The sequence below is a fragment of the Xiphias gladius genome, chromosome 24 (genome assembly GCF_016859285.1).
Source record: "Xiphias gladius isolate SHS-SW01 ecotype Sanya breed wild chromosome 24, ASM1685928v1, whole genome shotgun sequence".
Classification (NCBI taxonomy): Eukaryota; Metazoa; Chordata; class Actinopteri; order Istiophoriformes; family Xiphiidae; genus Xiphias; species Xiphias gladius.
The window spans coordinates 16,896,648-17,018,543 of record NC_053423.1 but is presented as its reverse complement, the minus strand read 5'-3'; the positions used below and the strand labels follow the sequence as shown (position 1 = coordinate 17,018,543).

The 121,896-nt window shown below is 41.2% G+C and overlaps 9 protein-coding genes and 1 non-coding gene across 13 annotated transcripts in view; 6 read left to right on the top strand and 4 right to left on the bottom strand.

The window, feature by feature from the left end:
• Positions 1 to 597: 597 nt before the first annotated feature.
• Positions 598 to 34,331, top strand: ash1l (ash1 (absent, small, or homeotic)-like (Drosophila)). Of its 2 annotated transcripts, none has more exons than XM_040121295.1 (27): positions 598 to 746; positions 1,790 to 1,886; positions 4,799 to 5,601; positions 6,451 to 10,894; positions 13,718 to 14,384; positions 14,555 to 14,728; positions 14,876 to 14,970; positions 15,470 to 15,543; positions 15,719 to 15,764; positions 17,559 to 17,667; positions 17,870 to 18,076; positions 18,272 to 18,418; positions 20,824 to 20,932; positions 21,062 to 21,211; positions 21,717 to 21,784; positions 22,281 to 22,447; positions 22,650 to 22,802; positions 23,812 to 23,866; positions 24,347 to 24,479; positions 26,043 to 26,318; positions 26,782 to 26,868; positions 26,985 to 27,075; positions 27,860 to 27,998; positions 28,139 to 28,311; positions 28,738 to 28,904; positions 29,517 to 29,976; positions 31,528 to 34,331. In XM_040121295.1, exons 3-27 carry the CDS (start codon positions 4,993 to 4,995, stop codon positions 31,617 to 31,619), a joined length of 8,892 nt encoding a protein of 2,963 aa, XP_039977229.1. In that variant the 5' UTR covers positions 598 to 746; positions 1,790 to 1,886; positions 4,799 to 4,992; the 3' UTR covers positions 31,620 to 34,331. The 2 variants fall into 2 exon arrangements, with proteins under 2 accessions (XP_039977229.1, XP_039977228.1); XM_040121294.1 differs by having other exon boundaries at positions 29,517 to 30,003.
• A 1,196-nt stretch (positions 34,332 to 35,527) lies between these two features.
• Positions 35,528 to 40,794, top strand: lrrc71 (leucine rich repeat containing 71). Its single transcript, XM_040122264.1, has 17 exons — positions 35,528 to 35,718; positions 36,742 to 36,780; positions 36,858 to 36,992; positions 37,165 to 37,272; positions 37,395 to 37,470; positions 37,575 to 37,649; positions 37,846 to 37,914; positions 38,046 to 38,205; positions 38,293 to 38,376; positions 38,517 to 38,591; positions 39,048 to 39,161; positions 39,260 to 39,323; positions 39,416 to 39,489; positions 39,608 to 39,634; positions 39,750 to 39,858; positions 40,218 to 40,309; positions 40,678 to 40,794. The coding sequence occupies exons 1-17, from the start codon at positions 35,652 to 35,654 to the stop codon at positions 40,792 to 40,794; spliced, it is 1,485 nt and encodes a 494-aa protein (XP_039978198.1). The 5' UTR covers positions 35,528 to 35,651.
• A 1,206-nt stretch (positions 40,795 to 42,000) lies between these two features.
• Positions 42,001 to 44,668, top strand: rps27.1 (ribosomal protein S27). The gene is made up of 4 exons (XM_040122761.1): positions 42,001 to 42,122; positions 42,780 to 42,888; positions 42,979 to 43,089; positions 44,432 to 44,668. The coding sequence occupies exons 1-4, from the start codon at positions 42,117 to 42,119 to the stop codon at positions 44,458 to 44,460; spliced, it is 255 nt and encodes an 84-aa protein (XP_039978695.1). The 5' UTR covers positions 42,001 to 42,116; the 3' UTR covers positions 44,461 to 44,668.
• LOC120786984 lies at positions 43,974 to 44,103 on the top strand. Its single transcript, XR_005706817.1, has one exon. It is a non-coding gene; the product is annotated as a small nucleolar RNA SNORA35 (small nucleolar RNA).
• A 788-nt stretch (positions 44,669 to 45,456) lies between the features above and the next one.
• Positions 45,457 to 51,763, bottom strand: LOC120786436 (small conductance calcium-activated potassium channel protein 1-like). The gene is made up of 9 exons (XM_040121882.1): positions 50,900 to 51,763; positions 50,191 to 50,286; positions 49,341 to 49,628; positions 48,584 to 48,705; positions 47,921 to 48,062; positions 47,700 to 47,810; positions 46,876 to 47,003; positions 45,832 to 45,901; positions 45,457 to 45,687 (listed from the first exon to the last, which is right to left on the bottom strand). Exons 1-9 carry the CDS (start codon positions 51,761 to 51,763, stop codon positions 45,457 to 45,459), a joined length of 2,052 nt encoding a protein of 683 aa, XP_039977816.1.
• A 5,696-nt stretch (positions 51,764 to 57,459) lies between these two features.
• chrna11 (cholinergic receptor, nicotinic, alpha 11) lies at positions 57,460 to 72,809 on the top strand. Its single transcript, XM_040121031.1, has 12 exons — positions 57,460 to 57,511; positions 59,603 to 59,742; positions 60,062 to 60,106; positions 60,462 to 60,571; positions 60,656 to 60,735; positions 63,154 to 63,321; positions 63,410 to 63,604; positions 65,855 to 65,941; positions 67,298 to 67,407; positions 69,013 to 69,176; positions 69,255 to 69,309; positions 69,400 to 72,809. The coding sequence occupies exons 1-12, from the start codon at positions 57,460 to 57,462 to the stop codon at positions 69,748 to 69,750; spliced, it is 1,557 nt and encodes a 518-aa protein (XP_039976965.1). The 3' UTR covers positions 69,751 to 72,809.
• An 11,601-nt stretch (positions 72,810 to 84,410) lies between these two features.
• snx27a (sorting nexin 27a) lies at positions 84,411 to 96,983 on the bottom strand. The gene is made up of 13 exons (XM_040121596.1): positions 96,431 to 96,983; positions 93,039 to 93,264; positions 92,621 to 92,813; positions 92,130 to 92,194; positions 90,751 to 90,855; positions 90,382 to 90,460; positions 89,900 to 90,063; positions 88,542 to 88,631; positions 86,779 to 86,928; positions 86,347 to 86,475; positions 85,967 to 86,026; positions 85,719 to 85,767; positions 84,411 to 84,682 (listed from the first exon to the last, which is right to left on the bottom strand). Exons 1-13 carry the CDS (start codon positions 96,973 to 96,975, stop codon positions 84,612 to 84,614), a joined length of 1,926 nt encoding a protein of 641 aa, XP_039977530.1. The 5' UTR covers positions 96,976 to 96,983; the 3' UTR covers positions 84,411 to 84,611.
• Positions 96,984 to 98,425: 1,442 nt separating this feature from the next.
• On the bottom strand, positions 98,426 to 100,675 carry LOC120786468 (ictacalcin-like). The gene is made up of 3 exons (XM_040121940.1): positions 100,613 to 100,675; positions 99,014 to 99,159; positions 98,426 to 98,697 (listed from the first exon to the last, which is right to left on the bottom strand). The coding sequence occupies exons 2-3, from the start codon at positions 99,149 to 99,151 to the stop codon at positions 98,554 to 98,556; spliced, it is 282 nt and encodes a 93-aa protein (XP_039977874.1). The 5' UTR covers positions 99,152 to 99,159; positions 100,613 to 100,675; the 3' UTR covers positions 98,426 to 98,553.
• Positions 100,676 to 104,825: 4,150 nt separating this feature from the next.
• Positions 104,826 to 106,889, bottom strand: s100a10a (S100 calcium binding protein A10a). The gene is made up of 3 exons (XM_040121003.1): positions 106,776 to 106,889; positions 105,206 to 105,367; positions 104,826 to 105,080 (listed from the first exon to the last, which is right to left on the bottom strand). Exons 2-3 carry the CDS (start codon positions 105,344 to 105,346, stop codon positions 104,919 to 104,921), a joined length of 303 nt encoding a protein of 100 aa, XP_039976937.1. The 5' UTR covers positions 105,347 to 105,367; positions 106,776 to 106,889; the 3' UTR covers positions 104,826 to 104,918.
• A 6,665-nt stretch (positions 106,890 to 113,554) lies between these two features.
• The window catches only part of trim46b (tripartite motif containing 46b), a 17,170-nt gene continuing 8,828 nt past the window's right edge, over positions 113,555 to 121,896 (top strand). For 2 of the 3 annotated variants that reach the window (XM_040122252.1, XM_040122251.1), the window contains exons 1-7: positions 113,555 to 113,695; positions 116,732 to 116,993; positions 117,159 to 117,348; positions 118,009 to 118,207; positions 119,245 to 119,391; positions 119,921 to 120,016; positions 121,361 to 121,614. In XM_040122252.1, coding sequence (XP_039978186.1) covers positions 113,645 to 113,695; positions 116,732 to 116,993; positions 117,159 to 117,348; positions 118,009 to 118,207; positions 119,245 to 119,391; positions 119,921 to 120,016; positions 121,361 to 121,614 — 1,199 coding nt within the window. In that variant the 5' untranslated portion in view covers positions 113,555 to 113,644. Of the gene's footprint in view, positions 113,696 to 114,598; positions 114,649 to 116,731; positions 116,994 to 117,158; positions 117,349 to 118,008; positions 118,208 to 119,244; positions 119,392 to 119,920; positions 120,017 to 121,360; positions 121,615 to 121,896 lie in introns of those variants that run through there. The other variant, XM_040122253.1, reaches the window with a different exon arrangement.

Below are 121,896 nucleotides of genomic sequence, written 5' to 3'. Positions count from 1 at the left end.
ACCCATCGCTTCTGCTGAAAGTGCCTTAGGAAGGGCTCTCTTAAGGGCCAGTGTAATGAACAGGAGGAATGAGTGCGGCAAGCAAAAACAGTTGCAGTGTTCACATGGACACCTGTCAAGTGTTTTAAGACAGACTTAAATATATGTGAAGCTGTGCTTTAATGTTAACGACCCGATTGAGTAGTGGACTAGCTAATCGTTTCAGCTCTGTCTGAATAGGAGGACAACATCCTTATGGAGCAGAATTATTTATTTATAGGCTAAAGGGCTCCCGTTGCCTTCTCCCGTCTGTACTGTTCATATATTGTAACGTTATGTCAACTGTGGCCGGGCACCGCCAGTTTGACAGTTGACTGTTGCATACCAGCAAAACACACCCCGAAACAGCCCCACACACAGCTTTCCCACGGCAACAGTCAACAGACATTTTTTTTGTCAGCGAACAGGGACCTCAAGAACCGCATACTACCGACATTTGCTCTCCTCTCCTCTCCCCTACTGTCCTCTCGTTTCGTTTCCTCGCCTCTCCTCTCCGCCCTCCTCGGTCCGTCCTCCTCCCTCACTCCCTCCCTCCCTCTCTGGGACCGAGAATGCCCGTGTTGCACTGACACAGTAGCGATACGGGCTGAGCAGACATGGAGGCCCGATTAACGAGAGAGGCCCGTGCTGACACATCCAGGCCCAGCTAACGGCGTGTCGGAGTGGATTTCGGAGCATCTCGGGAGATATTACGGATACCAGTTGCTGTAAGGAAAAAGGATTTTAGCACCGGGGAAGAAGAAATAGAGGGAGATCCATTTCGGGTCTCTGTTGATTCAACGCAGCCGCCATTTTGTTGACAGTTAGTGTTTTTTTAATAACCTACACGGCGCTGCATCTGTTATTTTATACCACCGGAATATAATTCGCCACATTTTTTGCGTCTGTATTTCAGTCGATTTACTTGTGCGTTTGTCTTTGAATCAGCGTTGGAAGATTTTTCTGGTTTCGCTGACTTGCTAGTGCATCGTTAGCCGTTGTAGCTGAGATGTAGTAACACGAGTGCCTACGAGAATGTGACGGAGATGTAAGATTATGTGCATCACTTGTCCTAGGTTGTGTCAAATTTACTCGGTTTACTCAAATCTTATGAAAGCTGTGGAGGATTTGTTACTCAACTGCAGCCTACACACGGCACAAGTTAAAGCTGTGCACGGCGAAATGTGCCTAAGTCGTCCTCAAACAGGCTGCTGATAGAAGGCTAGTTAGCCGCTGCCAGTGCCATTGATACAAAATGTAGCACAGGCTGTCTATTATTGGACGGATGGTAGCTACTAGCTTGTTACAAAATAAACACAAACCTCTCACACTGCATGGGTTATATTAAGCGCCAAGTGGCCACCCCATGTCCATTACTTTGCTGCCTTGCCTCTTATTATCTTAAAAATTATGAAAATACATCTTTGGGCTGATACTTTTCATGATGGCACTCAGCTTACACCATCGCAACTTTGTGTTTTGGAGGTGGCAAGGTTAATCAGATTTTTGTACGCGGTCAGGAGCTGTGTGCATTGCTTTCTGAATTAAGACTTGCGGCTGCGTTCAGTAGTATTACCTTGTTATAACCTCTTTGGCACATCCGAAAACAGCACAAACATTTGTTGTGCAATTGCAGCTAGAACACAAGGGACGAAATACTAATTTAGGCTGTCCCTTCAGCTCATGGTACATGCCTTAGATGTATATCTTAATGAGACCAATGAATGAACCCAAATCTGACATTTTTCATGTTTTGGTTTTGGCAATTCAGCACTTGGCAGATAAAATATGTGGCCACCACGTTGATACACACGAAGGGAGTACACAGAGCCAAATAATGTGAACACCGTTTCTGGACGAATACAGAGGTGAGTGAATATAATATGAATATGATACATTTAAATAGATATACTGATTTATTGTCGCTGCTGATACGAGGGTGCAGATTCACCGAATCGGATTGCTCACTGCTCCTGTTTTGTCAGCCCCTTCAGCATATTTTAATAGTCTAATGTTGACACATGAGTAAGATGTTTGCAAAATTATTTCTGAACTGCATGCAGTGTCAGCCTAATGGCTGTCAGAAACTGCAAGAGCAAGTCTCTGAGGCTGAATTTCACTCCAGTAATGATGAGTAGGAATTTTCTGAGTTAATATCAGTACTTGCTTAGAAAATTGAGGTTGATACTTTTGCAGACTTTTGAGTTATTCCCTTGAGGGGCAGTGTTGACTGTACAGGAAACCGAAAGCAGATAACGTTATTTGCTTTGTTCAGCCCTCCACGTTTTTTTTTTTCTTTGCATATCATGAGGGAGAGCCTAATTAATGAAAATTTTATACACAAAACTTATGCACTGCATTTTTTAGCCACTTACTGACGCTGACTGAACTTCCCTGGGTTTGTATAGACTGAGGATGTTTGCATGGTGCAGGTCTGACTGACACCTGTCATTCCAGTCCGATTTATTGAAGCCACTGCTGCAATTCATATATCCTCGAGGCTTAGACATCATAGCCGCCAATTTCATTTAAGGCCATGAGCTGTTACAATTATGTTTGAGCACTTCCGCTGTTAGATGATACAAACTTATGGTGGTATTGAAGGAATTTGGCTGCTTTCCCCCTGAGCACGGCTCTGTATTAATACCAATGTAGTAAAAGCCCTGGAAATGACACCGAGCTGCGAGGGCAGACGCCAGCCCCCATGTGAATGATGTGGGGGTGGGTGGGTTGGATACTATTGCTATGGCCAAAGGGAAATCAGCAGTTATGAACAACGTGTGCAAAAGTGAGGAGGGAGTAAAAGGAGGGAGGGAGTAAGGGGAGGAAAGAAATGGGAGGGGGCGCGGGAAGTTGTTTACTACGTTCCTCCCTGCCCTGCCATTTTTTAGATTCTTGGCCTGATATTGATTATTTATTCTTTTTTTTTCACATTATTTTCTGACATTTGTTCTTGTTTTATATACCCTTCTTTCTACTTTAACTCCTGGTAATTGTTCTGAAAGTAAAAGCAAACCACAGAGAGGCATGATTAATATATGTCTTAAAAACCAGTAGTGTTGATATTATGTTGTTTTGCAATATGACTGTAAAATATGAAATGACTGTAGTTTTAACTGCTTTATAAATAAAAAAGTACCTTGATGCTAAAATTGAAAGTGATATGTTTTGGTGTTAAGGCTTATCAATCACAAATTAGACAGCAAGGAGGAGAACAAGTGCCAGTAAATGACGCGACTTGGCTTGTTAGAGGTGAGAGGAATGTTTTGACTCTCCAGGAGGCTTTTTTCCAGACTTGTGTCACTAGCCTCTCACAGAATTTGGTACTACAGTGGCTTATTTTTGGCATAGCTGCTGTCAGGCAGTGGAAGCAGCTAGTATCACAGCAAGCGTTTAGTATAAAAGGATGAGGAGAACATTTGTCAGTGTTCTTAAGGAGGACACAGGGAATAGAGTGTGGGGGGGTGGAAATGTGTTTTTGATTAAAGTAGGAACACAGTGATTTTAGTTTGTGTGCTGTTGCTCCTGCTGTCCAAGTTTGCGAAATAGAGGAGGAAGAGGATGGAAAAGCTTAAAGAAAATGGGGAAAGAACACAGAGATTGATGGAGTGTTAAAGAAAAGAGGGAGGTGTGATTTGAGTGTGGTATGTGTAGTGAGGGGGAGTCTGCAGTTTTGAGGCGAAATGGAGTGAGTAATTGAAGTAAACACAGAAAGAGGGCGTGGAGGAAGTACAGGCTAGACTCCAAAAATTGGGCCGCGTTTACTGTGTGGTTCAACAAAAAAAAAATCTCTACTACTGTTTTCCACAGTCATAACGCAAAACAAACATGGTCTAAGACTGTAGGGCAGAATCTTTTTTTTTATTATTATTTTGCTTGCTTTACTGATGATGACTTGTATGACTTTCCTGAGGCTCCATTAAGTGGCTCCTTTAGTGCTCTCCACTAATGTAGGGCGCAGAGAAACCGCCGGCATGTTGACGCTCTATCACTCACTCTCATTTGCTGCTGGCGAAGGCTGCGAAAGGCGGCCGGATCCTCTGTCTAGTCCCAGAGGGCCCAATGTGCTGAGGTCACAGTTCTGAATTGCCTCCAAATGACTTCACCCAGAGAAAGCACCTGCTTGGGGGCGAATCCGCATTAAATCACTCAGTGGCCATGGGGAGCTGTAGACAACTTCATTGAATTGGGCTGTCCTCTAAGGAGCACAATTAAGAAACACGCTGCTCTCTGCTGCTGCTGTGCTGATGTAGGGTATGAGCAGTATACCACCCTCTCAGGCACGTTTTCTTTGCAACTAATGAGGGAACTTGAGCGATTGCTCATTTGGCATTTTATCTTGTGACACTTCAGTAGGATGTGGCAGCACTGTGGGATTAACTATTGACTCTGGATGTTGAGGGCTTTGTAGTTCTCACGTTGACAACTTAGAGTCCTTGAGCCTAAGGTTACATTTCTCAGGTAGAAGAACCTTGGCTGCGTAAATAGGTCACAGATTATTATGAGTGTGAAGACGAACACACCATAAAAAGTCACCCAGACAGGATGAAGGACAGCCTCTAACCAAATAGGTGATAAAAATTGTTGCTCACCGTCTGCTTTGCACCATCATTCGTTATAAACCATTTTATACTTCTCAGTTGTAGGGCACTGTTTAAAACTGTCAGTGTTTGGTTGATGTTCTGTATTGCGGTGACTAATGTGGAATTTGTTTTTTTTTTTGTCTGCTCCATCCTCCCTTTCCTTCTCCCTCCTGCTTTACCTGTCCTTAATGATACAGTTGAAGGACGGAGAAAGAGGGCTGGACAGCTGAGGAAGGGAGAGAAGCCACCTCAAAACAAGGAGAGCTTCGCCCTCACCGTTATCCCCCTCCCCCTTTTCCCCCTTCACCCCCATCCCATCCCCTGACAAAAACTCTACCTGGTTTCCACAACATCCCCTCCCTAGTAAACTTGCACACCCTCTAACGATCTGATGGATCAGAAGATTCAGGGGGGAACTGCAACTCCTCCCCCTCTTCTCTCAGGTGCTCCCACAGGGGAGCGAGAAAAGGAGGGAGGAGGTGGAAAGAAAGAGGAAGAGGAGGAAAAGAAGAGAGACAGAGACAAAGATGGAGCTGCCACTGTCTCAGCTGGTACTGGAGGGGCAGGCGCAGGTGGTCCGGGAGGTGCCAGCGGTGACCAGTCACATTTCTCCATTAAAGAGAGCAGCCTGTCCGAGGGCAACGTCAAACTTAAGATTGGCCTTCAAGCAAAGCGCATGAAGAAGCCACCTAAAATCCTGGAGAATTATGTGTGCCGACCAGCCTTCAGGGCCACTGTGAGGCATACAGGGCGTGGAGGAGGCAGTGCTCGTGGAAACCGCGCAGGGACTACAGGTGATGGTACCGGCAGTCAGAGCCAGAGTCCTTCACATGGCAGGGAAAAAGAGAGGGAGAAGAGTCCCAGTGTCAACAGACCAGCCCCATCATCTTCATCAACCCCCTCTGCTAAAGCTCCTACACCACCTCCTCCTATTCCTCCTCCCGCCAGCACTACCACCCTGTCCCCCTCCCAAGTAAATGGGAGTGTTCCAGCAAAAAGGGTGAGGAGGGACAACACAGTCAATTTATGTACATTGATTCAGCAATAAATTCACGCTTTGCCAAAAGTGATCATACATTATTGAGAATCAGCATGTTCACCAATCTATTATATTTATTTTGTGTACATACTTGTGTTTATTTACCTCACTTCCTTAAAATGTTATCAGTCATTCATTGGTAATGCAGTGGTCCACAACAAGGTTACCCTAGTAATCACCACGTTATTGCAAAGATAAAGAGCAGAGCATAAATTGTTCTTTAGTATTCTTTGTGCTCTCTGTTGGCCTGTCTCTATTCATCACACACCGCCCCCTTCGGTCTCCCTCTGTCTTTGTCGTCTATCCTCTGTCTCTGCCTGGCCATGTCCTCTCCACCCCCTCCCCTGCATGACCCTTCTCTGTAGCTCTCCCTCTCTGTCCCCAGTCTGACCCTGATAAGTGTTATTGAGTTGAGTGTTACCCCCACCCCCACCCCCGTCCCCGCCCCCGCCCTCCGGGCATGCCCAGAAAGCAGCACTGGACAGAAAATCTTACAAATGACTTGGAATTTGTAAAGGATTAAAGAAACCAATTATTGATTGATAGTTTCTACTTGTAGCTGCAGCATGAGCACCATACGTGTTCTTCATTTTGCTGCATTGCTCTCAAATGTGTCATTAGTCATCAGTGTATGACTTTAGTATATTACTTAAGAGTTTGTTCAAGTGTTTAGAGATAAAACTGTATAGATACATTCATGTAATTTATTTAGAAATTTGGCATTGTATTTATTAAATGTAATACTTATTTATCAGTTACAACCTATTTTCATTAACCATCTTGTCTTTTTTTTTTTTTTTTTTTTTGCAGGGTCCACCAAAGATGGAGTGCAAGTCTGACACAAAGCCAGACACAAAAGCAGGCGTCACCACATCTGAGAGACCCCTTAACCTTCACCGCCCTCCGCCAGACAGTAAAACGCATTCCTCTGGGAAGAAAACACCGTCTCAACAACTTAATCCCCGGACATCCTCACCTTCTCCACCACTAGCTGCATCAAAAGAACCCAGCTTTGAAGGTGTTAAACCACCTCAATACACCTACAGCACTGAAAGTCAGAGAGACAAGGACAAGGCTGTCCAAAACTGGGGAGCACCCACAGTCACTGAGAAGTTAGCTCAACTCATAGCGACGTGCCCACCATCAAAGACCCCAAAGCCGGTCAAAACCACAAAGATTGACCCCGCTCCTCCGCTCCCAAGCTCAGGCTTTATGGCCCCAACAGCCAAGCAGCGAGACAGGGCTATGGCCAACAGGAACACATACTCTAGAATGGTCCACCTTTCTCCACCCCCTCCTGTATCACGACCACCAGGTCGGCCCTACGGTTCTAGGAACAAAGATAGCGTTATGGAAAGTTCACCCAGCCTGACACCACTGAGGAAGGAGGACACAGATGGGGCTGGGAAAGCAAGTAGCAGCAACGGTAACAACATCAGCAACAGCATCAACATGAACAGCAGCAACAGCAGTAGTTGCAGCAGCAGCCCAGCACTCACCTATGGCAATAACCGCCTGTCAGCCATGTCAAAGGACAGCAACAATGACAACAGCAACAGTAGCATTTCTAAGCCACAGTCACGTCCTGGTCACTGCCAACCCCATGTCACATCTTTGCCATCTTGTCCCATTTTATCCTCTTCCACCAACTCAGCTGAGCAGAGGACAGTGAGTGCAGTGAGTCACCTGGGTTCCCCTTCTCCCTCACAAGGACACCATGCACGTGAGAGTCCTGCTCTGGCAGAGGAAAGCAGTGCAAGTGAGAGGGAGCAGGACGGGGACAGCCCCAGAGACTTAAGCAAGTGCCCTCCCCCAACAGGAACAGGAAAGCCAGAAGGGAAAGACAAGGGAGCTAATAATCAGTCACTGCGAGTTGAGAGGGGGAAGAGCTCTAGTCCAAGTAAGCGCAGTCCCAATCGGGATAGTAGCCGACCTGGTCGGACTATCAGTCCCCTTGAGCCTGTTAGACAAAGGGCCCCTTCTCCACCAGAGCCAGATGGTGAAGAAAGCCCACAGACACCTCTTAGAGATGATTCTCCAGATTCATCCATAGACTCTCCCGAAGAGCAGGACAGCAAACCCCTTAAAAAACGCAGGGGAAGGAAACCCCGCTGGACCCGTATTATGAACAAGACGCAGAGTCAAAGATTAGGCCAGGAAAATCCCTTCGACCAGAGCAAAACCACCATGCCTTTATCTTCAAGCTTGGAAATGCCGTTGCCGCCGGTTAAAAGACCAGTGGGCAGGCCTCCCAACCCAAATAAGGTCAAACCAAATCATGTGCCACAAAGTCCAGTGTCACAGCTCTTCCCACCCCAGCCTAAGAAAAGGGGAAGGCCAAAGTCCAAAATGCCAAGGCTGGATGCCCCGACACATGGGCACCCACCTAACAAGCTGGCCCCCTCCAAGGTCTTTTCATCTTTACTCAAGTCTAAAGAAGAGCAGGACCCACCGGTTCTTCACCCAGAGGTGGACCTGAACCCCCCTAAACCTATGCCTAGAAAACGTGGACGTCCCAAGCGCCTTCCCCCTACCCTACCCCAGGAGGGTCAGCCTCCTACGTTGGCTCCAGAGGCAGGAGATATGGGAGACAAACGGTTCCGCAGCAAAGGAAATGGGCAGCTTATCATGAAGACTATTATAGGCAAGATCAATAAGATGAAAAGCGTGAAACGGAAGCGTATTCTTAGTCAAATCCTTTTAGGCCCAAGAACAGAGGACACCCCTAAAGGCACTACCAGTGGCGTGGTTGGCTCCGTGGAAGCTGCCACCCAATCATTGTCCTCCCTGGCTGCTTCTTTTGGGGGAAAGCTAGGGCCACAAATTAATGTCAGTAAGAAGGGCACAATATATATGGGTAAGAGGAGAGGCCGTAAACCAAAAGCAGTGACTAATGCCACAACTACAACGCCACCACCAGAACCCTTCCTATTACCAAACACCACTTCCCCTCTCCATCACCATCAGTCACAGTCCCAGCAACAGCACCAGCTCTCCTCTTCAGAGGTCTTTCCTTCCCCTTCCCTCTCACAGTCTAGTGGAGGCCACAGTCCCATCAGCGATGCCAGCTTTGTGGAGCCAGGCTCAGTGCACTTTGCAGGTCATGCTCACTATTCTAACTCCCATCATAGCCACAACTCATTCTCGTTCCCTCCCCCAACCTTTTCAGCTCCTAATCCTCGCAACATAGGGCTGGGCTCGACCTCATCATCTATGGCCACAGCAGCTTCCCAGAAAAAGTCATCTTGCCGTGGATACCATCATCACCACCACCATTACAGACAGCACTACCAATATCATAAGCTTTCCCCTCCCAGGCCGTTGCATCCTACCTCCCCTGCCCCCCTCAGTGAGCTAAAAGAAGCCACTCCGTCACCAGTCAGTGAGTCACACAGTGAGGAGACAGTGCCCAGTGACAGTGGTATAGGAACAGACAATAACAGCACCTCTGACCGTGGTGAGAAAGCTGGAGGGGCAGGTGGTTTGGGTGGAATTGGGATGCCACCCGGGATGGGCAGTGGATTATTAATGCCAGGGGTTATCGGTTCAGCTATGGGTCCAGGGGTGGGCCTTAATTCCAGAGGCCGGCGGCGACACTCCACTGTGCTTATGGAACATCCCTCACCCTCTCCATCACCCCATGGGGCAAGGTCATCACCTGATCCCCGGCGACCTCACCCAGCAGCCCCAGCCTCCTCCTTAATGGGACACAAGGAGAAACACAAGCACAAGTGTAAACGCCGCAGCCATGGGTGCCCTGGCTATGACAAGCTAAAGAGACAGAAAAGGAAACGCAAGAAGAAGTACCTGCAGCTGCGCTCCCGTCGGCATGACCCGGACTTTCTTGCCGAGCTGGATGAGATTGTGGTGAGACTGAGTGAAATACGGATAGCACACCGTACCACAGGGCACCGGCTCGGCAGTGGAATAGGCATAGCAGCAGGAACAAGTAGAGTGCCAGGAGTGGGGAGCAGGGCCAGTGGTGGCATGGGAGGCACAGGTGGCCCTCCTCCACATCATTATGTCCACAGGGACCTCCTGCCTACAATCTTCAGGGTTAACTTTGGCAGCTTTTACTCCCATCCTGCATACTCCTGTGACCCACTGCACTATGTTCGTAAACCAGACATGAAGAAGAAACGGGGACGGCCCCCCAAACTCAGGGAGTCCATGTCTGAGGTTCCCTTTGTACCTGGGCTTGGATTCCCACTCTCCAGTGGAGGCTTTTACCACCCCTCCTACAGTGTTCCTTACTCGTCTGGGCCCCTGGGGTTGGGCTATTATAGAGGTTATCCTACAGCTAGTGCTCTGTATCCCCACCCACACCACCAGTCACCCCACACAGCCCCATCCCACCACTCTCACCACTCACCTTCTTTCCCCCCTCCTCCCCCCACATCTTACATGCATCATCACCACCCTTCACATCTCCTGCTGAACCCCTCCAAATTCCACAAGAAAAAACATAAGCTGCTTAGGCAGGAGTTCCTGGGAGGAGGAAGGTCCCCTGTCCTGTACCCACCCATGTCCTCTGAGCTATCCTTCAACTGGCATCACAAACACAAACACAGACACAAACACAGAGAGCGCTGTGCTGAGGAGGACAGGGAGGAAGCAGCAAGAAGTGGATCAGGTAGCCGGGCTAATGCAGGGATTTCTGACAGTGGCGCATCAGGGAAAGGAGAGCGTGTTGGCAGTTTGGGAATGGCAGAGTCTTTACAACGATGCCGCTTTGGACGAGAAACCTCGAGCACCAGTTCCAGCAAGCAAGCATCTGCTACTTCTGCCAACTCCCCTTCTTCTTCCTCATCCTCATCTGCAGAAAGGTACAAGCGAAAAGAGAGCTCCATGTCCTGTCTAGGGCCCTCCAGGCTTGCGCTGGGTAGCAGCTCAAAAGGCCACCACCCAGTAGAATCCTGGTTCAGGATGGGCAGCTCAGAGGCAGACTACTCTAAGCTTTCACGGAGTCATGTAGCACCTGGCCAGGGTCCCTTCTCAGATGGACGGGCTGAAGACAATGCAGGCTGCTCAGACAGTGAGGATGAGGAGCCTCTCACCCCCATGGAGGATGTAGAGCCTGGAGCCCATGATTCTCCAAACCTTACAAATCTCTTTGCCTCTGCTCTCACTCGCACTACGCTGAAGGGGAGCAGGGGCAGGAAGACTGAGGTAGTCCCAGAGAGCTCCAGCTTTTCCCGCATGGACAGGCCGATGAGGAAAGACCGCTCAACATCAGCAGAGAGGAGAGAGCTGGGTAAGTCCAATTTGGTTGAGTTAAAATATTTGTATGAATAAACTGCCTAAAATGAGCATGATATACATACAACAGCTGAGAGTTCGTTTAAAATAAAGACTGTATAATAACCAGTAATAATAGCAGCAGGGAATTCTTTGCATTTATTTATTCTTGGACATTATATAACCACACTAAATCCCACATCATTCAAGAAGCTCTATAAGCTTTTGAGTTTGATGAGCGATTAAGCACAGAAAATCTTTTGACCCAAATTAAATTTGACATTGTGAAAGGTTATTGGAGTCAATTGTGCACCAAATTCATTTTCCAAAAATAGTTCAGATGTAGTTTTATCAAGAATCCTGTGGCTGAATATGATTGGCCTATGTCTGATGAGCCTTGTGGCTTGGCACAGCTATGGTGAAACAGGCACAGGGTGGAATCAGTTAGATCTAGCACTGATTCCAGGACTATGTATTTGGGCAATAACTCTTTCAGACATTGCCCTACGGCAGAGCAAGTGGGCTCTCAAATCTTGCTCATGTTTGCTCAGTGAACCCTGTATGTCTCTTGAAAATCCTTCATAGTGTTGAGAAACTGTGTAGTGGTTACCACTGGAACTATCCATTCCTCATTTGTGGTCGGATCAAACAACACTGGAAAATGATCAGTTCTGTCTCTGTAGCCCTCTCAGCTGTCCTCCATCTGAACAAAGAAAATACTATGTGGTATAGGCAACTTATTTTAGTGAAAAAAAGTCAGTTTGAAAGACACAGTGATTCCCCTGAGTGCATATGCTGTTGAACATTTGATAGCTCTTAATAGTGGTTACAGGCTTGGGCAAAAAAAAAAAAAAAAAAAAAATGCGTAATGACTTGAACGGGCTCCACTGTGAGTGTGGGTGACCACAGTTGATATAGCATTTCTGCCAGGGCTCATCTTACTGCAGGGGTGGAGTGTTTTGTTAACTTGCTATATATAGTAGACATTTCCCTCAAAACCCCATAGTGTGAGGCCTAGTCCTACCCTTCCTACACCCAGCACCTTGGCTGAGCTAACGTTGCCAGTGTAAGACACAGTGCCTCAGCAATGGTCTTTCTTCATCAGTCTGACTCCGAATGTCTCCCCGACTACGACTGATGTGTTTTTGTGTCTGTGTTCGAGCAGTGGTATGTGAGTAATACCTAATGTTTATGTGCATATCTGTAAGTGAGAAGGGATGCTGTAAGGTCCCTTTTGAGGCAGTATGGTGCAGTTCAAACCAAGACGGGGTAATCCTGGATTAGAGCTCAGGACTCGGGGTCAATCAGTGGTCACATACTGCATCATGAAGGTAGGGGAGGCCAAAGGTGGGGACTGGGCTGGCACACAAGACAAGGTGGGAATGATGGAGGTAGATTGATGCATACTGATGGAAGAGGATGGGCAGAGAGTGATGTGGGGGGGTCAGTCACCACTAACCTGGTGACTGACCTGGTGTGGGCTCCCTGATCTCACTGTGGCTAGGCTTTGTGGGTCGCTAGACATTGGCAAACCTTTTTCACTGAGCCTGGACTTATGTCTGTAAGATAATAATGGTGTTGATAGACTTATTGTTGACCAATAATACAATTAGTATAGTATAGATGTATTACTATAAAAAAATATTCTTTTTAATTATTAATTCTTTTTAAGGTGCCCTTATGCATTTCTTCTTTCTTCATGGTTGCAATATTTAGTAATCTTTTGAATTTGTAGCATTTCCATTAAAAATCCAATTCCATTAAAACTGAAACATTTGCATGGAAATTTTCTTAATTAGCAGCAAAAACAATGAAAGAATGAGGAGTAGGGTTTAGGAGTAACGCTTCTTTCTTTGTTGACTGAAAGCGGAGCATTTAGAGTATGACGACATTAAAAATAAATGAATGGAAAAATAAATGGAGTGGAGTCATATAACTTTGAAGATGTGGAGGAATAGGTGGTCAACATATTTACAAGACAGGAGTCTGTATGAGATGTGATGTACCAGTAGAAATACAGGAATAGAGGGAAGAATGGTTTTTTAATTTCAGCCAAGGGGAAAATTGGCGGAAATTATAAGCCAAGGGGAAGACAGAGGGAGAGGGTGAGAAAGTCGAGATGATGAGGCACAGGAGAACAATAATGAAGAAAAAACACAAGGGAAGAGGAAGGAAAGATCGAGAGAAAAGAGAAGCAGAGTCTTGTAATGCAAAAGGATAGGAAATAGGAAGAAGAAAGTGGAAGACAAGGGGGAAATATGAGTTTGAGAATAATGTAAATGAGGAAGGAGGACTGATTTGAAGAAAGATGTTCGAAAATGGAAAGTGATGAGGAGAGTCAGAGAAAATAAGGAGCGATGAAGAGACGGTGAATAGATGAAAAAAGAATGCCTGTTAAAAATGCCAGCCTGGTAGGTTATATCAACCAACAAGTACTTGTTGGTTGAGATGTAAAGCTCCGTCAAACAAATCTTACTGCTGACTCAAGGTGGCTTGGTGGTGCCTTTTTTCATTTTAATGTCTTTGCCTCAACTCCAAATTGAAAGTTGTAATTAATAAACATCAGTGATAGACTACTTTGTCATTCAGATTAATGATGGGCATGAATAGTAAAAAAGAAATTATTATTATTATGATTATTATTATTGTTTTATCAAACAGTATCTTTTTGGGGCACATTGCCCATTATGTCACATAGTGGAGACAGTCACTAGACAGTACCACACCGTTTCCTGAGTGTTGACTGTCTCAGCTTTCCTAATGCCACTGACAGATGCTAAGAATGTGTGCTGTGCACTTTGATACATATGCAGCATTCATTTGTTGTGTCTTCGTCCAGGGTCATCAGGTATTCAGACAAGAGGTGTTGCCCTCCCGACCCCTGAAGGGCCTGAAGGATCCCTGCACCACCGGCAGCAGCACCATCATCAACCCTCTCTATTTCACTCCCACGGCTCTGCCTCCTCCTCCTGCCTCTCTCCCTCTCAGGACTGTTGCCTGGATTCCTCCCTGCCCCACCACTCCCATCGGGCACAGCCATCCAAACACAGCCTACACCACGTCAACAAAATCCTACGCGCCAAGAAGCTGCAGAGACAGGCTCGTACAGGAAACAATGTGGTGAAGAAGAGGGGCCCTGGGCGTCCCAGGAAACACCCGTTACCCTCCCCGCCACCATCCCCACCCCCTGTCGTTGAGTTGAATCAGAGCAGGCACAGGGACAGAGGGGGAGAACGGCCAGCAGGGGTCAGGGGGTGGGAGGGGGATACCGTGACAGATGCTATTGAGTCGGTAGTCCAGGGACAGCGCAGAAAAGGCCAGAAGAGGAAGCACTGGGAGAGAGACGGGGATGAGGAAGAAGAGGAGGAAGAAGAGGACGGGGAGGTAGAAGAGACTGAGGAGCAACTACCAGAAAGAGAGGAGAACCTGGGCAACCTGGTGGCAAGGTCCAGAACTGGGACAGGAAGAAGCTGGCTTACTCAGGAGGAGCTCCAGCACTTTCGTGGGTAAGCAAATTGTCACCACACTGTTGCATGTTAACCGTTATACCTAAGAGTCTCCGCTATGGGACATAGACAATGATTCACACTGAGTTAGGATCCAGCGCTGATATATATATAGGAACATTTAGTAAGTCTAGTCGTCACTAGAAATCAAGTCATGGTTATATTTTTAGCTCAATGGAAAGCAAGCCAGATGGCCACTGCTCCTCAGAACGCCCAGGCACTGTCACCAGGGAACAGGCTCCACCCATGCCCATAACCAGCCAACGGGAGAAGAGAGCAGCCAGACCTCCAAAGAAGAAGTTCCAGAAGGCGGGGCTTTACTCTGACGTGTACAAGACTGAAGAGTGAGTGCTAAAGAAATCTTAAACAAAATACCTGAAAACAACTCTTTGACATTCATGTTATGTTTTAGATATAAGCACACCATATACAGTTTATCTGGACGGCTTAGAATCTCTCTTTGAATTTTACTGTTTTTCAATACCCTGTAGTCCCCGGAGTCAGCTTTTGCAGCTAAAGAAAGAAAAGCTAGAATACATACCTGGGGAACATGAGTATGGACTGTTTCCTGCTCCTATACATGTTGGTGAGTCTCAAATTGTATCACTTTTTACACTGCACCTCGTATTTTTTGAAGACAGGATGATTTGAGCATGTAATTATTGATAGATAGTCTTTTAAAACTCATGTGTCAGGACAGGACCTCAGGACAGAAAGCTGAACTTCTCAGTTAGCTGAATTAACTTTGTTGAGTAAAACCCACAAAAACTTTTTTTGTTTTTTTTTCATTTTTTACTTCAGTCCATGGTCCAGATTTTTAGGGCTGCTGGGATTACTCATCAAAATACACACAAAACTCAGTAAACCTGTTTGCAGTAACAGAGCACTTCTTTTTCAGTTACCACAGGCGTATATTTTCAGCCATGACAAGATTTAAAAAAACGTTCACGAGGAGATCGAACTTGTCATTTACATAGTTTGTGAATATAACTCTGATGTATGTATGTTGTCAAAAATTACTTGATTCTTCTCTTGTGTTTCAGTTTGTTTTGTCTCTCCAAATTTCCTGTGCTTTGTTTTTTCAGGGAAGTACCTGAGACAGAAGCGTATTGATTTCCAGTTGCCTTACGACATCTTATGGCTGTGGAAACACGATCAGGTGATAAATCACATTTAGCAATTGTATTTAAGGTTTTTCCATGCTCAGTGTGATAGACTGATGGGTAGTTTCAAAAGTTAGAGCCCCAGGGGTGGCCCAGATAAATTATTATTATTATTCTTTTTTTTCTGTAATGAAACCAATTAGTGGTCATTATTCTGTTTTTGTGTTTCAGCTTTATAAGAGGCCTGATGTCCCCCTTTATAAAAAGATCAGATCAAGTGAGTATCTGGCTTTGTTCCAACGATCTTGTCAAAATGTAATTTAAGCCTGATCAGCATCGTTACCATTTCTCAGGGATATTTGCCTCTATGGTGGCCTTGGTTGCTTTGACTGTTGTTGTCTTTGTTATTAGTTATACAGTCCTGGTTGAAATTATTGGCAACCCTGAATTTTAGTACAGAATTTAGAATATCTTCAGAGGTAAATTTAAATTAATTAATTTTGTATGATCGGAATATTTAATAAAATGTCCAAAGTTACCAAACAACAACAACAACAAATGCTTTCATGTAGTGAAATAAAAAAAATACAAATATAAAATGTACGCTTGACACAATTATTAACATCCTTTTGATTAATTTAAATTAGTTCCTCAAACAAAATAGAAAACAAATAAGATTCACCTGTGCTTAATTTTCAGTGTTCACATGAAAACAGTTTCTCTTTCACAATGGGGAAGACAAGAGAGCTGTCTGAGAGGATCAGAAATGCTAATAACAAAAAACACTATACTTCCAAAGGCTACGTGGCAATCGCCAAAGATCTTGAAATCACTTTTTCAATAGTTTGTAATGCTGTCAAGAAGTTTCAGTCATAAAACTGTTAAGACACTTCCAGCACGTGATGCTAAGAAGAAACCCAATCAGAGAAGTCTGCAAAGGTTGATGCGGATTGTGGAAAAAACATCACGCAAGACATCTCAAGAGCTTCAGGCTGACCTGGAGCAATCTGGAATGGCAGTTTCAGCTTGTACCATACGCCGCACACTAAACCAAATAAGTTGGGCGAAGGCCAAGGAGGATACCACTATTGAAAGAGAGGCAGAAAATGGCAAGACTAATGTTTGCAAAAACCTTCCTTAATAAGCCAGAGTCTTTCTGGGATAATGTTCTGTGGACAGATGAAACCAAAGTAGAGCTCTTTGGGAATGCAGTGCATTAGTTTGTTTATAGGCTAGGAAATGAAGCCCATAAGGAAAAGATCACCCTACATACAGTAAAACACAGTGGAGCTTATATCATGCTGTGGGGCTGCTCTGCTTCCTCTGGTAATGGAGGTATTGAATGTATCAAAGGAATGATGAAATCTGGAAATTTCCAAGGCATTTTAGAGCGAAATGTGTTACCCAGTGTCAGAAAACTTGGTTTGAGGCGAAGATCTTTGGTCTTTCAGCAGGACAACAACCCAAAGCACAAATCCATCAGCACAAAAGACTGGTTGAAAAGGAAAAGATGGACTGGCCAGCAATGAGTCCTGACTTAAATCCCTTTGAAAATCTTTGGAGAGAGCTGAAATCTGCCATTGCAAAAAGGACTCCTTCCAACTTAAAATAACTTGTAAGCATAGCAATGGAAGAGTGTCAGAAACTACCAGCAGACAGGTGCAAGAAGCATCTAGATGCCTACAAGAAACGTTTAGAGGCTGTCATGGTTGCCAAAGGTTCTGCAACCAAATATTAGTGAAGGGTGCCAATGATTGTGTATTGAGTACATTTTGTGTTTGTATTATTTCACTATTATGCAAGTTTTATTTATTTTTTATTTATTTATTTTTTGTTCAACCTTTCGCATTTTATTAAAATAATTTAATTATGCAAAACAGGTTAATTTGAATTTATTTCTAAAGATGTTCTAAATTCTGTACATAAAATTCAGGGGTACCAATAATTTCAACCAGGACTGTATGCGTTGTTTGCAAAACAGGAACTAAAAATACCTAATGCTCCTGGCCACACTTCATGAGAGCGTCAATAACTTTAATTGTGAAACAGTAATCTCCTGTTTGTGTCACAGATGTCTATGTGGATGTGAAGCCTCTCTCTGGTTATGAAACAACTACATGCAACTGTAGGCCTCCTGATGGCTCGACTGAAAAAGGTTGCCTGGATGATTGTCTGAATAGGTAAAGACACATCACAGTCATTTTAGGAATCAATCTAATGTGTTCCAAAAATCAGCACTCAGATTTAGTCATGTTTTTTCAGGAATGTTGCTGGAAATTTATTTGTTTAGTTATGAAACAGAGGGTAGAGGGTGAGAGGGTAAATATGGCATCAGGAAAAAAGACTTTTACATTTTTTTCAATTGCCTTTTTTTTTTCCCAGGATGAGCTTTGCTGAGTGCTCTCCCAGCACCTGTCCATGTGGTGATCATTGTGACAACCAACACATCCAGAGACATGAGTGGGTACAGTGTCTGGAGCGATTCCGTGCTGAGGGCAAGGGCTGGGGCATCCGCACCAAGGAACCTCTCCGCTCTGGACAGTTTATCATCGAGTACTTGGGAGAGGTGGTTAGCGAACAGGAGTTCAGGTGAGATGTATAATGCAAGATATTCTTGTTGAATGGTAGACATGCCCTAAAAAGTATGTGGATGTCAGAAGATTTGGCATTTCCTTTGTCTGTCTTTCTGCCTGTTTCACTTCCTCAGTGTAGGACTTATTTAGAATAGATTGGATGAGGACATCTCTTTTAATCTTCCACTTCTTCTTCCCTACCACTTTTTAGGAGCCGTATGATGGAGCAGTATTTCTCACACAGTGGCCACTACTGTCTGAACCTGGATAGCGGCATGGTGATTGACAGCTACCGAATGGGCAATGAGGCACGCTTCATAAACCACAGCTGTGAACCTAACTGTGAGATGCAGAAGTGGTGGGTGTCATGGCAGCTTTAAACCAGTTCTCTACTAATGTCTTTATGGCGCTTTTGGGTTCTTTCCAAAACCCCGATTTGTCTAAGCCTTTTCAGACACAAGCATGAGCACTTGCGACAAGTTGTTACTAATGGATAATTGAGTCAGACCTGGTGTAAACTGCATTTGTTTGACTGATAACAAGGAAGCATACTGCGTTTATTCGCAATATGTAAATGGTAATATTAACTTCCATTAGGAGTACTATAAGAGTAGGGTTTACCATTTAACGACTGTCAGGTACATCAGGAGTCACAGCGTAAATTAAAGAGACAGACGTGTTAAACAAGGGAAGCTGCGACTTTTGCTGGATTGTTGTGAGAGGAGAGAGGGAGAATCTGATTCGAAAAAGGTAATAATTCAGCTTGATAATTCAGTATTTTGTTTTCTCAATGCTTTTGTCACTTAAGGTTAATGACCTGGAAAATAGACTAGCCCATCACCTAAATAGTTTCCCTTAATTTCTATCCGTTCGTGTGCCTGATGATTGGGGTGAGATGGGTAATTTCTTATTCTCTCTATGAAGAGGCAAACTGACTGTAGTGAAAGTACCACAGTGGCCCATTCAAGCCACAAAATGTTCTGCCACACCTATTTCATTTTTGGCACCTCACCCATGTTTTAAGAGATTGGAGGTTACACTATGAAGTAGCCACAAGTCATAGTGCATCTTAGTGTCAGTGTACTTTAATGAATGTAAATGTGGCCTTGTTGGTATTGGTTAGATTCCCTTAGATGTTTTTTTGGCTTTTGTGTGGTTTTATTACAGCTATACAGTTGAACCACTTTAACCTAGGATAATTAGTCATGGTGAATGTTAGGAAATACTGTGTTGTCCTAGTTTGGGTATCTTATTCGATCTCTAGAAGGGACACATGTAGCAGGTGTAAATGAGCAACCTATGCCTGGAAACCCCAACCTTATTAACGTGATTGTGTGGTGGTAATCTGATGAGATCACCTCAGTCACACTCTGCCAATGTTCAGAGACCTAAATGGCTTAAAGGCCTTGCACCACGCCAAAACAATTCACCGGTTTCCTGAGGGATTGTTCTCACAGCATGGCTAAATCCACTGCAATTGGAGACCTGGCTGAACCGTTGCCTGACTTTAATAAGTGAAACCTGCTTGGTTTTTCTTTAGTTGTGGTTTGCCTGTGTATGCTGAATCTGCACAATGTGTCAAATCCTCAGAGGATTTGATTGTGCACAGCTAATGACCTTGAGAGAGTCCACTATGAAACTGTACCCTCTGCCCTCCAGAATAGACCAGCTCATAATCTAGGGAACTGGTCTGTGTATGCGTTTGAGTCCATGTGTGTGTGTAATTTAGAGAGGCTGGGCTGAAATAAAAGACTCCACAAGGTTGGAGGATTTTCAGCACAAAGCCTGACGAGTCATCCATCTAGTCACAGAAGAGAGATCACATGCAGCCGGGCCTTAGATACAGCTGTAGTGCCTGAAGACAATGCGCTGAACCAGCTTTTTACCCCTATAGAAGGTATAAATTATCAGCTGGCTGGCAAACAGAATAGGGTGCTTTATTCTTAGAAGAATGGCGAAAAGCTGGAGCACTGCTTCATTTGTAAAGGAGAAAAATAGGGATTACACAGTGTTGAGCAGTTGCCAAATTGAGCAAATGAAAACCGGGACGGTCCTTCTCTCTTTTTGTTCCAATTTTAAAATACCTTTAATTTTTTTTCTCAGATCAATATTTAAACATTAAGTTTGAAGTCAAGACAGGAACATTAGAACCTGACTTCATGGAGAGGATGTAACTTACTTATCCCCCTTTTATACGAGGCTCTCTAATCCGTTTCAGACAGGCAGTGTATGACTTCCGATCCCCAGCTCAGGATTGAACCCATGGATACACAGTAAACAGTCTAAAACGTGCACTAGCCTTACAGCAGACGTTTTGCTCTCTTAGTCTTTTACTGTTGACCAGAAAGCCTAACCCAAAAATGACAAAATTTTCCCACAAGTTTGTTCTGAGCTGAACTAGCATGTGTTCTGGTGCCTGTTGCATAATGAGTTTAACTTGTTAGGAGGAGCGATTCTTGTTGGTTGGTAAAATTTCCAGTTAGAGTATATCAAATAAATAAGTTTTTATATGAACTTTTATTAATTGAACTACTATTCTTAAAAGTGACTGTAAGACCCAATAGCCTCCTGACATGTCAAAATACTTGGCCTTTTGCAGCACTGCCTGAAGGGGAGTAAAAATATGTCTTAAAATTTCTTCAAATTGCCTTATACAGAGTACTTTATTGTGTTGATTAATTAATTTTTTTTTTTTTTTTTAAACAAATTAGTCACATAAATTCAGCATTTACTCATTCCACTTCTCTGTGACTCCTCTCTTAGGTCTGTGAATGGGGTGTACAGAATTGGTCTCTTTGCTCTCAAGGACATCAGCAACGGCACCGAGCTCACCTATGACTACAACTTCCATTCGTTCAACACAGAAGAACAGGTGAAGCACCAACGATTTGACCTCTTCATGGAATAACACTTTGTTCAGAGCTTCAATCTAGCTTACTACAACTCATTGCCTTTTTTTTTTTTTTCTTCTTTTCCCACTTTCTTTTTTTCTACTCTATAGCAAGTGTGCAAGTGTGGCTCTGAGAGCTGCCGGGGGATCATTGGTGGGAAAAGCCAGCGTATTAATGGCCTGCCTGGGAAAACGGGAGGGACTCGGCGGCTGGGTCGACTTAAGGAGAAGAGGAAGTCCAAACACCAGCTCAAAAAACGAGTGAGTGATGAATGTACATAAAAATACTGAGAACTTGTGTTGGTATCAGTTTACTTGTAGTTGAGATTGTATAGTACTTTTGTAATAGAAAAGCAACCTTTTATAGCGAAATTTCTTTGAGTGAAAAATAAAGCTTATTCTTTTGTTGTTGCTGGTTGATAAAAGCGTTGGCATTGTCTTGTTAAATAACAGGTGCAGTGTCTATGTAGGGCATGAATGTGTCTATGTCTCAAAGGTACTTGTAGTAGCCTACAAGGTATCTAAAAAAGTAACTCAGAATACCTTAAAGGGTATACTTTTGAATTAGGCCTGAATTGCATGACCTAAAATTTATATCATGGTATATTTTAAATATAGGCTTTCAGTAATATACATTGTTGGTTTAATTATGAATTTTTAGAAGAAGTTGTAAAAGAAAACAGCAGGAACATGCTCTTTTTATAAGCAAAGGGTGTTTCCCATTAAGATCTTTGCATGTTTCAATACAACTGTCTTCGATCTTCAGGAGGAAGAGTCGAGTGACAGCAACAAGTTTTACCCTCATCTCATGAAGCCCATGTCCAACAGAGAGAGGTACACACGTGTACACACACGCACACACAAACTAACGCACACACACACACACACACACACACAAACTAACGCACACACACACACACAAACTAACACACAAGCAACACATACGAGAAACAGAACTCTAACAGATTGCTGATGATTGATGTAGCATGTTTTGTACATGTGATCATGATCACGCTCTGTACTGCATTCCTTTCCTCTTAACCTTGTAAAAATTAACACACTGAAATCCCTAACTCAGATGTACTGGGATGGAATAGATTAACCCCTCCTCAAATGTATTGGCCAATACCAGTCTGCATTTTTTACAATTTTTGCTCTAAATCTCAGTACTTCCTTAAAGGAATGTTGATATTTAAGATTTCCAATTTATAAGAAGAATTTCATCAGAGAGCAAACTACATTTGACATATGAAGTGTGAGTTGATGTTGGCGCACACACACAAGCTGTCGTCAAACTCCTATCCTCTCCCCCTCACTCACCACTCACCAGAAACTTTGTGCTGAAGCACCGAGTGTTTCTCCTGAGGAACTGGGAGAAGATGAGGGAGAAACAGGAGCTGCTGAAGAGAGAGGGTGAGAGAGAGAGGGATGCCAGCAGCCTGTCAATATATACACGCTGGGGAGGAGTCATCCGTGACGATGGCAACATTAAGTCAGGTGAGCGTACAAGTTAAAGGTGTGAAGAGAATGTGATAGCAGTTTGAGAACACAATAAAAACGTGAAGTTGTGGGGGAAAAAACTCTTTTCGTGGCTACAGTTGAAATGCTTAGTTATAAGCATTTCAACACAACATGCTGAACGTGTAACTGAAATGTTTGTGATCTGAAATGAAGAAAAATGTTCATTCCTGGTTTCCAGATGTGTTCCTGACGCAGTTCTCGGCCCTGCAGACGTCTCGGTCAGTTCGTACACGGAGACTCGCAGCTGCTGAGGAAAACACAGAAGTCACGCGCACTGCTCGCCTTGCACACATCTTCAAGGAAATTTGTGACATGATCACCAGCTACAAGGGTTAGTTTCTTGGTGGAGAAATATACAGTCCGTACCTACACTGGTGCATGCATAGACAACCAAAGAAATTCACAGCTGGGCATGTTTTTTCTTTTGCCCAGTATGAAGTTTCATGTTTGTTTCATATCCTTCACTTGATGGCTGGCATGCACAAACCCGCACGCACACTCAACAGTCATACAACTCCCAGAACAAGAGATTTCTCTTACTTTGAAACAAGTGGTGATCATCACAACCAGGTGCCACACAGGGAAGCTGGTTTTAATTCTAACATAATGGAAGGACAGGACGTTGGGTGTCTAATTATACATTCACACAGTGTAGTTTTAAATACTGTAATATTCATGTAAAAAACACTAGCAGCTGAAAAAATATTACATCATATAGTTTGTAAAATTGATACGGAGTGATGCGTTTTGGTAATCTACCAAAATTTGGTCAAAACATATTATAAAGCTCTGCACAGGTTGTTCAGTCAGAATCTGCACTCTCACATTTATTGGCACCACCACAAATACTCAGACTCTAAAGGCGTATAATAGTCATGAATGTAGGCATTTTGGTTTGTTTGATACGTATGATTTGTATATTATTTTTGCCTAGTGTCAAAGCTTGGAACCTTAAGGTGATCATTGTAACTGCGTTGGCAAAAATGCCTAAAACTGAAAATGTAATTTTGTTGTATTAATTGCCTACCAATAATTCAGTTATTGTTGGTTTTAATCACTGTAGTGCAGCATATTAATTTGTGACCCATATGTGTGTCTTTTGTCTTTAGTGGTTGATTAGGTTATTGTTCCTAAAAGTTAATTGTGCTGCACGTGTACCCTACCTGCCTACCTATTAAATATCCTATTAATCTGACCTCTAGGCTGAACAGAGGTCTGATCAGGCCTGTAAAACACAGCTGTCAGTGCCTCTATGCTAACATCTAATATTCAGTGATTGATACGACTCTATAATTGGAAAAAAATGATGACAAGAATGTTATTCTTTTGCCTTACCTCAGATTCGGCTGGCCAGACACTTGCTGCTCCGCTGGTGAACCTTCCATCGCGGAAGAGGTAAGCGTGCAAACCCGCGTGTCGACTGGTTCATTCATAATGTTTTACTGTTTTCCTGAGTTACAGTGTTATCTGGTCAATCAGTGTACAGCACCAACATAGTGTAACAGTTTATCTTTCGCCACGCGTTTGAGCTGTGACAGCCTGTGCTTTGATGCTTGTCCAATATTGATAGTAATCACTTTGTGTCAAAACAATAACAACTCGTTAATTTAATTTTTTTTTTTTTGCTGCATAGGACTAAAACCGTCATTGTCAGGGGTTTGAGTTCCACTTGGCTGCTCCTAATATCTGTAGACTCATGGAGTCTATTGTTGGTTTTGCTGATACTCAGATATGTTTATTTTAATCGAATGTTTGTGTGTGTGTGTGTGCGTGTGTGTGTGTGTGTGTGCGTGTGTGCGTGCGTGCGCATGTGCGTGTGTGTGTTGACAAACCAGATTTGCAGAGACTAACCCTGCTGTTTTTGTGTGCCATCAGGAACAGCCAGTACTATGAGAAGGTGTCCGACCCTCTGGATCTGAGCACCATCGAGAAGCAAATCCTCACCGGCCACTACAAGACTGTTGAAGCGTTTGACACAGACATGCTCAAAGTGTTCCGCAACGCTGAGGTAGGCAGGTGTTAACCATTAATAATCCCTCGCTGTTTACAATGAGAACTTTAGAAAGAGCATTTCGGTCTGTATTTGTACATAATTTAATAGTTCTGTCAGCGGATCAGCACGTTACTGGCAGAAAAAGAGTGTTTTAGACAAATTTTATTTCTCCTTAACTTTTACTTTGTTCTATCATTTACTGCTTTCTCTCTCTCTCTCTCTCTCTCTCTCTCTCTCTCTGCTATCAGCTTGTTTGCACACTTACTCTCTTTCTCTTTCTTTTGCTCTTCAGCCTTAGTAAACAGCAACGACAAATGTCCACCCCTCGTCCTTATATCAATACCACTTGCACCCAGTGCTTCATTGTTTTGTGAAGTGACACACGTATTTGCTGCGGTGTCTGTGTCTGACCAATCAGCGATATTAAGCCTCGTGAGCATAGTCTTGATAGTTCCTGAACCATCACAGAGTACTCCCTTCACAGCAAGGATGTTTTGTACACCCGGAGCTGTTGTGCAGGAGCAAAATTTAGTCCCTGGTTCCTCTGGTCAAAACACAAGTTTAGATCCCAAGTACTTCAAGAGGTTCTTGGTCAGCTGGGAAAATCCCTGCTGTAGAAACTATTAGCTGGTGATAAAGGATAAACCAACTACTAGGTCGGATTCTGATTTTCAATGAATTTGTACCAACATCATTATATTAGTCAGATGGATCTACATCCATCATTTGAAAAATATCTTATTTGCAAAATAGATGCTCAATCAGTGTTTTAGATCTATCTATTTATGCCAACAATCAATAGAAAGACAAGGTTGTTGATTGCATCAAGACTAAGGCTAGTGCAGAATCCAGTTTTTCCTCATTATTAACTCCCGAGTATGATCCCAGATTCTTAGAGCCCGATCAATATCAAAAAGCCTCATCACAATCATAATTTAAGATGTTAATGTGCAGTTCCAAACATTTATCCTCCCACTCAGTTGTTGCTTCTTCTCTCCTCCTACATACAAAAACCTCCCGAACGGAATATAACTTCACGACGCCTGATCCTGTGTGCGCACATTGCAGGCCCTTTTGATTTACATCTGGATAGCGTAGCAGTTTAACCAAGTGCCACTTGAAACCTCTCAGAGGAGATTACCCTTCCAGTTGGAGAAGTTTAAAGTGGTAGTCTAAATTAGATTCACCCTTTGGTCCCAAGGCCCTTTTTGGCAGACTGAAAAAAGTGTTAGGGGAATGTGGTTTATTGTTGAATTGAGAGCTGCAGGGCGTTGCTTTGTCTGGGAAATTTTGGCTGCAGCAGAGGCAGTTTTGAACGCATCTGTGTGTCAATGACCTTTGTTCTGGAGCAAATCGTCTGTAGCTCCACAGGCAGATCACCTTTAAGTCTTGCCTGAGGGTGTAATTCTGCAGTCAAATGTGTATTCTTCTTCCTTAGATATGATTTATGTTGTCTCTTTCTGCTGTTTGTGAGGTCTTGTCATTATGCCATGCTTCATAACACACTGGTAGAAACAGATTCACAAAGATGATTTCAAGTAAATTTATTGTTTTATCACTGTCTTGTTTTCCCACCAGAAATATTACGGCAGGAAGTCATCGGTAGGCAGGGACGTGTGTCGGTTGCGGAAAGCCTACTACAGCGCTCGTCATGAAGCTGCTGTCCAGATTGATGAGATAGTGGGCGAGACTGCCAGCGAAGCCGACAGCTCGGATTCCCTGGAGCGGGACCACGGCCACCACCACCATGGGGGAGGAGGGCCAGGGTCCCATGACAAGGATGACGACGTCATCCGTTGCATCTGTGGCATGTACAAGGATGAAGGCCTGATGATCCAGTGTGAAAAGTGTATGGTAAGAAGCAAGGCGTCAAACACATTCAACTGAAAAAAAGCCGGTGAAAAATCGATATTTTTCCTTGCATTTTCCATCATTTCTATTTGTCTTACTATGTGATAGGTTCCACCTGTTTTAATGAGTGCATTTCTCTCGAGACTTCACCTAAGTTGGACACTTCACCTTGACTTTGTCAAGGAGATTTTCCAAAGGACAGTGTGCAGGCAGTCTTTTGTGTATGTTTTCTGTTCTTTTTAGATAAAGAAAACAAGGATTGTTATATATATTGATGGAGCAAACACAGTTTTGAATCACTAGCTCTGTGGAGATTGATACAAATGTATTTTTTCTTGTTGGTAATACAGAACATTGGAGTGTTAGCTCTTTTAAGAGTGAGTCACAGTCAACAACAGCTGGGATGTAATTGAGTCAGCTACCCATTTTTTGCTTTAATGTGATTCAGTATTCTTTGTCATTCTAGGTGTGGCAGCACTTTGACTGTATGCGGCTGGAGACCGAGGTGGAGCACTACCTGTGTGAGCAGTGTGACCCTCGGCCTATAGACAGGGTACATCTGTCCTGCTGAAAACAGCCATGAATACTAAACTTGATGTTTTCCGTTTCTGGGCCAAATGTGTCACCAACCTCTTCTCATCTCACTTACATGTGTTGTTGTCACTACAGGAAGTTCCCATGATACCACAGCCCAGCTACGCCCAGGCTGGCTCAGTCTACTACATCTGCCTCCTCAGAGATGACCTGCTGCTACATCAAGGTATAGAAACAATAGAAACCCACAGTCATGACCTCACAAATGCTTGGAAAAGTTTTGGTCTCTGTACGTTTAGAGCAGTTTGACAGCCCCTTGAAAATCTTGTCTTTGTTGACCTCAAGCAGTTTAACTTCTGACCTTGCTGCAGTGATGCACAAGTATACCCCAGGACAACCTGACATCACTATGATGTGGTTATAGGTGCAACAGGGCACACCTCTGACCACACCCGACCACACCCGTCAGGGATGCTGGATGTGGTCGGAGATGAAACTGGCTTGAAACGTTCAACCAGAGACTTCAGACATATTGATTTTCAGTCTGGCGTTAATTTAATCCTTAAGATATGTTTTTTTTATGTTTAAGTCAATGGAATTATATTATTTCTATGGCTAGAGTTTTTTTTTTTAGCTACTCCCTGATAAACCTCAAATTTTCATGAAAAAAAGGAAGTCCATTTAGTGTATCCTCGTGCTGAAGTGAATGTAATGCAAAACTATCTTTGCTATACGATGGTGTTGCTTTTAAACGTTTTGACTTTCCAAAATTTGTGTTACTGAACTAAGATGTTACACTCTATATGTCTGTTAACTTTGGTGTTAAGCAGTCAATTTCTTGTCAGATTTACCATTGCAGACAAGTAACCTGTGTGTGTGTGTGTGTGTGTGTGTGTGTGTGTGTGTGTGTGTGTGTGTGTGTGTGTGTGTGTGTGTGTGTGTGTGTGTGTGTGTGTGTGTGTGTGTGTGTGTGTGTGTGTGTGTGTGTGTTATATGTGTGTTATGTGCAGGCGACTGTGTGTATCTGATGAGAGACAGCAGACGCACACCTGAGGGCCAGCCTGTCAGACAGTCTTACCGTCTCCTGTCTCACATCAACCGAGATAAACTCGACATCTTCCGAATCGAGAAACTCTGGAAGAATGAAAAGTAAGTTCAACAGGATGATGTACTGAAGATATCAGGTAGTGAGAAAAGTTATAGGTAAAGTTGTAATTGCCTCTGATTGTTGTTCATTAAGTTGTGTCACAGTGTGTAATATGCTGGCCCTATCCAATCAAACTCTAAAGGGGTGAGAGGTTTGCCTTTGGCCACCACTACTTCCGTCCTCATGAGACACATCATTCTCCATCACGGCGGTTCTACCAGAATGAGTTATTCCGCATGCCGCTCTATGAGATCATCCCCCTAGAGGCAGTGGTGGGAACCTGCTGTGTCCTCGATCTCTACACTTACTGCAAGGGTGAGGGAAAAACACACACACAAACCCTCATATGCTGGTTTGAGTCACTACATCAATTACGATTATTTTATTTTATTTTATTTTATTTTATTTTATTTTATTTATTCCTTCCTTTTTTTTTTTGAATGAGCAATTCTTTCAACAACTACTGCTGAGGTTCCTCTGTTGCTTGAGCGAAGGTCCTCACTGGCTGAATATAAAAAACTACAGATCTGCTTGTCCGGTCCCAGGTGTGAATGTGTTTAAATATGAATAAGAAGCAGGACAGTGCAGATAAGTGAAGGTTAACAATCCCATTATGGCTAAGCTCTCAATGTATACAGGCTTTCACCAACATCCAACAGAACAAATATAAAGGCATTTGATTTCATAACAACATAAATTCCAGCAGGTCCTGGCTAATCCAAAATGCTTGTCTTCATACAGGACGGCCGAAGGGTGTGAAAGAGCAGGATGTATACATCTGTGATTACCGCTTGGACAAGTCGGCTCACCTGTTCTACAAGATCCATCGTAACCGCTACCCAGTCTGCACAAAGCCATATGCCTTCAACCATTTCCCCAAGCGGCTCACGCCCAAAAGAGACTTCTCGGTAAGAGTGACGGGGGTCCTGACACGGTGGGGCCGATGCACTACAATCTATTACTGATTTCTAAACACTGAAAGAAATTTATAGAGTGGAGATAATATTATCTCCCAGGGCACATTTTACCTGTGCACCCCATCTTGCTAGCAGTGTTTAGGCCGCCTGCAGGACAAGCACAGGTGAAGGTGGGGCAAACCAGAGAAAAAACGTGCCGTCTTATTGCTACAGATCCAAACCACATAGTAAGGGCTTGCAAAGAACAACATCCAAAAAACGGTTTTCTCACTGGTGTTGGCATGTTGACAACATATATTTGTTATTTGTTGGATACTTATAACCAATTTAAATTGTAATAGCAGACTTGAGCAGAGATGATAGCATCCCACGCAACTTTAACTAAATACTTGCAGCAGCTCTTTTACACTGCAAAGCTGCATTAAATTAGTTCAGGTCTGTGTCAGGAAACTTAAATTAAAGGTGACTTTCCAAAACTTCTCTGTGGTTTCTAAACCGTGTTGCACTGATTTTGTTTGTTTACAAATTTTCACTATCTGATAAAACCATTAAAAGTATTTGTAAATTCTATTTGAGCCAGATCTGATTTTGACATTTATGCAGCCTCACTATGTTCCTGACAACTACAAGAGGAATGGGGGCCGATCAGCCTGGAAGAGTGAACGTCCCAAAGGAACTGGAGGCTGCGAGGACGATGGCTCTTCCTGCGACCGAGGTGAGGACTTCCTACCCGAGGTGGAAGACGGGAGAGGAGTGGAGGACGACATGGACATGGCTCCAGAGGACCCTGACCTCCTTTCAGCGAAGCCCCGAGGAGCAGAGCGCGAAGGGGAGGGAGATGAGGATGAAGATGAGGAGGAGGAGGAAGAGGAAGGGCAGGAGGCCGAGGAGCGCAAGGAGCTAGAAGAGGGTTCCACCGAGAGGATAGGAGAGATGCTTGAACTCCCGTCCTCCTCAGCATCCTCGCCGTTACACCACCCAGCGCTAGGCAGGAGGGAGGCCCAGAGGGAACGGCTCAATAAAATTCTGCTGGATCTGCTGCACAGAACTCCCAGCAAGAATGGTGAGGGACCGGGAACAAAGCAGGGGGGTAGGTCAACAAATAAATGAGGGTTAAAGTTTCAGATCACTTGCTGTGACACATAATTTTAAACATGTTGGATAGTACATTTTATATACCATCCTTTTCTGAGTGGGTAAGTTTGAAGTTGATGCAAGAAACTTTCCATTAAATGGAATGGGGGATGAACAGGAAGCAAAATCTGCAGCTCAGATTTTGCTGTCATTTTTACGTTACACTCCTTTTAGCCTTTATTTAGATGGGAACCTCAGTTTTCATGTCTGCTGCTGTTTCCCAAATCCCCTTCCTCCCATGCATAGTTTCAGTCTGTTGTTTTTTATATGCTGACAGTATTAACAAAAAGTATCTTAATCTAGGTCAACTTTTAACACCAACTCTGTGGTTTATCTGTGTTCAAACGATAAATCCAGTGATATGCTGTATTAAAGACCAAAATCAACAATGAATTGATCCTAATGAGTTGTTGCCTCTGTAGCCAAAGCCTGATACAGCTTATCCAGACACATCAATGAGCCACACTATTGCACTGAGTGACATTTTCTTTTATTACGATTAACATAAGCACCATTTATTTTGAGTCAATCCCACATACATCCTACTGCCAAAAACTAGAGCTCCAGATTGTATTAATCCACCACTGAAAATAGCAAATGGACTGTTTACTCCTGTTTAAGTAAAAAAAACAACTGTTCCCACAAAAGTATGGAGTGTTTTTTTTGTTTGTTTGTTTGTTTTTTTAAATTAACTTTTTACAGAATTACATCTTAAGCAGGAACCAGTGGACCTTAGAGCTTAGTGCCAAAAGGATCAGAACAGTTGCTCCTGGTCTTTTCATGTATTTTGTAGACAGTATCAAAGATATAGAATATCAATTCAATTCAACTCAGTTTTATCTATATAGTGCCAAATCATAACAGACATTATCTCAAGGCACTTTGCAAAGTAAGTTTAAGACCTTAGTATATTTATAGAGCGAAACCCAACAATTCCCACAGTGAATGTATATCACTAGCCTTATCATTTAAACGCCACGCCTGCAGCTGCTTCAAAGTAAAATCCTACCAAAGGCACCACTATGCCGTGTCTTCCAGCATAAAGCAGCTGCAGGAAGTGCTGAGGAAGTGTTTGCTGACAAAGCATTGCAAAGGAGCAGATTAAGAAACCATTTGGCTCTTTATTTGTGGATGAACTGTTGCAACAGTTGTTCCTGTTGTATTGTAAAACCTGGAATGGCATGGAGTCTGTCTTCCAAAGGAAATAGAATTTGCAGACCAGCCTGCCCAAAATGACACTTGAAAACACCTCTTAAAAGTCTGATTTAAGAGAGTTAAAAACAATTTTTGGACACAGTTTCCTAGGTTTGCTGTTAGGAAGGAGGTTACCGACACTGACAGGCTTTTTGAGCACTTTGAATCTTAAAGCAGCAGAAATAACAGAGACACCTTTTTCATTGCCTTGATATAACACTCTGTGTTTCAGCTGTTTGTATCCAAGCTACTAATCCCCCCTCTGTCTCTTGTGTTCTTCCAACAGCCATAGATGTCACTTACCTCTTGGAGGAGGGTGCAGGGCGGCGACTAAGGCGACGAACGCTCGGATTTGGTGATTTCGTGGGGAGGAAATAACATTGCTACGTGCCTGTCAAGCACACTGCCTTCCACTTTGTGAGCAAGGGGCAAAAAATGGCGAGAACGCAAGCGGGGAAATGAGCATTGTTGGTTATCTGACCATTAAGGACCACAATGCGTCCCTGGGGGCCTCTTCCAGTTTACCTCTTCCAAGACTGTCATCTCAACTCTGAGAGGAAGGAGGGGGTTTGGAAGCACTGACTCCATGGCAATTTCAGCTTTTCAAGAGTTCTCAAGGAGCATGAAGAGAAAGCTGACCCAGACTTCTTGCTTATTTAAGTAGTATGATGCAAAACCTGATTTAAAAAAAAAAAAAAATGAACATAGGAGAAATAACCCATGCAGTTAGATGCATTGAACATTACAGACATGGGTAGATGGAATCCACTAGCAAGCATCAGAAATGAAACAAGTGGTACTGAATAGGGGTGGATCGAGGGAGGGATGGCTAGTCCTTCCAGTCAGGGCATGTGTCCACAGACAGCGCTCAACGTCCTCGGAGCAAAAACACCCTCAGCATACAGCTTTTTTTTCTGCTGTGCTCACAGCACTTTCGGTTGAAAAATAGTTCCACATTTGGAAGACCGCCACGCTCGTCAATCTCACTTCTCTCTCACCAACCAATCAAAATCAAGAAGGGTGTGGGACTTACGATATCAAAACTGTCAACTATGGCGGAGGAGAAACTGATCCTGGCTGTCACTGACAACCCAGTTATTTACATTCTAACACTGAAAGGATGTAGAAGTGCTGGAAGACGTTTTTTGTAACCTAGCAACAATGAGAGCATGAGACAAGCACTTTGCAGATGAGGTCATGGGTGCTTCCAGTGCAAAAACAGCTGCCTGTGGACACAGACCCTTATTGGGGATGTTAATGCTGGAGAAATGTTCCCCCTAGTGGGACCTAGCTGCAATGACAAAATGTAATGATGAGAGAAGATCAGAGCCAGGACCGTGGGGGGAAAATGGGATAGTCGAAATGTAAGTTGAGCGGTGTGCTCAGATGCTGCTCATGAGACAGAGAACAAGGGTGGTGAACTGCACTTTTGGTACCATGGATATTGTGAAGCTCTGTGTAATGTATCTATAATGAAAACACACTAACACTCTCACAGTATTGGATGATGCAGTCTGAAAAAAAAAAGTGAGTTAAAAAGTTTATTATCTTTTCCCTGTTATACTGTAGTAACTCATTTAGGAACAGAAGAGGCCGGGGGTGTGTTTGTTTTTAGAGTAACAGGAGGGGAGGGAAGATTGAGCGTGCGCTTTTGTCAGTCAAAGTGTCTTGTTGAGGTTTTAATTTTTTATTTTCTTGTGAGGCATTCAGCTTCGCCCCTCTTTTTTGAAGTAACATGATTCACCAGCTTAACTAAATCAGGCGTGCCGGGGACACTGGCTTTAACTGTAACGCCTTAGACAGCCGTGCTCTCCGACTGCCTTGCGTGTGAGTGTGTGCGTGCGTACACACTTATTGTGTGTCTGTACTCTGCCAGATTTCTTGAAGATATACCTTTTTAAAAAAAAAAATGAAAAAAAAAATGAAGGGCTCGATGGCAATTAACAGTTTTAAGAAAACTATGGAAAACAATACTTAACATGAAATGTATCGTGATGGTCATATTTTCTTATAATCTGTGAGACGGGTGGGGCGGTGTATACTGTATATTGGGAGGGGAAGGGACTTAGGATCTTTTTTTGTCTTTAGACTATGTTCCTGGTTGCCATGGAGAATGTTTTAAAGGAAATTGTGATATTTGATGAGATTTCTTTTTTTTTTTTCCCCAAATGCCTCTGCTAAAAAGGGACAGCCTGCAATGTCCCAGTGCGGTAAACTGACAGAGACGTGACGAGAATGAGACACTGACGGAGGGAGAGAGGGAACGGGAAGCTGTACAGTGCCAAGTTATGTAAATATATACACTTTACATTGAGGAGTGTCTCCAAAAGCAATATCTTGAAAATGGATTTTGTTTATTATTGTACTGTACAGGACTCAGCCCTAAATGTATTATGATTATTATAATAATGATAATATTATAATTTCTTCCGTTTGTATTACTATAATGAAGACACTTAAGCTCGGAGGAAAATGATTTTTTTAATGTCCAGAAAATCTCACCGTAACTGTCCTGACGACGTAAAAACTTAAGCTGAGTATTTGTTGCCTATAAATGAAATTCATCTATGTACTGCATGAGCGAGAAGAATGTCAAACAGGCACAGAAGGCATTGGGACATGACAGTGACTCAGCAACGACACCTTTGTCACTGAATATTGTTAATAATATTACTTTTAAGGAGAAATGTACTCCTTGTTTTTTGCTGCAAAGTGTTGAACACTAAAAAAACAAACCAACATAAAAATGTTATGATATTTTTAAATGGTGACAGAAACAAAAGTAAAGCTGTCAGCCCAATATCATGTTATTATTTTGGTTTTTCTTTCAAATAGGAAATGGTTCCGTTTTGTGATAGCAGTCATTGTATGATGCTTGTACTTGTATTTGTGTGTTTTGTGTGATTCGTTTAGTTCTTTTTAGACAATCACAAAATAAGATGCAAGCATTGTAAATGGCAGACTGGCGGACATTTTGTGATGTGTACAGTTTGTCAAAAAAAAAACTTCTTCCACTCGTTAAAAGTTTGTAATTATGATTCTTAAGTCATGAAAAATGCTGTTGGTTTTTACTTTTTGTTTTATATTTGTTTTTTTTTTTTGTTTGTTTGTTTTTTTAATAAAAAGCACTACATTATTGTGAATACACATGATGTTGTTGTGCTTTAAGTACTCCCAAGATAGTTTACAAAAAATTCAAAATTGCAGTCAAATATCCAACTTGTGCGTTGGCTCTCTGCTAGTTTGTCGCTGATGTGGTTGGGAGGAATAGAAGAAAAAAGTTTTAACTTTATTCATATCCTTAAATTAATTAGCGTTATGAAATGTATATTCCACATGTTCTTTGAAATACATGAGACTGGTTTGACCAAAGACAGAGGACTCTGTAGAGTCAAATATTGTGCAGGAATGGAAAGAGTCTTGACTAATGCGATAATGTTGGTAAAGAGACTTAAGGCATTCTAAAAGGACGGGCTGATAGTCAGACTGAATGGCCATATGGCTCTTACCTCAACTGCTATTGCAGATAACCTTGGAGATGTGGACAGGATTTCAGTAATCGATCATGCATTACCAGTGTAATGTTCCCAAAACTTTTCTGTTGCAGCACAAATACCTTTTGAGACACTTAAAATGTATTGATGAATAATGAATAAGGGATAATTTATCCGACAAAGCCTCGGAAATAGTGGAAAATTCTGAACGGAAGGAGAATTATAAGTTATATTCCTATCTTTTCACATTGTGGGCTGGTGATTGCCACTCTACTGAAAGTGCAGGGCAGTGTTAATGTGAAATGAAAACTTGATCTCAATTGTGATGAATGAGTAAACCTGCCCCCTCCACCATCACCCAGCCCTCTTGGCTGCTCCTGCTCCACTTCGACTATGGAAAATTACAACGTTTTTGTCTTAGAGAGATTTACAAACAAGACAAAAACACTGTTCATGGTCAGATTCACATTCATAAGGGGCAACAATCAACAAAAATTCAAAAGGAATGCTTCAATTGAGCCATAAAACATCCTCAAAATAATATTTTTGATAAAAGGAGCGGCTTTTCATGCCCGTCTTCACATAAACCACCGATTTGGCACATAACAGTAAAATGCATACTCGCGATATTTCAGAGCTTACAAACTGATAAATGTTCCGTCTCAGCATTGCAGCCTTACCAAGTCCACATTAACTACTTAACTACTCCTAATGCATTAGCTACCATTTACATTTTACCGACGCAGAAGAAGACGAGGAACGGGGACTTCTATTCAAGTCTCGCGTTGAACTCGCCGTTTGGAGTCGGGGGTTGCCATAGCAACGCCAATGACGCTAGGCGGCTCACTGTAGCCGGCGGCACAGCGGCGTTAGCTGACTCATCCGAGGAGTTAAGTTTAACTTTGGAAGAGAAACCATGTCTAGAAAGAGACTTTTGAAAGACAAAACAGAGAAGGAGAATGCCGAGAATGAGAAAAATACAGGTAAGATAATCAGTCTTTATCAGTATGTTAATCAACAGTAGCTATGCAGCCCCTGCAGTATTAGCGCTTAGCTAGCTGTCATTAATGAGTCAACTTTTTCAATTGAGTTAAATTAATCTGTAAATTATATGTTGCGTGCTTTTGATAATATAATAACAATATATCAAATAAACAGAACATTACAACACTACTGTATGATTATATTTTATTATATTATTATAGCTTGCAATTTATAGTAAATTCAAGTTAGTGTGATTTCATTTTGACAGGTTTAAACAGTGGTTTAATACCTCGTTGTGGAAATACTGTGTTACAAGTAAAAGTCCTGCATTCAGTGGCTCACTCATCATCAAAATATACTTAAAGTAGCATAAGTGAAGGTAAGAATAATGGTGTGTAGGTAAAAGCGTCTGCCAAATGAGTAAATGTAATAATTATTAATGCATCATCTTAATTTTGCTGCTGGAAAAGGTGGGGCTCCTTTGAATTACTTTACAAACTGCTCGATAGCTTTACATTAATTTCCCTCTGGGATCAGTAAAGTCTTAACCTGTAATAACACATCATTATTTATTTGTTGATTATATTATATCTCTTACTATTAATCTGAATCTTTAAAGTAACCAGTGACTAAAGTTATTTGTGGTGGAGTAGACGTATGAAGAAGGGGAACATGGAAATACTCAGGTACATTAAAATCTTTTGAAGTAAGAAGTGGTGGAAGAGGTATTGAGATATTTTACTTGACTGTAGTAAAAGAGGCAGCATTAATAAGTCAAAGTCCTGCATTAATTGGCTTTACATGTATCACTGTCACAGTGGACCGGGGCCTACAGTTGGAAAACAGTGGATTTTTGCATTTAGGTATCTAAATAAATGTCAGGGGTTACATACCATTCTCACTCACTAGCTATTGTGTTACGAGTATGACGTGGTATCTCACGGTTCAGTTTTGTAGTTTAGTTGTTAATGAAAGGAAAAATTAGAAACAGGTATAAACTCTGGCCTTTCTGTTGTTTTTAGGACAGGCTCCAAATGATACATGGCCTGCTCAGACCTTTGGTAAGTAATATTATCAGGCTGTCTTTGTTGACATTTGAGAGTCGTATGGCTAATGCTTTAAATCCACTATCCCACAGATGAATATCAGTGCTCAGGCAATGTGGAGATTGACTTCCCTGGGCTTTGTGGTCTTCTGGGCATAAAGGGTATCCCAGCTGTCAGCACCAAGCAACCAGCCTCCTCCACCACTGAAACTGAAGCAGGGGATGCAGGTAAATAACAGTTCCTCCTCAGCTGCTTTGCATAACAAGACATTAAAGAACTATAAACATTCATTATACTGGAAATATCATCTATTATATTGTACTGTACAGATCATTATATATAGGAAGTCTGAATGTACATTAATAGTCCTTTTTATAATCAACATAATTGTACCTTCAGAGGATAGCCAGTCCCAGATAAATGCTGCATCTTTCTGGTCTAAGCCATGCCTCCAAGTGGAGCTGGAGCATGAAAACCCGCTCAGCGCCAGGTGCATGAAGGTTTCTGGTAAGAACCAAACGCCACAGAGAAATGAGTCTCGTTTAAATTTCTGAACAGTCTGCACCCAACAATGACCCCCTGTATTTAATGTCATAACTTTATATTAAATCATTTTTAAATATACACAGGATGGAAGGTAGATGAGCAGATTGCCAGAGTGCTACAGAAGATGCTTCCCTCCTTGAGCCAGCTACAGAGCCTTCAGTAAGTAATGAGCTGCTGCAGGGAGGTGTGCTCATGTTACATGGAACAGGGTTACAGCTGTCACTGTTTGGTTCTTGTTTGTTTGTGTAACAACTGTGTTGCAGGTTTTGGCAGGCAGGACTGACAGATCAAATGGTAATCTCCCTCATGAACACAATATCGTCGTGCTCCAACCTCAGGTGAGTGGATTGTCATTCACACTGCGGGTCTTTGTTTTGTAGCTCCTTTCATCAAAGTGGGTACCAACAAATCTGGGTTGAAGAATGAGAAACAAAATGAGGGAAAATAGGTAGAGAGAACACCACAGTATATCGAACATTATCCATCAAACACCATCAAACACCGATCCGTCTCCTCTTCTTTGTTCTTTGTTAGGGTTGTGACATTAGAGGGTAACCCTCTTCCAGACCAGAGCTACCACCTTCTTCTTTCTGAAGACAGCACGTGAGTCACCAAGCAGATGTGCATTTCACACAGTAGAACAGCACTTGTTCAAATAAACCTTGATTTGTATTCGCACACAAAAACAGAAACACAAACGTACCTGATTCGTTGTGTGTGTTTCTTTGGTCAAGCCTCAATCACTTGTCCCTGCGAAATAACCGGATAGGAGATGAGGGCGCTCGTCTGATCGGGTCTGCTCTCTCAACAACCAGATCTTCTAACAAGAACCTCTTGTCACTCAACCTGGCGTTCAATTCTATTTGTGATGCAGGTGCTGCTCATATCGCAAAGGTATAACCCAGAACTGACTCTATATTCCCCCGGTATGTTCCCCTCATGACCGCTGAGGTGTTGTCTTCCTCCTGTTTTGCCCCTCAGGGCCTGCGGTTGAATCGTGCTTTGCTCTTTCTCTCACTGTCCAACAATCAGATTGGAGACTCGGGAGCCGCTCATCTGGCTCGGGTATCCATTTACATTAAATACTTTCACCTGAGAGATAATGCATTTAAATCAATGGTTAAGTTGTTTAAAATTATATTCTTCTTAATGCATTATGTTATGTAATTTAATAAGCATCCACTGCTCACCACTTCCATTTTCAGGTACTTGGAAATTTTGCTCTAACTCATGAAGAAGTTGTGGAGCGGAGGAAGATGCTTCTGGAAAGAATGCAGTCTGTAAGTGTGGTAGTGTCCAACACTAACACCCACCCTACCTTAAAATGAATCCTCGTCCCTAAATGCTAAAGTCTCCTGTTGAAAAAGTCAGAACTTACTGACATTATCCACTTTGTAAACATGTCCTCACTTCGAAGGTGTCAGACTGGTCGTTACAAGTCGTCCCAATGAGAACTGTTCACAGTGAAGTCTGTGGATTATCCAGCGTAACCAGGACACAGTTACATAATGTTGCTGATTTTTTTTAAAGCAGTTTTTCCATTTACCTCCATGTATTGGGGGGGTTGTCGGAAATCTCACACCTATATTTCAAACCAGAACAAATAAGTGCTATCTGTATGGGAAGATATCACTAAGAGCGAGTAGCAAAATTTGTTGGTTTTTCATTTTGTGTAATTTTTGTGACTAACCTTTTAAACACACTTAATAATATTCTCTGATGCTTTATATCTGCAGTCATCTCTAGGAGTCGATTCTGACCAAACACCTGCTGACCAGCTTTGCTCAGAGCCCAGCAGCACTTCACTGAGAGTCAGCAAAGGGGAGAACAAAGGCACCTCCAAAAAAAAGGTAACATGTCAACACTGGTGTAATTCCAATGTATTTTGGGTGCTATCTCCTGTATATCTTGTACTCTGGATTATATCTGGATATCTTTTAAATTACAGGAAGCCTCCAAAAAAGAAGAGAAACCAGCTGCCAACAAAGAGAACCCAAAGTCCAACAAGAAATGTAATAGCTTCCGTCACCGATAAATACTTGTTTCTTTAAGCTCAGCAGGGGTGTTTATCTTTTATAAGCCTTATCTTTAAATCTCTCCCAAGCCTCTGAAGTAAAGGCACCTCAGAGTAAAGGCGGCAAGCCGAGGTCCAAAGAGAAACAACCTGCTGCACAGGAGGTAGGAGCCACATGCTTTTTCAATCTGTCTACCAAGTACCATATGGATATAAACATACACAGTGCAGTAAACGGCTTTTAATGATTTCACTTGTTTTACTTAAAGTTTCTTCCTGCAGGTTCAGTCGAGTACTGCCCTGACTGAGGTTCGTCTGATGCGATTTTCTTTTGCGCCAACATTTTCCTCTTGATGATGACTCTGAATTGAACATACAGTGAGTTGCCATGCACTTGTTTACTCCTCTCCTTTCCCACCAGCAGGTAGAGTTCCCGGAGATAGGGAGCCCCCTGCTGGATCAGTCAGCACAGCAAAAGGATGGACAGCTCTTTCTGCCTGGGAACACGATTCTCACCTCCCTCAACCTGACAGGTCAGTAACTGTGGTGTGTTATTCATCTCGGCTTGATTAATATGGAACATCAATTTTATTACGAATTCCTCAGAATCCATTTAAAAAGGTTTACTTTTCAAGAGCCTTTAGTATGTATGGTGTTGTTTTTAGGTCAGTTTATATAACATTTATATTACATTATATTACAAAAGATTTAAGAAGTTAAATATGGGACATTAGGTTTATGAAATCATTATTCATTAATGTGTTTCGTTTAAGATGGTGGCTCATTTGCAGCTACTTCCCCCGGGGCTCTGCAGAAAATAAATAATGAAACCGTACTATATAAGGACTTTTGAAGATTTAAATAAATATGGTTATGTTGTGTGTTTGTGCAGGAAACAGAATCACTGAGAAGTTGCTGCCTCTTTTCCTGAAGTCACTGGAGATGCAGGGTGAGGGAGGAGGCCTGCTGCGTCTCTGTCTGCAGGTGTGTGTCAACGGACTCAGGTCAGCACTGTGCCTGAACATGGTCACAGGGCTTCATTTTAAATTACCTACATTTTCCTTTCATTTGTTATCTATTAAAGTAGACTTTTTCGCCAGTATAATTTTTAATCAACTTTAAATAAATTTAATCTACAGTACTCCCATTACATCCAGCGGAGAAAAATATTTTAGTATATATAACTGTCAATCGCATTGGTCAAGATTTTAGTTTAGCCTCCCAGTGTATCAGCAATTCCCCATAAACACACCGACTTTTGATGCAATCTACAGTGTGAGCAGTTGTGGAGGAGTATAAAGATCATTTGTATGATGATCTCTGATCTCTCTCTCTCTCTTTCTCTCTCTCAGAGAAACCGCTTCCCACCAGAGTGTGAGTCCTATGTGAAGATAAAGGAGCTGCTGGCACTCAGACATCAGAGAAAAAACAGTTCTGAAGAGACAGGAGAGGAGGGACAAGGGGCATAGCACTGAGAGAACTGACTTCTACAGGCTTTTACCTTTAATTCTTACCTTTAATTTGTTATGTAATAATAAAAATACATACATATATTTTGTCTTGAGAACACGTGAGATGAAAAAATGGAAGTGTTAACAGTAACAGTCCTGTGGTACATAAAAAGGAAGTGGCTGAAGAGGAGGACAATGTGGCACATTAAAATCCAGACGCCTGTTTAGAGATCCATTTTACTGTTTTGTTTTGATCATGGTCAGAATTTACACCAAGGACAAAGACTGAGAACAACCAGATACCAAATACTAAATATTATCTCACAGTTATCAGCCAGTGTATCAAGTAACATTCACTAATTTTTGAGTCTTTTTTTATTTGTTCATTTTCCCAGTTTTCCATGATAGTAAACTCATTATCTTTGTGTTTGTGACTGCTGCTATGACAAAACAAGCAATCTGAATATGTTAACTTGGGCATCATGCAATAATGACGGGAATTTTTCACTTTTTTCTGAAATTTTATACACCGAATGGTCATTCAGTTAGAAGAAGAAAGAAAAAATAATTTTCAGACTTATTAATGAAGATAATTCTTGGTTGCAGCAAAACAGTTCTCCTGTAATGTAATAATACTACCTAACCTGAGGTTTTCTGTGTATTAATGATTTGAAACATTGAAAAAAATCAAGTTATTTGATAAAACACAACTTTAAACCAAATAAGGGAAATATAAACTAAAACAATGAAAGTCTTAAAACTGGATTTGACTGGAGTCACAACATGGAAGTAATCCTTGGTCTTTTAGGGCTGGTAATCCATCTTTTTCAGGGGAGGTGAAAAGGAAATGAAAATATGAACTTTTTTTAGGTCCAACTCTTAATTTTTTTTTCATAAATTAAGTGTATAAATATACACTCTTAAAGCACATATAGCCTAATCATTGGGAATGCTATAATACATTTTCTCATTCGGGATCGGGGCGTGTATCTAAAAGTTATATTTTATATTCCTAATGTATTTTTTTTGTTTGCACTTTTCATACAAAGACACAAAATATAGTTTTAATTTTTGTCAAAATAGTAATCGTTGAAAATCAATTATTAGTACTAATTAATATTAGTACGCTCGAAGTAGTTATCAATAGTGTGAAATTAATAAAAAATGTAGCTTGGATAAACCTTGGCTGTAGTGAACAGGGCGGAGTTTTGACCTCACCAATATGGCCGCGGTGCCGTGTGAAAGTCGTCACATCCGGCCTGCGCTCAATGGAACCACCGATATGAAGCCCGTGCTTCCGGTGAAGCCTCCTTTTCGGCAGCGGCTATTTCCTCGCCAACATGCCAGTGAGTATCCACAGGCCGTTGTAAAATGCCATTTCTACCATTTAATCGAGTGTTGCAGGGCCACCACACGGCTCAACATTTACGCAAGAAATTAGCGACTGGACTTGTGTCAGTTTTAGTGGCTTTCGTTGAGTTTTGGTCCCAGTTTTTCACAAATAATGTGCACATTTGAGCGCATTGCGAGCGCGTTGTGACACAAGATGGCTGCGCACACACCGCAAACATGGAGCCAGTTTAACGGAGAAGCCAGACGGGCTGATAACCTTAACATTAACCGTCACTATTTGCTCTTGATTGGTGTTGTTAGGTGGATGACTAGATTACTTAACCGCTGATCCGCGAATATTTGAAGAATCACCCGGGATTGGTGAAAATGCGCAGCCTGCGTTAACTAATCTTAAAAATGTAGGCCATCCGAGGAGCCTTAACGTGTAACAGCACAACAGTGCTAACACAACATTTAGCACCTTTTATATAACTTTTTAGCCAAGTTATACATTTGAACAACCACGGTTCAGCCTTTTTATCTTTTCTTTGCTATAACCTGTACGTAATCTCTCATCTTAATTTTGGCAAATCATAGTCTACAGTTTTCCTGATCAGGTTCACAAATGTTTCCTTCTTTTCATTTCCCCCTTTGTTTTTCCTCCAATGCAGCTTGCAAAAGACTTGTTGCACCCATCCCCTGAGGAGGAGAAGAGGAGGCACAAGAAGAAGCGTCTTGTTCAGAGTCCCAACTCTTACTTTATGGATGTGAAATGTCCAGGTACGGATTTTCTACATGCAGATACATAGATGAGTACTGTTATTTGGCCATAGCGGGTGTTTATTCTGGTGCCTTGTCTCTTTCTCCCAGGATGCTACAAGATCACGACGGTGTTCAGCCACGCTCAGACAGTCGTGCTGTGTGTGGGCTGTTCAACAGTCCTGTGTCAGCCCACTGGAGGCAAAGCACGTCTCACAGAGGGTCAGTATTACGGCAGTGGGGTCTCATACTAACATAAAGAGATGAATTGTAGTCCGATGTTGCACGTGTACTTGATGATAGATTTCGTAGAATCCGAGGCCATGTGCCCATTTATATCAGTCGCTGAAATATGGCATGTTTCGTGCAACCCAAAATTTATGTTCGCCAATCCTTGTAATATTCACTTATTGTTACAAGTTTTTGGTAAGCGGGTCTTCTTCAGCCACAACAGAACCCAACGTGTCAGAGCTCTCCAGAGGCGTGCAGTGCCATTTTGATGCCTTAAATTTGCTTTCCCAAATCGGCACAGACGGATTTTGTTTTGCCAAAACAAACCTAATTCTCTGCACCAGACAAACCAATAAATACAATAAATAACTGGTGTTTGAGGACCACCCTTGCATTGTACTTGGTCCTTTTCATGGAGAGCTTTCAGTAATTGGTTTAAAACTGAAGGTATTTGGTAGTGTGAGCCCAAAATGTTTTTTTCCCTCTCTCGCTTAGGACTGAAATTGTGCGATTTCAGTGTTATTTCATGTAGTGAACTTGTAGCTGTCTGATAACTATCATTCAGGAGCCGCACACTTGGGTTGCATTAAGTACCAACCAATATGTAATCCAATATATGTTATAAATCCAGATGGTAAACCTTAGTTAATGACAACCAGTCAGAACCCTAGCTAGAGCCAGTGATTGAGAACAGTGAGATAATTTACTTAACCATCGCTTTATAATCTCATCTCAGCCAGTGTGACGAGTAAAACTCAGATTTATGACATAGCTTAAGATCACCTGATTTTTGGCATTTTACTCGTGTTTCAGACCCTAAAAAAATTTTTTTTTGTGAAAGAACTGTGAGGATATATATATATATATATCATTGGCCGCACTGCTAAGTGACTGGACTTCCTCTATCGTGGTCTTCCAATCTCATTCCAGTGCCAGATCAACCTCAGTTTGCAGAAGGGTTGAGCTAAACCACTGGCTCCCCCCTTTCGAAGGCTGAGAACAAACTTACTCTGTAGTTGCTGTACTCTACAGGTCTAATACTGTTGGTGGCATAGTTAGTGTAGCCTGTTTAATCTCCATAATTGTTTTCAGTTTTCTTGTCAAAGCGCCCACGTTAGAGCCCGGTGTTGCATTAGTGACAACTCTTTTCATGTACAGTAAACATAAAATAAGTTGGCCGTGGGAAGAGATGTTGACCCAATGAGTCACATGACACACAGTCTTTTTTCAGCACTGTGTGGCACAATAGGAGTGCCACCGCCTGCAGTATTTCTGTACTGTAAGGCTTCTCCTTTGTCAGCAGCGGTCTGACTGTCATTGTCTCCTCTGGCAGGGTGCTCATTCAGGAGGAAGCAGCACTAGCTGTACTCCCCGGAGCTGAAGGGGAGAGGAGGGGATGGACCGGTTGATATCAGCGTCTTGACCCAGCTGTCTGATCTGAAACGAGACCTGAAGACGTGCTGGACAGCTGATGATTTTCCGCTGTTCATGTGTACAGATTGGTTGTTGCTGTAACTCCACCCTCCAACCCTGTCTCTCTTAATAAAATATTGTTTTGGCTAAAATAAAAGTGTGTGTTTGTGGTTACTTGACTGTTTTTGCTGTGCAGGGATCTGCCAGACATTTAATCCAAAGGCAGTCATCTTCTCTTTATTAGCATCTTTATATCACAATACCAAACTATTTAAATTTGTGCAATTTTTATTAAATCAGAAAGTGTGGTGTTTACTGATAAAGCTACTGACTGATGGGAGTAATAACAGTCAAGGTTTATTTTTTTGGTATAGTTGTGAATAGGGCTGCAACTAACAATTATTTGTAGTATTGATTAATTTCCTGATTTTTTTTTTTTTTTCTCTCATCAGTTACTCTAAAACTTGAAAAATGCCCATCACAATATCCTAAAGCACAAGATGACGCCAGACCAAAGTTCAAAACCCCAAATATTCAATTTATTATCATGTAAGACCAAGAAAAACATCAAACTCTTACATTTGAGAACATGGGAAGATGAAATGTTCTGCATTTTTAAATGGTTTATCAGTCAAAATAGATGGACAGATTTTTTTCTCAATTGACTAATCATTGCAGCTCTAATATTCACAAATGTTCTTTCTTTCTCTGTAGGAGAGATTTAAAAAATGAATTGACTATTTTCTACATTTTGGTTTTATGATGTTTTTGCTACTTTTAATACAATTTTACATTACTTCTGTACACCCTTCATCTTGTTAGTAACACCTATCTGTCCACCTCTGAAGGAAAAATGTCCAGGACAAATTATTTTTAAGCAGATAATGGGCCTTGGAGCACCTCAGGAAGCCTTCGGTCCTCCATCACCTTCCTCAGCCTCTCTCTCTACATGTCGCTTCCAGTCACACTATCAGTCTCTGTCTTCACCTCCCTCTCCCTGAGTAGGTGGCGGATGGAGGAGTTCTGCGTGGACAGGGTGTTGGACAGGAGCGGCATCAGGCTCCTGAAGCCCTCCCTCAGCTCCCCCACGTGCTTCTCCAGGCTGTGGATGTGTGTGTCCAGCTCCCCCCTGCAGCCCTGCACCTCCGACAGCACGTCATACAACAAGTTCTGCATCTGTGTTGGGGTTGATGTCCACGGTGGTGTGTGTAGGTCCACGCAGAGAAGAGAAAGGAAAGGCATCAGTGAGTTTTAGATGCTACTTTGCTGAGGTTTTCACAGGATGGGATATAAAATGATGCATTCACTTGCCTCTCTCACCTTGGAGAGGTCCACTAATGTATTCCCCTGGTCTGCAAGTATCCTTTTCTCCATTTTTACACGACGCAGCCTGGAGACCAAATTACTTTGTTTTAGGTGCTACACGAAGTTATTTTGACATAATTACATTTAGAGAAGAGAAATTTAAAGGGCCAGTTCACCCAAATTACCAAAACAACCCATAAAAACAACACAGTTTCAACAGTTTTTTAAAAATTACTTTCTACCAGAAGTAAAAATTAGTTAGAAAAAGAAAACAAATAACTTTTTAAGTTAGGTCTAGGGATTATGCACAATATTTCAACTTTTGAAAAACAAATGAATTTCCCATCATCTCCATTAGTTTGGAGTTAGTTTGGAAGGGGCTGAATTAAAGCAAGTGTGTGTAACTTTTGGCCACAAAGGACAATTGCATGATAATGGTAAAAACTAAAGGCTAAACGTGTAACAGTAGAGAAGTAGAGAAGAAGTCAGAGGTACGACACAAAACTGCCCATTATACCACATTATCTACCCTAAACTTTGTTAATATTAGCTAACATTAGCCACCACTAGCTACCGGTCATACCAGACCAGGTAAAGTTGTAGCAGCAAAACTCCTCCGTGTCTTGAACTGAGCAACAGTGAGCTCAACTTTCCATTTCTAAGAGGAAGGATTGTGTTATTTCTTCCTTCAGAAGTTACATAGTATCACTATAAATTTCGGACGCAACTATTTCAAAACCTCAGGACATAAAACAATCTGCATGGCTACATACTCTACCGCTATATAGGGTAAGTACATTTTGTGATTTGGGTGAACTGACCCTTTAAAATGGCTGGTCACTAAATTTCAATTAAGACTACAGTATTACGTCACTTTGAATTTAAGCCCCTGATTTTGTTATTTGATATAAAAATAAAAGTACTAGTGATAGGCATTACTTGATAAACAGGTTATCAATATTAAAGCATGAACATATAGCAAATAAAGTGAAAAGGCTGTTCTTCTTTGCACTGTGACTTGTGCACAAAACAGGTTTATATGAGTGTTAAGTGTCTTACTGGTGGATGGCCAGAAGTAGTTTTCGCTGGTGCATGCGGACTCTGGTGTGATCTCTTTGTCTTGACAGCTTGGTGTGCTTGTAGATAAGCCAAGTCTCTCTCAGCACATTTGCTGCAGCAATTTTTATCTAGTGAGAGGACGTAGAAAAATCACTCAGGAGAGTTCTTTTATGATAATACACTTAACCTCAGAGGGCTGTTACTTACTGCACATGCTGAATAACAACAACATAATGTAAAAGACCCAGTGCACTACAGTCATTTTGTCTCATACTCAACTTTCAAACCTGATTTTTCCTTGAAAAAGGAGACAAAAATCTGCTCATAAGATGAGGTAATTCTGCTGTTTTTCAGTGAAACTTCACTTGTTTTAGGCTTTTTAAAATAAATAATGTCAGTATCTTACAACAGGACAAAGTGACAGATCACTGCAGTACCAAAAAAAAAAAAGGCTGCTGGAAAATCAAGTAAATAAGTTGATTTGTACTGAAGCAAGGTAAAGTTTTTCAGTCCACCTTTAGGTTTGTACTTGTTCTGAGAATATTCTGATGCCGGAGCTCAATAAAAGGTAAATAACCATTTTTTTTACAGTGCACACAAATATCTGCATGTTGTTGAGTAAAGTGAGTTGATATGTGGTATCCAAAGTGTGCTAGTTAAGGATAAAACTGCACACTGAAAGCTGTTATGGTGAAGAATACAACAAAAAAAGAAGACGTGCCGAGAGGTCATCGTCTGTGCAGAACCTCTCTTTCTTTTTGGGCCTATTTATTTAACGCTATCATGTAATATGCAGCCATTCTGAGAGCGATAGAGGTATTTACCCTGTTGGAGATGTGGGAGTCCATCATGAAGTTGTGGACATGTTTCTCTGCTCTGGTCAACTCCAGCTTCCTGGCAACTACCGCCACCACCAGGACTGTGCATCCTGCTCCCTGTAAGAGACAGAGTCAGGCGTTTATATTGTGATTAGCAGTCAGAATCTGAAAGCATCTGCTGTTAGTTTTTTTTTTTTTTTTTCTGTGTCAGTACACTAAGTGCTTACCATTATACCGGTGAGGAGGCAGATGCTGCGTCCACAGTAGGTGTGAGGCACCACGTCTCCATAACCAATGGACAAGAAGGTCACAGAGACCATCCACAAGGCCTCCATGTAGTTGCTACTGAGGTCTCTGTAGTTGTGGTGTCTGAAGGAATAAAAAGGTCTCATATTTCCTCCGTGACATTGTGTTACTGATGTAGAAACTGGTTGATCTTGAAATGAAAGTCACTGTCTGGGATTTTGGTTCATGATATTTCCAGGTATCTTATATTTTGTCTTTTTCTCTTCTTAAATGCTGCTTTCCTCAAGTTGTCTGAACGACGTTGAGTGTTTACTTTCACATAACTGATGATGTTTTCCTTACCCACTCCTAGTTTGCATTGCATATTGTGTAAATTCTTATATATCTAAAAAAAAAAAAAAATCCTGTCACATTATCAACATCAAGCCAAGATCAGCCCATGCTTGATCTTGTCAGTGTCTTCCAAGTACTACAGACACAGATTACAGCAGAGGAAAGATTGGATTTGTTGCTGTTGTAGAAACATTAAAGTAATACTGTATATCTGCAAATATTTGGATGATATGAAATATTAAAAATATGGGCCCTTGAGCACTGTAGACACCCGTATAGAATCAGCAGTAGACTGACATATCATCACATACCTCTCACAAACATGTAAGCCCCATGCTGCCACAATCCACAGAGAAACGCTGAAAATCATCAGCACAGTGCCGGGGTAGGTGGTCATTAGTGTTTTCCCAACAAACCGGGTGTTGAAGTGTATCTGAAGATCACAAAGAGGAGGCATGACGTCATAATTTTGACATTAGGGCCCTACTTAGCCAGACTATTTAGGATAGCACCTGTCAGATTACAATTATATAATACAGAGGAGATGAGGGATAAGAAAACTTGTTCACAATCTGGCTTGGTACATGGATAGTAGGTTTGGCATTGCAGAGGGGAGACAAAGGTCATTTTCATCACTCTTAAATAACATTAATAAGGGAAGGGATTAGCCGGGTGGATATTATCGACTGTGGAAAAGAAAGCAGACATGCAAAGGAGAGCTAGCGAGGGACATAATCAGCATGTGAAACCACTGGGATTCATGGGAGCGAAACTGTGATAGTCACACCTCAAGTGTCACACGTCTATAGACCTCTCGGCCCACCTAGACATAAGACATAAACAGATGCATGAAATGTTCAGAGAGGAAGCCCAGCCCAAAATATTTACTTTAATATCCTATGAATCATGTCCCATAGCAGGTTTCTGCCACCGTTTCTAAAATCATATCAAAACCGACAGTTCCCTCTTATCTTTAATTTCAAACTGTTATGATCATATCACAGCACTATCCAAGCCAGTTAAGCCCGAAGCCAGATTCTGAATAGAGCCCCCAAAGTGACCTCCCACCTTGTTGAGCGCCCCGATGCTGCGGGATGCGGTGTCAGTGAAGAGGCGGCTGTGCAGCATCATGGCCCGGCCCAGCAGGTAGAGTCTGAGGAACATGGGCAGAGCCAGGACGATCTCCAGCTCCGTCTCTGACAGCGTCAGGTGAGCCGTGCTCTGCTGGAAGTACGCCAGCAGACCCACCGGATAGGGGTGGATGGCCGCCGCTGCCAGCTCCAGGGCTATCAGGGCCAAACGCTCGGTTGTCATGGCAATCCGCCAATCCTCTGCACCAATGTCGTGAACATACAGCTGCCAGGAAGATACGGAGAGGGCTTTATAGCAAAGCTGTGCCCTGTAAAGAGCTGGTAGACATAAATCTGTGGGGTCACAAGATGCTTAAGGGTATAAGAAAACATAACAAAGTACTGTTTATTTCTTTCTGACTTTTCTCAAATTTTTGCTTTTTTGTAGAGTATTCGGCACTTTCACCACTTCAGACCTCATGTCCACACTAATGCTATAAAACTGTGATGAGGGGCTCACAAGTAGACTTTGCTTCATTTAAGGGACCTCAGGACAAAAAGGTTGGGAGCTTGTGATGCAGAGACCTCAGGGAAATTGGTCTTTAAAAAGAAAAACATTTTTAGTTTGCTGTCATGTGGTGACAATGAGGACATTTTAAGCAACTCCAGCAAGAAAAACAATTATTTTAAAAAAAAAGAATTAAAAATTATTTTTTCGTTGCAATTGCGGCTGTAACTTGATGATATTTTGCCTCACATTTTCAGAGAAAACAAATTTGAGAGAATATCACTGGAGGAGGATTTGGCTAAAAACACTCTGATTATGTAATTAGGAACAGATAAGTTACCTGCACCTCACAGCAGTGGTACGCTATGATGAGGCCGAGCAGGATGATTGTAGACAAGCTGATGACGGACTTGAGGGTGAGGGAGTAGATGGAGCTCTGTGGGAGATACACACGCACACGCACACACGCACACGCGCACACGCACATACACACACACGCACGAACACACTCACGCACACACATTAACGCACACAAACATGACATCATTGTTAGCCGATGGCCGTCACTGCAAATCTCAATCTATGAAAAGGCATCAGTGATCCTGTGTGATCTTCTAATCTTGCATACATTTAGAAAATCCACTCGCTTGGTGTAATGAACATTATCTTATGGACATACTGTGCATTTTCCTGTAGCTGCTGGGAGATCCGTCATCATACTGACAAAACATATTTTCCAATACAGCTCAGTTACAAATGTCGCGATTAACGGGTTTTCTTTTTTTTCACTTAATACAATGAAAGAAAGTGAAGTGAAGCGTGTGCTGTGTTATTATTCAATATGTGATTTCTCAGGCAGTGAGATTTTGAAGAAAAACTAGTGTTGGGCTCTTTTCGGAAAAGATAATGACTGCAGTTGTACGGTTTAATTTCATTTCTTTAAAAAACCTTTTTCTGTCTCTTGAAAAACTTTTACAGCCCAGAATTACATTTGTGTCTCTCAAAAGATTTCTCAGGGTTTTAGTCTGCTCTTCCTTTCACTCTCTGACCTTGCTGTAGACGCTCCAGGACAGCTCTGTCTCCATGACCATCATCACCACGCCGAATATCCCCACTGCCAGGGCGCAGTCGCTCAGCCGCTGCCTCCTCAGAAACAGAGCCCTCCTGTGGACCAGCCGCCAGCCGATGCTGTGGGTCCTCCAGTAGTGGTCGTCCTTGCCCTCCGTCTTGTGCTTTGGACTGGGCTGAGGACTAGGACTGGGGCTCTGACTGGGACACTCGGCTCCTGGCAGCAGGCCTTTGGCCTCAGACAGGTCCGGACGGTACTGATACGTCTCGTTGTGCGGCTGGAGGTTGTCGTCTCTGCTGGTGATGATGATCTCTGGCGGACTCTGGCGGTCGTGCATCTCCAAAGAGACGTTACCCGTCTTCTGGCGTCCTCTGCCCTCAACATCCTTGACGTCTAAATGTGACCTGCAGGGGTTCTTAAAGGGTGACCCGCAGGAAGAAATGGGGATGTCAGTGAAAGAGGTGACTTTCTCCTGGAGTCTGTGAGATCCTGCGTTTGTGGCTTTGCACTGCTGATTTCGCTCCTTGTGTCCTGGATTTTGTCTAGTCCCCCCTGACCTTTTCTCATATTTCCTCTCTTTGCCTTTGACCTTCTCTCCCCTCCTGTTGGAGCGAGGTGAGGGTGCGACATAAAGGTGGCCGTTGTATAAAGGCGTGGTGGCCATGGCTTGGGTTCTGTCCAGCCACACAGTTTGATTGGCTGATGTTTGGACTCTGTGGTGTATCCCACACTGCGGAGAGCAGGCCTGAGGTGGAGGAACCATCCTAGGTGGGAGTAGGGGGCGCTGGTCCTCCACCTCGTCTCCATCCACCACCGACAAGTTCATGGAGGGGGAGTGCTCCATGGTAAGAGGGTTTAAATGCGATGACTCACCGGATCTATTGAAAACGGTTTGAGCAGAGATGGCGAGAGAGAGAGACAGATATTAGACAAGTCCACTGAGGCACTGACTATGGTTTAAACAGCAGTGGAAAACTGCAGCTGAAGTTCCACTCATTTTTGTAGTTTAGTCAACAGAGAAGACTTCTTAAATTTCTCATACCTGTTCGTTTTGCTCGTGCTTTTTTTTTTTTCTTAATTCTTAATTGCAATAAAAGAGTTCTACACATCTGGAAAGCAATAAAATACTCTCTTACCATAATTTGTCCAATCACAAATGTTTGTTTCTGTCCTCAGGAATCAAAATTTGGTCACAAACTTGACAATCACTTCACTGTAATGTCAGCTCCTAATGTGAAATTATCTTTTCTTTAGGCCTATTTCAAAACAGCTCCTTTTATCTGTATTCTTACCTTTTCAGTCAGGTTTTCCAGTCTACCGTCTGCTACTAGGATGAAAAAAAAGGCCTTAACTCTTCAGTAAACAAAAGAGTGTTTTATCTGGTGGTTCCCCCAAGTATTTTAGTTGTCAGTCTTATGGTCCTGGACGTCACATCTGCCTGAGTCACAAATAGATCCTCCAAGTAAAGTCCTGTTGCAACTTCCAAAGACTCAAATACATCACTTTCATTAATAAGACATTCAAAAAGTAAAAGTTAATCAAAGTAAAAACTAATCAAGCTGCAACATCAAAGAAGTCCGGTGTGATCAGATCGTAATATTCCGAATGTCCTCCTCTGCATGTATAAACTTTCCAGCTGTCCATTAGCAGCCTAAGCATCACGGAGCCCCTCCCATGGAGTCAAGCAGAGGTTACGAGCTTCTCCTGCATGTGACGACTTGTGAGGTAAAAACACGTGGATAACCATGACATCTTCAGGCATTTATTCCGTCGTTTGGCCGTGTTTCCTGCTTTCTGATTGTCCACCATCAGGGCGTCTTCCTTAAAGCTTAATGACTGCAAAGACTCTAAGTTGCAGATGTTGCGTAGAGCAAAGGCAAAGAATGAATCATCTGTCACAGTTTTTTTTTTTTTGCTGGGATTGGCAGATTTCCTCATCCCTATGTGTGTGTATATGTGTGTGTGTGTGTGTGTGTGTGTGTGTGTGTGTGTGTGTGTGTGTGTGTGTGTGTGTGTGTGTGTGTGGGGACACCTGCTTATACATGGGTGACCTGGTGTCAAAAATCAGCCTGAAAAGATTTTCACAGTCTGATACGAAATGCTAGTAGATCACTTATCACTTGTAATTTCATCAATTAGCGTCACGACTGTCATGGGAGAACTTCAAGTGGGTCATCCGAACTTGTTTATTATTTTTTTTTTTTTAAATAAATCCAATCTTCAAAAGAGAATATCGGTCCTCAGTATCAATTCAGCAGATTAGTACTGCAGATTAATCAAGTGAGACAGAGATCTGATACTTATGAGCTTATGAAATATCAAATATGTCACCCTTTAACCAAACAATATGCACAGAGCGGGGTGGAGTATTAAGCATTAAAGTCATAACAATGACATTCAGCATCATTTATTTATCTAAATCCTTGTGACAGATGGGTCTACAGATAATAGAGCTTCCTCCAAATGGAAAGACCTAAGGAGCAAAGCGAAGGCGGAGCATGTACAGATAGTAGCAGGATAAAGAACGGCATTATTTAATCTGAAGACAACATGTATTTAAAGATAGATAGAGGGACAAGGAGGGTGGTGTGGGGATGTGACTGTGCACAGGGGGGAGTTCAAAAACAGGGTGATACTCTGACCAGCCAGTATGAGTTTTACTTCCTCAGACATCCCTCCAGATGTAAAATAGATTAATTATGCTAAAACGACTCAGTTCTGCTCTGAGACTTAGCCAGATGCTGCTGTCGGGATTTCTTGTTTTGATATTCTGCAGGCAGGGAGCTCCCAACTGTCTGTGCCTCGGTGCATGACTGTCAACACCAAACCCTTGCGGATGGTATCCGGTAAACACAGACACTATCTCGCATCCTCGCAGAGAACTAGTTTCTAGAATATGACTGTTTGCTGAAATAAGGAGCAAAACCACTGCAAAACTGACTCGACCGGGGTGATAGGGACTGCAAATGTTCTTAAGTTGTGTTGTCCTTTTAATAGCAAGATGCTTAAGGGATATATGCACGCTCGCAAGGCATCAAATTAATTCAAGCCCCCAGCCAAGTGCTTGTAAATCCTGGCTGCTGTAGCTGATAGCTAAGTATGTCAATTCTTCTTGCCTCTCTGGCTGGAAGCCAGCACGTCTTCAATTAGTCTTGTCTATTGCAAACCATCCTTTGGCTGCTAAGACAGTGAAATTAAACTCCGGTATTTTGACTCCACTAATTGCTGTGGCAGGTAAATGGCAAATCTGCTGCCCTGAATCTTAAGTGAACGTCATCGTCATCTTCATCTTCTGGTCAGGATATTAATGGCTTCAGTCGGATCTGTGGTGAAGCACTGGTCAAAAGATAAAGAAATCCCACTAGTAACTCAAATTTGTGTTTTAAAGGTTAAAGGTCATGATTAGGGTTAAAGGAATAGTTTGACATTTGTGAGAAAGATGCTTGCTTGTTTTCTTGCCACGAGAGCAAAGACATCTGTCATTTCCAGCCACCATCTTTGTTTGGATTAAGAAACAGAGCGACAAACTTGGGAAGAGGGTTAAAAACTTAAGTAAGTTTTGGTAAACAACCTTTTGGGTTTTTTCAAAGTTTGTCTGCTATTAATTTTTCAGAAAAACAAATGTTTCGCTCTGTGCCTCACATGTAAAGACCAAACATGAAAGGCCCAAACTGGGGCTCGTCTGTCTGTAAATATGGATGGATAGACAGAGCGCCTTATTAATCCTTAAAGGGAAATCGCAGTGTTGCGGAAGCCACTTCACATAAATCACAAAAACAATGTGGTAGGTAACAAACAATGCAATTAAAGGCTAAAAGATATATCATAACTGAATAAAGTATAAAAATAAAAATAAATATAAATAAATATAGGGAAAAAATAGAGACTTAAAGGTAGACCCATGAAATATGAAGCTACGACAAAGAAATGGGTATCTTAGATTAGCATAAAGACTGGAAACAAGGTGAAATCTCTAGTTCTGCTGCATCGATTTTGATCCTTTTTTTAAAAAAAAAACGTCCATCAAGAGTCAGACAGTGTTACAGAGGTGCAATACTACATCGTTGGAGAACTCTTTTAAGATTTCACACCATAAAATTTTATTGGATAACAATCTACTTTTCCCCAGCTGCTCCAGGGTTTGCAGGGGATGGATAAAACTGCCTATTAGGAGAGAACCCTCTGTACTCAACTCCATCCAAGACAACAACAAAAAAAAGGCCACTCTTACAAATTAGACATCGCAGGCGAGTGGATGTATGTGCTGGTTTTGTCGATAACATCCTATTAAGTGGAGGGGACGTGTCAGCGTAGGAGAGGGCCTAATCCAATCAGCAGCGTAATTAAAAACACACAGCACAGCAGCCCCGACGGCTGATGGCTGCACTGTCGGTGGTGGCATTCAGCGTTTAGCACAGAGAGGGATGAGCTGTAGCTGGGCAGAGCAATGTCCATCCCCGCTGCCGTGCGATTAGAAGCACAATCGGGATCAATAAGATTAAAAAACAAACAAACAAACAAACAAACAAAGAAACAAAAGACCAGACAATATGCAGAGAGTGATCTGTGGCACCACATTATTGTCCACATGATGCTCACAATCCTCATTCTCTTCCTCTATCATCATCCTAATTGCTTTAATCCATAGCCCGCTCAGTGTTTTCTGTCATTTGCCTGTGTTGTTTCCTAATTATCCTTCTCTTTATAGTATTGGCTCTCATTATCTTCTCGTTTCATTTAGCCTAGTTTCTTCCTCCTTAATTAACCCCCCCCTCACACACACACGCAGACGCACACAAAAAACCCTCCTCCGGCCATCATGCAGTTGGGAAACACACCACCAGATGTCACCCACACCCCAGTGCCTCTGATCTGTATTTCTATGAGGCGGAATGATTTTTGCCTTTGGCAGTGTCACACTGGTGCTTGGTGCATAACAGCACTAGGGGCTTTTTTTTTTTTTTTTTCTTTGAGAGATGAACTCAGAGTCAATTTTGCAGGGATGCAGCAGCAACAGGACACTTCCCCTCTGACGATACACTGCTGACGCCCATAGCGAGTCCTCGCTCCACGCTTGGTGTATTTTTTTTTCTTTCTCTGCTCGAACCGGTGACCGAGCCGTCCCTCCTTTCCCCCTCCGAGGGCCACTCTCCATCCTCTGTGTGCAGCCGAGCGTGAATCCGTGGCTCGGGAGCACTCTGGATGTGTGACAGGTTTCCTAGGAGAGGGGGTAGTTCCGAAGGTAGTAGGAGTAATAGGGTAATCTATTATACAGTCCAACTCTCTCTTCCCCCTCTCTTGCCCCCCCCTCCTCTCTCCCTCAGTCTTTCGCTTTCTCGCTGCCTCTGCCCTTGCATCAGCTTTTCGTGAGGACAGATGAGAGGTGGAGTTTAACTATGCACATTCCTGTTGCCCTCCTGCAGAGCACAGCACTTTTTCAATTAAACTGGAGTCCATCTGCCCCGCGGATTCAAAGCCCCCCCCCGCGCAGAGTGGGGGAAGCTCGCACATACTCGCAGACGCACACGGTTTCCAGGTCCAGCAATGTGTGACTGTAACCACTGTGGTGTGTCATCATATGTGTAAACAGCTGCAGTCATATATGTTTTACACATGTCGTGCTACACACGTTAACCAGCCAAAAAAAACCAAACACACGCACACACACGCACGCACGCACACAGTGGGAGGATATAAGGGGGATAGGTATGAAATGGGTATGAGTTTTAAGCAGTAATTCAGCTCCTACAATTTTCATCTTCACATAAAAAGAAGGAGGAGATACCTTCAATTAAGAGAAGTGAAATCTTTTTCAGTTAAAAAAAAAAAAAAAAGCCAATTGTGCCCAATTTATGCGCAAAAAACAGACACAAAGAGGCGAAAAGGGCTCTAAGTTGCAGGTTAGTCAGAGTTGTTCCCATTGCGTCTTAGTTCATGTTTATGTGCACAAGTATTTAAAAAAAATGTTCACTTCTCTACACTTTTTTTCCCTGTGTTTTACTGCTAACATGTTGCGGAAGGCTGCTTTCCACTGTTTCCACATTTGACCTTCTTCACTCGGTTCTCCATTAGTGTTAAGATCATTTCAAATCCCGCGCATCGTCTGTTTCTTTTGTGTTTAATAAGGTCAAGTCGTGGTGATAGACCAATTAACCAACCTCTCCTTCCTCCACCTCCTGCTCTATTTCCAACCCTTTCACCCCCATCGCTGACATTTTTCTCTCTCTTGCTCTCCATTTTGGTCCCACCTCCCAGGGAGGCGAGGAAGCAGAGGGAGATAGAGAGCTAACAGTGACCATCTCCTCCTTCTCCTCCTCCTCCTCCTCCTCCTCCTCCTCTTGCGCTCCTTCTCTTCCAGCACATGCTCACACTCCTTCCCTCCGATGCCGGCTGGATGCAGACCGGGGGATTTCCAGCAGCTTCCTGAGTCTGTCCTCCCTCTCCTCTCCTTGCCTCTCCTCCCTACCCTCCTCCTCCTCCTCCAACATCCGAAGCTTCTCCTCCTCTGCCTCCTCTTTTCTCCTGCTCCTCACCACCAGAATGTGGCACTCGGTGGCTCTGCTCCTCTCTGGATTCTCTGCTTTGATCCACGGTGAGCCTGTCCGCTTCTCTCTCTCTCTCTCTCTGTCTTTCACTCTGTTTTCAGGAGTCAGATTGCAGCGGTAGCACTTTAGTCTCAAAGTGTGATTTTATAGGAAATCAGGACTGGGAGTCAGTGGTTTTGATCTGTGAAGTACAGTCTGGAGTAAAATTTTAAAGTAGAAATAACAAAGACTCCAGAAAAAGAAAAGTGAGAATCTGACCCACCTGTTTGCTTACTTGTTTACATCTCTGGGTCTTTTCATAATGTGGCTCTTATTTTTCTGGATACACATGACGTGTTGACCCAGGGGTTGGATGCCTCTGGTTGTGATGTTTTAACAGGCAGATTGGCATCTAGTCTGTGCAGCGAGGCGGATGACAGAAACGCTGTGTAGAAGAGATCTGAATCAGCAGTCACAACACTCCATTACTCCTCTTTCCTCATTCCACGAGCCTCCTTCTGCCCGAGTCTGTTTGCACGTCAGAGGATCGTTCCCCAAAGGAGCACGTTGTACCTTGTTTGTTTTAACAGGCCACGGATCAATTGAACGGCATGTGTAGAAAGGCTATTCCATCTTGCCTCCCTGTTGTGTTGTAGAACTGTTGCTGCAGCCCAGCCGACGGGGCTCTGAGCAGCACAAGTCGCAGCTGAATGTAAAAGGCTGACAGCGGATTACAGGGCTGAGAGGAGAGCAGGTGAACTTTCCCTACGGGCAGAAGTACCGGCAGTGGAACGATCCAGTTTGTTTGCTTGTTTGGTTTATGCCAGAAAGTATGGCGAATAAAAGATAAGAAGACACAGAGGACAGAAGTTTCTGACCATATTTCTGCAGACTGAATTTTAAAGACACCAGATTTACAGAAAGACACTAGATTTGCATCACGTTAACATCACACATGTGTTTGGCTGGATGCTTCTAGTGAAAGCACCTTACAGTACCATGAGTCCATGCAGCCTTGCGCCACTGCCACTGCCACTGCTCCAGTGGGACTTAAACCTTGTCTGGAACCCTGTGAACCCTGATACTCCCGTTAAACATTCCATTAAATAGCTTCAAAATCAAAAACAAAAAAAACAAAAAAAATTTCCGTACTGTTCGACGATGTCCCAAAAACAGAAAATTCTGCATCTGCTTTTCTAGCACTTTATTGAGGTTATATAACACCAGACTGTGAAATTTCCAAATCGAGACACCGATTTTTAGTTGCTGCACTGTTACACTGACTGGATAAAATGATTTTATAATAATTCCCTGTACTTCAGCATGATACAAATGGTAGATTTAAAAAAGTTAGGAAATTGACTGTCAGCTGTGTTATGATGGGACAGGAAACATAGATGAAGCTACAGTTCCACAACATCCTTTACATTTTAAACTGTGCTTTGGAGTTCCACAGTACAGTTTACCTCTAGGTCCATTCTTTGTTTGGAGGGTGTTTGAACACCTTTTCAACACTTAACATTTTACGTGTATTACCCCAGAGCTTTTCAAACGAATGTAATTACCAATTATGCTCTGATAAGCTTTCCCACGGTTTCTAATTAGATTCTGTCTCTACAGTCTGCACGCTCCCTGTGAAATTTTCTCCTGTTTGTTAGTTTCCGTCAGTTTTCAGTACTATTGTTTATTATTTCAGTCTGACTGAGGAGCTAGACCTAAACTTCAGTGTTTCATTTGCAAAGCTAAGTTTTTTAGCGGCAGGGGTCATTTTTATTTCTGCTAAATTCATCATTAGATTTCCAGTTTCTCCCCCTTTCCTCTGTCACTTTTGTTTTTGGTCTTGTACTTCTGGATCTATTTATAGAGAAGCAACTTCAGATTTGAGGCCTAAATCTTCTGATTTGATCAGCAACATGTTTTTTTTTTCTATTTATCTAAAGTCTAAAGTTGATACCCCAGTGATGTTTTTAATCGGAGGGTTTTCCTCGAAGATTGTTGTCATTTTTATTCCCTTCACAGGAAACACAGTCTTAATGTACCATTAGAGGTGAATGAAATTTTGGCATAGGGAGGTTTTGTTATGAATTGAGGTGAGTCCCGATTTCCCAGGTGAAGATTTTGTCAGGTTGAAATTCTCTCATATTTGTCCGTCTCTCCAGTGTCGTTGCAGGGTCCTCACCAGAGGAACCTGCTTAAGAATCTCATGAAGGACTACAACCGGATGGAGCGGCCGGTGGGAAACGACTCCCACCCTCTCACCGTTGTCTTCTCCCTCAGTTTGATGCAGATCATGGACGTGGTAGGCGTGAAAACGTATTTCTAAAATACTGATATGTTATGTTCTTAATCCATGTGATTAGCCTGAAAAAAGAGAATTCAGATCGTAATTCGGAGCCGTGCTAAGCATTCTATTTGTTAATGGCTGAAACAGTGATATCAATGATAAAAATAATGGTGAGAACAGCAAGCTTTTTAAAAAAGAAAATTTTCAATTTGGAGGTGAAAAAGTAACCTCTCTGTAATCTCTGATAAGGATGTTCTACTATCTGACTTGTGATTTACAGAGCAAATGATTTCTAAGAGAAGAAACCGGCTAAAAATGTTTTAATGTTTTGCAGGATGAGAAGAACCAGGTGTTAACCTCTAATATGTGGCTACGGATGGTAAGGACCCCTGAGAGACTTTGAATGTCTTAGGTGACGATGAATTTGCTGCTATTATGGATTTTGGGGATTTTTATGTTTTTACATGAACTAGTGAATAGTAATGACCCACACTGTGAATCCCATGGTAACGTCTCCAAAACGTAGATGGATTTGGGGTTGTTTTTTCAGAAAAAGCAAACATTTTCGACACTAAAGAAATATACAAAAAGTATTATTCTGCCTGAATTATATGATTTATATCTATGATTTGTTTACATTACATCTAAACTGAAAAACAGAGGGGAATTGGTGATAAAGTAGATTCCCTGTAGTCCACTCCGATATAGATCGTCTGTGTGTTTGTGTGTTTAAGAGTTGGTTCGACCACTATCTCCAGTGGAACCAGAGCGAACATCCTGGAGTTAAAAACCTCCGCTTCACCACAGATCAGGTCTGGACGCCAGACATCCTGCTCTACAACAGGTAAAGCATGTATACACACCTAAAAACACGCTTCACACACACATTATATTTCAACAAATAGTGTCCTCTCCTGTCCTTCCTCAGTGCAGATGACGACTTTGACTCCACCTTTAAGACCAATGTCCTGGTAAACTCCAGCGGCTTTGCCGAGTATCTGCCTCCAGGTGAGCCTCTCCTCTTTTTTTTTTATCCCGTTCTTGCTCTCGCCATCGTTCATCCCTTGCTCCCATCATATCACTTCCTCTTCTCCCTGTGGTGCAACGGCGGCATCTCATTCTGCAATCTCTGCATGCACGTCTTCCCTATTTGTAGACTTGAAGGTAATATTTAATTAGTTTAAAACAACATCCCTGGTTACAGATTCCCAGTGCTGTGAGTAGCACCTATAAATAGGAGACGCTCGCTTCCTCTGCTTCCTGTCTTAACCCAAACGCAAGACCCGTGCAAGCCTGTCAAAGTAATGGCTCCCCTGGGTTTCCACAAGTCTTTACTCTGGTATTTTCTCAGTCATTTTTTTATACACCAGATTACAGTGGACTGAAATTGAATCCTTGAAGTTTGGGGGGGGGGGGGGGGGGGTGTTGAGTTGAAATGGCCCTTTGAAGTAAAAGTCGAAGATTGTGAGCTCAAGGAGCCACCCTATCAATTCTATTCAGTGGTCTATGTTTATTAATAGGCTCCTGCTGAATGTAAATACAGCTCCTTAATGCTGCGATCTGGATGAGAGCCAGTTAGGGGTGGAATAAAAAGATAGCGCTCTGGTGTGGTACAGTACAACAAGGAGGAGGAGAGGTCTCGCTGCAAAACGTGATGGGGAGAGAAGGTAGGAAGAGATCAGGGGAGATGGAGTAAATGGAAAGACGAGAAAAAAAAAAAAAGAGGAGAAAAAGGAAAAGAATTAGCCGCAAACCAGCTTTTTTCACACAAGCCTGGTTTGCTGCTCTTGAGGTCTTTCTGGGCTGCTTGTTGTCACTAAATAAAAGGCAACAGGTCCGTGGGTGGCAGGCACGGAGCAGGAGCTTGACACACAGTTAATAATTTAAAGGCGTAGTACCCCAGGTGTCTGCTGCATAGCAGCATTTGCAGGCTACCTCTCGTTGCTGCAGAGGTGAAGGTGTTCCACTGTTATGTTTGGGTTAAATGGTATAACAGGAGATAAGGTGTAAAGGGTTTTAGCTCATATCTATGTCAGGTGATATCAACAAGGTAATCTTATCTCCGGGCCTTGAAATGCCCTTCTGGGAAGAGTTTTTGGTTTTATTTTGGGAGCTGCATGTGCTGTGAGAGAGAGAGTTTGTTGTTCCAAGCTGCAGAAAGAAAAAAATCCAGGCGTCTTGTTTGAGAGTGTTGCCTCAAGATTACCGGATATCTGTGAGAGGCAGGTTTCAAAAATGTTCCGCACATGAAGGTGCACAGAGCAGTGGACTGGAAAGGCAGACAGAGCTACTACTGCGTGATGTGTGTAATTTAGGGGTTAGTGTCTCAAGAGCTCAGAATGGGAGCAATTATAAAGACATCATCCCCGTGGAGAAAAAGGCAAGAAGTTGATGTAAATAGAACAGTGAAATTTGTAGCTGCCAATTTGGTGTCATTTTTGGGACCAACCTCTGCTTTGGAACCAGCATTCAACCTGCTAACCTCCTTACTCTCCGCTAATCACTGCTTTCATTCCACTCTGAATGCTGATTTGCATGTAAGCAGACTCATAATGAATGCCTTTGAGATCCGTAAGGCTTCATTTGGCGTTTTGGTTCTGTGTGTGCGTCTTAACATCTAAACAGGCTTGATTCGTTTATTTTAGTAATGTCTTTAAGGGTTGGAGTGCCAGCGGCCGCTGCGAGGATCATTGGGATTCTTTGTTTGGGGGTGGTTACCCGCGTACGAGTGTGTCTTCATGATTTTGTGCTTGCGTGTGCCTATGCATACGCCTGTGAATGCATTTATTTTGCATAATAACAGCGGTAATCTCATTAGGGCACTGTGCACAATCTCATTTCTCAGTGTCACTGCTGATGTTTCCTTCTATCGCCAGGGCTTAGCTAACAGCTGTGTGTGAGGGCAGAGCACAGGAACCAGTTTGTTTGCAGTACAGAATGTCTGAAACCTGTGAGTGACAAAACTGCTGCCAAGTTCGTTTTTTTTTTCTTCTAATCTTTGATTGGAGGTTGTTTTTAATCTAGTCTTTGCTTTCACTTCTCCAGCCTCTAACCTCAATTTCAAAACAGTAAACTCTCTGCAGACCTGCACATTGTTAATATAAAAATCCTATCGCGGTGTGTACTCTCGGTTGTGATGCGGCACTTTTCTGGCCATTTCTATATAGAAAATGTTGGTGGTTGAGTTAAGAATTGAGTTATTAGAGCTGGCTAGATATGAAATGAATGAGTAATTCTTTCAGACAGGCAACTTTATATTCAGGACAGGCTTTCTGCACAACTCAAGTGCTCCCCCGATACATCTTTCCCTTGTCACCGCTGTGCAGGAAACTGCAGGGGTCAATGTTATGAATTTGTCAATTGATTGTGAGCTTTACAAAAACTCTCTGCCTTCTATTCCTTTGTCCTCTTCCTCCTTTTTCTCAGGGATCTTTATGAGCACATGCAACGTGGACGTTCGCTGGTTTCCTTTCGACATCCAGAAATGCGAGCTGAAGTTCGGCTCATGGACGTACGATGGCTGGCTGCTGGACCTTCAAATGAATGAAGCTGACATTTCAGGCTACATGCCCAATGGAGAGTGGGACCTAATGGGTGAGCAGGGTGAAGCCGTTGTATCCTCATCAAAAATATCTAGTCGTAGAGCAAAAGAGCCCATTTCTTTCCGTCCCTTTTCTTCCAGGAGTTCCTGGCACCAGAAATGAGGTCTTCTACGATTGTTGTAAGGAGCCATACCCGGACGTGACGTTTGTTGTGACGATACGGCGGCGAACGCTCTACTACGCCCTGAACCTGCTCATCCCCTGTGTGCTGCTTTCTTCTATGACCCTGCTCATCTTTGTGCTGCCAGCTGACTCTGGGGAGAAGATCTCACTGGGTGAGTGGAAGGAAATGCTACAGCATTTTTTTTTTTTCGACCTCAAGTATAAAGACATTGCATTTTAGTGAGTAACAGTGTTCGTAAATAGAAACTCTGTTTACAAGACAACTCAACAGGGCACCTTTAATGGATACAGAAATTTCCAAGAGAAATATGACAATAAATACAAAACACATATCAATGATCATTTATATTTTTTATTTATGGTTTATATATCCCTCATAAACTTCTGTATCCTTTGTGAGTAAATATGGTATTTTAAAAAAAAAGCATTTTTAATAAAAGATGATAATGTTGCTTTTTATGTGCTGAGATACGGTTGATCTACAGTTACATTACCGACCAATACATTGGCAGAAAACAAGGAGGTGCATAAAGCATGGTATGCTGGAGAAGAGCTGTGCGATGTGTTTTATGTAGATTCTTTTTATGTTTTACATCTTGGACCAGCAGGGAAATCTACCACAACACCCGCTTCCATCAATACCCAACCTGCCCATGAAGTGCCAATGAGCAAATCATATAACTGCTCGTAGTTGTGAATGTTGCATGACTGGCATGACTGCCACAGACAGACCAAACCTTCCTAGTATAAAAAGCATAAAATGAAGGAGTGGCACGGAAGACCACAGGAAAAAGAATGAGAGAGAGGCAAAGGGAGAGGGTGTGGAGCTGAGAGAGGAGAGGGATCACAGGTTGAAATAGAAAGATGAAAAATGCAGAGGAGGAGGAAGAAAAGGGAACACAGACTGGAGGAGAATTCGAAAAGAATGAGAGAGGACAGCCAGAAAGAGAGAGGGAAGAATGGTGAGGCGGAAAATGTGGGAGACAACCAAATCACACTAGAATAGGCTGGAAGAGAGAGAGAGAGAGGACGCAGTGCTACGATCAGCTGCAAATAAATGTAATATCTGTTTTAACCTGTTTAGAGATGAGTGATGTTCACATCATCAGGATAATAAAGACTCTAAATTATCTAACCTTTCTGACTGGAGCTGAAAAGATCGAATAATAGATTGACAGAAAAATAATGATTGATTAGTTGTTTTTAAAACAAAAAAGGCCAAACATTCTTTGTTTCCAGCTTATCAAGTGTGAGGATTTGATAACCTTTTGTTTTATATCACAATGAATGGGATATCTTTGGGTTTTAGACGGTTGGTCACACACAAAAAAAGCACTTTTTAGCCTCTGTGACATTATAATGGCCACGTTTCACTATTTTCTGACATTTTACAGACAAAAAATTAATCGATTAATTGAGAAAATAGTCAGCAAATTAGTCAATACGGAGAATAATCATTAGTTGCCTATGTCGAACATTAAGTTATTGTATTGTCTTTGTACCAGTCCGATCAATCACCGAATACACCAAAACATTTAGACAAATGCTCATGTTTTTTTGTAAAAACTCTTTGACAGCATTGTCAAAGTATCTTTAACATCATAACAGAATGCATTACGAAGCATTTCTCTACCGAAAAGAAAAAGCCAACCTTTTCACACACAGCCAGTTAAACTATTGATGTAATTAAGACTAGGGAATTGATTAGGGGGAGAGAGGTTACACACTTCCTTCCAGGAAAATACTCTGTCACTCCACTTGATAGAGGAGACACAGGGACCAAGTGGCTGTGTCTTTAGGGTTAGAGGACCACGCTTTTAACAAGTTAACAAGTTTAACAAGTGTCACCTCTGAGAAAAAAAAACAGCAAAAAAGTACCATTTTTAATTTTCTCTATATCCTTAAAGGGCATTTATATTTTATCTCTCGGCCTAGGAGTTTAATTGAATACTTCTGACTGGGAACAGTTTATGCAAGCAAAGCACTCCTTAAATTCTGTATGTTGGAGAAGTGAGACAGATAGTGTGGAGGTGGATAAATGAAGATGGAGGTGAGTTTCAGGGCACGAGCGTACAAAGTGTGTGTTCACGTGCATGCCTGCGGAGTTTGGACAAGTTAAAAAATGGCTATCTGCTGTGCGGAGCAGCTTTTTGCTGTAGAGGTACAGAATGTCAAAAAGTAATTCACTGCATGGGCATTAGCCGCTCATTTACATAAATCGAACCTGATCCCAATCCTGAGTGTGATCATTTATCAGGAATACCAAACACACTAATGTAGTTCCTCACAAGAGAGTACAGAGACTCAGGGGAGGAGACTTAACCACAGTATTGATTGCTTAACAAAATGGAGTTCCAGCATGAAGTTCTCATATCTATCCGTCTATCTTTCTATCCATGCAGGTATCACTGTCTTGCTGTCTCTTACTGTTTTCATGTTGCTGGTCGCTGAGATCATGCCAGCCACGTCCGACTCTGTCCCCCTTATAGGTAGGTAACAGATGGTGTTTGTGCGCATTTTCACGAGTGGTTCACACGATCCTTAATGAGCCAATGTCTCAACTGGGCTCAGGACACCCGATTAAAACCTCTTGATATCACATGACTTAATGATTGTCTGTATGAAATGAAGATGTGTCACTCATTAGAAATACTGCATGGAGTCTCCATCTGACACTGACAATTGATATTTGGTTTCTAGTGTTCATTTTTTTTCTGTAGTAATTCCGAGTGGTTTACCATGTTCACCATCTTTGTTTCGCCCGTTAGTACGCTAACATTTGATAAATAGCACTAAACACATACTACAGCTGAGGCTGGTTAAAATTTCATTAGTTATGCAGGTATTTGGTCATAAACCCGATTGAACGTATTATAATTTTGACCAGATGATGGCGCTAAATGAAAAGTCAGAGGCTCAGCAAAGTTACTAGCATTCATACTCTGGGGACCACAAATGTTTGTACAAAACTCCACGACAATCCATCTGATAGTTGTTGAGATTCGGTCTGGACCAAAATGGTGGACAGGCCGACGTTGCGATCTATAGAGTCCCAGAGGTCATTACAGTCTGCCAAGGTAATCGCACTCATTATCCTCAGACCACAAGTTCAGATCGGTAAAACACAAAATACACAAAATAAAGGTCAAAAATACACAACCACATTTACAACATACTACCAAGTGTTACAAAATGCCCCCCAAAAAAACCAACCAAAACAGAACAACATAATTTATTTTAACCACCTGCTCGCTTTAAAATTTAATTGACTGAATTTGTTGCAGGAAATTATGTTTAGTCAGCTAACATTACAGCCAGAGACGGATGAAAGGCCACGTTTGCCTAAAGACACAAATCCTGGTCAATAAAAACTTGAGAAAAAAAAAAAAACAGTCATTACCATCAGAGTTTTGCTTTCAGCATTTTATTTTTTATTTTTATTAGCAATTACTACCCTGATGCAGTCTTAATCTGTGGGATGATTTTGCAAACACAATGCGGCGACCAGCAGGTAGTAGAGCTGGTAGCAGGTCTCGGGCGGGCACGAAGATATTTAACAAAGAATGTGTTCACCTTGGGTAAAGCAGGGAAGAAACGGATACAGAAGTACAGTATTGCATGAACTACACTGAGATGTTCAGAGGATACTGGCGAAAAACATGGAAGTGTGTGTTAATCTTATAGCTTTGGTCTCTGACTTTTCAAATTAAAGAGACTTTTATTGGTCTGTGTGCCAAATCAGAACCTGCTGGGGCCACTGTGGCTGTTAACAGGCCAGTAGGAAATTACAGTGTGTGTAAAATGACTTAAAAATTAAATATAGCACTGCTCTATACTCCTCCCAGGACAGTACTTTGCCAGTATAATGATCATCGTTGGGATGTCAGTCATCGCCACAGTGGTGGTTCTGCAGTATCATCACCATGATCCGAATGGAGGAAACATGCCGAAATGGGTGAGCTCACACCTTTCGTTATAACATCAAAATTATGCAATGCATTATCAGTTACATACATCATGCTTTGCAGCTTGTTAAATTTTGTAAATGGCTGGTCTCCCTATTCCAGATATGATGCATTCCTTCTATTAATCTCTATTTCAGCATTCTCTGCCATTTTCAATAACATCTGTTAGTGCTACCTGTGCTCCTCTGCCAGTTTCCTTGCCGTGTTTATTCTCCGACTTCCTCGTCTGTGACTCATCTGGCATGTGTCAGTCTGCCTGAGTGTGTTCATTAAATGCCTCGCCACATACTTTTACTGGAGTGCGTTTCAAAGCACACTGGATATGTGGGCAGATTCAATGTGACTCGTTCCCTGTTCTTATATTTCCTGCCTTCCGTTTATTGCCAGACAAGACTATTTGCTTGTGATTTGTTCTAATCTGAATATATCAAAAATGTGAAATGTGGAAAAAAGGTCTGAAATAATGGCATCAAATGTAAAAATCATTTGGAATTGGTTAAAAGAATCGCTGCCTTAAAACCTGATCTTGACAAACAGGAACATTTTAATATTTCTGTGGTATTAATCAACGAATGTAATATAGGATGGAATTATTTTGGCGTTTATTAAGTGATATATGTTTATTTAGTGATATATGTTTGAGCTGCAAAGAAAAATTGAAAGGTCTTCATTAATCGATATATGTACAAAGAGCTTGGTTGTGTGAGAGTACGGATGCGGTGTATTGACACATTGCAAGGACGTTCTGTTGATGAATGGCCTGTTCAGATAGTCTGATGGCCAATTAACAAGCTAATGGATGTGGTTCACATGAGGGCATCGAACCAGCACAGATCATAATTGCAGCCCGGACAAAAACAGCATCAACAGCAGCAACAACAGGGACTGTTACCTGGCCAGTAAATGCACTCAGTGGAGACTAATTGAGCAGTCATCTGGACATTATCTTCTCATTAGATGCCAGATACCCATCTGGATGCTGTTGGGCAAATATGTCCTTTCAGGGGACATGTAGTTTGTGTCCAAGGGAGTTTGTGTCCAAGGAAGGAGAGGAGAGGGGGCGAGACACGGAGAGAAGAGAGAAAATTTGTACCAGCTTGCAAGCAGCCACTCTTCCCTTTATCTTAATGCTGCAGTTTACAGCAACATTATTGCTCAGCTAATTACAGTCATGAAACAGTAATCTGACAGTCAATCTCAATAATTCCACAGTTTGAGTTCAAAGCTGCCTTTTCAACTATCCTGTCTGCTGGGAATCCAGTTAAAGCACAAAATCTTCTTTGCCTCAGGCACTTTGACTGGGTGTCCCTAGTGAGGATCTCACACGTCTGCTTATAGCAGTGCAGATTCATTTTTTAATAAAACAATAACAATAAATACATAAATAAATAAAAAATAGAAACAGCACCAATGTCAGTCCACGACAAATGAGGCTATTAGCCCAGCTTAACTGGTGTTATGTGAAGGTCGAGATGTGAAACATTTACAGCTTTCTTATATTTTCTGTTGCTACCTCGTTTGCTTTTTTGCTCTCCTGCTCTGCTACTCCCCGTCCTCCACTCTCATCTTTACATTCCTCTTTTTTCTCTCTACAGGTGCAGCTCATCTTGCTCCAGTGGGTAGCATGGTTCCTGCGTATGAAGCGGCCAGGAGAGAATGATGACCCAGAGCGCCCCCCGTGCGCCCCCCATCTGCGTCGCTGCTCCTCCAGCTCCCAGAGCGGGAGCATCCCCAACCCTCCGGACCCCACCCTCCATCCGCTGCACCCCCAGAACCTGGCTCCTCTCCAAACAGGGCCCCTCCATGCGGGACACCCTCACCTCCACGCCCAGTCCAGTGCTAACAACAATGGGAGCCTTCTTTACATGGGCTTCCAGAGCATGGAGGACCCTGCGGTGCTCTCGGAGCCTGTCCAGAGGAATAACATCTCGGTGCCGCCTCCACGAGTAGCAGGAAGCCCACCTCCACACCTGCCATCTCAGTTCTGTAGCTCCCCACCACCTCCTACCCCTAATATGGATACTTTGGGCTGTCCCAGCACTGTCTCCAGTGGTGGGGGCTTTGGAGGTGGACCCGGAGGGCTTGGAGGATGCTCGACTGCAGGGATAGGAGACCCCCAGCTGCAGGCTATCCTGGAGGAGGTGCGTTACATGGCGGACCGTTTCCGAGAGCAGGACGAGGCTGAGAGCGTGGCTGACCAGTGGAAATTTGCAGGCGCTGTAATCGACCGCCTTTGTCTGGTGGCGTTCAGTGTTTTCAACATCATATGCACCATCTCTATCCTCATGTCTGCCCCAAACTTTGTGGAGGCTATTTCAAAGGACTTCATTTGAAAGCATAGAGGGAAAAAGAGCAGGGGAAGTGTGAAGGAATGGATGAGGGGAATAAAATATAGGATGAAGAATGGATTGGGCCCGGATCCAAGGAAACATAATTTCCAGCGTACTGTAGGCTCTGTGATTTGTGATTGCAAGGAACTGGGAAACAGAAAAACACAAATGGTTTTCTTTGCAATACATTATGTTCTGTAACTGAAATATAAGAAGAAAAGGCATGAGGAAGGGGATAAAGAGTGAAGTTAAACTGAGATTAGGGTGAACAGGGTGCTTTCTCAGATTCTCGTCAAGGTGAAATGGAATTTGTTTAAGTCGAAGACTTTCCCCCAAAGTTTAAGGATCAAGAAAGAGAGGATATCAGTCCAGTGCAACCTCAAGTAAGCCAGCTCTTAAAGCAAGAAGGAGATTGATATAGTAAGATGGGAAAAGAGAGCAGCAGATAGATAGAGATAGATAAATAAGAAAGACGTTTGGCTGTTTTATTTTCTTGAGGAGGGAAGACAGCCCTTCACTCCCACATGTTGAGGGAAGATGGCATCATTTAAAGTGATGTGAGAAAGAGAGGACAGGGAGAAGAAAAAGGGACTTTTACAAGGTCGGGAAGGAACGAGACTTCATCCTTCGTGACATTGGCAGAGTTAAGTGGAGTAAGCAGCGTGATGCTCGGATATACAAAAGCGAACCGAAGATCAAGAACGTTGCAGCAGAGAGGAACAGGAGAAGATCTCATCTATTATTCAATCACATCTTTCTAATGACCGTCAAATTGAAAGACTTCGGATAATCTTTAAGGCTAATAAGCTTTTAAAAGATGAAGTCCCCTCTCTACTCGCAAACCTCTTTAAATTTCCAAGGTCTTATCTCTTTCAGACGATTACCAATCTGCAACAATCAGCAGAGATCAAAAGCTCCTCAGCAGCGGGCACAGTTTCCAGCGCTTATCATGACTGGGAAACCGAATTACCTGGGCATCAGCACCGCGGTGGCCAGTGGCTGCACCACAGTGGAGAAAGTTACCTAACTGTATCTGGCAGGCTCCAAATAGCCTAACTGATGTCGCCGGATTTCATATTAATGGTTTAATGGCTGAAATGTAGTTCAGGTTTTTAGAAGAACACAATGGGCACAAGTAACACCCCATCAAATTACTGTCAGATCATTTCAGGGATTTACAGCTTCATGAGTGATTTCACGTTTATCTAAAATAAGATGAGTTTTTAATAGACCTGTATTTTCATGAAATTGATTCCCTTTAATAAAGTAGTGATTTAAAAGGTTTAAATTTAAACTATGACCTTCACCCAAAGATCATCTATGGCTGTGTCTTAAATTTAGTTTGCCTTTGAAGGAATTGAACTTCTTCTTCTACTTACTAAGATTCAGACAACCATAAATGACTTTACTGTGTCTCTGCTAGCACTTTGAATGTATGCTGGATGTTAGGTTAGCCCAGCTTAGCTCAGCTCATTTCATTAGATGCCTATGGGTTCAAGTAGCTGCTCCTACTAAATGTTAAAATTTTTCCTGTCTGGCCTGACCAAAGTGCAAGTTGTGTTATATATTAGTAATTTAGAATTAACAGAGAAATTAGATTATATCAAATGAACAATCTGCTACTTCTTCTCACTATAGCTGTTTCCAATATCATTCAGTTTTTACCGTAGAGTGCGGCATTTCTGAACACTGAGTACGAAATTTATGCGTGATATAGTGCCCCTGAAAACCCCCACAGTGGAATCAGTGACATGGAACATTTCTGCAACAATCCCACAATGCAATATATCACGTTTTACATCTGGAAATTACCACCGTGCGTCTCTGCATCTGTTGTTGATGATGCAAAATGACGATTCTTACGTTTCTCAAATGTCATTTTTCTGTTCACCACAGAGTAAACTACTGCGTGTCTATAAGGAATAGTGAAGGAGGGAGTGATAATGCACACAGGCCAGGATTATGAGAGAAGGATGAGTCATTGAAAATAGCTAGAAACAACAACTATCCAGCTGCAAGTGTACCTTTAACATCACCTCTGTACAATTCATTGCGGTTAATTGTTGCATTTCTCAGTGCTTCACTCATCCAAGATGGTGTCACATTCTCCTCTTATAATTATATATTGGTTTACATGTGGATACGGCTATGGTACACAGCTGCTGATAATAACTATAGATAAGTCAGGAAAAATTGTTACAAATGTAGAATTTTTCTGTATTTGTGAAAACAGCAGTAGCAGTATAAATGGTAGTTTCTTGTGTCACACACATACAAGCACCAAGCCTTCATAGCCCACATAGTTATTTTTGTCAGAAAAAGGACACAAGTGGTTGAAAACAAATGTTTAGCAATAAACCCCTGATAAAATGTGTTTTTTGTGAATTTGAGTGTCTGATATCTGTGAATTGAACAAAGTTAAAGCTCACTCCTCAACCATATAAACTCTAAGCAGAGACACAAGTAAGTCATTCCTCATTTTGCTTGGCCGGTAGCAGAAGAACTTCCTCAAAAACCAAACAACCCTTTAAAGCCTTTAATTTATCTAATGCTAACCTTAACCATGGCCGTACAAGGTCACCATCCTTCATTTTACTTTGTGGTTAGACCCGGGCCAGGTGTGGACTCGACCCTAACACCCCCCGACCGTGGGTCAGTGAATGTAAACATTTAGATCATGTATGTTGACTGGGAGCTGAAAGCGGATCCTCTCTGGGCACCTGGTTCTGCCCTCCAGCGTCCGCAGACCGCGATGCTGCAGACTCACCAGCGGCGTCTTCTCTGCTGCAGCTGCCGATTTGGCTCTTTTCATTTGTTTCGTTAATCATAACTTCATCAAATGTGACTTTTGATTTCACTCTGTAACGATTTCGACTTTATACGTAGCGAAAGTTAAATACCTGAGTAAAAGAAAATACTTAAGTTAGTGTGAAATTACTTATTTTTTAAAAATACTCTAAAAAGTACAAGTAGACAAACGCAAACGTAAAACGACTTTGTTTCAGCAACAAGAGAAAATGTAAGTTGTTACTTCCACCCCTGCTTAAACACGAGCAAATGGTACATTTTCAACTGCGGATTAATAAACATTTGGTGCTGTAGGGATTATTTCCAGCAGCAGGATGATGTGGGAATGACTCTAAATACTGTGCCCATTTTTATTGTGATGAAAGAACATTTCACCCGGTTGCAACAATGTTGCTCAGTGATGGGTTTGTAATAGTTTTTGAAAACAGTGGAGCTCTGTGAGCCAGAGGGAAAAAAAAGAAATATCAGGCTTTAGCTACACAGACAATACTTGTTTAGTAGGATAAATGCATTATTAGTTTTGTTGTTTTCATGGGATTTGATGACAGTAAGAGCCTTATCCTTTAAGGTATCCGTTAACGTTTGCTTTTAAAAAAAAAGACCCAGCAGGACAAAATATGTTTACTACATTCCTGACCTACACTCTCCGTTTCTAGTGGCTATACACATGCATCTTCTCACTGTGAACTGCTACACGGTGTGTGTAGAGACAGTTGTTCAGATACATTATCTCTACATCTCTCTTTATCTTCTGTCTCCTCTCCCTTCCTCTCTAAAGACAAGTATCCTAGTAGGCGGAAAGTACACTTCCTGCCAGGGTTGTTTGAAGGATGTTCTCCTTCCAGCACATACTGACAACTAAACACTCACGTCTGTACGGAGTATTTCTCATCCTGAAAATAAAGCATTGTCCCTTTTTTTTCTACCACTTTTGGTCTGCTCTGCTCTCTGTTTCTGTGTTGACAGTGGCTCGCCCCAAACCCAAAAAGAAGGGAAAAATGACAAAGTGAGGGGATAAGAGGAGGAGGGAAAGTGCTGACACGCAGCGAGAGCTGGACAGGGCCTTAATTGATCACTTGTTCAGGAAGGAGAGAAGGGGGTTGGGGTGGGATGGGAGGAAGAGCAGGGGAGGGTTAATGGGGGAAAGAGGGGGCATACTGGGTAATTCATCGGATTTATGAGGGACGGAGGCAGGGGAGATGGGCGCTCAGACAAGCATAACTCAGTCACAGACATCAAATGAAAGGCCACTGCAATATATCACACCACAAGGGAAAATATAAAAGACAGAAATAAACAGAAATTAGAGACATATTTTCATGCAACTGGGGGGATGTGTGTTGGCGTGTGGTCTTCCCTGTGTCACTCAGTCAGTGTGTCAGACTGAGTAGGGAGGGGTCAGGGGTGTATTTATAGAAGTGTGCTGGTCCTTATTCAGCGCAGACAAGGCTTCCCGTTTGACGGGCTAACTCTCTTTTGCTCTGAGGTCGAAAAATGTGCAGTGCAAGCAATCTGGCAGCACTCAGATTTATTGTGTTCACTCAGATGGAATAAAAGAAGACAGAGAACGTGTGTGAAGTCTGTGTGTGTGTGTGTGTGTGTGTGTGTGTGTGTTTCCATGGGGAAGATGAGTCTTGGGGTCTGCGTATGCACAGAATCAGTTGTTGTTGTTGTTTTTTCTCCCCACCCAGTTCTAATTTAATAAGAGAGCACCAACTTAACCCTTTTTCCAGGCCTCAGATATTTTACTCAAATGGGTGATTCCACTGAACCTCGGAGGCACATTAGGCCTCCATGACGAAATGGGGTGGTGATATGTTAGCTAAAAAGATGCAGTCACTGTAAAGCATACAAATAAACCAGAAAGAAATGTACAAGTCAACCTCAAAAAGACTAAACCAGTGAAAAGATATTACAAAAGGCAAACACACATGGCATAAAAACATACAAATTCATTATGTACATTAAACATTCGCACAGCACACTAGTTACATGCATGTACAATAGTTAAACATATTCAGATGCACCTACCCATGTGAATGCACACCTGTTCTCGCTAAGGGCTCCACTGTGCTGTGCAGCATCCCAACATCTTGCGGCTGAGGCCGATCAATGCCTTTTAATTACCAAGGGCCCAAAGCACCGGTCGATACAGCTGATGAGAAGCAAAGAGAGGGAGACAGAGAGAGAGGAAGGAAGAGAGGGGGAGAGAGAGAGAGAGAGAGATGGGGGGGGGGGTGCTCCAGACAGTGATTGATGCTCTCTCCTCCTAGCGAGCCTACGTACAGATGTGTCGTTAGGCTTGATTAATTCGGCCAAGTCACATTCACTCACTTTACAGACTGCCGTTTAACCAGCCCAGGCCACAGCGGTCACAAGGTTAAATGCACAGGAGGTGTCCACCCTGAGGAACACAGGCCTCTTAACCAATAAGTCAAGGGTGTCTGGTTGGCCTCCACAGTACTGGCTAGTTGCCCGTTATAATCAGGTTGTAAGTCAGTGGTTCTCAAACTTTTTATGGCATGCACAGATGCACACAATTTTTATTATATTTTCCCTACGTAAATTAAATTCATTCTAATTAGTTTCACTCCATATTTTTCCCATTATCATCCACGGCCCATCAACTGTGTCCCCCCAGGGGGACATAGAGTTTGAGAACCACTGTTCTAAGTTGACTGAGTTCTGATTTCTTACCCGACTGGTAGAAGATATTGGAATAAAGTGCATCCAACATACCACGGTAAGCTACAAATAACTTCAGTCATGAGTTTCCTTTCAACAAATTTCTGCTCAGTCACCTACAAAACATACAAGGAACGGACAAAGGCATAAGATTTTTACTCAATTTCCAACCTGAGGGGATCAATTAAGTTTTATGGATGTCATTCGCACTGCCAATAATGAACTAAGACTCATTTTTTTATTAAATGGTGCCGAAGTCCACCATTTGAACCAGAATGAGTGCAAAAATGTCATGTCAGCTGAGCTATTACATGTGCTTTAATGACGTGATGGATCTTTCTGATAAAATGCAGTGAAGCTGGAATCATAATGCAGCCTGCCTTATCCAGACACTGATTATTATTTATTTTTGTCATTATTGTAGAGCCACAGAAAATCATATCAAAAACCTGTAACTGAAGCATTCAAAAAAGGTAAAGGAAGAACCTGGTAGAAAGTAGTTTTGTACTTTACTGTGTTCATCCAACCTTTATTTTAACTTGGAAATAATACCTTGAGGTAGAGACCTCATTTACAATATAGCCAAGTAAAAAATAAACAAAAGATCCTAGTCACCAAGAAACACAGAAAAGTAACTTGGATAAAAAATGGTGATATAAAATACAAATAATAAAAAGCACAAAATTAGTAAAATATTATAACCTAAGAAATAAAATAGTTAAAATTTAAAGCAATGAATCAACTAAAAAAAACAGTGAGAAAAAACAGATTTTCCAAGTTTAGTAAAATCAGCCGGCACTTGCAACGTAATCGAATCCTTTGAGTGTGTTTGATAAGGGCCTGCATTAAAAGACAGATACGAGGTAATGTACGGTGGAAAACAGCAAGGGCCTTGATAAATAAATAAATAAAACCCAATGTCTATTCTGCTTTACAGACAGAGGGGCCGCCCAACCGTGGTCACAGTAATAAGTATTATAATTATCACCAGTGATAAATCTTAGTGCAGAGTGATAAACAATATCTAGGGGCTCCAGGAATGCAGGTGAAGCATGCACGTATAGAGTTTCACCATAATCCAAGTTGATATATTGCCTCTATAAGGGTCCTCCTACAATGCAGAGGAAAACATATTTTATTCCTATAGAAGAAACCATTTTTAAAAATATTTTTGGCTTCGGTGAAAAGCATTAATTTAGTTTTGTAACCTTTAAGAACTAATTTATGGTTACTGAGTGCAACTTGTAAATCAGTAAAACAATACTGAAGGGAATTAACTGCAGAATGTACAGCATCTGCAGTACCTTACAAAATAGTATCATCAGCAAAGAAGATATAAATTACATCCACTTACAGAAGAGACCATATTATCTATGTACAGAGTGAACAGAACAGGCCCCAGGACTGAACTTTGTGGGACACCTTTTGCAACTTGCACAGCTTCAGATTTAACATTTCCAATAGCCACACACTGCTGCCTGCCCATGTGGTAACTCTGAGGCCATCTGTAAGCAATTTCATCAAAACCGATATTATGAAGCCTTTTTAAAAGCAATACATGATCAACTGTATCCAATGCCTTTAAAAGATCAATTAAAAGATATGCACAGTGTTTCTTTCCATCCAAAGCTGTAATAAAGTCATTCAAAAAAAGAGTAGTGGCAGTAACAGTGCTGTCCTTTTCAATAAAACCCAATTTGTGTATGCTTAGAACAGAATGTGCTGAGAGGAATGATTTTAGATGATTATTTACTAGAGATTGTAGTATTTTTGCTGGGCATGATTTAGAGATAGTCCTATCATTATTAAAGTTGGGTGTTCCACCACCTTTATGTGGAGGTATTACATAAGCAGCCTTCCATACCTACCTAAAACTGAAAGGTTGAAAATATATGTTATGTAGCATGCTAAGATTGGAGCAGCAAGCTTTAAAAAGTAGGGTCAAGCTTATCCTCGCCAACCAAATTCTGTAAATCTACAGCAAGTAACGCATTGGCCACGTCACCAGAAGAGAACAGCTGTATCGTAAAACGGGGGCTTGGTATTAGCTGGGTGTCAGGATCCATAGCGGACGGAAGGGGTCCAGTATAAGTTTCCTCAAACAGGTTTCCAACTGATGCAAAATGTTTCCTGAAAGCTACACAAAACTCTTCATGGTCTGTTATTGAACACCCATCAGCTGTGGCAAGAGGAGGAAATGAGAGGGAAGACTTATGGTTAAGAGAATTAACTACCTTACAAAATTTTGCTGGATTTGAATACCATTTGGGAATTAGAAACAAATAATAATCAGGTTTAGCCTTTCCTTGTTGCAGATGTGCAGTTGTTTCTAAGCTGCCAAAAAAAGTACCTGCAAATGCATTTTGAGGCTATTCAAGAAGTGTTTCTCAATAATACAAAGCATGAAATTGCATTTAAATTTGATGATACACAACTGCAGTTTTTGGGACATATTTGTAACCCATCTTCAGTTGCCCCTCTCTGGAAAATGTAACAATTCAGTTCAACTCAAATGGGTTTACAAAAATAAGGAAAATCCAGAACATCTATGCATGAAGGAGCGTCAGGAGACCTAATGTGAAACTGTTATCCCTTTTAATTATACATTACATAACTATAGAACTTTTTTGTTATATAATGTTATTTGAGATTTCAGATCCATCCTTCTATTCTATGAAGCAGACAAGAAACAGACACAAAAAAGAAATTTACTTGTCTTTTCTTGTGTGTTTATCCACCGATTAACACAGAAGAAAAGACACACACAATAAATCCATTGGAAAAATACCACCACATCTGCCTGTGTGTAAAACGTTGACTCCCACGTGGTGTTCACTTAAGCCTCAGCACAAGTAGACGTAAAGTGGACTTCACACATTTTCCCTCAGGTGTGACCACTGGGTCAACAGCTGCTCTGTTGGGTCTGAGGACATTATTCCAACCTGACAGTTAGAATCAGTCGACTGTTCAGACAACAAGAGGGTTCACTTTATCCTCCTCCCTACAACACGTCACGCAATGCAACGAGTGGTTGTAGATCTATCTTTGGTCTTAACTCTCTGGTCTTACTTTAATTAGACTGTTCATTGTGAATAACTTAGTACACTGCAATCTGATTATTAAATCATGCCACTAAGGATTGATTTGTTAAATTGCGGGTCAAAGGATGTCTAGACATTTAGATTAAAAACAAGCTAATTTGGTTCAAACGAATATTTGAAGACATCTATGAAATCTTTGTTCCAAATGATTCAGTTCCTGTCTGAAGCAGGTCCTAATTACATGTTGAAATATACTCCTTGAGATTTTTTTGAGAAAACTTATTATAGAACCAAGACTAAGATAAAAAAAATGTTCCCTTCTCAACCAAATTCAGTCCTGTTTTACTTAGACATGTTGTTTTTATACTTAATTTTTTTTACAGTGTTATATTATTATATGTTATATTTGATTATATAGATTAGCATTTTAATGTTCTAGCAGGCTAAGGTGGAGCAAATTCTATTTTATGTACTGCTGGATAGTTTAATATGTAACAAAGCATCACAAATGTATAACATGATCAGCTTTTGAATGCAAATTCTTCATAGGCAAAGTTCAGTTTTCAGTTGAGTTTTACAATAAAGACCATGTTATTTCGTGGAGTTAGAGATAGCAATGCTGTGGTAATGTCATTAAATCGCTGGGATAGCTGCTAATGTTGGCTAGAGACAGTCATTCCATAAGTAGTAAGTATACAACCTGATAGTATCAGTTTATAGAGTCTTTACAAGGAGTCAAGTCAAACTGAGAGATAATGAGTATTAATGCTGCAAGGGTTTAAATTCTATCTTCTGTCTGAGTTGGACATGAAAAAGAAAAGTGGGGCCAGGTGGTGAATTCGCGGTGGCAGCCTGGTGTCAGCACATAGCACCCACGTGTGACAGCTCTAACGAGATGAGTATTTTCACGTTAGCTGTGCCAATGCACACAACATTTTATAGGCTTGATTCCACGGAGTGCATTAAAAGGCCCTGTATTTTTGGTTTGAATAATGCCTCACTTCAGTGTCCCCCTACCTCCCCACGGGCTGCAGCACTTCCCTTTGAGCACAATGAACAACATAAAGATCTGTGCAGCATGTGACCATCAAAATGTCACTGTGCCCGTTCCTCTACAAAAATGATGTACCTGTGGACCTTTTAATAGAGACTGTGCTCCCTGCCATGGGAACTGTTATGTACTGTTGAGGACTTCACCCTTTCCTGCAGACCTGAGGCTGTTTGCAGGCAGGAAATGTGAAATTTTAAAAAGGAGACTGGACAATTAACAATGAGAACAATCACTGTAGCAAAGAACAGCCATTCATAAATTAGATATGTACTATTCAAAAAACAAGCACAGTCTCTCTTCGGTCTGTTCTGTCACCTGTTTAGCTCCAAAAAAGTGGATAAATTGTACTTTTCTATTAATCTTAGACCTTCTTAAGCTACTGAAATGGGGATAAGAGATACTGAAATGATTCCTGCCAGGAAACAGTCACATCCTTTCCTTGTCATGATAAGCCCTGCATCTCCTCTTATCCAGCAGGCTGTGCAATGCAGGGCTAAGAAAAACAAAAAAATCACTGTCGAATCAGCTTTAGCTTCTTAACTCAGTTATTCTGTGCCAAACAATTTTCCTTTTAAGATTTACCGCCAGCCAGTCAATGTGAACTGCATTTTCATAAATGCCACCCACACATGCACAAATTACAGGACTTTTGTCTCCAAAAGGGAGGCGGTTAAAGTAAACCTTGAGACTGAAGGCTGTGAATGAGTGACATTTTGCCATCACCTTGCTTGGCAGTTCACGAAAGACACACTCGTTAAAGTAAAATTTTCAGCATGGCTGTAACACTTTGACCCATTCAAATTTAAAGGCAATAAAACCTTATTAGGTGCCCTCGTCTTTTTACTTCAAGATGTTCACTGGTCCAAGATGAGCACTGCTGTGGCTTTATCACTCCATGTCTTACAGTCTTGATGTTGGCCAGGTCTCACCAGACAGGAAGAGAATCCGTACATTGATAAACATAACCTGAGTGCTTTATCATTTAACAGCTGGTTGAAAATCCTCCTGGAAGCTAATTCACATTTCTGCCATCATAGAGAAAATGAGCCCATGGTTCATCTAATGTCCCAGAGAAAGTAAATAAATTAAGACCAAGAGCATTTTTTCCCCAATATATAATTTTATTTAAAATATTGTTACAATTTATTACTCTACACAACATTTTCAAACCTTTTTCTCCTTTTTCTTACATTGGTTAGTAAACGTTGGTGTGTTTTTTTAGATATAAAACTCTCCATTTTGTAGCCTAGTTCTGCATCATGTGTTAACTGATGTCTTTCGACACTTAGTAAATGCAACACTGCTTCTCTTTTAAACAGCTTGTTTCATTGTGTGGTTAGTTAATCCTCCATACAGCCGTTCTCCACGCACAAAATTAATGATCGACGGTGGCTCTAGCATTGTACACTATAATTTCCCCAGTCTTTATAATTTCTGCTTAAATAAATAAAAATTTTGAGTTGGAGAAACAAGAGTGCATTTTGTCCAAAGGATATTATCTCTTTAAAACCGCTATTTACAGGTTATGCTGAAGACAAACAAGGCTTAGATTTTTTAATTAATTTCACTGCCTACTTGTCATGGAAAAGCCCCGTGTTTCAAAGCAATAAACAGAAATTAATTACACAAAGGTTAACACTTTATAAACAGCTCTTACATCCAGCCTTCGTGTTAGTCATAGGTCGGGCGTATCAGCTGAAACGGAAAGGCCAGCAGCTAATCCCCTCTAAGCTGGATGTGCGTTCTAGAGGTCGACCTACACAAAGGCGCTGATGATGAGACTAACGTAGTGGCTCTGACTGAACCAACAGTGGAAAAAAGGAAAAAAGACTGACTGAGCGTCCTCCTAGACACCACTTCAAAACACTGGAGTCTGAGCCCTGTGAAATGCCGTAGAATTTGAATTAACAGAAAGGATCTAATATAATATCTGCCACTGAATGATGCTATAGAAATCAGTCCTGATTTGGCACACGAATCTCAGAAAACAGATGTGCTACTATAGCAACTGCATCGCTTAGATGAGCATTTCAGTGGCGGTTTTGATGAACACAAACTTTCTGAGTTTCATGTGCAGTACACATGTGGATAAGTGAATTTTTGATTCTACTGCCACCATGTTTGTTGTACCGTCCAACATTCTTTTCATCTGTAAAGTCCTGTGACAAATTCAATCCTCTTTTCATAAATAATCATTCACTTACAAGCCCAGGCTGTCCAGCATCTCAAACACAAACACAGGTGACCCACAGCACTGACGAACAAAAACTACCAAACACAGGCCAACTGTACAAAGACGTGCTTCTTAACATTCCTGTCATCTCTCTGCTTTCACCTAAACACTGCTACTATGACATACATCTCACTGATGGCCGAAACGGACGATAACTGAATGTATGCACACCTGCCAGTGACTGACACTGAGCGTAAGATGGCACCTGGCGCAGACGAGACAAACCGAAACACAAAAATAAAAAACACAGCAGCTTTTTAAAAGCTTATTCACAGCAGCACAAGCCACGGGGACATAGAACAAACATCAAACAGTAAAAAACACTGCTTTGAATACATTATTGGGAGGGAGTGTGTCAGTTGGCTGACAGGAATAAAAGGAACAGAGGCTGCACTGAGCATGTTGAGCCAACGTGGTGCTGCCACGGCAACCACATCCCCCTGTGGTGATGGGAGACCAGCCGGGAGAGAGTAAGAGCAGACAAGCCAACACACACAATCACACAACCTCTATCTGGCTCTCCCTCTACAGCTTAAAAAGAAAAAAAAAAAAAAAACCATCACGGTTGAACAGCTTTAATTCTTATGTCATCCATCTCTAAATTGCCTATTACTTTGGCTGTCAAAATGACCATCCAGCAATCTGCACATTGCAGTTTCTTTCTCATGTTGTGTGTCTTACACACAACATGCTATTACAGTGCGGTATGTATTGCTATAGGCTTAGCTTGCGATGTTGCACTTAACAATTTTGTCAAACAACTAACAGAAAGTAGCAGGGAGACAGGGATGCGTGTGCATTACGCTGAATAAGCATGTAAGCGGTTGCGACTGTTAGCAAGACAATAAGAGATGCCTCCCATTTATTTCCATGTGTCTGGCATCTCCGCTGTCATACAGATTAAAAACCCCATCTTCATTCGCTGGCTCTCGCACCGACAACTCATCAGACACATCCAATCAGAGCCCAAAAGCTTATCAGCAATGTCAATGATAAACATAGAGGACATAGGTAAACACAGCACACATGCATGCACATGAGCCTGCTCCTTGGCAACTGACTGAAAACTAGGCATGAAATACTCATTTTATTGAACCAAAAGCTAAGCTCAACTGAAAAAAAAATCTTAAAACTTGAACCTGCTCTACAAGTCAGGGTGAATAGAAAACAAAGATTGCTCTCAGTTTCAGGTTTTTGGTTGCTGCCAGAAGGCGACTGAAGGACAAGAATGAGTCAGTAATGAATCGGTCAGGATAAACAAAACTATCGTATTCAGATGAAATAAGATGATTTACGCACACTGTCTCCATTCAGATGCAATTCTCTACACACTTAGTGAGATAAAATATTTTTTAAAACTGATCATATACAGTGAGAAAAAAGAAAAACAAATAAACCTATTATCTTTGTGTGAAAAAAAAAACTGAAATGCTGCTTTAAAACAAACAAACAAACAAACAAAAAAAAAGGTAAATTGTAAAACTGTCATATAATCATGTCATGTGCATACACATGCACACACAACTAATACTGTATCAATTTAGGTGCAGTAACGGGCACACAGCTGCCTACATTGCTATGTATGCTGATGGCTGTGGTTGCAGTCACACAACTTTGTGCATCATATACACTCTGTACAACACACAGCCCCACACCCCCACACACCATCTGTCCTCCAGACATGGTAAATGGACAAACTGCAGAGGAGGGATACTTTTGGGTGAGTTACGGAGCCCGAGGGATAACTCTTTAAGAAGGTCTCAGAAGATTTCTGTTTCTTCAAAACCTGCAACTAAATCTGCCTTACACTCTGCTGCTCCCTGCTGCCTGTTCAGAAAACTGCAGCTCAACAGACATACACTCAAAAACTCTCCTGCCCTGTCCTGTCCTTGTATTCATACTCTGTTGGTCAGATTCCCCGTGTAGAACATGTGACATTTCAAAAACGTCAAAGCTTTGGCCCATCAGTCTTTTGTTCAAGATATTATTCCTGCACAGAGCTCAGAATGAGAGGACCTGTTTCCTCTTAACGTCTAAGCTCTGCAAAATCACCACAATAGAACACTTGCGATGGGGATAAATACCCATACTGACATTAATGATTGACTGCCAACAGACGTCATTCTGAAGTAGCGTTGGTTGGACCAGAAGACATCATGGTAAATGGAGATTAGTAAAAGCAGCTTGAATGAATAATTTTGTTAGATCAACAAACAATTATTATAGGTCTTAAATTAATCTATATTTTATCAGAAGTAAGACTGTTAAACATACACATAATTATGAACATGTCCCCTCACGTCTGTTTTCAGTTAGTTACATTTGTGTTGCCTATATTTTCTGACAAAGACAGAATACTTCTGAACTCTCAGAAAGAAAACAAAATTTTTGTGTTAATGTCCAGCATCAGTATAAAGCATGATTTTGCTTTCTTTATCACTAACTGACAGAAGTGAAAACCCCATTTTTCTGTATCCCATCCTTCTCATTTTCATCTCCATCGTCATAGCTCAGTTCAGCAGACGAGGGCCACGCTGAGGTCTTCAGGCCAAGCCGATCATGTTGGAAACCCGACCGTCAGGATCCCAAACCAGATGTCATCTCCCTTGTCAAGTGCCGTTTCATTGAGGTGCTCCCTTTGCGCAAATGGTTCTGCAGCGCTGTGGTAACCCTGACTAGTCACACACTGTTACATCTCAACCAGTGGTGAGAATTGACTTGTTTCCTGCCCACATCACAGGGCAGATGTATGGAGGAAAACAACAGACACACTATGGAGATCTAGTAAATGACATGAAAGTTGGCTTTTGTTTATTTTCCTTCATTGCTCTTCTTGCTTTGTGTATCCCTGGGTTTGGTTAAGTTGTGACTAATCCAGTTTCCAAAATCGGTCACTTCCAGTTTTTTTTTCCTTTTTTTTTTTTTTTTTGGGGGGCATGGGTCGCCTCAGTCTGTCACTCAGTTCTGTGTTTGTTGATGGGCGGTCTCTGGGGTGGCTGTAATGATGCAGGTGGACCAGTTCTAGTTCAAGTGATGACCAATGGTTTTAGGTAGTTGCAATTTCCCCCCCTAGGTGGCGCCACCCCTTCTGCTGTGTCTCCAGAGGAGGGAGAAACTCTGGAACAGAGAGATGGTCAGGGGAACAAGACTGAATGATGGATTTCTCAAACGTCATGTGCCTTATGAAAATGCTGCCACAACCCAACACAGATGTCAGTGTGTCTCAGCAACAATGTCACTCGAACACTTCCATGAATTTCTACTGCCCCTTTGTACCATGCTGATGCTCTCGCCTTATATCTGGGTGTTTCGGATTTTCTAAAACTTAGTTTCTCCATCCTAAGCTGTTAACTATCTGTCTCTGTTTCTGTAACACTAAAAGTTTCACTCAACCTTATGCCTTGCAGTTGCCTGTCCACATACTTGTTTTGCACTTCTTGTTCCATCTCACATGGGGAAAATAGTTTCGCTTCCCTCTAATGGCTCTGACAGTGAGTCACATGTCTCTACATGCATCTATTCTGAATACTTTTCACTCAGTTCACATATCCACTAGGATGTCGACTCTCAGCAACCTGATAGCACTGGAGGAGAATTTTACTCTCTTCTAAGTTGTTAAGTGCATTGTTAAGCTCTAGTGAATTGTTTATAAAATTTTTCTCTGCTCCAGTTTCCCCTCAATTTTGTTCAGTTCCTTATAATACAATGCAATAGGAGCTGCAGAAAAGAGATAAAACAATACAAGCTTATCTGAATGCACCTCCTCTAGGGCCGCGTGTAATTTAATGTCCCTGAACTAAAGTTACTTATAAACTATTAAAGATTCACATATATTTTTGCATTTAACAGAGAAATAAAAGAAGGTAGCATACTTTATTTGAAGTCCTTTCCCTGCCCTTGCCCTTTTAGTTTTTGCCAGACAGGGAATTGCATAATTCATAGTGCTTGATGGGCACTGTCATTCAAAGCGCCATTCAGTATCACATCTGAATACATATTTATTTATGAATTGCCCTAGATAAAATCTAGTGTCTTACCCTTAAGTGCCGGTGCTTTATTTAGTCAACTGTGTTACAAAAAATATTATGAGTTTGGAATTAGGACAAAAAAAAAACAAAAAACAAAAACAAAACATAAAACACTTGATTCTTACCATTGTTACTGCAGTTTTTGTTGTCTTTGTCAGATGCCTCTTCCTCCACCTTACAGCAAAAAAAAAAAAAAAAAATCAATACACAGGAAATATACAATTAATAAATTTAAACAAAAAAATTAAGAAAACATGTTAGTGGCTTATTGTATTTCTAAAGATAAATATAATAAATAGCTAAGTTTAGAATTTGAAACTTGGCATAGAGTCATGCAGTTCCCAGAATGAAAGAGGAAAGGAGTGGTCCTTACCTGTTTCCTCCATTTCAGCTCACAAAAGATCCGCTCAAAGCACTCATGCATGTAGTTAAACTGGGAGAAAAAAAGCAAACAATTGTTATTCAGCTTTCCAATACACCACCATCAGCCTGCAAAGTCACAGGGACGAGTTAGGTTTTATTTTTTATCAGTTGTCTTTGCTTCTTCTTACTACTGCTTTGATTACATGTGGAGGAAAGTTTGTTGACTGTTAAATCCTTACATGTTTTACTTACAACAACTCATTCTTTTAAAATTACAAAATCAGTCACTCTAACATTGCAACTTCCAACAAAGGGAATACATGAATACATAAACACATTAAAATGCCTGACAAACAAGTCAAACAGCAATGCAGATGCATGCACACTCACGTATGGAGTGAAGATTTTGACCCAGCGAGGTTTCTTCTCTCCTCTGGCGTACTCGAAGCAGAAAGCCATCCCCTCCTCGTCAGTGTCCCAGCGCTGCATCTCCCCCCACTCAAAAGCTATCACCTGGTTCTGAGGGAGAGACAGTTGACAGTAGGTAAGCCTTGTGCATACATAATATAAATCTTTAGCATACACTGGTTATATACACAATTCAGTATTTGGGAAATCTGTTTAGAAGAATATAGGAATGCTTTGGTTTTATTATATTAAGGGACAGCCAAAATTTTATATCCATTAAATAATAATTGCATCAAATAATGCAAGACTACCCATATTTTTGCAAAAATGGTCACAAAAAAAAGGATAAGTTGGATCCTCTACTTGTACTGTATTTTTATAATTTTTTCCAAACTAACACAGATAAACACTCACCTCCAGTGTTCCATCCTCAGTGCAAGCGTGCAGCTTGAAGTGATGGATGCTGATAGCTGTGATGACGTGTCCCTTCCTCCTGGAGTCGCAGGAGCAGTGGGGGAACACCACCTCATTGTACCCCTCACATGTCCGCAACAGGCTCAGGTACTGACAAGTAATATAGAACACACATGTCAGTCATTATCACTGTAAGTAACCAGGTTAAAGTAAAAGTCCAATTACTCTCAAACCCCAGTTACCATGACGTTTGGGCTGTGAACAGAGTTCCCACCTACTCCCAAACTGCATTGTTGTACTGATTATGGCATATTTTCAGTGGCCACTAAAGACAAACCACATACAACAGTAAAAACACAAACATTAAGGGCAACGCACTTCAAATTCAGAAAAGCAACAAATACGAAAAACACATACAAATAGGGTAAACACATGCTACGAGAATTGCTACAACAGAAGTGCTCAGCAACGCAACTGGGGAGAGATGGGCTCCATTTGGATAAACAGCAATGTTACAGATGCTTAGGAAAACTTTGTTTTGCTCATCTAACTGACAGTGGGTATAGTAAAATATACACATTATCCAGACTGTACTGCCTCAGTTAATTTTCATTTATATGTATTTATTTTTATTTAAATGTGGTGATATCTGTACATATAAGAACCCAAAAGTCAACAGAGGCAGCGCTCTTGTTAAACTGTCCAATTAAGCATGTATTTATTATGTAGTTAGCTTCCTTCAGGCAAACTGGAAGCACAAATATTATATTTAAACTTTGAGACCAAATTTCATCCTCCAAAAGGAATTATAACATATTTCAAAACAATACAGACAACAGAGCCAGCAACAAATTACCAAAGAGTCTGCTGAGATAAAACTGTTCTCCCTGGGACGACGGTGTCTCAACCGGCAGGGAGGTCCTCACATCTCCAAAAACGTCAGAGCAAATTTCCAAACGGCAATATTTGACAAACCTGCCACATATTGTAAATCTAAATGGCTAATTTCTTGCGCGAAAAAATATCAAAATTAATAAAGCGTTTGGTTTGGTACATAAAGTCTGATTAGCAGGCAGAGGAATCTGTAATGCTACTGTTATTTCAAAATGAGCCCACCAGTCGCCATAGATTCCAGGAGCACTTCCAGTGTCACTATTCCTGTTGCATGCATTATCTCTATTTGTATACGTTTTCGTATTTGTTGCATTTCTGGATTTGGAGCGTGTTTCCCTGGCAACTGCTCAGCTGTGAAAAATGGCTCAACTTTTAGGTATACCATTTCAGTTTATAACACAAAAATGAATTTGAATAAATTACTTTGGATACAAGATGCACGGGTATGAGTAATAATCTTTCTTTTTATTTCACTACATTCAGTCTTTTTCATGCAAATTTGGATTTCATCCACAATCAGATCACTGAAGTAAATATAAATGAGTGTCGCTTTTATATTCATTCGTTTAAGGTTGCTCTTTAAATGCTTCGAAATGTTATGCTGAGTAGTTACATAGTTTTGAATGTAGTTTGAATTTACACACAGAAGCTCTTATACATGCCACTTTCAATTAATGTTCTACAAACATCAACATAAACTCAATGGCTGTATCTGTGTTTACACCATACATGGCTGTATTCTGATGTGTGAAAAGGTCTCTGACTTTTCTGTCCATTTTTATCTGTTTTGGTGATGGCTCTGGTCAGCAAGCAAAAAGTGCAGTCACCCCAATCCCCTCCCTGAACAAAGACTGGTTTGTGGGACTGACCGTGGCCATCTTGCGCTGCTCTGCCAGTTTCTGCAGCTGGTAGGATTTGTCCTCTGTTTTTATGAATCCCTTCTTCACATCATCCAGTGCCTACACAGACAGGGGGTGGGGTGGATGGGAGGTTGGGGTGGCATGAACAGATAGAACATCATTTATCATTTGAGGTTACACAAAAAAAATATTATCCATTAACACATTTAGTAAGAAGATATTCTGCCTCAAGTAACTGAGTTCAACCAATTACAGCAACAACCTCTTGTGTACATTTTAAGATGGCTATAATTGATATTCTTATAATGACGTATCAGATGAAATTGTGAAAACAATGTGACAGGGAATTATCCCCTTAATTTTCAGCTCAACTCGGCTTTATGAAGATTTATAGCGAGTTTCAGTTCGTTCTTTAGTTGTCTGGTCCACAAAACCAGACAAGTGAACCAAAACTTTTGGTTGTGGTTCACTCTCACCACTCTCATAGCAGTGGAGAATTTAGCAGCTGAATAGCCAGAAATTTCCCACATAAGTTGGTAAAGACCAAAACCAGAGCTAAAAGAGAGTGAATATTGGACAATCACAATTCCAAATGAATAGTAATGTTTCTCTGTAACTGCTGGATTTGCAAAAGTAACAGTTTGCTAACAAGTCTGCCATGTTAACTTAAAAGGTGATGATATGTCAATTTTGTAATTCCCAACTGGCTTCCGCTGCCCCCAAGTGGCCAAGAAAAAAAAAGAAAAAAAAGAAAAAAAAAACAGTTATTGCAGGGTTTAACTATTCTGGATAGGTTTGTTTTAATGTTTGTTGTGAGTGTTAGCGCTGAGATGTGCTGATTTTACTAGAAGAAATCGCTTTAATGGTCACTGCTGAACCCTACATGCCTATAATGCTTTGGGTAGTGCATTTGCACTAGAGGATTATTTTTTCCAGTTTACACTTTACACTATGCTTCAAAAATTTCGGAAGAATTTCACTGGCTTATAGAATATTGTGGTACTCTGGTTTCCTGATTAAGTACGCATGCGGTGGCACATCAAAGCACTAGACCTTTTGTTTTACATTCAAGATGCCATTTGTAGGACTTCTAGATGGTAGCTTAATATTTTGTTTAGGATGTGACTTTAGGTAGAATTTCAGTTGCAGATAAGGGTAAACCTCTGTCTCCATGACAATTTTGAAATCATCTTTGGTGTATTCAATTTTGTAGTCATAAGATAAGAAGGCTGGATAAAATAACACGTATACACTGATCCTGGATGAGTGTGTTTACACTGACTCTTGGAGAAAAAAACCCAGATGATCATTTTTTGTTCCGAGTTCCCTTAAGTTCATGGCAAGTGGGATTCAATTATTGTTATTACCTGGTGAAAGCAATAGTGCAGCGCCAGCGGGTTGTCTCTGAGCAGCTCCTCCTCCTGGAAGCTGAACAACCATTTGCGGAGCGCCAAGCAAGTCCCCGGCACTGCCGATGTATAGTTCTGCACATAAAGCTTGTGGGGAAACTCATTAGGCGCCAGCTTCCGTACTGCAACAAAAAATAGAAAGAATTAGAGGGATGATGATGGGGATGAAGAGGGTGTTTGTTTGTTCATTAAAAAAAATATTCATTACAACCTGTAGCAAATTACCTGCCCTTACTGTCCAAAAGTGTGCACAGACCCCTAGGCCCAATGAATTAAACTCACCAGATGATACAGGTCTTTATTTAGAAAGCTAGTGGTCATGTGATGAAGTCAGTCCAGAGAGGGCTTTTAAACTAAATACATGAGTGTATGTGAAAATCCTCTGTGAAATTTCCCTGTTAAAGACTCAAATAAACATCAAATTCACATAGAGTTCTTACCAAAAGTGTGGTTGATGACTTCAAAAAGGGCAAAGTAGCTTGCCATAATACTGTCCATTCCAACTTTCAGCACTAACGCCTACAGGAAGAGCATTATAGAATCAGTTATGCAAGAAAACATTGTTTGAGAATTTCTTTTACATTATAACATGAAAGTTTATCTTTAATAAAATTTGGATGTTATTTTTTTTCAGTATAAACATACAGTTTTACACATATGGAATATTGTATCATTTCAATTTGCAATCCTCATTGTCATAACTGAATATAAGAACTGAATAAAAAAAACCCATTCAACTGCTCAAAAAAATGGGGCAATAACCTGTACAGTATAACAGCATCATTCCAGCAGATGTCACGTGGTCTCACCTGGTACACCTGGTCTGTGGTGCTGTTCTTGCGGACTCTGACAGAGATGGTGGTCTTGTCTGGCAGGGCTATCCGCAGCTCTACGTCTGTCACTCCATTGTAGTTCTGCACAGTGAAGCAAAACATTTTGAGAACAGCTGTAGAGCTGCATTAACTCATGTGTGGATTAACAAACGTTGTGTGCCTGCTTGTATGAGAGTGCATGAACGCGTTTATCTGTAATTACTGTTAAATACTTCTGGATTAAACTAGAATTACCCCCTCACGGTTGTATGCCTCAACCAACCAGTCAAGTTTCAGTTTACATCCATGTCTGTCCGGACTCATATAATATATGAAGTGAAGACTTTTAAGGAATTTTTAAAAAAGGTGTTAAGTGTATTTGCAGAAGATTATGATGCCACAGTGAAGTCGACCGTTGACCTTTTGGATATAAAATTACATCACTTCATCATTTTATCCTATTAGACATTTGTGTGAAATTTTGTAATAATTAGCATATGAAGTCTTCAGTTATGGCCAAAAATGTGTTTTGTGAGTGACCTTGAACTTTGACCTGTGAGCTCCAAAATCTAATCAGTTCATCCTTGAGTCCAAGTGAATGTTTGTGACAATTTTGAAGGAATTCCCTCAAGGCGTTCCTGATATAATCGAGAATGGGATGGACGGATGTATGTTCAAACAACTTGAAAATATAATGCCTCCAGACACTGCTATCGCCATTGGGGATGCATAAAACTAAAACAAAACAAACCAAAAATTAAAATAAATAAATAAATAAAAACCCCAAAAACAAACATAGAAGACATAATGAAACAATAAATATTATCTATAAGAGGTCTTAATCCTCCAAAGTGTGTTTTCTTAAGTGCAGAATTAAATCAGTAGTACTGTATTTTTTCTGCTACTGTAATTTCTCAAAACACTAGTAAAACAATGCAATTAACTATCTGACTGATTTCCAAACTGGCAGACATGACTGCTAGCCAGCTTCTTTCAAGTAATGAAACCCAACCACCACAAGTTTTGTTGAAACTAGACTAGAAGGGGTTAAATAAATACATTCACAAATTAATTAAATTCCTTAAGAATCTCTAGAATGGGCTCTAATTCAAATATGGGATATCCCTCATATTAGAATTTCTAAAATGAAAGACTGAACTTGATCTAACTGGGAAAGGCACATCAGATGGTGTAATTGACAGGATACTGTACTGCAGTGCTTTGCAAGTCTTATATTGGAGAAAGTTTTGAAAGAGTTACAGAAAAACTTTCCCCACTCGAAGCTAGAACCTGTCAAAGCTGATAATCAAAAATCCCATAAAAATAGATACATCTAGTACAGTCAATATGAGAACAACACTAAATGAGATGCATACCTCATCTGATTCAGAGAGAAACTCCTGCATGATGTCACTCTCCCCGATCACCCGCACAGAGCAAACTAGAGACAAATACAGACAAGATAGGGGTTGGGGGTGGGGGTGGGATCAAAATGAATCAAATCTAATCTAAATGTCCCTTTGCTTGTATCCTGTGTTCAGATTTACAGTATTTTTCATGTGAAGTGAAAAAACGATCACAGCCAGTGCTTGGCCTATTTTCAATCCTGCCAAATTATTTCTGCATGTATACACTAAATTATTCCTTCTTTTGTATGTGTATGTATGGCTATTATGGATTTTGGTGGGTATACATTCATTTTCGTACTTAAACAGCAGCCTTGGACAATGGATCTGTAATTTTTTCTTCGAATGACATATGGTTTGTTAACTGAAAAACCTTTTGTCTTTGCCCATGCTGAAGATATACACACAGGCGGTGTTTTTTTTTTTTTTTTAATGCTAGCAGCCTTTCCATATCAGCCTACCTCGCTCAAGATATTCTTCCAGGCCTCTACGGCGAGCATCCAGCTGCTGTTCAGAGAGGGAGAAGGGCCATTTCCCAGGAAGCTTTGGGAAGTTGAAGTTGGAATACTCCCTCTTTAGGTTCTGATGGAGGATGGCAAACTCCCGGTAGCGCTTTGAGCACAGCTGTCTACCTGACATGTACACATTGTACACCTACGGCCATTGGAACAAAAACAGAAAGGCATTAGAGAAGATGGACAGGATGAAAAGTTTACATCCAATAGATAGTTGTTTTTTTTTTTTTTAGATTTCCACAGAAAAAAACTTTATATTTATATAACTATACATTTTCTACCTATATTGGAGAGGTTTTGAGGGCAGCAACAAGAGGCTATTTCACAAACAAAGTGTAAGTTAATGTGTCAAATCGGCACTCACCACAAACCTCTCGGAGTGCTGCTCTACATGTTTGTATGTGGGAATGGAAATGGGCACAGCCTGCTTGTCACTATAGTCATAGTTTGGTTGGACATCCTCTCCTCCTTCTAATCCATCAGCCTCCTGAGGTGGAACAGAGAGCACAGCCAGAACCAGCTCCTTCTCCCCTGCACGGATCAGGTCCACTACCTGCTTATGGGTGGCACCTTCCACACTCACCCCATTACTGGAGGATAGTCAGAGCAAGAGAAAGATGAAGGGAAGAAAGTGAGCACTGTTTTTCACATGATCAATTAAAGTTTCAACATGGCAGATGATTTGACTCGTTAAATACCAAGCGAACAGATTGAGCATTCAGCACTGACCACAGCAGAACGTGACCGGACATTTACCATGCAGATATGGTGTGAAATTTGTGTAGCGTATATACCAATACCATTTTTTATAAATATTTCAACTTGGGTTATCTCCCAATATTAAATACCAACCTGATACCGGTGCCTTTGTTTCCTCACATATAAATCCAGTGAGTAATCAGTTTTATGTAAAGTAACCTGAGGCCAGGCTGTGGCACTAAAAACTGAGTCGTTGGCCTGCCGTGACTGAATTAATGCAACTGATAGCGGAAATACTAAATTTTATGATGACTCTGATAAAGAAACTGCATTAATGCGTATTGGTCATGTCACAGTTGACAACCAATCCACTTAATGAGGTCAGTATTGGTGATGGTAAAGATTTGTGCATCCCTAATAATAATAATGGCACTTTCATCTCAGATGTGCATTGCATAATTCTAAAATATTTTATTAATTCTGCAAATATGTTTCCTGTACATTGTCCTATTATAATGTGATAGTGTCACATGTTTTGTCCTCCATTGATAAACACAATGTTGGGAGTGCCGAGTAACCAGGTCAGCTCTAATGTCCCCCTTCCCTTTGCTGTGATACACCTCCCTTCTTGGCTTTGCTGAGGCCAGATGGTACCAGCATCAGGTGTCTCTGCTAATCTTCCAATTGGAAACAGCATGACAGACAAATGAAAGGAGGGAGCAACCAAGAGCACAAGCATAGGTCTTTCTACACTATATTCCATGTCTCCATTACTGTTTATAAATGTATTTTTGTGTAGTATAATATATAGGCAAATGGGAAAAGAGTGTGAAGTGAAAAACAAAATAAAACAACGGGAGATGAGGAGAGCTGATTGTATTGTGGGAATAGAGACTGACGTGGCAGCATTCCCCTAAGCTGCTGAACTCAAAAGCAAAACTGGGGGTGCGAGGTGACCAAAAAAAATTAAAATAAAGGGAGGTGTTTTTGTCTCAACACTACAGTGATCCAATCATTCTCTTGTTAGACAAAACAGACACATAGCAATGCCTGTCAGAAAGGTGTCTCGGTTGCTGATCAGCAACAAAGGGGGTTGGTAAAATGTAAATTAGGCTAAGACAACATTAAGAAACATTAACACCAAAGTAGGGCTGAAACCATTTGGTTATCAGCTATTTTCACTATCAATTGATGTAGAGAATATGTTGTGAAGAAGAAAAACAAAAAAAAAATATTAATATGAGCTACAGATAAGCAGGCAGATCTTCACATTTCGTGGGCTGAAGGATATTTTATTTTCACTGAATAAAATATAATTATCATTCATCACATTTTTTAAAATAAGCTAAATTTACGTTATGAGAATCAATGATCAAAACTGATTGAACTGGTTCACTGATTAATAGCCAACTGATTGATCAGCTTACCACTAAGTTGAAGCCTTACAGAACTTCATAACATTACTTTCTCCCGTATATACACAAGAGCACACCAAGGTCATCTTTTCCATTCTGTTTTTTTATTTAATGTTGACTGGGAAATATCTGACATTCCACACAAACAATACTCAGGCAGTAGTCAGCAGAGTAAGTCAAGAAATACTACATGTTAGCTGGTTATCACCAATGAAACAGCATGTTCCCTTTTGTTGTTCATAAAACACTTGAAGTAAAAAGCTGACATGACATAACCAGATGATTCTTCTGAGTTTTTGAAAAATGGTCAAGCTGGTTAATAAGTCACATGATAAGAACGAGTCCTGTCATATGACCAGACAGTGATTTAGCAGTTAAAATCCAGAATACAAAGGTTGGGTAAAACCTCTAAGATGCCTCAGCAACTAGAAGTAAGATCATTGTTCTTTGAATTCTGTTTCTCTTCTCCTTTTTAGTTTATCCCATGGTGAAGTTCACAGTAATACATAAACATATTTTCATTGCTCAAATCCTGACTTAAAAGCTTATGCTGGGCCACAAATACACATGGCCTTTTAAGTAACAAATATACCTGTAGTAATTGTACATGGTTATTTACTATTAAAAACTTTGCAGCACTTAGCCCTTATTGTTAGGACCGAGGCTTACAACCATGGTAGGAGAATCATTGATAGTTTGGTTTAATCATGTATAATTAGGAATCTGCCTTTCTGGATTTATAATGTGAGAGGATCTCATTTCTCTTTAAAATGACAGTTATACATCTTCTAGAAGAATCTTTGAACAAATAATTTACATTTAGTACTCCTCTAGGGAAAGACTGACTGCTCACTTGCCCCTCACTTTTCCTGGCAAGACAGAAAGAGTTTGACCAAAAAACAAACAAAAAAACAAACAAACAAATAAAAAAAAAACAACCGAGTTCTACAAGATGTCTCCAGCATCCCAGCCATGTGTACCAGAACCACCCAGGGACAATGATAGCGATAAAGGACTAAAACAATAGACAACACTTAAAACTGTCCTATGTTAACAGCATGGCTGTTCAGGCTAGCCTGTCAGGAGGTTTCTCTTCAACACAAGAGGCACACACACTCAGACCATATGATGTTGAATTTGAGTGACAACACTCCCATCCACCGTTGCCCGACAGGGTCAAAATACACATCCCCACTATTATGCATATGACAATGCAATGTCAACAAGGCTGTCATTTAAATCCGTCCTCACAACTATGCTGAAGCAGTCACTGCGCAAAGGGCTAGCTAAACTAGACGTTAGCTACCTGGCTCGCTAGCTAGCTAAAGCTAATCAACATGCACAGCCTGTTTTCCAACTTATGTAAGCTGGTTAGCCCTCTAGTTAACTCACTAGCATTAGCTTGGTGAAGCTACACCCCTAACTGTTTAATTTGATAATTAATGCCCGTAACTAGACAAATAACTAGTTAGCTTTGTAAACGGCTACTTTTGTTGTCATAACAAAAAAGTGACGTAGCGTTATACCCTGAAGATGGTCAATGTTAACACATGCTTGAAACTGGATCCACACAGGCTAAACTCGATAGCTAGCCTTACTTGCTAAATCACTGGCTTCGTTGAACGGATAGAAGCTGACTTACACCTCAAGGATCCGGTCACCCTTTGCTATCCCTGCTCGGTCCGCCGCGCCTCCGGGCAAAACAGCGCTGACATGCTGAAGAGGAGCGTACAGTTCCCCGTTGATACTCCGAAGCTGTCCTCCTTCACTAACTTGACCGCGAACATTGAACCCGTAGCCGGATTCCGACTTGACGATCCTCACCACCCGTGGACCTGACGCTACTGTAGCTGCGTGCTGGCCCGCGGTCCCCGCCGACGAACCGGCAACCGGACCGTTACGGGATGCCGAAGGGAGAGCCAACCGAGTTTCATCGCCCTCTACATCCGCCATCTTATCCACAGACCCTACCCCCCTCCCGTCGGTGTCTTCTAGCAAATTCAAAACAACACTCGAGCCCTGTCCCTCGGTAACGTTAGCTCCACAGACCGACTCTGTTGTTGATAACCCGCCCCTGGGAAGCGTCACGAGACACGGCCACACAACGTGACCTACCGGAGGCGTCTCCGAAAGTGTGGTCTGTTCTTGCTCTCTCGTCTTCTCAGTGCAAACGAACCACTTGAACATTACGCACATTACCTGTTGATGTGAAAATATGGGTGACACGTTTATTGATTTTGATTGTATTGTAAATCCCTTTATTCTATCAGCAAATTTTTTTTCTATAAGAAAGTTTTTTTTCGATGGAACCCGTTCCTTCTACAAAAAAAGTAAAAGTAAGAGATGATAGAAATTATAGTTAGAGATATATATTTTTTGTACAGAAATTTAAATCGAATTTTATGGAAATATACATAGAAATATATGTATATATATAATAATTATAATTATTATTATATTTCTATTTTCAAAGGTCTGCAGTACAGCAGTACAGACAGTGTATAGCAGCTGAATAAAAACGTGAATGAACCCTTTATCTACTTTGGTACAATACAGAAACAAGCTGTTTCTCTTTACAGCAAGCTTTTAATGTCAGAAAAGACCTTGTTTCTCTCTAATGCTCACTGATTAAGGGGCTTTTCATCTAAAGGAGAGTAACAACTCATCATATTTAATATTTGTATAGGCTGAGCTGGCTCTATAGGTTTACAGCTACTTGTTTCTTCAGTATAGTTTTAGTTGATTTAGCTGATTTAGTTGTTTTAAAGGTTTTCCTTCCTCTCACTCTCCCTCTCTCTGGCTCTCTCTCTATCTCTCTTTGTCTTTCACTCTCTCCGTTCCTCTTTTCTATCACTGGCTAATTTACTACCTTGTGACACAGTTAAAAACTGGTGCCAAACACTATTATTGTCCCTCCTGTCATGTTATCTTATATAATCCATCTGTACGGGAACCGGAAATCGTGCAATTAGAGGTGCTGGTGACTAATTTTGATTGGTTTAAAAATATTTTTTCTGCCCTTTACACACAAGATTACTCATTATTGCCAAAATGCATCATATTAAAAGAATATTGGTGGCAAAACTTATCACTGCCCCAATGGGCAACAGGTCACCAATATGGATGCTGGACTAGAGTTCAGTAAATGAGTGTTGATCAAAGAATCTGAATGGACAAGAGTGTACGGTAAAATAAACTAATTTTACATTTCATTTGTAAGGGAGGAAGCTTGTGTTATTTCTTATTTCAAAAGTTACATTGTCTTGCTTTAAATTGGAGTTCTTTGGTACTGTAAATGTGCTCTATTACATATACCTCTGTGATACAAGCAACATCATTGACAGCTTTCCTGCCATAACCTGCCGGTGTATTGTTCCTTTCCTGAAGTTAATCTAGCTGTGAGATTTAAGGTATGAAGCCTAGTGTCAACTGAGTTAAACCACTGAAGGTGTTTTGGGCAAACATCAAAAGTATCATAGGCTTACTAAGATTACGGTGCTGACGTGTTTGTGCATCTGTCCAATATCAGCTCATGCAGTAACACACAAAGGACACAACTCTGGTGTTTCAAAGAAAAAAAAGTTTATTAAATTTTGCAGCACAATATATATATGTTGCTTAAATATATATATATAAATATATATATTAATGCCTTCAAGCAGTAGTAAGTATTTCTTCTTTCATCACAAAAGCTGTCAAGAGACACTCTTTCTCTTTCACAGAAAGGCACCTCTCCGTGCTGCCCCCAGGGTGGCGCTTGGATCCTTATTTCTTGCTGATGAAGTACTCGTGGCACATCTGAGTGAGGCAGCACACCATGCTGACAAACTCACGGAAGTCCACTCTGTTGTCCTTGTTTGTATCCAGGTCCTTGAAGATGCCATCTACTGCTGCCTTGTCATTGGCTTTCTGCAGGTAAGGAAAATGTCAGCAAAAATGTAGCCTGGCTGTACACAACCTTCTGACATGGGCGTACACATGATTCCATTTTGTATGTGGTTATTTTAAGACATTCATTGTACTTAAGTTCTCAGCTTCACCCTCACTGATCATAGCATATAGAAGAATGGTCACTTGACTTGCGCACAACCAAATGCTCATGCCATATTGCAATATTTGTGTATTTACTATTCTCAGTATACAAAGCTCTACATGTAAGCCAATGCATTCATGCATCCTTTTGAGTGTGCAGGACTGAGATAGAGAGAGGCCAGATGTCACTCACCCCCAGCAGCTCTCCAAATTCATTCTCAAGCAGCTCTTTCAGCTCTGCCTTATTCAGGCTGAATTTATCCCCCTCCTTGCTAGAGTACTTATCAAAGGCATTGATAAGGAGGCCCATAGCCTGCTGGACTTCAGGCATGATGATAGCTGGTTTAAGAGGACAGAGACAAAAAAGGAGTTAAATAGGGACACATGAAAATTTTCCTCATGTGCCTGTGCTGATTGAACTGTCATCAGAACCTTTATACTGTGCTGGCATGGATTCAGCTCAGATTGTCCTAGTATTCGTTACATATCCTCAGATGGACTCACTGAAGAAGTTGCTTAAGGATGATGCTTTCATTTAAAGCTGCTATGACTCCATCTAGAGGCAGAGTCTAGTTCTGTTAACTTTCATTGAAGTACATTATTACGGATCATGTGGTATAATGGTCAAAATTGAAATGCTAACAAAGGACATTGTTTATATCCACAGCTTCAGGGAGTGGTTGCAGGGGAAGGAAAGGGGGAGGAATGCAGCGTCTGTTTGGTAAAACTGGGAATGAACAGATTTACTCAGATAAGATAGAAGTTCTTTTAATTTTTTTGGCTGAGTATTCCTTTTCAAAATCCGGCATCTTGTTATAAGTCAGCTTCACTATTGTGCCAGTGTTGGTCGAATTTATTCATATATTGTACTTAGAAAGGCAATATATATATATATATATATATATATATATATATATATATATATATATATATATATATATTAATATATCTATATATATATATATATATATATATATATAAAGGAATGCAAACTAATTTTATTCATTAAGAGCTCTTAAGCATCAAGCAGTGGCTGACATTATTACTTTTGTCTCTGCCAGTGTTTCTCTCTGAGTTTTCCATGTTGCTGGATAAAAATAAAACCCTGGGTTTCCACTGGGGCCCAACCACTCGTATTTTCCCATGTCACCGGTCTCTAACACTGCGTGTCTGCCGAGTTACACAGGACATTGTTATGGCAACAGTTAAATCTCTCCTCTAGTGGAACTAGGTAAGGAAGCAGGTCAAGACTTGATTCAAGTCCCAGCATTGATGACAGATATCTGTTCTCTTGATTCACATCATGCTGCTCCCCTCTCTAGGGTGTGGTAAGCTGAGGAAATTGTGGCATTAGAGGGTTTGTAAACAGAATTGTGGAGGAAAAGAGCCCCAAAAAAAACCATATCGCTGTTCAAATGTTTAATTTGGTTGCAATTAAATGCAGGAATCAAAAGTTGCTGCTAGCTTCAGAATCTGCATTGCATCGGTTAAAGGACATTTAAGGCTAAAGTCAGCCAAAAAACTGCCATTGAAGCAAAATGAGCCGTGTCTGTTGCAATGCTGCAAGTTTCACAAACAATGAAGTCATACTTAGCTCAGAAATAGACACAGAGCTGGTAACTTTGCAGTTTATGCTATTTTTGAATTTCACACAATTAAACAGACTAAAACGACATGAAATTTGTGGCATTCACAGGAATTTCCTATTGAAAAAAGTTTCAGTGTAATTTTTTTTTAAAGTCAGTAAATAAAACCACGGAACAAATAAAACCTGTTTAGATTTTCTACTCACCAAGATTGAGATTTAAGGAGATTAGAGAGTAAGAGTCAGTCCTAGAGGAGCTGTAGTGATGGGCAAATGGATGCAAAGGATGCTTTATATATCACCACACCCACTATCCCTCCCTCCGTAATGCTCCTTTCATCTTCAACCACTCCTACTTACTGATGTATTAACTTATTCAGGAAGGATTTACAAAACACTAAAAATTAGCACAATCTATCACCGTAACTTAATAAATGTTATGATCTGAAAATTGCATTTTAACCTGGAATTAGTGCTATTAGTACTGCAGACAGTGTGAGACATATTGAATATGATAAGTAGCAGTGTGATGTGTCCTTAAGGCTGCCCTTTCCAAAACAAACATTCTTCATGCTTGTTACAACTAGAATATAATTAAAGCCAACGTAGTCATGTAACAGTCTTAAGAAAGTTTTTTACATTCTTTTATGCACTGGATTTAAGGAGTTATAGACTTTATGTTTACTGTTAGTTTACTTGTTTTTTTCCCAAGAAAACGATCCAATTATCTTAATTTGACTGAATAAATAGTCCAAGAATTTTATTTAGGGGAAAACTACATTAGATTTGTCTACATTTTTCTTGTCCATTGAAGACTCTTGTTTTGCAAGCTGATGAAAGGAGAGATACATCAGTTACTATGTGAACTGAATCACTTTTTGTAATGATGTGGTCAAGTACAGCTGCTCCGTTTAGGGGTCACTTTTGTTAATCCTTTAAAAGAAATATCTAAGTTTTGTGTAACACACTTTAGCCTTGACCTTTGCAAACACAAATTTCTCCAGATTCTAGATGGACGGGTCATGAGACCAATATTAGAGCTGCTTTTATAACAAAAAATGAAGCTTAAAGTTTGCACCCCAAAGAGCTAACTTTTCCTATTTAATTTTCCACACGTTTTGAATCATAATCTCACTTGCACCTCTCTGTTTCAGTTTAAATGTTTGTCATATACCGTATACCTGTGCAACAAATCCCAAATACGTTTTGATGATTTTTCTGACTTTTCCAAAGATGAAGACCAAATGTGAGGAGATTTCCAATGCAATGTCCTTCCTGAAAGACATACTGCCTGGCAAATTAAAAGGCCAAAGAAATGAACAGTTATGAGGATTGTAATGCAAATTTGGATTGTTGTCTTTCCACTCAATTATCAGAGGACATTTAAATTGTACTTTGTACAACTAATTTCTGGTGTTTTTCTGTGTATTATTGACTTTTTTCTATTTTTATGTCATTATCTTAGACGCACATGATTCCAAAATGAAAACGTTGGGCACACTGACTCAGAGAACTCTGATTGTTATGGTCTTGAATAGGTCCATTCTTCCTTGCAATTTTGTGGTTGAGGCTGTGACTCACAGTCTTATCCCCAAGGCTCATGAGTCATATTGCCAGAAACCAGAAATCAGAGACCGAAAAAAATCAGCACTGTGGCAACTCTGTTTGTATGTTTGTTTCTCTGTGTGTGTGGTCCGTTGTGTGACTTTGTGTTTGTTATCAAAAGTCTTTTCCTGTCTCTCCTCTTTCGCCAGGCTACAATTATTTTGGTCTTTAATTAACAACTTCAATCAAAGTCCAGTAAAGTACAGATCGTTGATGGGAAGTTAACTCTCACCATCATGCATGCCTTCTACAGATGAATTTATAATACAAACATAATCTGAGATATTTTTTTGATTGCACTGCAGTTTTTGACTCTGCGGAAAACATTAGTCAAACTTTTTTCCTGTTGTCTTCATTTCCCATTTTACTAACTCAGATTAGGGAAGCAGTATCCATGGAAGCCACATTCAATATTATTTACAGCTGTGATTCATATGAAACTATTTGCAATGCAGCTGCAGCGGTTTTAACAATTTTTCAAAAATTCATAGCCAGCAGTGATTACCAGTACACTCTTATGCCATCTAGTGGTGAAGGAGAAGTACACTGAGAAGAGAGCATATTTTCCAAGTGACAATTTTGACCAGAAATCATAAAGAAGGCTCCTAATTTTTTTTATATTGTCAGTATCTTTTAATACTGTGGGGGAAGTTTAGGTTCCATTAGAGAGACACATGAAAAACATGACTGAAAATGAGGGGAGTAAAAGATGACAAGTAATAAAAGTCTCCAATTAAATGGAATTCCATCATTAATGTTATTATTTATATCTGTGCTGGCCAAAGTGTCTTCTGTGAATAAAGCTAATGGTAGCTACAATCTGGCGTCCACCCTTCAAAGATGGGGCCAACCCAGGATGGGATCCCATGAGGAAAAAGTAGGGCACTTGGGGCAGTGCCCACTCTGACATTGAACAGTTTTGTTGGGTGTTTTACTGCTGCGATGGTGGGGTAAAAAAAGAAAAAAAAGAAAAAGGGTGGACATATCCGTTCAGCTGTGATTCTAACTAGCAATGTCGGCTCACATCTAAGTGATAGCAAAAAGTAAACAAATATACGGACATGAAGTACTTCCAACAGTTTTTTATAAGCTGCTTGATTAGCTATAACAAGATCACAATAGTTCCATGTAATTTCCCATGGCAACAGCGACAAACAGGAAATTCGGGGCTGATATGTTTGGAACATCTGTGTTATTGTTCAACCGATTAAATTGTCCGCTGAAAGGGGCTGTTTTGTCTGTGTATGTCCAGGGTAGGTGCGGTATGCATTGGCGAATGTTTGCTAATCTCTGAACTCCCACAACTCCACAAAGAATGACTTGAGAAATAAAACCGCAAGGATGCAGATTTATCCCAGTTGACAAGGTTATGACAAAGGTCATGACCTTACTATTAGTAAGTCTCCTCACTAAGGGGAACAAGATTTGGCACATTCATGCTTCTGGAAAGGAATTCATCTTCATAAATAATGATTGTATTGTTTTAGGCTACTTGATAAACATGCAGAATGTATACTGTATGAATTAAGCGACCTCATACTTCTGTGAATGCAGTGATCTCTTTAAAGGAGAAAATGCATCAGCTGCACAAAAGGGAAATTGAGAAAATAGTCAGCAAAGTAGGAATTCATGGCTCTAACCTCAGCTGTGAATTACATGGGCGTGGTGCTTGTGTAAACTGAGGGGTGAATACAAACTTTAGCAACACACCCACCCACACACACACACACACACTCAGAGCATCGTAACCTAGCAACTTGAGTGTTTACCCTGTAACCATGAACACTATTAGGCCACAAAATCAGGCCCTGCCCAGAGAGGTGTGTGCAGGGCTCAAGAGACTCCTGAGAGATTTTTGCCCTGAGTTTAGCCTTCTAGGCATGCCTTCTTCAGGCAGTAAAACGTCTGCCTACTTCACTGGGATTGGTAGACCAACACTGGAATCCATGGCCTAAGCCCTAAGCCACAGAATCCTATCCTTTCCATAGATGATGAAATCATTTGATTGGTGGAGCTTGTCAGCGAGAGCGCATAGCCTGAGAAGAAGTGCTGCCTGAGAGGCTCTTTTTTAGGGCAAAAAACAGTCCATATTCTGTTCAGAGAGAGTCAGAAGGCAGTTTTCGAGTTTCTTGCCCTATCCAACTTTCGTCAGACATGAAACACAATGAAAAGAATTTAGTGGAAAAACAGTGGTGTGCTGATCTGCTGTGCCCCGTGACTCAGACCCTCCACATTTCCTCACAGTGCCCAGGGCTGTCTTGCATAATCAAATCGAACTGACTAGAATGCAGCAAACTTTATGCAGTAACAAAGCACCCTGTCACCTAATTTATCCGTTCACGGGTGCCTCATAATACAGAGAGTTGCAAAATCAGCTTCACAGAGAGGTGTGTTCATGACTAGAACATTCTGCAGATTCCCCAGAGCACTGATAAGAAAGACTTTATCAAACAGAGAGGGAGAGGTGTGTCTGCCCTTTTACACTCAGGGAAGCATAAAATATGCTCGTGAATTACATCATCATGCCTAGTGTTGCTACAGTTGCTAGGAAGTACACTACGATCTCTGGAATGAGCTTTACCGGTGCATGAAATGTACACAAAGCAATGGCTGGGAAAAAGCTATGATAAGGGGCTTGCTATCCATTTTTAATATTCATACAAGTTAAAAAAAACATGCCTATGAAAACTCAAAGAGGCACAGATGGTTTCATATTTAAACGAGAGAAAATGTTTGAACACTTGCAGACAAACACATGAACCTAAATATGCAGTAACTTACACATACACACACAATACCCACTAGACACAAGAGGTTTCAAATTCTTCAGTGTATTTAATGGACAAAACTATTTTTACAAAAACTGAAATGCATTTTGGTTTCTTCTCCTCTTTTCTGCTGTCGTCTTTTACTTCTTTCCCGTCTTCTTCATGTGCATCTGATAGCACTGCTCACACGCAATGGAAAGTCCAACAACCAGAGAAACAAACTCTTCAAAGTCCACCTGGCCATCGCCGTTGGTGTCCAGGTCCTTCATGATCTTGTCTACTGCAGCAGGGTCCTTCTGAGACTGGAGGAAGGCATCAACAAGAAAACTTTGGGTTACACTGTATGTGATAAGTGACATAATAATGAACAACTGTGTTAAATTTTGGACACTATCATTGTGCACTTTACACGTTGATCCCTATTCACCTTAAGGAAGGTAGACAGCTCGTTCTCCATCAACTCTCTGAGCTGGCGCCGGTTGAGTGTGCCATTCTTTCCGTCCTTAGAGGCGTAACGGTGGAACACCTTGATGAGTGACTCCATGGCGGTTTCCAGGTCTGAAGGCATGATTGCTGGAGTGTGTTTAGACTGAAAAACAAAGGTCAAATAGAGAATAAGTTGTTGAATATGATCACTGATAGCATACAGTTTAGCTTCAGTGTCCAGTTTTAAAACGAGACCTCAGAGAGCTTTAAGGAAAAAATGGAAAAGACTGAATGATAAAAACTTGTTTTAGCTGTGACTTGATTTTAAACTTCTCAAATGACTCTTGTAAAGGAACATGTCCTCCTGATGACCTTTTAAAGGGGGCGGGGGAGTTCAAAAGCCAGGAGGCTGATGCTGTCAGAGTAAACAGTAGGACTCGCTTATGTAAAACAAATGTTGGATTGACATATCAAAAATCTGTCACCTCTTCCAGTCAGATTTAGCTCCACCAGCGGATTTGCCTGTCTGATCTAGAAATAAAGGTAAGACTCTGCCCTGCAAAAGAAGATTGTTCCATAGCTTTGTCAGGTAGACGTGAAGTAACGCAATGAAGCGGAAGCAGCATTTTTGCCCTTTGCTCCAACGCCCTTCCCACTGATGAGTAATGCTCATGAGAAGTGAGAGAAGGTCTCTCACTAAGTTGTTATAAAAAAACTATAACAACCAATGCAAATACTTACACAGTTTAAAAAACAATCACAAAACTGAAAACATTTTGAACACCCTGTACTTTGTTGCAGTGGAGTTTCAACAGTTAAATATGTGAAGTGGGAGGCAAAACAGAAGTTGTGTGTTCTGTGTGTAAGAGGGAATGGAAAAGTTCAGCTGAATGATGGGAAAAAAACTCTACCAAGGCCCAAAATGGTGGAATTTGATGCAGGAAATGAGAGAGGGCTGGAGACTATAGCAGCAGAGCACATGTGTGTACATGCCCACAGTCCAACCACACCCTTAACCCATAGGGTAGATGGAAACCACTGTGTTAACAATACCACAAGGAGTTTACTCAGTGGAATAAAATGTGAATAAAACTGGGGAAAATTAGATTTCTATCCAGTGAGTGCTGTATTAGCCTACTGTTTGAATCTTATAAGAAACTTAAATAGAGTTAGTCCTAAAGTCCTAAAAATATCAAAGTGTGAGTTCAAAACTAAGACAAAGGAGACAAAACTTAGGACAATCATATGAAACTTGGAGCACCTTTATATATATATATATATATATATATATATATATATATATATATATATATATATATATATATATATATATATGACAAAAAGTTATATTTAACAGCAGAGAACCTAAGAAGCAAATTCTGTAAATGAGAGTCCATTAAAAACCCGTACGACAGACAGGGCATACTTCCCTTCTGAAAAGCAGTAACTGTCAGATTAAAAGTAAATAGTCCAATTCACACCCAACCGGTTGTACCTGCAGGCGTCGTGGGGTTTGTGAAAACCCCGACAAAGAGCACCGGTTAGAGATGAGCAGTACCGTTAGTTCTTACCGGGCAGGGCTGGGACGTGGTCGGCGGAGGAGAGGTGGGAATGTTGAGAAGTTGGGAGTAAGTGCAGGGGAGGTTTTATAGTCAGGCGCCGCCCCGGCCGCCGCGCAGTGTGAGTCAGGCTGTGAAATGGACGGTGGACCGCATCCGCGGCTGGACAAACGGTGATGGGCGGTAACACCGTTTAGTAGTAATAAACTTTACTTTAGATTTTGGAGTACTTGTACCAACTTCAGTTTCTTCTTTAATAAGATTACCGTGAAGTCGCCAAACGGGTAATAAATAGATACATATTTCACTAGATGGCCTGTATTTGTACTGCTACAACAATAACTTCAGTAGCGGTTATTACAATAAATCAAATCATATGCATAGCCTAACACTTTTGAGAGCCTAATCTTAATTAGGCTGTAGAGGAGAAAATGCGACTATATGCGAGTGATAATCGATTAATCGTCTTACAAATGAAACCTTCTCGAGGGCTTTAAATTCATTTCTGACACATTTAACGCCACTGGTATGCCACAGTACCAAGACGGCGTGGCTAATTAAAATGAGCGTTTGGGCACGCGCGGCAGTCTCGTCGTTTCCCCTGGCTACCAGAGGCCGAGCGGTAGTCTGGGGCCACGACAACCTGGTTTTTATACAATGAGGATCTCAACAGGTTTGGGGACACTTACAGCGGGTCAGACAACCAAAGGCATATGTGAATATGTTAACCTGGGCTTCAGGGAATAATATTGGACATTTTCACTGTTGTCTGACATTTATTAAAACGTTATTAAAGGAAAATAGTTGTCGGTAGCAGATTTACAGTACTACGGTGATGGATTTATACTCCCTTCCTCTTGGTTTTCTGTGTATTACATAATTAACATTATTAGAAATGGAAGCAATTTGATAAAACACAGCTGTAAAACAAAGGAGCTCAATATAAACCAAATATGCTAAACAAACAATATATACTAACACAACACAGTTCTTAAATCTAGATTGTGACACAGAATCCCTCTTCAAGACCAGGGTCACATTGAGGAGGACCGAGGACCCAACATAGTTGATCCTGTATCCGAGGTGCAAATTTGTGATTAATCAAATTATGGAGACCCAAATGATTCTGGAGTAAACCGGGGGCTTGTTAGGCCTTGGTGGGATCAGGGGCCCCTTTGGCAGTTGCCCGCTTTGCCTGGTTGGTGATCCATTTCAGAAAAAGGCCAGTGAGCAATCCATGGGGAGGTTTTATCACAAGAAAAGAAGATAACCTGTTGGACTAACAACAGAAAATGATATAGTTAATGAGTGGAGCTCAGTGTAACCAGCAGCAAAGCCAATCAGTAGCATTTTAACACACATTACAAGATGACTTCACTGAACAAGATCTATTGTCCCCCAGTGACTGAGTAATTAGCAACAAATGCAATCAAGTGATTGGATTTACTCTAAACCAGAACACATTACTGTTAACATTTTTATTAATGTTGCTATGAGAAACTTATAACTTCTACTGTGGCACTATGGACGATAATGAGTTTACAGTGTTATCTTCCATAGTGTTACTCTATAGGGACTGCTTTAGTACTGTACATTGCATAGAATTTGCAGATACTGACCATGATTTATAATACAGCTTAAACTAAAAAAACAAATGATATCTCAGCACATTCTCCTCCATTTTAAGAACGTTAAAAAAAGAAATAGTTTTAATAATATATGATAGACAGCAGGTTTTGTACTGGAAGAGAGTTGGTATTTTGTTTTAGTGATTTTATTTTTGTTCAGTTTTCTTATTGCATGTTCCTCTTTATTTTATTTATCCGGTGAAACTCTTTGGTGGAGTGTGCTTTAATAAATCAACTGTGGGCCATCTTGTGGTGAAAATATGGCCTTACAAACTGTGCATCAACCGGGGCAGCTGACAAATGTGTTAAATGAACATGCACATTTGAAAGATAAAGCTACTTGTGTTCTTCATTAAAGAGATGACAATAGCACATGTGGCTATGAAGGGACAGATCGCTATTTGATTCTATGTGTGTGGAAAATTGAAGCCATAACTTGTATGTGTTGCAGTCATTTGATTATGACGTTGGATCTGAGATGCAAATATCAATAAGTAAGAATAGAGCTGCATGTGCGCCATCATGTGGACTTGACTGGCACTACACCCAAAGGCCTGCATAATAAACACACCTGCCTGCAAACTGATCTATATCTATCTGTCTATCTATATCTATCTATCTGTCTATCTGTCTATCTATCTATCTATCTATCTATCTATCTATATAATATTTCTTATGATTACACTGATCAATTATTATAAATAATAAATTATTATATATTCACATATATAAAACACAAATACCCAGAGCCTACTCTTACCATTTACCAGAACACAACAACAATGAACCTGCCACTGTTGTCCTTTGCTATGTAAATTCCAGTGGGGGAAATTACTCAACATTTACTCAAGTTTTGTACTTAGGTGAACAGAACATACTTCTTCCAGGTTTCTATTTATTCTGTGCGCCACGCCCAAAGCATACAGTGATTACAATATGTCTTTCAGCACGAATAGCTTTAGAAAAACAACCTTTGCATTAAGCTTCTGAGTTGTAGTAGGTTAAGTAAGATCCATTCTGTCTTTGTCATGGCCAAACAAATCCAACATAACAGTAAAGCAGCAGCTCAACTGCACTTGCAAACTAGCACAAATTGTTTTTTGAATCCGTGGCACAAATCTTTGAAGGTGTTTATTGGGCTAAACCACTGGACTGTTTTAACAGAATATTTCCCAGAAGTTTCCCAGCAGTTTGCACCCAATGCCGACAGTGCTTTCTTTTTTGAGTCTTTTTGAGTTTTTTTTCTACATGCTGTGCAGCCTGGGTCGGACATTGCAGGAGAATATGATTTGATATAGAATTAATGCAATATTTCTCACAAATGGGTTTCTATTTCTCTGTTTGCTGTGGCTTGATTGGATTTATCTTTCATGAATTTAATCTGCACACCAAATTACATGTTCTAGTAATGAACTTTTCACTGTCTATGGCGCATCAAATAATAATTTAAAAAACTGAATACACAACATTAAGTTACTGCAAAGAGCCTCCCTCTCGGTGTAATTCTTGTCAGTATAATATTGTTTACATACAACTTGACTGCCTATCTTTGTACTCTATTTAATCTCCTAATTTGGACAGATGTTTTGGTCCATCTCACCATAATAAATGTAGTTCCAATTTGTAGCTGCAGTTGAACTGAAGAAAGTTCAAATGTACCATAACTGTACATTTGTAACCACATATACTGATGTAAACTTGTGGCCTTAAGGTACCCCACACAGCTTGATAAGATGAACACTAGGGAGATACACACTACTTTTATTACTTTGATAAGTTGAGATATGTAAGACCAATTTCCCTCAATAACTTTTGTTGATTTTGTTCTGATATTAAATAATAAAATCTCAACTTATTAAGGTAATATAAGTAGCATGTACCTCCCTGGTGTAGATAGATGTCACTGACTGACTGTGTAGCGTTCTGCTGTCTCAGGGTTTGTTGATACTTTTCTAAATCACAAATACCTGCTAGACAGGGTTGCTTCAGCACCAGGGGCTGGCAGCGCCAGGGAGTGTCTCCCACTTTCCCTCCTATTTAAACTCTCGCAGGCCCTCCACTGTCCACCGTGTGGACTCATCTTTTGGACCCAGGTAAGGACAAGGCATTCTTTTATGGCATGGTTTTTCTGTAAATGTTTTTCCTGGCAATAGAATAAATACCCTTTAACTGCACTTTTTCAGGTCCTTGCTTCAGTGAGGATCCCTTACCTTTTGACAGGTGTGTAAAAATCTTTTAAGAGAAAAGCTAAAAATCTAGATCCAGACTTATGTTCATGGTCAGTTCAGTTAGTTTGCATTCATGTTGTTCTTCCTTTTATTATTATGTTTTTAAAAAATATACATAGATGATGCCTATCTGTATTTTTATTGATTTATTGTTATGTGTTTAGATCCTCTACACTCTGAAAACGACCAGCTTCACATACCTAACTTCTCTGGAAGCAGCTTTGGCTGCTGTGTACACTGTTTTGCCCTGAATCAAGGGGGAAATGCAAAACTGACAAAAGAAACATTTTTTCAGGTACTACAGGTTTACTGATAAAATGCAGACGCAAGGTTCATGGCATGGTATAGACATTAGCACTACAGTGAATTAAATATTGACATGCAATACAAAATCTCACATATTTTGTTTCAGAATTCTGAAAATCTCCCTACGATACAAGCTAATGGTCAATAAAGAAAATAGAAATCATATAAACATTTTTGGCTGACTGATTATTTGGATTAAACTGGTCATTTGTTTAATTTCTTCAGATACTGAAAAAACAAAAAAATAACAATGCCAAGTCAGAGAAGTCATTGTATCTCAGCTAAACCCTTATGTCTTAACAAAATAAGTAACTCAATCAATCCCTCACTGGAAACACTTTAAGTCCCCCTGTTAAGCATTTATATGCACTATATAAATATTAAATAAATGGTTTATAACACACTATATTGTAGTGGTCATGTATTTGTTAAAAACTGTAACCCTCTTGTGGGGGCACCCATAAATGGAGGTGCACAGGATAATGCATGACAATATAGTATAACACGGTTGCAATGATATAAAATATGTCTTCATAGGAGTTACAACTGTTGACAAATACAGTACATTAATAAGCACTTAACAGTGTCCTTATAGCCGCATACAACTACATTGTAGTGTGTTATAAAACATTTATCATATGTTTTCATACTTTTTATACAGTAAACAGTAATTAGGGGGACTTAAAATAAAGTGTTACCACATAGGGCAACAACCGCATGCAACTATGTTCGTATTCCATCCGTGCAGGGAGAATGTGGAGGAGAACTATTCAAGCCGTGGACCTGCACGAGGATGGGTTTGTGAACTTCAAAGAGTTCGCCTTCCTGCTAGCCTCATATGCCAGCATCAACTTTGAAGTCCTTCAAAGTGCCCTCGAAGTTGTGGAAAAAGAAAGCATAAGCACATCCTGTAATGAGCATTAGGCACTACCGATGGGAAATAAACACATTATCATCTGACCTACAGTATGTGGTTTTATGTCACAGTAATGAATGTGTTTTTGTTCCACTCTCCTTTGCGCGTTTATTTTTTAAAAAATAAGTTTGTCTGATAGAGAACTGCCCTGTATTTTATTATTTCCAAGTACAACCTACTTTGTTTGATGAAGATGGCATCTGACTTGTTAACTCACTATGACTGAGAATAGAAAAAGGACCACAAACCACAAGTAAATATAATCACACCTAAAATTATTTGCATTTTCAAATACAGAACAGTTTCTCAGTAACAACTCCATCACCCTTTACTAAAAGTAGAAGTTACACTGTTTTTAGTACAATCAGCTTCTGTTAATAGTGCTGTTTTATATTTTCACTCCCTCTGGTGGATCCAACTTGCTCCGCAGCCCGCAAGTGTAACACGCCAGCTTGTACTAACAGGCAAGAGCATTGCTGAAACTGCAAATAGTGGGAATGACTAAGAGGAAATATGAACACTGAGGGAGGGTCTCCCCCCTCACTTTGCTCACCCGGGGGAGATCCCAGCACCTTACAGTTTTTGACCAGGAGATGCATATAGGCTCACCTCACTGAATACAGACTATGAGATGGATTGCGCCCCGATTTCACTGAAGCCCGAGCATATAGGAGAAGAGAGAAGGAGTGTGAGGGTCGATGGCTCAGGATGCCAGAACCGGATTAAACAGGTACATCATTAAGCAAAACAGGGTGGTGGAAAGTAACCACCGTAAGTGCTCCTCAAGAACAGTTTTACAGTAGTTGTACTTAAAAATGGAAGGAAGTTTGGTACTCTTTTTTGAACTGCGTTTATGTGACTGCTTTAGTTACTTGTCAGATTAAGATTTTACCTACGAATGTTAAAAGTTATCATCCTGGAGGGTGTAATGCACTGTCATAGATTTAAACTGCCAGTGAAAGTAGTTCAAATTAGCAACACATCCACAAACTGTACTTGATATTTCAGGCACACTGACTAAGTCGGTGGTTTTACTCATGTAAAGGAAATGAATAGTTCGACGGGCTGATAAAAGTAAAATTTGCTATCCCAGTGACATTCTGGGTCTACAGCTGGTAGCCCAAGGCCTACAGTCCACCAGGTAGTGGCCAAAAAATGTGTTCTTCCACAGTCCCCCGGGGCCATTTGTTGATCACCGGCTATGGGAACCATGCAGCCTGATTTTCTGAGGATCCCGAAAGCCTTTACACCCTCCATAGCCTATGGGTGACTGTGAACGGTCGATGACGTGGGTCTGCACCCTCGAGGAAGCACCACGGCTCGACTGGAGATCCACATTCGCTCCCCGACAGAGGACCGAGGTGGCCCTTTCCCGTCCAGTGACATCAGGCTGCCACCCTGCTGTGTGCCACATCGTTTGAAGACATCCGTCGCGGGATGGCGAGGGCGGGGGGCGGGATGTCTGGATGAGGGACACAGCCACAGGCATCTGTTAGTATTCAGCGTGGATATACGCTGACATTAACAACAAATTAAGGAATCGGTGTCTTCGTTCTTTCTAAATTTTTGTTTGATTGTTTGTTTTTACTGGGAAGCCGGGGTAAACCAGCCGTTTTGATTTGGTGCGTAAAAATGTCCAGATCGACTGCCTTTTGAAAAATCCTAAAAACAAGAGAATTCCCACACGGTAAATCGGCAAAAGCTGCACATTTTTAAATTGTTAATATGTACCACATGGCCTATGGCCTAGATGCATCGCAGTTTATATCCAGATGATGAAAACGGGGTAGCTATTTTCCTGAGATGGATTTAAAAACAGCCACATCAACGATGGAAGCTCTGGTTCGCATCGGTGTGAGTATATGTCTGTTTGTGTGCATGCACATTCAAAGCAGGGCATTCCCCATTTTTATTTTTATAGAGACTGCAAATGGAGAACCGAATTAACGGCGTGGATGGCACGTCTCCACGTCGCGCCTTCCGGACCGTTTGAGGAAGATGGGCCTATTCCGCATATTTTTCTGCACCCAGAATAAAGGCCTTTCAATTGAAAAGGAAAATACGTTGCCTGTAGCCGATAAAAAAAATATAGGCTACCACCAATTCTTGGTGTAGAAAAACCAATGGCGTAAGGTTCGTTATGATTTCTTGGTGCTGTAACCCACTTTAATGGCGGTCCTAAAATGCATCGAACGGTGCACACCAGACTCGAGCTAAATTCTTCTACCATATTGGAGGAAAATATGCTCCTATTGATTAGACACGACGCTGTTGTGAAAATAAACAAGTGAAAAAACAGTGTGGGTGCCGACTGAGGTGACACGTTTCTTTTTTTTTGGGAGGGGGGGCTCACTGGATGGTCGTTTCCATGGAGACGAGATGCAGGTCTTTGGGCTGCTGCTGAGGCAAGAGAGAAAGATCGAGTGTGGATGCTGCTTGTAGCGTCGGCCCTTATAGGGTTAAAGGATATGAATAATTTGCAGGGATGGCTACAATAGACTGTGGCGGACTGACTAGGGGTCTGGAGGATTTCACTCGTGCACATGTTATAGCACACACCACATTAAAAAACAGCCCAGGAAATGCAGCATCTTTTTATGCTGTCGAATCGGTCATGTTAACGGCGCTTGGTGTGTATGTGTGTGTGCGTGCGTGTGTGTATGTGTGTGGTGGTGGTGGTGGGGGGGGGGCTCATTGCTCACGATGTAATGCCTCAAACCCCTCCCCTCTTTTCAAGGGACAGCGCTCTCTTGATGCTGGGAATGTGCACGTAGTCTACTGCCATGGCGCCTAGATTCCAGGTGAAGGTAAGAATGCGCTGTCGCAACGCCTGCTTTTACGCCCTCACCACGCCGGCCTCGGCGTTGGCAGTGCGCACTGCCCATTTCAGATGGACACAGCGGGCCCAGAGTTTGTCTCGGGGTTCACAGTCTGCTGGAACGGCAACAGCTTGAAACTGCGACAGGCTAGATTGACAGAGGAGGGGAAAAAGACAGGCCGGAGTTGACATTGGGGAATGACACAGAAAGACTGAGGTGGACAGAGGGAGGAAGTAGGTTGTTTTAAATAATCCAGTTAATCCAGTGTAACGCTTGAATATGGGTCTCATAGTTTGCTTTGCAGAAGCCTAATTCTGTCTCAGCTGGGATATGTGCATGTAGCTGTATTATTTTATATAGGCCTACCTATGTAAACTAAGAACACATTTCTTGCATCAGTTTTCTTGTGTGGGTTACTTTTGTAAATCCAGCTGCATAATATTGTGTGAGTTCTTGGCCTCTGTAAAATCAAGTGGACATGGAGGAATTTACTGTACATGACCCCCCGCATATTATCCCCGCTAATTCTGCATCCCCATGCAGAAACAGCGGCGTCAGCAGTGTTCTTTGGTGTGGTGTGACAAGTTGTCCTGATGCTGCATCCCATCACATCACATCACATCGCGGCGACAAAATCTCCAAACCCCCTATGCAGCGCAGTCAGTCAGCTCGTCTTGTCCTGATTTCAGAAGTTAACTCATAGTGCCGCTGGCCCTGCAACAGTTTTGGTTGTGGGTTGAGCTTGTGTGCTAAGGGGATCCATGAAGCAAAATAAAGCAGCCCATCCTAACTGTCAAAATGAATGAAAATTTACCATACTCCTCATGTAATGCACCAACAAATACTCACTAAACACAAAATCTGACTAATTATCACACATACTAAGATATTAAAATTGATAATGGAACTGCTTAAGATCTTTCAGCAGATCTCTTTGATCATCTCGTTTCTCTATGAAACATTGTCATTAGAGTGACTGTCGATGTGAAGTCACAGGTTTTATACAACAGCTGGTGTGTCCTTTTCTGTCAAATCCATGTCCTTGAGTGGGGCAGTGCTCCAGAGGTGAAGCTTTGCACTTGGCCCCTCAGCTCTGACCACTGTGGTTACATAGACTGAAGGTGGTGGTTCAGCAGTGAGGTATACAAAGAAGCAAACCTGTCGTCAGACTGTGTTTTTTGTGTTGATGTAAACCACTGTCTTTGCACTGCAAATTATGTCCTGTTCCCCCATTGTGCCAATGTGAGAGTATGTACCACCATGGAGGCCATCGGTGTCTTCACATTGTAGGAATGCTACATTAATAAAGCTGAGTCCGCTATGTTTTGAGAAATAGGAGCAGTAACAAAGCTAAGCCGTGGATGTACACCTGAGCCAGTGGTCTTTTGTGGCCTGTGTAATACATATTCACATCTGCTTGTTAAAATGCCGAGTAAAAAATATGTAATAGATACAGAAAAATACACGAGCTTCTCATAGTGTCATAAAAACATATGTGGCTACCGGTTAAGGAGCTCATCTTCATATGCATTGAAGTTAATGCAGTCTGTGCAGTGGTTGAATAATTAATGCCAGGTCTTTATCCATATTTAAGAAGAATGATGCCCAATGTCGCCTGCCTGACAGTTCTTTCCATTGCCCTGTCTCTCTCTCAATTCATTTCTATGTCCTGTGATACTGTACTTCCTCGGCAGTACACCCGCGAGTAGGGCTGGGTATCGAACCTCAATACTTTTCTGGTACTGACTGATAACTGGCTTTGAGGGCCTGGTCAGATTACTAATCTTGTTTACCTATTCTTTAATCAGATGGCTTTTTGTCTAAATGAAAATTTCGCAAAATAAAGACTATCTAGTTCTGTATGGCTGCTTGTTTTTGGACAAAATTTTACATTTTAGAGCTTTTTCAAACGATATCCAGCCCTACCTGCAAGTTTAATTTGCAAACAAAAGCTAACGGTGCACATTTTTTTTCCTCTTACATGTTGTCCTGAAGTTTTAATAATACAGACTTATTCTGGCTTTGAATACTCAACTTATTTGACAACTTGTCACCCTTTTGCCTTGGACAGTCTAACATGAAGAGCCTGGAGCATGAGCTGCATTGCCCTGTGTGTAAGGAAATTGTCAAACAGCCTGTGGTCCTGCCATGCCAGCACAGTGTCTGCCTCATGTGTGCCTCCGAGGTCTTAGTGGCAAATGGCTACTCGCCTCCAGAGCTTCCCCCAGAGCCCAACTCCCCAGCCTCCACACCCAATACCCGCTCACCCCGACAGGCACGCAGGCCTACGCCTAAAGCTGAGCAACGACCCATTGACCGTGTGCTGCGATCAGGTGTTGAATAACTCTTCATTTGCCATGTCAACTTGATTAAACCCTTACTTTAATTTCACTATCAAACCGTGATCAATATCCAATATTTATGTTGGAAAAAAGAGATCCTTGCCTGTCATTTTCTGTTTGTATTTGCTCATAACTTGCTTTGCTTCTTGGTTTGAGGTCCCCACCCGGCTTCGCCATCCATGCCTCGGTCTCCGGGATATGGCACGTATCCAGGGCGACGCCGTAAGGAGGGCCCAGCCCTTGTGATGATGTTCCCCTGTATCCCCTGCGGCCGAGATGTGGAGCTGGGAGAGAAGGGTCTGACTGACTGTCTGCGCAACCTCACTTTGGAGCGCATAGTGGAGAGGTAGGTATCATACGCACACACACACACACACACACACACACACACACACACACACACACACACACACACACACACACACACACACACACACACACACACACACACACACACACACACACACACACACAAACAAACTCTTCAACCAAAACAATGCAAAGATTGGCACAAAAAACTTCACACAGTGATATTGCCCTTCACTGCTTATGATTGTTTGGGGCCAAATGTAAATGAAAAAATAACTTGGGCCTGAAAAACGGAAGGTGTGGGAAGATGTCCAGTTCTGATTGTAGTTAATCAGCAACAACTGAGTTGTTGAGCAATCCTGCAGTGCATGCACTGCAATATACTGTAGCTACTCTGGTTTACTGTGTGTTACCTCAGTCTAGTAGCTTTGTGGTCACTTTATCACCTATTAAAAACTGTTTGTCTCATTCTCTCACACTGGATGTTTTGCCCACATCCTTACATTTGGATTTGTTTAGAATTCTGCACATGCCCATAATTGTTTTGTGCTTTTGACAACAGTTTTTATTTGGTATTTGTTTGGCAGATCCCTCTTGGTGAAAATTTTTTTAATCACAGCCATATACAGCAACTAAAGGCTAAAACAGTATTTCTTTTATTCCTCCCCTTGCTGCCTTCCTTCCATACCACCACCAGGTACAGACACACAGTGAGTCTGGGCAGTGTGGCTGTCATGTGCCAGTTTTGTAAGCCTCCTCAAGCTCTGGAGGCCACCAAGGGCTGCGCTGACTGCAGAGCCAATTTCTGTAACGAATGTTTCAAGCTGTATCACCCATGGGGGACGCCACGGGCACAACATGAACATATTCAACCTACACTCAACTTCAGACCAAAGGTAAGACATTGAGACACTTACTGCTCATCTACGTGTGTAATATGATCGACTTCATTTTCATACCACTTGATATCAATTAAAACAATGAAAATAACACGAAAAACAATCTAAAAACATTTTGTAGACTCGGGGGACTTTGCAGTCCAGAAAAAGAAGTCCTAGAACAAAGTGTAGTCAAGGTTAATGTTTTAGAGATAAAGGATATGCAGAAACACAAGTTAAGTCAGCTGTTGAGCAGGTTTTTAAAGAGAATGAGGGAGTCTGTTTAATAAAAAGGAGAAACCTGTCAGACCCGATTCTATAGAATGCATTTTTACATACAATACATTTAATCTATTCATAAAATAACTGGCACATCCTTTCTTCTCTTGCTGTTTTAAATAAGGTCTTGGAATATCCACCATCATTTATTTACAAAAGAGGCACAAATCTAAAGAACGGTCTTGTAAAACCAGATGTATCTGTAAGGAATACCTCCACTATTAATGGCTGGTGATATGGTTGTCATGTAAATGTCCAATTCTCTTCCTTGGCAGTGCCAGTTAAAGGGGATCAACTGCGAGTTTGCTATTCATGAGGCATTTGTATTGCATAGTTGTAACAATGATGAAGGCTGGATGTACAGCATTTAGTCTTTTTGCCCACTGTAAATAAAGTGACTTCTCTTCATTGAGTGTGACTCATTATTAATAGTTAATAATTCATCTAGTGATGCTTTATTGATCAGTTATAAGCCATTTAGAAAAACAAAATTGGGTTGCCAGGTTAAGAAAAATAAAGGGTATTTTGCAATAATCTAAGAAATTTGCAGTTGTAAATGTTAAGTAAATAAGTTGTAGATAAATGAATTTTGGTCCAGATTCACCTCGGAATTGCTGTTGGGTAAGAAGTGTCCTTCCTTTTGCCAAAGGGAGAAGATAATTACACACACATCCTCATACAGTAATTCTCCGCTACACTGCTCTGTGCTTTCTCTCCCCACGTACAAAAGTGTTTCAAACAAACTCTTTCAGATTTAATTTGACTCTCCTCCTCAGGTTCTGACTTGTCCAGAGCATGACCAGGAGAAACTGCAGTTCTACTGTCGGTCCTGTCAGCGGCTGCTCTGCCCACTCTGCAAACTGCGCCGCATCCACACCGGACACAAAATCCTCCCAGTGGCCCAGGCATACCAAGCCCTGAAGGTACGACTCTGACTCCCACACGATCTGAACTACTTTTCTCTAAATGCCCTGCAAATTGAAAGGGTTGATACATAGAATTGTTCTGAAAAATTCATTTTAACATTGAAACATACAGATAAAAGTAAGACATTCTTGTTCAAATGAATGGTGTGAAGGCTTGCATTTGCCAAGGGAAAATTTTTGTTTTATGCTCATCCTTCAAAGTCTCATGTATTACTGTGTTTAATATTTACCATGATGCTTTTATTTTAGTAAAGGTCAATATCTCAATTTGTGATTTAATTTATTTTTTACTCAACAGAATGCATTCTTGAAATTCACTTCTCTACCATGTAAAGTTTAATTATTGAGTTACTGAATTTAGATATTTTGATAAAGTTAAGTGATGCAGTGACCTTTATATTAGAGACGAGCAACGTACAATGTACAGTAATATAGAACAGAAAAGTAAATGGGCTAATGCAGAGTTCATGTAAGGCTGCGTGTAACAGTTAGGCTGTCCGGTGTGTATTTGTTGTTTATTTGACAGGAGAAGATTACAAAGGAGATGAACTACATTCTGTCCAACCAGGATACAGTTCTGGCTCAGATTACCCAGCTGGAGAGTGCCATCACTCAGACGGAGGTGATTCATATGTAGGGCTGACAAAATGTTGCTCAACGTGGATGTAACACGAGCCAGCAGCTACATACCCCCAAAAACTGCCGAGGTCCCTGTTTGTTCATCTATGCCTGTCCCCTTTTGTGAAGGCTGTGAACTTATGAATAGTTTGTAACACACTATAATGTAGTTATATAAGCAAATATAAGGACATTTGAACTATTATTAATGTATATGTCAACAATTACAACTTATCCTATGCAAAATCCATTACTGGTGTATAAACAGATGATGAATAATTGATAACTCAGTGTAAAATAGCTGTAATCAAATTGATTATACACAAATGGAAGTCCTTACAAAGTAAGCTATTGCAGAACCCTTATATAAATGTTTATACACACGCACAAATAATTAACAGGTGTGTTTAAAACTGTTTATAAATGTATTTAAAACTCATGAAGCCAATTACTAGATTTCTCCTGGAGCTTTCAGCTGCAAGGAGTATTTATAAAAATTAAATACAGTATAAATACAAATAACTAATAAATATATTGAATAAATACTTAATATTAATATAAAATTATGAACACATACTGTACCTTATGCAAATGCAACTATGTTATATTGCCATTAATTATCTGTATTTTTACCAGTTATGGATGCTTTGCTTGAGGAGTTATAGCCTGGTTGCTTAATATAACTTAAAAAAAACTTAAAAATATCCTTATATCCACATTCAAATACATTGTATTGCTTTACAAATAATTGATTCATTGTTTATGTACTCCTTATGAATGCTAAATAGAAGTATTACTGTTGGTCAAAGTTACTGGTGTCAAAATACTATCCCAACAGATCACACAACAAAGAAAACACAGAGCCAAATTCAACCAGTTAAAGGTTATTAGTTGTTTGGATGCTAAATACTTTGAAATCAGTACTTACATAATACCATCAATAAATAATTTCCTGTTGATAGGTATAGCCATGCAAAACATGTCCTGTTTTATGTCACAGATGAACGGCATGTTCACATTTATTATAAATGTGTCAAGATTTGGTGCACACAGATGAAGAAATGAGAAAAAAATCAGCTAACACGCTGTTATTAATCCCGATGTTATAGAGTGCACATTCGTAATCTGTCCATTATAACATTTTTGTTTGGAATCTACCACGTGTGAAGGCACACACACTTTTAAAAATTAATTTAATCTGTTTGTGTGTACTTTAAACAATGTACTTTCGGTAAGCCATCTCATAGAGAAAGCCTTATCAATCATTCTGATTTAAAGGCTTTGTCAGTTAAAAATCAGGTAGATGTTTTCAGATGTTTGAACTTGTCCGTCTGTTATTCATTACCAGGTAAACAGCGTGTCGGCCAGAGAGCAGCTGGCTCAGAGCATCAGGGATCTGACGGCCGCGCTGGCCGAGCGCCACACTTCCCTAACCCAGGCTCTGGAGGTGGCACGGCAGAAGCGGGGCGAGGCCTTGGCTGATCAAGTGGCAGAGAGACGGGGATTGATGGAACACGCAGGGCTCATGGCGTTTACCCAGGAGCTGCTGAAGGAAACAGACCAGCCCTGCTTTGTGCAGGCTGCTCGCCAGACTCACAACAGGTTTTCCATTTGTTTATCTTCGGCATCGCTCTCTGTCTTGATTAAAACAGACCTTAGATTAGTTCTGTCTTTCTGTGTTGGTTTGCTTTCATTTCGTTTCCTTTATTATTGTATGTATATAGCAGGTTTTACTCACACCTAAAGGTTCTGCAGAAAACAAACCAGCTTGTAATAAAAAAACATTTCTCAGGTAGCTATGGTTCTTTCTGCATTCCTCTCTGTTGTTTGTAAAACCTTACAGTAATACCTACAGTATACAGTATATATTCAAGTACCTACATG

Bases quoted from the DNA above. Each gene is read 5' to 3' on its own strand.
- s100a10a (XM_040121003.1), bottom strand. From the start codon at position 105,346: ATGCCTTCAGACCTGGAAACCGCCATGGAGTCACTCATCAAGGTGTTC. The intron at 105,081-105,205 runs GTGAATAGGGAT...GCCTTCCTCCAG, and splicing joins AGCTGTCTACCTTCCTTAAG to TCTCAGAAGGACCCTGCTGC.
- snx27a (XM_040121596.1), bottom strand. From the start codon at position 96,975: ATGTTCAAGTGGTTCGTTTGCACTGAGAAGACGAGAGAGCAAGAACAG. The intron at 90,461-90,750 runs GTGAGACCACGT...CTCTTCCTGTAG, and splicing joins CCACAGACCAGGTGTACCAG to GCGTTAGTGCTGAAAGTTGG. The intron at 86,929-88,541 runs GTCAGTCCCACA...ATTACTTGTCAG, and splicing joins AGCAGCGCAAGATGGCCACG to TACCTGAGCCTGTTGCGGAC.
- LOC120786436 (XM_040121882.1), bottom strand. From the start codon at position 51,763: ATGGAGCACTCCCCCTCCATGAACTTGTCGGTGGTGGATGGAGACGAG. The intron at 47,811-47,920 runs GTAAGCACTTAG...TGTCTCTTACAG, and splicing joins GCCTCCTCACCGGTATAATG to GGAGCAGGATGCACAGTCCT. The intron at 47,004-47,699 runs GTAAATACCTCT...TCCTCTCACTAG, and splicing joins ACTCCCACATCTCCAACAGG to ATAAAAATTGCTGCAGCAAA.
- rps27.1 (XM_040122761.1), top strand. The intron at 42,889-42,978 runs GTACGGATTTTC...TCTTTCTCCCAG, and splicing joins TATGGATGTGAAATGTCCAG to GATGCTACAAGATCACGACG. The intron at 43,090-44,431 runs GTCAGTATTACG...CTCCTCTGGCAG, and splicing joins CAAAGCACGTCTCACAGAGG to GGTGCTCATTCAGGAGGAAG.
- chrna11 (XM_040121031.1), top strand. From the start codon at position 57,460: ATGTGGCACTCGGTGGCTCTGCTCCTCTCTGGATTCTCTGCTTTGATC. The intron at 59,743-60,061 runs GTAGGCGTGAAA...AATGTTTTGCAG, and splicing joins TGATGCAGATCATGGACGTG to GATGAGAAGAACCAGGTGTT. The intron at 63,322-63,409 runs GTGAGCAGGGTG...CTTTTCTTCCAG, and splicing joins TGGAGAGTGGGACCTAATGG to GAGTTCCTGGCACCAGAAAT.
- lrrc71 (XM_040122264.1), top strand. From the start codon at position 35,652: ATGTCTAGAAAGAGACTTTTGAAAGACAAAACAGAGAAGGAGAATGCC. The intron at 38,206-38,292 runs GTATAACCCAGA...TTTGCCCCTCAG, and splicing joins GTGCTGCTCATATCGCAAAG to GGCCTGCGGTTGAATCGTGC. The intron at 38,377-38,516 runs GTATCCATTTAC...TTCCATTTTCAG, and splicing joins GAGCCGCTCATCTGGCTCGG to GTACTTGGAAATTTTGCTCT.
- ash1l (XM_040121294.1), top strand. From the start codon at position 4,993: ATGGATCAGAAGATTCAGGGGGGAACTGCAACTCCTCCCCCTCTTCTC. The intron at 22,803-23,811 runs GTTAGTTTCTTG...GCCTTACCTCAG, and splicing joins CATGATCACCAGCTACAAGG to ATTCGGCTGGCCAGACACTT. The intron at 30,004-31,527 runs GTAGGTCAACAA...TTCTTCCAACAG, and splicing joins ACCGGGAACAAAGCAGGGGG to CCATAGATGTCACTTACCTC.
- LOC120786468 (XM_040121940.1), bottom strand. From the start codon at position 99,151: ATGCCTGAAGTCCAGCAGGCTATGGGCCTCCTTATCAATGCCTTTGAT. The intron at 98,698-99,013 runs GTGAGTGACATC...CCTTACCTGCAG, and splicing joins AATTTGGAGAGCTGCTGGGG to AAAGCCAATGACAAGGCAGC.